Below are 106,744 nucleotides of genomic sequence, written 5' to 3' on the forward strand. Positions count from 1 at the left end.
AATGGTGGTGCATGCTTAAGTGTATATGACAGTCCAGTACAACCACACCACAAACTGCAGCCTCAAAAGTGGATCAATGAGCATTATAGGCTTCCAAATAATGGCAGGGTTATTGTATTGGATTCCATATTGTATATTGTTGTTCATCCACTTTTATGTATTCCATGTGCATCGCACTGCAAATCACTCACTTAGAATTACATCACAAACATCACACAAGATCCTTTTAAAAAATCACCATTATCATCATCAGCATAATCTCTCTCAGAACAGCTTTGGGATTGCACAAAGCAGTGCAACAACTCACAAACCACACTGTACCAATTACCAGAGGCAGAGGTTAATGGGATGGCTGGCCTTTCTGGTTTGAAATACCCGACTCAGCAGATTAAACAAATACCAATGATGGCCTTAATTGGTGTGCACTGTCCCCAACCAAAATAACACCTGCTGTTTTCAGCTGATACTGAAGCTCTCTTTATGACTTAATGGAGGCCCTGGCCACAAATCCCAAACTCCCCAAATAATAAGCCAGTAGCGAAGACTTAGGTCTCCCTAATCTCCCTATTATTGTCTAGCCTCACTGTCAGGGGTGTACTCTGCTCAGATCCTTTACTCAAGTAAACGTACCAGGATAACAGTGTAAATACACAACATTACAAGTTCTACTTAGGTAAAACTAATGATGCACATTGAAAGTAATCTTCATACAGAAAAAATGGCTCCTGAGTGGTATACTATTATATACAGTAGCTAAGACTTTATTAGATTGTTAAAACTAAGGCATCAGTGTGTAACACTGAGCAGTACCTGGTTGAGGTGGAGCTAGTTTTAACTACTTTATAGGTAGCTCAGTAGGCTGTCAACATAAGTTGGCTTCCGATGCTGAGGGGTCTTGAAGTGTTTAATGGGACTGAAAAGAAAAAAACTAGAATCATTGCTTCATGGTTGTATGCCTCCACCAAGTTGCAAGAAATATAGTCACAATCTCCCCTTGCTGTGACAGCATTGCATCACAGCATTGAATAATGACCAGAAGTGTTTTTGCAGAAAATTATGATATCACAATGAAGTAGACCTTTGGCCTTTTAAGAAAGCTCTGTAACACAAACTTTGCATTCATTTTCTGGATTTTCCACAAAATTTTCAGCTCTAGAGGATAAAATTACTGGATTTTCTCTGGAAAAATATTAGCTTGTGGTGTACTGAACACTACAGAATGGTAACAGGATCAATAGAGCAATGAGGTACAGGTAACTAATTAAAAATTTACCAAAAGGGTTGTTTTCTCAGGTGCATTTAGGGGAAGAAAGAAAGAACAGCCCTTCCATGTCAATGTGCCCTTAGGTTGATGCTAATTTATAGATTTCATCTAATTTTCCCTACTGGATACTGTACATTAAGTGGTATGGATGATGGGAGAACTAAAGTACATGTTTGCTCCACTAGGGGGAGCTAGAGTACAGCTAAACAAACACAGCTATATTGTAATTGCATGTTAGAGGTTTACCTTGTTTATTTATCATTATACATTCACTCTGTTGTTGCTTGATTGACTTTTAACGGTCACTTCACACAGAGGCTCTGAACAGGTCTGCGGCAGGCCTGTTCAGTAATCCATCCACGTGTTCACTTACATTGATTCCTGCAGCTTTAAATTACAGCAACACGACATACTGTTTCATCCTATACTGATACTGTTGTTGTTATTGTTCTCGTATTACTCTCTCGTGTTTCATTGCATAGTGTCAACACACAGTATGTGCCACCACTGACATAAATCTTTTTACAGTAAGCATGCTGAGGGATCTCATGATTGTAATTAGGACTGAAATGATTAGTTGATTACTTGATTAATCATTGAGCAGAAAAATAATCATTTGTAACTGTTGTGATAATGGATTAATCATTGTAGCCATTTTTCAAGCAGAAATAGAGAAAAAAAGATAATGGTTCTCTGATTCTGGCTTCTCAAAAATGAAGAGTTGCTGCTTTTCTCTGTTTAAAAATGAATGTCTTTGGGTTTGGACTGTTGGTCACACAAAACAAGACATTTGAAGATGTCGCCATGGACCCTGGGTAACAGGGATGGGTATTTTGTCAGCATTTTCTGATATTTTATAGCCTGAAACAGTTGATAATTTAATCAACAAAATAATGATGAGATTCATTAATCATAAAAAGAATCATTAATAGCACAACTAATTGTAATAGTTTATTAAATTTGTTAATGTAGCCTGATTTCAGACAAAGCAATTTCAGAAAGTGGAAGTGTGAAGATGTGTTGTCCATCTATTAGGATTTTTGATCAGTTTATCATAACATTGCTTCATGTATAGGACTGGACAATGGCAACTGAAGTAGCCAAATTGTTGTTGTTTTTGTTTTGGAGAACCGACATACATGTTTGTTCCACTAGGGGGAGCTCGAGTACAGCTAAGCAACTGCTGCTTTGTTGTAATTGAGTGGCAGAGGTCCTCCTTGTTTATTTATCATATCAGGTTCACTAGTGCTGAACCATCAGCTTTAAATAAAATTCATCCACCAGGCGGAATTTCATAACATTGTTATTTTAGTGTGTGTTTTTGTTGTTTTTTAAGTATTAATATTGGAAACGGGGCCTTTTTTAAAAAACAAAAATGACACTAAAAGCTGCCATGTGTTAGACAAAATGGTTTATGGTTGTTGTTTTGTTGTCATTTGCTTCATCAAATATTCTGTCTACACGTGTGCAGCCGATGGCAGAAGAAAGATCTGTATGAGTTTCCCACAAACTGCACACGTTGTGGTCACAATCCGTTAATTTATCCTCATCACTGTTAGAAACATCATAATTTATCATCAAAGTCAGCTATAATCAAATATTACCAGTTATTATTAACTACTTCATTGATATTGTGATTAAGACTATTGCTATTATTGGTAATATTGTAATTACCAGCCAATATCTGTAGAACTATTAGTAGTAGTAGGCTATCTGTTGTATTTGTTGTATTCACATGCAAAAATCGTGCAGTTTTTGCAGGTTTCTCATGCGTTGGGAGCGAAACAGTCAGCCGTCGGCTCTTTTGTTCCGAGAGCAGATTCAGTGTGTGTGTGTGTGTTTGTATGCTTGCCTGCGTGCGTGCGTGCGTGCGCGTGCGTGCGTGTGTGTGTGTGTGCGTGAGAGAGAGAGAGCGAGAGAGAGAAAGAGAGAGAGAGCGAGAGGGAGGAGGGCTGTCTTCGGGAGGATACAGCAGAGTGAGTGAGGAGGAGAGGGAGAGAGAGCTGGATGCTGACAGATTCCCTGATAGATGGTTAAAATGGCGAAAGCTTGTTCGACCCCAGCGAGCCACCAAAGTGTAGCACTGTAGGTCGGAACATGTAGTAGCCGAACCTGGATTTTTCTCTGTGTGTGTGTGTGTGTGTTTATTTTTTTTACCCCCCATCTATTCACCTCACATTGTTTTCTGCAAAGTGCTGGAATATTTTCTAGAAGTGTTTAAATGGCATCCACAAGGCGCCGCCGCCTTGTTCCTTGCTTTTTGGGAATATTCCTAAATGCTTTAATCGGTAAGTAGCATTATCTTACTACCGGAGTGTGAAAGCTCCAGAGACTGGACAGCCGCTGTCAGTCTGCTGCTCTCCGGAGCCTGGTGCATGCTGCAAGCGGCGATGAGTCCGTTACTGACCGGTAACCCTGAACTTGGCCCCTCTCCGCTGTCCGTTAGTATTTGGCCAGTAAATGTCAGTGTGTAGTCTGGTGCTGGAGCCTTGTGCACTGCGGCATTTATACCTGTAGGATAGTGAGGTGCATATGGATACTCGTGCTACTGTGTTGTTAAAATTATATTTATGTGCATTCTGCAGAACTTGAAATCTCATAATGGGCTACTGGTGTTGTTTTCACCCTCACTTCATATGCACAACATGTTCAAATCCAGATGGCTTTTTGAGCTCTTGGATGTCCAGGCAGCACCGTAACAATACACGGTAGCCACGTGCAGTGCAGTCAGCAGAGTTTCTGAGTTGTTTCCATATTTATATCGATAGGAACACGATTTGAAGGTTGTACGGATTATTCTACTGAAAGGTGTTCAATATAGGTGCATTGAGAAAGTCGCATGTAGTCGCATTGCACTGGTTATAAGTCCTGGAGAAAACACTGCACAGTGGTGGTGCCTGTTATCAGAAGTGGTTTCCTAGTTCTCCTTAAGGCTGCCTTTTAATCAGGTGTCTCAGGAGCAGTATCAGAGCAACTTATCTCATGTTGTTGGTAATCACATGGTCTTAATGTCACCAGTTCAACTCATCTAATACTCATAAAACTTACGAAGACAGAGTATTTTTTGTAGATTTACAGGCTGTTGATTTGAAATCAACTGTTGCCTTTATCTCTTATCGCAGTCAACATATCCAGTTGCGTGACATAACTCTTCAGAGGTTAAAAAGATACATGCTTTCATAAGTAAAGGGAGTTTTATTTCATAAGCTGGGGACTTTTAAAGCTGAGTTCTTGACTGCTCAGTCCTAACAGCACACCACCCCGTGGCTGGGTGAAATGACAGTGGTTATTGCTCTGAGGATGGATTAAAAGACTGTAGTTATTGCCTGCTGGGGAGAATATTTGTACAGATTAAATGTCAAGACTGTCCCTCTCCTCCTTTTCAAATTTTCCTTTTCGGCCTATTGTTCATTATGATAGACAGTTTCTCTCTCTCTATGTGAGGCCCCTTAATTCAAAGGCAGGAGAAAGTATTGAGTATTTGCAAAGCATACCACACAGGGTCCCACAAAGGCCCCCACTGGAATCATAAAGGCTAGTACACAGTGGTTCATAACATGTCCAGTCAGAGGGCTGGGAACAAAAACTTCAGAAACATGGCTCTGTGATGGATGTAATTCCAATCTAGCCATCACATTGAAGAGACCGAGCTCTTTCAAGTGCTTGTCTGCCTCAGAGATTAGATTCAGTTTAGATGAAAGTACTTTTTATGACATTTTAAGCAGAGTTAATATGAGCGACAGAGGCGTTAAGACGAATATCTGCATGGGATCTCTTATGGATTGAAGAGCTCAAACTCTGAGGTAAAATACAATAGATCTTTCAGAAGATGTCATCATAAGAAGATCTTGGTTTATCAAAGGCTTTGAATGGATTGGCTGAGTTAGCTCGTGCCTTTCAAGCTTCGTTAAAAAGTACTATAAGAGTTAAGTCGAAGCATGTATGAGAAAAATACTGAGACTTAACTTTATTACTGTTTATGTTCCTGCTTATTAATATTGCTGTAAGCTCATTTATTCTAATCTAAAGCCACCAGAATGAATTTGGTCTATCATGAGTAGGATTAGGATTAGGGCCGTTACCACAGATGAATACTGTGAGAGATGACTGTACAGTACATTGACAGCAGAGAGACTGGCCAAGAGAGGTGAACTGTGCGACAGCTGGCCTATCTGCTATCATCACAACATATGGACTGTTTCTCAGCATTCTTGTGTTGCATTTTTACTACTGTAGCCGATACTAATGTCATGTCTGTGCACTCATTACTGAGCTGCTGTTATTATAACAGGTGAATACCAGGATACTTGAAACTACATGTTCTTGAGCATTAAGTATCAATGCCGTGCACATCTTCCTCCTGGAAATATAATGATGGACGGAGATGGATAGAGTCCTTCACTCTTGCACTTGTTTGAAATGCAAGTACAGAACTTTCTCTGTGCATGCTGGAAGACACGTTTAAAGAAATACTCAATACACATTAAGTCTGTGCCTATTTAATACCCCACCACTCATGTGGACAGGTTTCTTCGAAGTGGAAATGCTGCTTCAGTTTTCAACCTACAGTTCAGTGAGGATAAATCCACAATCTTTGTTCAGTGTAGCAAACATTTCAAACACACTTAACATGATGACACAGCAGTCAATCTACTCAGTAATGTAAGAATATGCTGTATTTATTGTGGTGAACAGGAATTTGTGGCCAAAGAGCTGCAACAGATGGAGAGGAGAGAAAGCAAGTTATTTAGCAATAAAAGACTCTTAATCTATAACTCTGTACTACTCCTTTAACAATATGATATTTAAATGCATTAAGTGGTATTTATAAAACAATACTAAAACTGCAGTTGATCAATTAATCATTTACGTCATTATTTTTCAAGCAAAAACACCAAACATTTGATGTTTCCAAGATTTCAAATGAAAAAGAATTCACTGCTTTTCTTGGTCTTATCAACGAGTGATTATAGAAAATGTAATATTTTGTCAGACAAAACACGTCATTTGATGATAACACCTTGTCCTCCAGTATGCGGTGATGGATATTTTTTCACAGTTTTCTGAGGTTTTACAGATCAAAAAATTGAATCAAGAAAATAGCCAGCAATGAAAATAATGGTTTGTTGCAGCTCTAGGCTATACTAAATCTAAGCAATATAACACAGCATTATTTTCATTGGGCTATCATTTGGTATGATGTGCAGCAGTCAGTCAGTAAACCATTATATCCTCACTGCTGCCTGTAAGAAGCCTGTGGTGTGTGTCCTAAGCTCACTTAGCTCTGTCAGTGTTGCCTGTGTCTGCTAACTACATCTGTCTGTCAATAGCTGGTGTGTGATCCTCTCTTTACTGTCAAAGCAGTAAACCTTTGTGCCAGCCAGCCAGCCACACTTAACAGTGAATAGTAAGCCAGAGCATGAGCCACATTTAGCCAACACTTGTCTCTGGTCTCACCCAGTAATCCTACATGCCAGCGTCTCTTTCCTCTGCAAAGAAAGAGCATTAGGATGTGTGTGTGTCCGTCTGTCTCCTTATCTGGCCATGAAAATCCACGCTTGTATAGATTCATGTCTGCGAACACGTGTGTCTGTGGACAAGCTTATTCTCAACACCAGTTTCTGCAGCTGTGCTGTCCTCTCTCCCTCTGCTCTGGATGCTCAGCCTTCACAGATAACCTTAAACCACCTAGACCACACAAAGTGCAGAATCCAGCCATTCCCTGTTTCTTTTGTCCTCTTATCTCCTTTGTCTCCTTGGATCTGTCTTATGATTCAGTGTTGTGTTCAAAATGATTTTTTCTGACCTTTCTCACACTGTTGTTTGTAACCTTCTAACCACCCAGAGCTCAGAAATGCATTAGCTGGTCACTGTAGCAACAACCTTTATTCGTTAGAAAAGCCGCAGCCCAAGAACTTTCACATTGTTCCAGCTAATGGAAGAAACTGATTAATTGAAGTCACAAGGAAGTATATACAACATCAATAAAGCTGTTTAATCAACTCCAAATCAATGACATTGTAACACGCTGAACACTGAACCATCATTATCCTGCTTGCTGCGAGGCTTGATAACACTGACTAATGTGATTTGACAGCTGAAAGTAAAAAGCCTCCAATATATTTCAGTCAATCTCCACAAAGGAAGGTTGAATGTAAAACACTTTCATGTGCTTTGCATCCGCGTATTTGTCCAGAAGCGTTTTATGCAGTAGATAATGCTTTGCTTCACTTTGAGAATTATCCATGTGTTGATCAAACATGAAGTGTGACTGACTGGATGTGTGGCTGCGAGCTCTTTGCATGCTATTTTTTTCTGTGCTGGCTGCTTCCTGTGTGAAAACTTGATTTTTGTTGGACCAAAGGTAACGGAGCTCTGTGGCCAGCATCATTTCGGTAGAGCAGTAGCCCAGGCAGTGAGATCACTGCCTGCCAACTAAGGGTTAAATATTTCTCCACTGCCACCCCCTTGTTTTTCACAAGTGGTAGCACTGATGTCTCTCTGGTCCCATGGCCATTTTACTTACCGTGCTTGCTGAGTGAAGAAAAAAAAAAAAGGGGGGGGGGGGGGCACATAAAGAAAGGATACAGTGCAAGATGAGAGGAAGAGGAAATGTTTCTTTATATTATACTCCATATGTGATCTTCATGAAGGAGTGAGTCAGTGAATTCCTTGCTTGCACCTAAGGGGAAGTATTGCTTGGCTGGAATTTGAGGGACGAAGCCGGAGGTTCTCTGTTTTGACCCTTGTGCTTTGCCCCCCCCCCCCTACCGCCCTTCTATAGTCCCCCTCCCACCAGATTCCAGGGCCTGGGGCAGAGACTGGTAGTGCTTAGTCTATCAGCAGCTGAAACATGATACCAAGAGAGCCCGCTAAGCTCCTCTTTTATAGTACCAAGTCAGGTCAGGCTGTTTACATCCTTTATTTATTGTTCTCCCACTCCTCCTACTTTACCCTCAGAAACCACAAATACAGAAAATTGGATCTTCCTCACACCATCATCAAGTGGAAAGCATCACTGTCAACAAATATTACTGATCTGGAGAATCGTTTTGTTTTGATGGGTGAAAAAAGAACAAGAGAACACATCAAACGTACAGCACAAACAAGGCCATACATGGGAGGGGAACACATACTCTGGATGCATTCAATCTATAGCCTATAAGTTCCCTTGTGACCGTAGCCTGAAGGTAGCTAAGTCAAGGCTTTTTATTCATGAGGTGTAAGGCCTAGTGAGCAGCTTTCACTGACATGACATTGGAAGCATTCTTCCTGCTTGTTCAGGTGTCAGGGTTGATATGAAAAGTATTGCTGTTACAGTTATGACCTTGGATAGTAATTAGTAGGTATAGAACTCGAAATAAATAGAGCTTTAATAACTAGTCAGGAAATATCAGGATGAATGAATTGCACAATACTTGTAATAATACTGCATGTGCGAGATCACATAACCCCTGTTTTAACCTATATTTGATTTTAGAATTAAGACTTTACTCATTACTTTTAAAGCTCTCCATGATCTGGCTCCTGCATATATGTGTGAGCTCTTGTGTCCACATGTGCCTGCACTCATCCTCAGATCCTGCAACAAATCTCTGTGAGCAATCCTGCAAAATCCAATCCTGTCTGAACTTTAACCTAAGGGGATTGTGCATTTGCTGAAAGGTTCCCCAAACTCTACAGTCTTCCTGTTGACATTTAAAGGAAAGTGAGAACACTGAGTTACCATGAATTGGTAGAGAGATGGGCAACAGAGGTCCACAGCAGGACTCAAACCGAGGATGGTGTGGGGCATGGTCAGCATCTTAGCCGCGAAGCTACAGGGGCCCCCCTTTATACTGTATATTTCACAAATAAGTCTTAACTTAGTGTGCACTCATTTTCTTTTTCTCAAGCTGTAATGGAGTTTGACCATGATAACTGAGCAAATTCCACCTCTGCTGAGATGAAAAAGCTTTTTCAACTCTACAACAAAATAGAGTTATCCAGTCAGATTTTTCTTTTTTCTGTCTAGCCAGTGAAAATGTTACCAGGCTCACTCACTGGTTAGCACTTTATAACCAGGACCGAAAAGCCTGAAGCCCCCATAGCCTCACGTGTTTGTTTAGAAAGTGGCAGGTGAATTAACCAATCGCATTTTCATTTGTAGTGGGTGGGGCCAAAAACCATTGCGTTAGACCTTCCTAAGAGCTCGAGGCCAGCGCTATGGCACAGGGTTTCCTATTCTATGTCCAGGGTTTTAAGTTAGTAGACCCGTGGTTTCAGCCAGTCAGTCAGACAGCAGTCACTTCCCCGGGTTGATGGTCTCGTTAGTGTCAGTGTCTGTGCGAGACGCTTCCTTTGATTGTTTGTTTTTAACTTGAGCGCAGCCCTGAGCTCAGCTCACTCTGAACCGAAGGTACAGCCGCGGTGTTTCTGCTTTAACAGCATCGTGCTGGGCAGGTGACAGGTCTGTTTACAGTTTATGTATGTCACAGCACGGGAAAGTGGCGAAAATTGGCATGTTGACCCGCGTGTCATGTCTTTAGGTAAATGAAAGACTCACGGTCCGCCACAGGCAAACACATAGATTTAATGAAACGTTTGAACAAACTAAAACTCAAGATTGTGAGAAATAAGATGATTTCAGCAAAGTTAAAGGTACTTAAGGGGAAATGAGAGTGAATAACTATGTAAAAGGATTTATACCACTGCTTTGTTTTACATGGTCAAGAATGAAGATTAATGCTTAACTATATAGTTATCGTGTGTGTGTGTGCGCATGTGCGTGTGTGCCTCCTCAGGTGTGATGTGCGAAGCAGAGCTCTCCTTCACCCTGGAGCCCAGCGACATCATCGCTGTACAGGAGCAGCCCCTCATGCTTCACTGCCAGGTGGACGGCATCCCCCCAATTACAACGCAGTGGAGGCATAACGGCCTGCTCTTAACTCAGGACCAGCATCATACCACCTTCATCAATGGCTCACTCCTGATCGGTCACTTCCAGAAGACCAAATCCGATGGCTCATCTGACGAGGGCGACTACGAGTGCATGGCCCAGAATTCTTTTGGGCTGGTGGTCAGCCGTAAGGCCCGCATTCAGGCAGCCAGTAAGTCAATTCTTTTGTCTTTGGCTTGTTTAGTTTCAGGGCTGGATTTGCTTTTGAGGAGGCCATAAAAAAGTTTGTGTCAACATATACTCACTGTAAACCTAATTGGGTTTAAATTTGTGCGTTTTTTCCAAGTTTTACTTGTTAGTCCACAACTAACATGATTGGCCATGGTACTGATTTTTATTTTTGTTATTAGATATAACCTTAAGATACCAACATAATAATTTGTCTGTGCCTGATTGTGTCAGTAAGTTAAGAAATCATGATTGAACAATGCAGTTTAGACACAAGTTTAGACAGAAGCTGCAACCACAGCCACTTACTTAGGTTTGATTAAGTTGTGCTCTGTGTTCTCTACAAATGTAAACATTGTAATTGAAATATGGCCTTAAGTAATCACATTTCAGGCCAGTCCCAGTCATCGGGGTATTGCTGTGCATGTAAATGTACTTAATATCCCTGGCTGTGGAGTGATTTGAATATTTTAATATCATTCTTTGAGTGTAATGAACTTTCTGATGCTCATCTACAGTGCTGCTTAGAAATTCAAGCCTTTGAGTTTAGCATTAACAAGTGCTCATGCTGGGAGTCTCCAAGCTGCTTTGTAAGAGTGCAATAAGCTCGAAGCAACCCAGCAGCCCACTCCCTGTAAGAGGCATCAAGATAAATTTTCTCTGGCTCAAGCACCAAATCTCTTATTTGAAGTCATTCTAGATCAACATTAATGTTCCTAGCATCGTTGCTGTGGTTCATTTTTAACATTATATCATATCATAGTGAGACAGTCTGACTCTCTGTCTTCCTCTCTTCTCTTTTCTCTCACACACCTACAGTGCATGTCTCAACTTACTTTAAATCAAAGGCATCAAGGATGTACGCGTTCTTCTGTGGACACACTGAGATGTTTCAGCAGTGACTTTAGAGATACTGTACTGTTCCACACTGTGCTGAGTTAAGACTTTTTGAAGGCTCTGTTATGTATATTCTGTAACACAGAGATTGACAAAGGCTCGCAGAAGCCTGTTGATTCCCGGGCTGTGTGTAGACAGCATACTGCTGTGCTGTTGTGGCCAATACAGCTTTTCCACTCAGTGGGATAGGGAGGTTAGCATGGACGTCTCACTGGCCAAAGGGAAAAGTCACTTTATCTCAGTGGCTGGCGCTGTCAAACACATGCAACCTTTTAAGGCCTCACTGAAGGGTTTTTCTTTTCAAAGGTCAGATTTTAGACGCTATTTTACCACTTTGTTTTTATTCTGCACCAGGGAAAAGTCTGTTTAAGTTATCTGTATGGTCCCCCTATTTTTTATTTCACACAATTACTTTGACATAGTGGTAAGAAAGGATGAGGAAAATGAAAATCCATAGATATATAAACATGAACAGGCTGCAAGGAAAGCAATAGAATTATCCTGATGATTTTTACTGCAGCAATGCACACTAAAATTATATAAAGCTTCGATATTTGGCAGCATTCACTAGAAGTTGAAGTTTTGTTTTTCACTTGAAGTCCTGGCTTTTTGTTTTCTTGAAATCTGTCGTGAAAAAATCTTAATCAGAGTTGGAATCAGTTTCATTACCAGATAGATGGATCAGTAATGGTAATTTTGGGTAATGGTTACAAATTATATAATAATCAAGTGTAATTTTAAGGTTTTGGAATGTAATATTCAGCAAATTGATCTTTTTTAAATCAAGTTTAATGCCTTTATTTATACGAGTGTAGAGCAATCCTCCATCACTCACATGTTTCTGAAAAATTGAATGCGGGTTTAATCTCAGTGAATGAACCTGACCTTGGCTGCGTCTCAGAGCTGGTTGCTCAGGTTCAAAATCATTCATGGTGCATTATTCTGTTTTGTGCGGGCTTTGCTCTCCTGCAGACCTTTTCCAGGTTTTCCTTTTGACTTGTATTGATTAGGAAGGGACCAAAGGATTACTGAAAGTCACATCCTGACCCCTGACCTCTGACCTTTTGCAGTGTGTTAAGCAGTCTTTTGGCGAGGCATTGACTGAGCAAAGGCTCTGCAATAACTCCCTAATGGAGTCTCACTTCTATCAAGGTAGCAAGAAGTCACCACTATGAAAATAATCCTCCAGGGACTCAAAAGATAAAAACATCTCACTGTAAAATGTTACCCATCACTTCCCACTAATACCTTCTGTATTATGGAAGATTTAAAAAAAAACAAACAAAAAAACAGTAATGTCGCCATTTCACTGTGGGTTTGACCATGTTTTCAGTTTTTATTGATTTGCAGTGTTTGAAAAGAAATGCCCCAATTCTTTTATTAGTCAAATTAATGGGGCTTTCGTTGCTCCATTAATTGTGGCAGTTGACTTGTTGGGATCTTGTACTTTCCCTGTTCACTAGCAGGCACGATGGCTTTTTCCTACCTGCATTGTTTCTGTTAGGCTGTCCTGAGAAGGCTTTATAGATGATGTGAACTACTGTATACTCAAGAGGGGTTTGGACAATTACTGGTCCATTTCATCCTCTCCTGGCCCACCAGAGTTCTGCACAGGGCATATATTATTTAGTGTTTTCATTTTGTTTTTGAAGAAAAATGGCCCAAAACAAGTAAATGATCTCCTTACAAAGGTCAGTGACTAGTGTTTGTTTCTTTTTCTGTTCCAAGTGTTTGTTAATGTTGATGCTCTCTTTGTGTATTTGGGGTAATTTGCTGTGTTATAGACCCTCTTACAACAGATCTCTGACTTGTACCACTGTGATGCAATGGGTGGTGTGATTACTGAAGCCTCTTTATAGCCCTCCCAGTGGATAAAGCCTCCATCTTACCCTCCACACTACCTCCCTCCATAAATTTCACTTTTTATTTGCTTGACAACCATTTGTGCGAGCTCACTGTCGGGGGCTGGTGTAGGACGGACTCCCCGTTGCCCCTCTAAATCGGCAGTCGGTCCAGGAAACACTTTTTTCCTCCAAAATGTTATCTCTTTGATGGTCGGTTTCTCTCTCTCTTTCCTCACTTTCTCTAGGACCTCCTCATTAGCTTAGGTTCAGGAAGCTTTTCATCATTTGGATGAATGACAAGCCTGGTACAGTGGGCCCGGCCAGGGCTCCTGCCCCTCCCCCACAGCAAACCCGCGTCACCAGGCAACACACCACAAAAGCCCCCCGTTACAAAATAGCTTTTAGGATCAATTGAAATGACTTGCTTTTGTCTGTTTGTCTGGATTTAATTGGAAAGAGTTGAAGCTTTTTTAGGAAATAATTTATTTTTTTTCCAGTCCCATTCATATGTGGAGACTGTAATTGACCTCAGGGACTATTCGAAAAGATTTGCAAACACAATATGAAGTGTGCTGAGAAAAGGCAAACTCATGAGCATGAGGAGGGTGAAAACACAAACAGTAAAAATGCAATAAATGAAAGTACAATAACAGTGCATTATATGTGTTATTTATTTTATAGACTGCTCCAGTAGTGATGTAGAGCCCTTGGCTGCCGGATGATAATTTCCACCTTGTTCAATAATGAAATCGTCATGGTAAATTGTGCTACCATTACAATGGTAGGCTTCTGAATGAGACTTTAATGAAAAAGAAGAACCCAGGGGGCCGTAAAGGATGAAATAGAAGACATAGGATGCCTGTAAAAGTGTCTCAGTTTATACCCATGCCTCTCATTTGCTTGAATTTAAATCCTCTTAGAGCTGTAAATGTAAATGGGTGTGATGTTGACCAGGCAGACTCAAATGTGTAGCTGTGGCAGATGATGAGAAGTTGCAACATGCTACTCTTAAAAGCTGTGTTGACGGCTTGCCACTAGCAGCCACTCAGACAGCGGTTAGCGAGAGTGATTTATGGGGAGCTCATGTTAGTTTACACGAGAGTGTTTGTATGCGTGCATGCGTGTGTGTTTGGAGGGTCGACGGTGGGCTCTCCATCACCCTCCGACCTTCCTGTCCCCACCCCTTTCATGGCCTCCTGCCTGGGTGAATGCTGAAGCTCCATCCCCGCATCTCCTTGTAGCTGCCTTTGTCTGTGAGCCAAACCCTGCCCTCAATCGGTCCCCCCTCCTACCCTTGCTCCTCTGTGCGAAGCAAGTCATCTCTCTGTCATATAGATTAACCAACTAAATGCCATATAAGCCTGTTCTGACAATTAAACACGAAGCCTCTTAATGTTTTCTTTTAATCCTTGCTAAATCAAAATTAGTTCATGCAAAAAAATCAACTGTATGTTTGACATCGGTGCATGACTAACAAAAGAACACTCATTGTATGCCACAGAGCAAATATAGGATAGTCATCGCTGGGTTCCTCTCCCTGATATCACTGCTCTCATTGATATTCATGTCTTGAAAACATCACATAGTAGTAGTGCATACGGGCATGGCCTAAGACTGCCCTATTCCTTCCTCTGGGCAGGTATGTGGGCTGATGTTAAACCAGAGTGTTCCCCCCCTGCTGCCTGGTCAGCGCCCCTCCATCTGTCTGCCAGTGTGTCAGAAGGATTGAGGAAGAAAGGGCTTTTTTCCTTTTTCTTCTGTACTGATGAGGCGGGCTGAAGGGATGAGAGCTCTGACCTCTGCTGTGTAATGACACAAGGAACTGGTTTATTACTGTACACCTGCGGACTCGGATGTCATTGCCTGATTATCCATGCTCGATTTGAGCTGATTTAGAGTTGGCAACAATGAAGAGGTTTCATTGCTTCTTTTAGAAGAGTGATCTGTTTTTCAGAATTGGTTCAAAATGGGTCGTTTTCCTATACTGTGTTGTTACATACGAGCAAAGGCAAGGGTAAACAACTGCCACCCCCCATCCCCCAGCCCCCTCTCTCTCATGTCTATAAAGATGCTGTTTGTCCTCTGTTGTTTTTTTGTCAGGAAGCTGAATAAACAGCAATACAGAATGTCCCTAATGAAAACTGGATATTTGCATTGACTAATACTTGAGCTTGTTCAACTCTCTTGTGGATAAGGAAGCAGGGTGAACCTCTATTATTTCTGAAGATGGTACATCATTGACCTTGAAGCAGTGGAACATCACCAAGGGATCCTGCAGTATGCCTTGTTGTTTTACTTTACTGTATGTCCTTATATGGTGGTGGCTGTCAGTGAGATGCAGTGTAAAATTTGGTTTCAGTGACATTTCCAAGCCAATTAAGACAGTTTAAGTCACTTTTTATTAATCACTTATGAATTAATTATTAAATACATGAATTACTATTTATGTTTTATACAGTATTGATAATGCTGCTTTGTTGGAAACAAAAAGGGCATGCACCCCAACTTGCTTTGCAGAATAACATCAATTGCATTCCCCTCTATCCCCACGTGTCAAGAATGAATTGCTAATATAAGAAAATCAAGAACACGGTAGTTGCTATTGTGCTTGAATCTTGAGCCATGCTGACAGGACTTGGAGAGCTATAACAATGTTCTGTTAGAGAGGAGCTGCTTCATAATGTGAGGGATGAGCTACTGTATGGAGCAGAACATTTACCCTTATGCTCTAAAAATAAATGCCCGTGTAAACAACATCACTCTGGGAAATCGAGCCACTAAACAGGGGAAGGTATATACTGACAAGTGGTGAAACGGCTGGGTGATAGAAATGTTGAACTTTGCCTAATCCTCCAGAAGCACTGTCTCCATGTTTGATGTGGTTTTAAGCCTATTTATGTCTATTATATAGTGATTAGTAACACATGGAATTATGTTATGTGTGTTTGTGGGACCGAAGATGGGACTAAAGGAAACAGTAGTTAACAGATGGTTGGAGGCTTAAATGAGCCTTGTGGTGCTACAGTGGTGCTATGTAGTAGTCTACGTCAGTCAAAGATGTAAATAGTTGTGAAATAATTTAGGGCTTGAAGTCTTTTTATATCTGGCAGAAGCATTTTGTCAAGCAAATACCAAAACTGGATGCAAGATTATTAGCTGTTCAGATGGGGATAGGTTGTACCTAAATCTACATATAATTTCATGTTGGAAAAGTAAAACAATTAAATTTATCTGTCCATCAGAGGTTGTAGAAAATCATGTGCCATTCAACATTTAATGTTCTTAAGACATTTATTTCCAGCTTGGTAACTGGATTTTGTTGGGGACTATATGAGTAGGTTATAGAGAGTTAACAGTAAGAGATCCAGAATTCAACGCTGAGGGACCCAGTAGGAATATTTACTAGGACTGGAGTATCTAGAGACTGAAATGACTACTCTTGACTTGCCATTTCTTTCTTTTAAAAGTGCAATGCAGTAAAAGTTACATTAGTTGTACAACATTTGTTTTCCTTTCTTATTATACTATGCACATTTCTTTTCCAGCAATATAAATTATTTAAAAATGTGCAGATACAAAATGACGAATCATTGTGACATGAGTGTCCAGTCCAGATGGATGAAAATGTGGGAAAGACAAACATTAAATTAGAGTACAAAGTAACCACTGATCCTTTGGTCATCAACATCTTGGCTTGATGTCATTTTTTTTATTGGTTTAATTAATTCAAACATTGTATTCTTCCTGTCAGTGGTGCTCTGTATATTTAACAGATCTATTTAGCTCTTATCCAGAACAACTTAAAATGCATGAGCAAACTTTGACCTTGTGATCACAGGATGCTGCCTCCTTCCACTGTGCCAACTTTTCTAGCAGCTGCTCTCATCAGCTGTGTACACCGTAGCTGATCATCCAGATAATGCCCATTCAGATAACATCTTTTTATTCCACTGTCATACAAAGGAGTGTTAACTTTGGAAAACATAATACTTAGTAAGTAAGTGAAGGTAGCCCCTAACAATGTGAGGGGATTGCGCCTTTGCTTGAAGTTTGTGTTGCGTGTGTGTGAGTACGTCTGACTGCATTTATGTTTGCGTGCTCCACAAAGCGGGACTCTGTTAATGAAGTCTGTGTTGGTCTGCGGATGTCTCTGGGCCACCCTAGCTACTCTCAAACAAACAAATGAAAAAGGGGCCTGAAATTCCTTCTTCCTGCTTTTAAGGCTCATGGGAGGAATTCCTAAGTAATAGAGGTGAAAGGTGAAAAGAGAGAGGCAGAGGCCGGGACCAAAGGTTGGACGAGGCGGACCAGTCTTGCAAATGCTGGAGTCTGGCTTTGCAATCTATACACAGCAATCTTGCATTGACCTGTTTTGATCTGGACAAATCCAGCATGATCTCCTCTCCAAGGGTTTCGTCTGTACCAATGAATCTTGTGTTTTTCAAGCCAGCGTGTGTCTTTTCGTCATCTTCACTTCGACCGGCCCAATGCAAGAGTGTGTTTGAATTGTCGTCTTCCAAAGTGAAGACAAAAGGGGCTTTTTTGCTTACTGTTTTAGGTGGTGAACCTTCATCAGTATCAAAACGAGGATGTGGTTTAGATTACGGTTAGGCAACAGGGAATCAAATTTTGTCAATAGAGGGTTCTCCTAAGGACGAAGGCATGCCAGTATGTGGGTTTGTGCTGAGTGTGTATGTTGGTGTTCCTGTGATTCCAGGCTTTCACCAGGGGCTTGGGTAGCTCTCGCTGCTGCCCCGTCACCACGCTTCACTACACTTAACAGAGCCTTTATGGTCAGATTGTGCAGTTAAAAGCCTTTACAGGGTCTGCACCATCCACCAATAAAAACACCAAAACTCCCTCTTCCTGTCTTCTCCTTTGGCAGACATTTTGATTTGCATGTGTGAAAATGTGTAATAAGGACGAAGACAGAAAGGAGGTGGAGCCAGTGGTGGATATTAGTCGGTGTTATTAGTAGTAGAGATAATAGTGAACATAATAGTGTTATCTAACATTATCACCACCTCAGTTGTTCACAGACACACACACACAGACACAGACACGTAGACACACAGGGCCCCTCAGTCCAGTTTTCCACTTTGTTTAAGCAGGGATCAGGAAATCTTTCTGTGGTGGCCAATGAGCAGGGGAGTGGGAGACAAAGGCCAGTCAGTGATGGGAAGGCAGCAGCTCTCCTTTGGGCCTCAGCCACCTCTCCCCTCTCTAGCCCGTGTGTGGTTGTGTGTGTGTTTGTGTTTGTGTGTGTTGGGGTACCTCTTGGAGCAGAGCAGCACCTATTGTTAGTTGTGAAATGCAGGGCAGTGGAGTGGCTGGGAACAGGCAGAGGCTGTGGAGATGTGCAGCCTCTGGTGGCTCTGCTTTGTGTTGGTGGCCAGAGCGTTTGTTCTCCTGACCGACTCAGCTAGCTGAGGCCCCCTTTTGTCACTGCTGACTCCGGGTGGGTGTGTTTCCCCTTGCACCCTCCCTCCCCCTTCTTCTCCCTCTGTTTCAGCTCTGACTTAGAAATACAGGGGTCAGAGGTCACGAGGGGCTGGACGATGGAGAGGGGGGTTTATCTGGGAAACGGTGACCTTTTTGTGTGCACTAGGGCAGAATACTCCTCCTCTTCTTTTTTATTCTCCTCCCATTACTTTTCCCCTCCTCCAACGCTCAGCCTCCTGCTCATTCCCCAGTGGGGACCCATCCCCCTGTCTGATGGCCCTGGGGCAGTGGCAGTGACCTTGGCTTTGGCTGTGAAATAAGGTGGCCCAAACCTGCCACAGCACCACAGCTCTAACCTTGCCCTTTCCCAAACAAGCAACGCAGCAGCCTTGAAGAACAACAATTTTTCACTCACGCACAAAGGACATTTATTTGTCTCTCTCACACGGTGTCTGTTTTCCATAAAGGCTTAACAGTTCATCTCTGAGAATAAAAGTCAAATCTATATGACAGTATAGTTCTTCACCTCTGTTACTGCCGTTATTTTCACACGTTAATTACAATACAGGACTTGATGACTGATTGATTTTGGGCTTGGCTTGAGAAAAATGTGACTTTAATTTTCTTCACACAATTACAATGATTAGCTTCTGCATTAAAGCCGCTATTTGACCGCCACACTGATTGCACACAACATATTTTAAGTCCTGTCCTCAAAGTGGAGTTTCTAGCTTTGCACATTGAGACTTATTTTCACTTTTTTGATGGAGGCTAACTGGTGTTTGTGTGCAGGGAATAATGAGGGAGGGCGAGCAGGATACCATGAGAGATTGTGGGAGGAAATGATTGAACCGTTTTATCCTCTGTGTTCGTGTGCATGCATTGCAATTTTCTTTTCTATCTTATTCTGAAATAAGGGATTTACTGTGGAAACATGAACTCATTTGGATATTTACTCTCTTCTCTCCATAGTCGTCGCATAGGGACGGCGCTCCAGAAGTGTTTGGGGTTAAAAGACTGTCAAGCTCCAGTGTGTGTGGAGTTGGTCACCAGGGATGGAATGAATTCCACAGGAACCAATTAGAGGAGGTTGTAGCTGGCATAGGATGAAAGATTTCTGGGGTGGCCAGTTTCCGCCTGACAACCTGTTTGCAATGTCTGTAGTTTTGTTAGCATGTGTCACTTTTGGGAATCTAATTTGCAAACTCTGCAGTTCATGTAGTTTATATTACCGTTTATTATTACAAAAATCTAACATTAAATCTGGTAAATTTTCAGTATTTGAGATCTTACAATGAAACGTTGGAGATCTGTCATTGAGAGAGCTTTCTCCTCAACATATAACAGACAAAAAGCCATGTTTTACAATATTCAAGAACATTTCTAAACAATTCCTCATTCCAGCTCCACCTTCTTATGTCATTGTAAATTGATTATCTTTAAATTTTCAAATTTTGGGCTGTTGGCTGCACAAAACGAGATATTTGAAGACAGCGTCTTGGACTTTAGCAAATTGCGATCAGTGTTTTTTTCACTATTTTCTGACATTTCATTAGGCAAACTGGTAATTGATTAATCAAGAAAAAAAATCTTCACATAATGACATCCTAGAAATAATAACAGCCTGAAATTCCATGAGCATTGATTTGAAAGCAACATGATGTGACATATAGTTTTACTTTTATTCGCTTTATTTGCAGCATATGTCAAGAGTTTTCTTTGACAGCAGTTAATTTAATCTTGATAGAGAAGTGTAGGTGACTCGGCAGCATTCATTTGAGTTTTCAGAGTCGCAGAGCAAAACATGCTGCCATCACTAAAGCAGGCAGGGGTAGATGAAAGCGGGGAGAGGTAGGGAGTGAAATAGATGGAGCATGTGCCGGTGGTCTCAAATGATCTCTGGGCCCCTCTGGCTCTGGAGGCTGGACCTTGAACCAGGAAGGAACATTCCATTCCAGTGCTGTGCCGTGACCTCCTGAACCCGACAGCTTTGTTTCGAGGGCAGCTTTTGATAGGCAGCAGGATGCAAAGCAACAGTGGCGGGCTGGCTTAGCTTGAAGAAGCACGTCTCTGGCGTTACAACATGCCGGAAAAGTGGTCCCCTGACCCCAGACTCATAATTCATCCCTGTAACGTGCACATTACCTAGTCTTAACATCAAATAAATGCACCGACATGGACATGTGCACACTCTGGCACAGGCTCATGGTCAGTGACTGTACATACCTGGACCTGCTGCTAGTAAAAAAAAAAAAACTGCAGCTAATGTGCAGTGTGCCTTCCTTCAACATATAGACATGTTACTGAGGCCTTTTTTCTCTCTCTCTGAAAATACGACTGAAACATTTAATTCAATTCCCACCTCAAGTGATGTTTTAGCAATTTTAGGATCCATCACATGAGATGTTTCAATTGGCCTTTTCTCAGTAGCTGCTCACGAGATGAGATGTGTTTATTTTATAATCATATAAAGAATTTGTATCATCCTTTCAGCTGGAGCCTTAAATCACATTTATGAATGTATCTCAGCTTTTTTTTCCCCATCTTTATAGAAGTGATTTCATGTCATGTGTTAGTAAGTCATAAGGTGGACTATTCCAGCGCCTAGGTGTGAAAAGATGAAACATGATGCTAGTGGCCCTCTTCATTTGCCAGCATAGGCATTATTTGTGAGTGGGAAGACAGTTTTAGAGGGTTAGCTGGCTGATGGCGGGCTGGAAGAGCCTCTGATATGTGCTTATGTCTGACAGCTTATTGTAGTGCTCCTCCCATTCACTGCAGGGAATAGACGAGATGAGAGCATGGCAGTCAAGACAGCCAGCACCACAGGCTGCCTGTGTGTTCTTTGTCAACCTCTGTGTTTTGAGGACAATGTTTTACATCATATCTAATAGCAGTGTACAAAGATATTGATATGTGAGTGAGGGACTGCTCGGAAACATCCCAGGTGTTGACTTTCAGTTAGGGAACAACATATCACAATACTGTAAGGTAAAAATAATCATTTAGTGGGAAAACACACTGATGTTTAATACTGAGCTCCCTCAAATGTTCAAAACAAGAATAGAATAGAGGGATAATTAATCAAATAGTCGTTTCACAGAAGGTGAATGGGAAACTATTTTGATAATTGATTGATTTGTAATTTTTCAAGCAAAAATGGCAAAACATTTCCTGGTTCCAGTGTGAGGATTTGCTACTCTCTTTGCCTTGTTTGATAGGAAACTGATTTTGAGAATTTTTGGGACTGTAGGTTGAACAAATCAAGAAATTTGAAAATGTCACTTTCTAACATTTTATAAACAAAGAGATTAACTGAGAAAATAATCAGCAGATTAATCTACAATGAAAATTAAGGTTGGTTGCAGCCCTAAGGTGGTCCGTGCAGACACCTGATAAAAAAAAAATATCTAAAGAAGAAGCGATAATCCTGAATAAGTGACAGGAATTGGATTTTCAGTAAAGAGTCACTATAGAAAGACAAATTCTATATTTTATTCCATCGTTCATAAACCCAAGCCTTCAGATTCTTTTTTCCATGGAAAAACTGTTTCTCTCAATTTATGTAAATCCAGAGCTGCTCTTTGTTTACTCACATCCTGAAAATGGTATTTCATTATCTGATAGAATGGATACACTGTCGCAACAAATAGGGGATCTGCACAGTCTTTGTTTGCACACACACACACTATAGGTAGAGGCAGAGACAAAGGGCTTTCATTTCTCACCCACTGTCTTGTAACACTAAGTGGTTATGACAGGGCCTGCACTTGCCTCTCCTCTCTGTCTTGTCTCTGCTCCTCTTCCTCCGTGGTTATTTTTCCTCGTGAATTGGTGTGAACTAGACTGCATGCAGTGGGCGTGGCAGAGGAATCGCACATGTGCATACAAAAGGAGCTGGGGGTTACTGACTCCATATTAGCATGAATTCATCAGGATTAGCCAGTTTGGAGGCACGGGGTGAAGGGGGGGGGGGGGGGGGGGTGACTGCAGTCAGCTGGCAGCCTGAAAGGAGGGAGGAAAACAAGACAGTGAAAAGAAAAGAATAGGAGGCAGACTTTTGAGTTTCCCTGCTGTCTCAACAAGAGCATGCGCTGGTGACAATGTCTCGACGAGGCGATGGCAATTTTCCATACATTAACAACTGCTGCTCTCTTTGTGATTATATTAAATGCTCAATGCTCTCAGAGGGCGGTTGTCACTATGGCTGCCCAGGAATTATTCTGTATTTATTGCTTCTTTTTTTTTTTTTTTCCAGCAAGTTTTCAGCATGTCTGTTTACATGTCCATGAACGTATGTCTGTGTTGCAGCCACAAGTACCTAAAGGCGTGCAGTTGTTGAGTGAAGTATCTCCCCACCTATCTTGTTGGTAATGATTGATGTAACAGCATCTCTCTCCCCCCAGTAATTCAGCTCATGTTTACAGAGCAGAGCATCTGGACTTTTGCTACTTCCTTTCTTCATCCTGTGTTTCGTCCAGTATGGGCCAAGGCCCAGACTTGTCCTCAGTAAGAAGATGATTTACCGAAAGACGCACTGTTAGATTTTTATGGTCTTTCCTTCCTCGTCAGCCATTCCCTGTGTCTTTGACATAATTGCTAGCTCCTCCTTTGCTGTGTTGTAGACCCATTGCCCCCCACGAACGCATCTCTGTTTGCCACACACGTGATGGCACTGTGTTGCCCGGGATTGTGATTAATGGCCACAATTCAGCCTGAAAAATTCCCTTGAGTGGGTGCCAGTTGGCTTACGCAGAGAAGAAACTCATTACTGCTGTCAGTTGAGCTGATGGAGCAGGGGAGGACTGTGAGAGGCTGTGCCGGGTGTCTGTGTGTGTGTGCGTGCATGTGAGGGAGAGAGAGAAACTCATTCTTGTGCATGTCAGTATGTGCATGCATGTCTGTCCACCTTTGCCGTATATAAGCCATCACGCGTGAATAAGTGTGCCCACGTGTTTTAAGCGGAGAGTAAAAGTGACAGTGTGTCCCAGGGCTCGTATCCAAGTAACATGGATAATTTCTCAGAAATGAATGAGCCTGATTCTTTCAGCACCCTGCACACACAGACAATCCAACTTAAGCTTTTTAATGAATAACCTGTGCCCCCCCATGCTGCTTTATGACCACAGTCATTCTCCCTCGCTGTGTGTCACATACTGTATGTTTGGAACATATGGATTCTTGTTTGTCTATTACTGCACATTCCCATCCTCCATTCACAGATAAACTCTTATCTCAGGCAAGGTAAATATGGCAGGTAGCGAGAATATTACTCTTACTTATTAGTCCTATGTTACAGCCAATTCTTTTTAAATTAACGGAAAGGTTTTCATTTTAAACACCATAATTGCCTGTCTATTCCTATTAAAGATTATGTGGCAGTGAGAACGTGAAGCTAGAAGGAGGATGAAAATCAGGAAAGAGGAAAGGCAGAGGAGAAAGCAGTCTAAAATGAGGTTAGGCCTGCATAATATGGATAAGCATAGATGTGTGCCATTCACTGAGAGATTGCTATCTACATTCACTGACACTACAAATGCTGCCAAGATGAAGATTTAGGAACATTCATATATACATTTGGGAATCAGCTCCATATGTGACTCAGGCTTCTGCTTTGCTGCGTGTAGTTCGAAGAGACTGGACCAGAGCTACCAGAGAAGTTATTTTCGTTAATCCATGTTTTTTTGTAAAATGCATATAATATATGAATTGTGAATGTATGCTTTATATTACAACATATTACAACAATATTAGCAAATGTGTTTTCTTACTCTTTGTCATGCAAACATTATGTCCAGCTATTTTACACCATTGTGGGGTAAATGCAGGAATTGGGCAGCCTAGCTAAAACCACACAGATGAACGTTTTGCAAATAATAATGATAGCTGTGCTGTTATATTGTTGTTCTTGTAAAACTGTTGCACATACAGTATGTTTAACATTCGAGAGGTGGAGGGACCTTCAGACTTTGAATGACTTGATGCAGAGTTGTTATTGCATTGCATTATTGTTACTTCTTGGAAAAGTAAGCAACCAGTAGTCAGTTTATAGATAAACTTAGCCATATTAGTTAGCTAGCTAATGGTTGTTGTTGTTGTTGTTGATACAACACAGCTAGCTAGCTTGTTTGTCAGTTTATACAGGAATTCAAAAAAGATGAATATAAATATATGTGTGTATGTGTATACACATAGACAAAGAGCAATATATATATATATATATATATATATATATATATATATATATATATATATATATATATATATATACATACATACAGCTGCTACAAATCTTACTAAAAGCCCATATTTTATTAAAAAGTTAAAGGAAATCAGTTAATGTTGAATTCCTTCAATCATTTTGAACAGTAAAATGAGCCGAAGCCCTAGTCTTGGGATTTGCATTAAATGGACAGTTTGAGATTTCATATGTGCAGTTGTCACTCTGCTCTGTTGATGGATTTGTTTATGTGAATTTTTGACAGGATTGCATTTTTGGAGGCTGTGATGTGAGGATTTGGAAATCACTAGGGACACTAAGACACAGATGAATGCCCAGTGGGAACCACGCAGCTGAGGCACAGTGGACCTCCCACTTACAACTACCAGGGGCTTCTGTGTGTATGTGTGTGTGTGTGTGTGTGTGTGTGATGGAGTAACGAACGGGTGAGATTTACACAGCCATTTCAGCCATTTGGGGAGCACAGTTTTCAGGGTGCTATGAGATGCAGTGGAGCGCATGGGCCGGTCCCGCCCTGCGTCTTTCAGATGTCCCGTGGGAGTGCCAGATGTGGGGTCATCCATCTACCCCTGGTTCAGACCAGCCCCCCTCCAAGTCACTGTCAGATGCACCCTCTCAGAAAGGGGACATACACACAGAGGGAGACACACACACACACACACACACACACACACACACACACACACACACACACACACACACACACAAAGGTATATTAATCTCTGAAATTTCTGTAGACATTTACAGCAGCGATGTATGATCAAGAAACAGCAGCACAAAGGAAAGACTTTTCTGGAGAGATTCATCCTTGCCTCCTCAAAGTGGCCTCCCAACCCAACAGTTGTCCTCTAATGAGGGGGAAGTAATGAGCGTTAGACTGAGGAGAATTGTGATGCCAAATGTCCGTCCAGGTTGTTATTCAGAACCACTGCTGTCTGCGGGCCTCACTTATTTCTGACTTCACAAAACAGGAGGCGGGGACAAGCCAAAGAAGAATTTAATGGCATTTCCATTTGAATATAAATGTTATTTTACCCCAGATGTCTCTGAACGTTTTAAAATATTTCACTCTCTCCAACACCAAGAAACAAGACAGGGACAAAGCCGGTGTAGGTTTTTGCTTTTTGTGCAGTGTACAGTGAATGAGCTGAATGAGAGGCTGTACATAATTCGTGTGGATATGAGCTTGTATATTCTTGTAGGATGGTGGGAGAGGCATCTCATTTTAATTCTCAAGTAGGCAGTTGCATGCTGAGGTATTGGTGATATTAATTAGATATGTGGCCTCTGGGCAAGTGGAGAATGGCATTGTGAAGACACAGCCTCTTCCCAGCAGCAATAAGGTGTGAAAAAGGAGAGTGTCAACATCTTTTCTTAAGGTTCATTACTCTTGACAATAAATGCTTGTAGACTGATGTTTTGGGGGGAAAAAAAGAAACATGATCTTGGAATTGACTGAAAATACCAAGCACATATAAAGAGGAGATGTAAATTACCCCTCTTGTTCTGTCTTGTCTTGGTGACACTGTGTGAATGTGTGAAGAGTGCACGTGCGAGTAAATTAGGTGAATTTCTTCCTCTTCAGCTAAATAATTTTGAGCACAGAGCCTTAAGGAAAGCTTATAGCTCCCCGAAATGCTCAAGAGAAAAAAAATTCATTACTATCAGCTACCTAGCAAGTTAAAAAGAGGAGAAAAGGTGGGAAATCAGCAGCCTTCAGAGAGGCTGCATCCCGACCCACTTAATCTCAGCTTCTGTTCTAGGGGCTTTCAGTTCTTTATGTGTTTTGCCATGAGAGGTTTCTTTCATCAGTTTTTGTGAAAAGCGGAATATGTTTTCTGTCTGAATTCTCAGCTAAATGATTTCTGATACAGAATTGAACAGAAAAACTTGAGCCGAGACGGTAATTGTGTACGTTTTCAACAACAGCAACAACTACAGCTCCGATGAGCCATAGACGAGGAAAAGATTCTCAAATTCTCTCCAATGAAGAAATTAAGTTAGTATCATTATTCAGCTTTATATAAAGAAACCCTCTATTTCAGCCATGACAAGGGGATCTGTCTGGGGACACCGCACATGCAATGCTCTTAATAAGGTGGTAATTTAGCAGAGGGACAAACAAAGGAGGGGGGCAAGTTAAGAGGAGATTGAATTCTTTTGAGTAGAGGATTCCAGGCTCCAGTTATAGGAGAGTACCTCTTTGTCTCTCTGTTTTTCATGTCTGTCTTTCTTTTTTCAACCAGAGCAGAAGCAGAATTTCATCCCCAGTGTCCAACCAGGAAACAGAAATAGAAAACTGTAGGCTGCATATTGATTTAAGAGAGGTATTGTTTTCTTAAACCTAATAACTTTCAGGCAGTAGCTGTACAGAATATCAAGATGATAAGAACAAACAAACTCACACCTGTCCTTTGCCCTCTTCTTCCACCAGCCAGGCAGGTCTCTCTCCTGCATCAAACTTTTAGATGATCAGGATGGAAAACATCATTGCGACCGGGGCTCTGTGTGTTTGTCAGTGTAGAGGTGCCTGTGGGTGTGTCTGAGACGATGCACAAGATAAAGCCCCATGAGATGCCGGATGGTGCTGTGGTGGGATGAGTGTGCATAACAAAAAAGAAGCGTGGGCCCACCTGCATGTTGAAGAGAAAGACATCCGTGTTGTAGAGTAAACTAGATTGTGTGATGGGCAGCGTGGAAAACACACACACATCAGAGTAAGTCTCGGTGAAGTCTTTGAGCCCGTTGGAGCCGTCTCTCTGATTATCATGAGAGATTGTTTGAAGTTGTTTAATGAGTATGCAGTTTTACGCCCAGTTAGTCCTTAAATGATACAAAAGACCCGCTCTTTTTGTTCCCGCACATCAAATCCCTTCTTTGTTGCTTGTGAGACTTTGCATGCACAAACAAATCTTTTAAACACTTATTAATTTTTTAAATTAAAAAACGGAAACAGTATCAACAAGTTTGCCACACTAGCAGTTAATTTCAAAATCAGATGCTACTTTTCATGGCACTGGTTGGTTATCTTAACCCTCCTTTCTCTTTTGTCCTCCCCAAGCTCGCTCACTCTCTCTTTTCTCTCTCGCGCTTGTGTCTAATCTTACCCCAGCCATGACTGGGAATCATTTAAATAATCCTTTAATTTTCAGCATCTGTTGTCCTTTAATGGGTCTCTCTTTAATTAGGGTCTGCGTGTTGAAGTGAGTGTAGGAGGCTTAGTGTGGAGATTTGGGGCGGTCCAAGGGAGAAGGGGCTGGGGGGTGCTGGAGTGGGAGGAGCAGAGGCCGGACGATGGGGTGTGGTGGTGGAGGGGGGAGCTAGAGGTGGCGCAGTAGCTAGTGGTGTGACAGAGGCACAGGCACAGAGCAGGGCACCAAGGGAGGCCCAGGCTTTGTCCCTGGGGTGGAGAGGTTAGAAGGGGTGGGGAAAAAAAATAACTAGACAGTAAGCAATGTGCCTTTCCCATCATGCTGTGTTTGTGCAACAAAAAGCTTTTATTTTCTTACTTATATTACTTTGCTGCTAATAGCTCATACATTAATATTTACACTGATATAATTTACACTGCCTGATAATGCTGTTTTAGTATTCAGCACTGGCTACCTTGACTGGCAATGTAATAGTGTTTGCCACCAAAGGGTTAACAGTAACAGTATAAAAAATAAGAATAAGATAAGATTTTTTTCTTATGTAATGAGATGAAATAAGAAATAAAAAAAATTGCTTTGCCACATTTACCGTTTGTAAAGAATATTCAAAAACCCTCATGATATTGCACAATCCAGAATAGGGCTGGAACTAATGATTGTTTTCATAATCATTTAATCTTTATGTTATTTTCTCTCATTTAAGTGCCAGAAAACATAAATTAAAAAATTAGAAAAAGAATTCCCCAAAGACCAAGCTGAAATAATCAAATGGCTCTTTTGTCCAAACAAATGCTCAAAACCTGAAGAGATTTATTTTCATATCATACAAGACAAGAAGAAAACCAGCAGTGAATTTTAGTCGTTTTTGCTGTGACTTAAATGATAAGTCGCTTGATGATTAATTTTACATCGGTCGACATTCAATAGTCAATTCATTGAGTAATGCTTTCAGGTCTGATCCTGACAACTTTATGGTAATGCAGCCCCAAAAATTAGAACAAGGTCTAAATTTTACAAACTGCACTGCATTGTCATCATCAGCAGATTGAGTTTGCTCACTTGACCTCTCATCTCTACAACAGTAGTGCTAATTATAGAACTGTTATGTCGGATTGCATTAAAATGTACATGGGTCTCTGTGTTTGTGGTCACTCAGCGTGTCTTCTGTTAATTTCCTTGGTTAATCGAAGAAGAAAAGTTAAGCATTTTTGTCACTGATAACTATTGTAGCATTGCTGCTCCTTCCACCTCCTACTGGGAGCCTTAATAGCAGCCATCAATCTCACTATATTCAACTTAGTGCACACACACTCCAGAGTATTGATCAACCCCAACAGACTTAAGGACAATCACACCACTGGAAAGTCCAATGCAAAAAAGCTTGGAGCATGAGCAAAAGAGGTAATTAAATTCTAGTCAAAATGGTTTTGTAATGTGAGAGGGGAAATTCACTGAAGTAAGAAAATCTGTCATGTTCAGCTGTGAATATAAGAGGTCAAATCACCAGAGGCAGGTAAAGGAAAGGCCATAAAATCATGAACATAATAGGTCAGTAAATAAAGTGGACAGAATGTATTTTTTCTTATCCTAACATTTGACTTTGACTCACGCTATGCAGTCAGTCCCTTCTCGACATCCTCTCTCTGCATTTGGAGCACTAACTTTTATTGATGTTTTAAAAACAATACAGCAGAGGTGATCATTTAGCTGTGCTAGCGGCATGGCCGTGGAGGTGGCAGTGGAGGTTGGTGGGTTGGTTGGCTAATGACATTCCCATGAGCCTAGGCTGGAGTTTATGTTTCACAGAGCCAGTGGAACCGCTATAGAATCTTTGCTGCTGTATCACACACTTATTGATCAGTTTTATTGAAGCTTGCAAAAACCAAAGGCAAAGAATTCCTTTCTTAGTTGCACTGAAATAGACAATCCATGCCCACAATATGTAAAGGCAAAGTTTACACTGGACCACCACATGTGCCTGTTGGTAAAGAAGCAATACAGATCATATGCCAGATACAACAGAAAAGTGCAAGATATCACAGGATATGTATTTCTCACTGAAGCTTAACTGCTAGACAACTAACAAGAAAACATGAGTCTGAGGTCCTATTGTATAAATCATATTGCAGGTTGGAGAGCTTTTAATTTAAACCGGGCCCGAGCGGCAGATGTGCAGCTCAACTGATGCTTTTGCTCATGCAGGTACCGACACAGAAAGGTGTTGATTTTCCAAAGCATTACAGGAGAACGAGTGTGTGTCAGAAGAAGACAGAGGTTAGCACGTGCAGCCCTTCATTTCGTAGGTGATAAGCATCACGCACCACGGACCTGCAGATTGATCACAGGAGTGCCAAGGCTTGGGCACAGGGTGCTGAAGGGGGGGGGGGGTAGTGCGGCAGGCAGCCAATAAAATATCACCTCTGCATTAGAATGCCATCTCTAGGGTCCCAGCACAGTGCCTGCTATTTCAGGGATGCCTATTTAAAGGCTGTTGAAGTGTGGGCTCTCCATGCTGGAATAGCACTGTACACCATCTCCATTATTTATGTGCCTCATCTCTATTTTACTGGTTTACCACGGTGGGGGTTGGGTGGGTACAGCCGTCATCACCCTTGCTCGAGCAACATGTGCTTAATGATGCCACTGGCTTGAGAGGACTCAAGGGGGGGGGGGGTGCAGCAATGAAGAGCCAAGCAAACGGTTGAAGTGTATAGTGGACAGTTGGGAGGAGAGCCTGGAGGCAAGGGTGAATGTGCGAGAGGGAGGGTGATGACATTATAACATGGGGGTTCACTGAAGCTTTACTCCATAGCTGCAGGTTTGAATGCTGCTGTAGGATCTCTGTCCCTCTGCTGGCATCATTACCTCTGTCATATCAATGAATCATCCCGAGCACAGGAAGAAAAACATTCACATGACCACAGGACTGTAAAAAAAAAACATGGAAGTGTCTCAACAGATTGACTGATTTGGTCACTGCAGTAGGAGCTGTCACATAAAACAGCACAGTTTGGGACTTTAATCACCTTGTTAATTACTCTCTGTTGGGTTTGTGTGTGTCTGTGTTTAACTGAGCAGTAAAGAATTGGATCATTACTCTGGAGCCATTAGGCAAAAAAATAGTTCAGTGAGGGGTCATTCAGATAAAATCACCATTTAATCTACATTTCTTCATTAGATACAGTTTCCCACATGAAAAAGGAGAGAAAAAATCGACATGTTTAAATTCCTGTTGACCAGCAGTGTTGAATTGAAGGATGGGGAAATTCATCAATATTGACTGCCCTTTGAGCTTGTCACGGGCCCTCAAATCCAATAATCAGTATTAGTACATCTGCACTTGCATTCATATTTCATCCTTTGTGTGTCTTTGTGAGATTCCAGGAAGGATAAGGATATAAAATTTCGACCTTTAAAATGACCTTTTACATATAATAATTTAATTTCTTCCTGGTTCTGACTCCTTATGGAACTGTTTAGTTGCAAATTGTGAAGCACACAGCAGGACAGTGCCAGTCACTTGTTGGCTATTATTAGACGACCAGAGTTTTGACAACACCTGATTTACAGCTTAGCAACCCGTCTAAATCACCACGCTTCACATTTCCTGTCTATGACCTTCATTCATATTACACCCTCACTCATTCTTCTTTTGTGGTTGTCACAGAGGAACCGTCAAACATATGTTCAAGGAACAATCTCCTCCCTGTGCACTTGTGTATGGATTTCTTTTTAGTATGCACCCCAACCAGTCTCTGCCTTATTGCAGTAATTAGACCTGCTCCATTTAAGCCAGCAGCATCATGCTGGCAGTGGACAGTCCTTAATCATGTGCGAGTGTCTGTCAACACCTAGCAAAGCAAGAGTGAAAAACAATGGCGTTACAGGTCTGTTGCTGCTGGGTGTTGGGATGAGCGAGAGCGTCTCAGTGCCTCGTGTGTGTGTGTGTCTCTGTTTTCCTACAGTGGTAAGGCCGATCGATACAGTGGTGTGTTTCTGTTGAAGCAGCTCTTCGAGTTTGTTTATATGTATATGCTGCAGCTGAACTCTATCACTTTAGATTGACTCTGCCACCTCTCCAACAACATCAGGCACATGCACAGTGAAGATTGCGAATGGCTGTTTTTCTTTACATCCCGCACAAACAGTTAACATGTTTGTTGTGTATGTTCTGTATGTGTTTATATGTATATTTATGTATATGTTTATATGTATGTAACCCTGGTGTGATTTCTTTATTTATTTTTTTTTATCTAGTTGTGTCTGATTGAGCGAGTTTGTCGATAGTGTGGGGTGTGGGCCTCTTAGAGAAACCATGTTTTATGCATGAGGGCCAAGGGTGGGGCCCGTTAGAGGGGCGGTGTCGGCGGACACACACAACAGCCAGATCAGTGGACACCATGACTACTTGGCAAAGATGCACAAGAAAGCTCCTATAGGCACTGGCCCTCTTGTGTGTGTGTGTGTGTGTCTGTGTGTGTGTGTGTGTGTGTGTGTGTGTCTGTGTGTGTGTGTGTGTGTGTCTTAATTTGAGGCTGTATTCCAAGGCAGTGAGCTTCTTTGGTCACATTAGTCACTCTGAGCTCTATTGTGTTCTGAAGGATTTCTTGCTGTTTCACTACACCTAACCTTTCTGTATCAGCAGTGGCAGGGCCTTCAGGACATTAATTCAATGCTGCACTCTGCCAGTCTCTGCCCCGATCTCTATATTACAGCAGGCCAAAGCAGAAAGTGTTGCCGATTGCTTTTGTCAACACTCTGTCTTGGAAAGAAGTGAGAACCCATAAAAAGTGTTCTTACGAGCCAATATTCTGTCATAGGATATATACAATAATTTGATACTTCTACTACAAGTTTGCAATGACTTTTGGTGTTTTACAGCTTTAATAAATTTAAATGAAAGAGAAGAATGTTTTAGGGGCTTGCAGTTCACTGTAGTAAAAGGAAACGCATATTATCTTAAGAACATGTAAAAAGCTGTATATCTACCATTATAGTGGTTCAGTGATAAAATATTACTGATGTTCTCTGTGACGTTTGAGCAATCTATGCTTCACAGTGAAGTTGGCCTCAAACATTTTATGGCTAGAAGGTTGTGAGTCCCAGGTGGAAAAAATGCAGTTGGGCCCTTGACATAGGCACTTAAGCTGAATTACCTCAGTAACATGCACAGCTGTTTAAGTGTGGCCTTGTAGTAGAGAGGCAAAATGAAAAAAATAAATACACATGAGCCTGAGAAATCTGTCAGGCTGAGTAACAGTCAGATTTTCTACACTGTTTTTTTTTTTTTTTTTTATCTTGACGAAACAATGGAAATGGTGAACGTGCAATCTCTTGTCACAGAGAACTCATAGCTTATGGAGAGTGAAGTCACTACTGGAAGAATACTAAATTAGCATGTTTAAATTTTCATCAGAGCTCCATACATTCATTCAGAGATCTAAGGTCAAGCCGTGTCGGAGAATGACAGATTTCTCATTAAGCTCTGAAATGGAATAATCACAGCGTTAGACCACTGATGCAGCCACAGTGGTCTAAAGTACCCCACTCTATATCAAGTATCTCTCTCACCCTCATGCTCACTCTCACTCTCTGTGTCTCGCTCTCAATCTCTTGTCCATTAAAAAAAAGAATGTTTGTAGTTTAGGTTTTTATTTCAATGCAGATATTTGTAACACTGCACCGTCTCAACAGTGTAAAATAAACATGAATGACATGTCAGTATAAATGATTCAAAGCAGGAATCGCAGATAAGTCGGTAAACAAATAAAAAAAATATAATAAAATAGATAAATACTATCCACTGTGCAAGATAAAGACAATCGTGTGTTTCTTGGGACCAATGATACACACAAACACACTGAACATAAGAAGCAGAGGAAGCAAAAGACATGAATGGAAGAACAAATGAACAATAACCAGACGTGTTCTAGGCATAAATAAGCCTCCTGAGTAGCGCTGCTAACTACTTACTCATCCTGTAAGTAATGAATTAATGCAGGCTACAGGTTGGGAAGAGCAGGAGGGTATGAAATAATAAAGAGTCCGTCCCTCTTGTTATGCTAACTGTGTTCAGATAAGTCCCCTTCGTCCAAGTTAATTATGGTTGACATTTAAATGAGTATACTTGTGTTGAAGAAGGTGGGAGAACTGTGGAAGCAGAGGGCCTCTCACTAATTGAGTTTGTCGCTGGCTCCACCTTCGATACCGCCTTTGTTCTGTGGGGAGTAGACATGTGAGGTGCAGCTGAATGAGGCTCTCTGTAGGGATATATTGATACTGGTTTAGCTATATGGTGATGTGTTTGTGTGTGTATGTGTTGTCCTTGTCGTTGTTGACATGAATTTTTAAAAATGTGCCTGACCTACATGCTAAATGTTAACATATGGCAGGAAATCCATATGCGGGCCCTGTACTTTACATATGTATGACGAGATCACCTTCAGCAACTGATGACTGTGGCTCATGTACAACTACTGTACATCTGCTGTGTCCTCTCTTGAACAGAACGCACCCTTTGAACTGTTTGTGTGGCACAACAGAAATAGCAGATATGTTCCGTGGGATGTTATTTGAGGAACTAAGTAAGACTTTCAAAATAAATGTGGGTTTGAAAACAACACTGCATTAATCAGATATTCCTATGGAAAGAAAGGCTACAGTGGATCAGACTTTTGAACCCCACTGTATATAGTACATATACACGTATACAGTGGTTTTCTTTGTCAGAAATATACTCTAAATCTCCCAGTTGTCTTCTGTGACCAAGTAACCAAAGTCTTAAAATGCTATGACCTTCATATCCCTGGTGGTTCAGCCCCACTGTCAGTGGTGTCCAGAGTAGATTACTGCACTTGTGTTCTCTATTAAATGTAGTGAAAGAGAACATCACTGGCATCTCTGTAATTTTCACAGCAATTTATTTTGAGGAAAATCACAGCAGTAACACAACAGTTAATACCATCCCTACACTGTGATGGCCACTAATCAGAAATCTCCTTGTACAGGTTGTGTGCAGGTTTTTGAAGGCTTTACTTTGGTGGTCATCATTTGATTGGTATTAGTATTATTCCCACTCATTTTCATTACTCATAAACACAGTGATGTGGCGAGTAAAGATATCAGTGTTCACTTTATGTTGAGCACTGTTATAAAACCCTGCTTGTGTCCATAAATTCAACAATTCTACATTGCGTGCGCTTAGTCTTTTTTTTTTTTCTCAAGTCTGTATTCACACCCTGTGAATCATCATCCCTTGTCATGAGTTTTCTCCATAATATGTGTTAATGAATAAATTCACGTGACACTGGCATGTCACACAGTGTTGCTGTGAGGCTATTTTCCCTGCTGACATAATGCCTAGATGTTACCAGATAACGTGAACTTGTCAGGAGAATTGTATAGAAACCATACAGAAATAGTTCTTTGATGTAAGCAAGCAGGCTCGTTGCTCTGTAGCTGTGTTGTGATGTCATGGCCTAATGTCCCCCCTCTCCCTCCCTCTACAGCCATGGCAGACTTCCATGTCCAACCAGAGTCGGTGCATGCCGAGGAGTCTGGTGTGGCTAGATTCCAGTGCCAGATCCATGGCCTGCCAGAGCCTGTCATCAGCTGGGAAAAAGACAGCCGTCCGGTGGACACCAAGGACGAGAGGTAGGACCAAACCACAGCACGAGCTGACACTTATTAGAAATGTCAGCACTTTATAGGTCATTTACCAGGTCTCATCGCGTTTGTCTCCTTCGGTCTGATGTCTCGTTTTCTGTCTCGTAGGTACACTCTGCTGCCTACAGGTGTTCTGCAGATTACTGGAGTGCGTGACGAGGACAGCGGAAAGTTCTGCTGTGTGGCCCATAACAGTGCAGGAGTGAAACACAGCACTGAAGCACTCCTCACCGTTTCAGGTTGTTACACTTAATGAATTTCACATCTACATACCATGTGCAGACTTTGTTTTTTGTCACATGGAAGCAAGCATGCACACCTTCATTGTAGATTAACTTTTGAGTCCGTGTTGTGTGCTGATCTTTTGTTCCCTCCATCAGTGCTTGAATAGAACCACTGCATTCTCCTCTGTTTATCTGCCCAGCATATTTCCAAACCTATTGTTCCTCTGTCTGATCTAAGAGATACAGCATATTGAGCTAATGCACTCTAGAGAAATCCAATTAAAGGATGCCATCCATCATGCTCATTCCCATCTTATGCTCCCCTCTCCCTTTTTCTTCCAGGCTCCCAGTCATCTGTTTACAAAGAGCCTATGATCCTGGTCGGTCCAGAAAATCTCACCCTCACTGTTCACCAAACTGCCATCTTGGAGTGTGTTGCTACCGGATACCCTCGGCCCATCGTGTCTTGGAGCAGACTAGGTGAGAAAATTTCCTAATTAGGTCAAAGTCAAGGCCTGAGAAGGTGCATATATGTAGTTTGTTTTCTTTTTCATTTCCTGAATGTGTGAAGAATTGTGTGTCACAGAGACCAGGTACAATCACAGTGTGCATTCATACGTGTGAAAGTGTTTCCTGTGGGCCGTATCTGTGTCCTCGTACGTTTTTATGTTCTTTGCATCACATCTTTGATCTGGCCTGCATTGCGTAATGCATGTGTGCACAGAATACACTTGATACAGTAGAGCATCTATTGTGTATACATGAGGCAATGGGATTCAACATTAGGCCTTAGGGCTAAACATTATGTTCAAATCTCTGTTGATAAATGCATGCTTCATGTCCTCATGAAGTTGAACCTCCTTTCGAAGCACTGGAGAGCCTCTGAGTAATTGCTATGAGGTGCTGAGACAGATGCGATTAGTTTCTCCCTCCCGTCTTGTGCCTTTTTTCTTGACTATCACTCAAAGTCTGTCGTGACCAATTTTTCAATCTGCTATCTGTTTTCTTTACCTATTATCCAATCTGATTTGCTGTTCCAAATGTAAATTGCTCCCCTTCCCAAACAGTTTGGGCATAATCAGATTGAGGGTATTGCCTTACACAATATCGCTAGACTGAAATGCTAACACGATGGGATTTGTATGTATTAGATTACAGCAGGGGAGGCTGGGATAAGCTGCATAATGAATCTGATAGTTTCACATCCGTCACTCCTTAATGCTAGAGTTTGTTTGCTGCTATTCATTGCACAGCTCCACAGCTTGCAAGTGTGTTCTCTTTCTTTTGTGACACTAAGTTAATTAGTGCCTGACGGAGAGAAACTGATGGAGGGGGCAAGAGTGAGAGAGAAAGAGATATAGTAGAAAAAGGCACGAAAAGAACAAGGCTGCTTTTGTTGAGACAAAAGCTCGCTGGACTGTTACTTCTCAGTCCAGTGCGTCTGTTAGTGATAATGGAAAAATGCAGAAAGGGCAATAAGACACTTCATAATGACAAGCACAGACCAAAACCACTTGGTAAGCATTTTGGAGTGATTTATTTCATCTCAATAATTTGTCATGATTAATTACAAACATTGTCCTCTCCATCATCACAAGATTACATCTTGTCTAAATGAAGCTGCAAGGTTTCGGTTTGGCTTCAGTGCACAGGCTTCCCGTTAAGTTTTTAACTGACTGTGAGATTCCTCTGATTAATTGTGATGGATCTAATGGCGGGTTAGTGATTTTCTTTTTCTTTTTTTACTTCCCCCAGAAAGCTGTGAGAGACGTAAGGTCTTTAAAAAATCATCCATTTAGAAAAATCTCGAAGGGAGTGTGTGTTCATATGAACATATGTGATTAAAGGGCATCTTAAAACTCATTAGCGTTACAATGATTTTATTGCCTGATAATGTTTTTATTGTCTGTCTCATCGTCAATCACTTTATTTCTATATATATATATATTTTTTTTTTTACGTTGCTGTGTTTTATATAATTTTGACACATTCAGTAGATATGAAAGCACATCTAAAAATACCCTGCTGACTAGTGACCATATGGTTTGTATTTCTGGCTGAAGTTCCTGCCTGTGCATGTGTCCAGCATGGTGCCCATCTCCCTGACTCCCTGCCTCGCCTTTTAACACATCAAATCTGGACCGTGCAGGCTGGCAGGCTGCAGGTGGAAGTAATAGATGGGATTAAAATGCCCCCTTGGCCCCATAGCTAATATCAGAGACAGACTGAAGTCATTGTTGGGGTTGAGGCTCTAGATAGGGAGCACAGGAAAGTGTGAGCTTATCATGTAAGTACAGTTAGAGCAGAGAGGAGGCAGCTATGGATTGTGTAAGTAGATACGAGATTAGAAGTTGCAGTTATAGTTGCTCGTCCACCAGCTCAACCATCTCCTGTGTAACCGTTTAAAAGCGAGTGTACCGTTTTCCAGGGCTTTGTCAGACAAAGGCACGAAGAAAAAGGTTAAAAAATAGTGGAAGGTGAAAGCTTTAATTAACAGACCATCCATTAGAGATGCTGTACTTACAGTAAAAAAAATCATTCATTGTAAAACATTGGAAAACCTGATCTTTCTAAATATACAATACTGTCCCAACCATCACAAGCTCCCATTAAAGATGACTAATTACAGCACGTAAGGTGCTCACACAGCAAACACAAACCCCGTGACCTTCCTCTCTTTCTTACCTCTATGTCTGTTGTTGTGGCAGCTTCATCACAAGACATTACAGTTCTCACACACTTCACTGTGAAGGCTGCATCCTTGACCTCTGGGACGGCCAGAAATAGCACTGCCTCTGTCAGCTTGTGGCCGTAAATGTGCAATATATTTAATTAGTCTTTCTTGCTGGCAATTTAAGCCCACTTTGATCTTTACAGTAGTGCACACACCCCCGTTCACCCCATCTAACATGAACACATGCTGTACATGTGCACAGCCTGTCCTTTTTTTTTTTTTTTTTTTTTTTTTTGGCTGTTTTATTATATTAATTATTTCCCTTTATCCTTCTCAACTGCTCTCTCTCCTTTCCCTGACTAGACGGCCGTCCCATCGGTGTGGAGGGAATCCAGGTGCTCGGCACAGGGAATCTGATGATCTCAGACGTTGGTGTGCAGCACTCAGGGGTCTATGTGTGTGCTGCCAACAAACCAGGGACCCGTGTTCGTAGGACTGCTCAGGGACGTTTGGTGGTCCAAGGTGAGTTCTGGATATAAGTAATGTGCCATTTTCCTAAAGATTGGGTGGTAGTTGGTGGAGGAAAAACACAAAGCACATAAAAACAGCTGTGGTCAGGTGATAAGGTAAAGCTTGTCATTTCTGTGGGTGGACCTCTGTGCAGGCAACCCGAGTACCATGTGATAACCTCACCAGCCAGCACTTTGAGTTGTGTTTGTGTGAATGCACAACTCAGCTGGAGGCGGCTCTGCCTGTAGTTGAACCAGTGTCTCTGCCACTGAATAACTTCATGTGGGTGGACTTGAAATAATTCTGGTGTTGCAAATCTGTCAGATTTATCGTAAAGTTTTTGCATGATTTTAATCCAAATGTCAAGAAAAGTATGCCATACCATTGTTGATTGATTTTCTGCCTGCCAAGCAGCAGTCCAAATGTTTGTTTCTGGTGAGTATCAGGTTGATACTAGGAAGCACTTCTTTATGCCTCCACCAAGACCACAAAAATATCTCTGCTTGTTATTTCAGTAATAAAGGTCCATGGTTGCACTTCTGTCATAATACACTGCATTTAGCTGAGCTTTCAACCACAGATCATCGTGAACAACAGCCAGTGATCCCCACACAGATGAGGACAACTAACAACTAGCTAACCAATCACAGAATCATGATGAAATCCTCAACAATGGCAGCCACGTGGAGGCTGAAATATAAATGATCAAATGAATTCATTAACACCATCCCTCAAGCTTTCAATATTGGCTAACAACAGCATGGAACGAAACAAATCAACAACCTTACATCAAGAAGAAATCTGTAGTACAATTACCAGGGTTGGTCATTTAGCACAGACGAGATAAGACAAGACATGAGAGGCAAATTGCTTTTTAGAGACAGGATGAACAAAAATACAATAGCTTTTAGTTTGGAGGCACTGGGCATAGTGTCCACAGGGATACTTGTGATTAGAGATGGGGCTCAAAAGAGTCAATTAGGAGACGGTTTGTAGACCACCAAATCATCCTGTTTAAAACACAAATCCAAGCAATTCTATAAATGTATCCCCCAGAGATTAATCAGATGATAAGAATGGTGAATGGTTGTGCAGGTTTTCCAAATGAGAGAAATGGACTTTCCAGACTGCATTGAATCATCTTTGTGCAAGCACCACAAAGTCAACAATATCCTCACCTCAAAATCTTCTCTTTCATGCCCACGGATTGTTGGATGTTTTCAACAGCTTGAAAAATTCATTTTCAACATTAGGGTATTTTTATCTGCCTCTTTGTGTTAGTTATGAGTCTTTTCCCCTCTCTGATGACACACACCCAATAAAAAACAGCCCCCCCCCCCCCCAAAAAAAAAAAAATCCTGCTTTCTGTCATCAAGATTAGCAATAAATTGCAGGTTTTGATCTTTAGAGCACGTTTGAGTTCAGTCTCACAGGACAAGAATATGCAAATTAAAAATATTATCAATAAAACGTAACAAACAGACTTTTTGGAAATACATCTGCATAATTTGGTTCAAACGTCCAGCCCTTTAAAGTACTCTTTAATTTTTTTCAAAGCACAATAGCTGAGAACACCTACCTGTACCTGACAAACTTTGTATAATATGTGGATGGCTTTGTGGGAGGGTTACAATAAATAAAATATCCTCAAAAATTTCTCTCTGGTGGTAAATCCTACAACCAGACACCTTTTGTAAGGTGTGATTGTAGTGAGACTTTCCGTGTCAAAATAAGGCAAAGTAGTATTTAAGAGCAACTCAGGTACAGACCATATGCTTTAGTGAATCTCTAATATAAGAGAGTAGGATATCTTAATATTGAAGATTAGGTTCGGCAAAACAGAAAGAAATACCATTAATAAATAAAGTAATGTTCATCCTTTATATTAATGACATGTATAGTTAATGGACTATAACATCCAAAACTGGTGTGGTCTTTCTAGGTTAGAGAGACGGATGGTGCTGACCAATGGGATGATGCCAGGTGTGGGTGGCCATGTGCATTAATTGTCACCAAGCCGGAAACATCCAGCATTTGCCTCATTCACATATTGATCAGATGGACCACACTTTGCTTCAGCCCATAGCAGTATTGATCCTGATCAATATTTCATTTTATCTGCCAGTCAACTCTGAGACAAGCCCCTACCCTAGCAGGAATAAAAGCCATAGATGTTAATTATGTGTCAATGTCTTTGTATTTTTTTTTTTTTTTGATTTGTGGACACAAAGGTGTACTGTTAATTCCAAATGAATGTGGGTTAGGCCTTTTTCATTATCAGGGAAAAAAACAAGTTAATTGTACTACTTGTCCTTGAAGAACTGTTCTATTTGTCTAGTGTAAATAAGCCAGTTGACACCTCTGTGAATATGAGAGTATGTCAATTGCTTTCAAGTCAGAAAAGTCAATGGTCAGGAACTCCAAATGAAATCCAAATTATTGCAGACAAGAGTACTTATGAAACCATCACACAACACACAAATGTTCTGCTATAGTAAATCAATTAGGTTCATTTTCCTCCTTTGGGGTACAAAAACAGAGAAGAGAAACAAAGACCAAAGAAGAAGTCAAAGTGTGGGAGCCAAATGGGAAAAACAAGAGCAAGATGGATGGACGGTGCTGATGATCTAACCCACACCCTTACGGGTACAAATCAATACCTTCCAGAGCTCTGTCTGACCTTTACCTCTGAGACAGCCCTCAAAGAACACGCTGAGAGAAAGAGGGAATGAAGCTGAGAAAGAGGGAGAGATGAATGAAAGGACCGTCACATGCTGTCAGCAGCCTCCTTTCAACTGCCTAAGGGTCCCTTAGCTTTTCCAGTGGGAGAATGGAAATGCTTACATGGAAAAATTGTCAAACATTTTGTCTATTAGGGTGGGAACAAGAGGGAGGACAAAAGAGCGGGAAAAAAACAAGTATTGTCTGTGTAGCCAAATTTATTCCTCTGTGCCATAGAGCTCCATTGTTGTCCAAAACTATTGTTAACAACATGATCCTTCATTACGGTGAGCATGGACACTGCAGTTTATTTTGTGTCAGTCCCACATACATTGCAACTGTAAGTACTCACTAGGGCACTACGTCGTCATCCTTGGACAGAGGGCAGACCGGACACTACAGTGCCTCACTATCGCCTCTTCAAGTACAGAGTGTCATTACGAGACAGGACGGGCCAAGGCTAGCTGGTTAACATGCTAACTTCTGTAGATATCTCTGTAACACAATACATAAGACATCTTTCACATAATGTCAAAGGTTTCCTCACATTCTTTTGATAATTTCATTAGTTTTTGAATATTTCAAACTAAAATACTTACATATAGCACCTGTAAGGAAATTACTTGGTCTTTTTAAAAAGTGAAACTATAAATTTGTGATGTGTTTTTAACATTTAAGTATTCATAAAATGGGCTTGAGTGCTTCATGCTTCTGTGGCAGCGAAGTCATAATGTATTGAGAGATAGACTAAAGACCCTTTTACACTATGATGAGAGTTGATAGTCCTGAGGGAAATATGAAATGTGAAATATTTGGTCGTCAATTTAAAACAGTGGTGTTACTACTGTTACTGCAACTCAATCAGAGTATGACACGAATTGACGGGTACTACTCTATCAAGCTAGCCTAAAGCTAATGCTAAAAACATGTTTACTTCAAACTCACTTTGCAGAATTGATTTGACTGACTTCATGGTGCCCTCATTTCCCTGGCTGATGGCTGGCTTCAAAACCTCCTTGCATATCTCTGTGTATTGTTTTGCTAAATATTCAAACAAACACAAATTGGGGACATTTCTCAGGTTGCATATCTTTTGCTTTTTTCTATGTGGCATCATAGCACTGCATCATATGTCATGTCTAGAGCCCCATTTACATACATTGTGGGTTGGATCTATTCATGGGATTTGTTGACAATAAGAAATACTTATACTAATAAAGAAACTCACTTATTATTTTAGGTCTTAATGAGCAAGAGTTGCTGTTAAAGAAAGAAACACCACATTGATCAAGGTTTTTCTACTCAAAAATGAGAATTAGATTTACAATTTGACACCAGTTGCTAAGTCCCACTAAGTAATGATGAGTAAACTGAGTGGTACAGATGAAGGTAGGACAGTGGAGCTTTTTTACAACAGGAAATATAATAAGCCTAATGTTCCACCTTCCTAGCCTCTAGTGATAACTCTGAGATATCATAATTACCATAACATTTTTTTGAGTTAATATGGGCATAAATAATTCAGGTTATCAAATCACCGATAACCGCCAGGACAATAATGAGTGCAGAGGAGATGATACAATACCTCTCAGTCTGTCAGCTCAAATAAAAGCACCAACCCAGAAATCAAACTCCAGCGGATGTAACTGTAATTACTCTGTGAGAACCAATGAATAAGTTATTACCACTAATTGACCCATAGTTTGAAACCTGTACCATGGGATGAGACAGGATATGATGAACCTATAAACTGCATCACTTTATTTTCATGTGTGTTGTTTCTGAGCAGGACTTGCATTGTCTTGCTCTCCTCCTTCCATGTTTCTGTGCTCTCTATCTCGCTTTTATTTCCCCAGAATCTGCATTGATCAGCTGTCTCTTACGATCCTGCTAATTGACCCTGAATTATAGATTAGCAACAGTATTTATACCATATACCACTAATACTTTACCCTGTTGCTGTATAATAAATGACAAAATGACCTGGATACCCTGCAGGCTCTCATATTTTTGCCTTTCTCGTTCTCACTCTCGCTGCTTTTTCTTTCTCTCTTTTCATCAACATCACTTTGTCCCTTTATTCCCGTAACATAACTGTTTGCACCTCTGAATCCTGCTCAAGTCTTTGAGTTTGTTACTCTGGCACTGATTTATCTGGCACTGTGTTTTTAGTTGGGCGAATAAGGCCAACTCATCTGACACTGACACGTCTCCTTCCTCTCTCAGCTCCAGCAGAGTTTGTTCAACCTCCGCAGTCCATCGCTCGTCCTGTCGGCACCAACGCCATCTTCACCTGCCAAGCGCAGGGCGAGCCTGAGCCCCAGCTCACCTGGCTGAAGAACGGACAGATTCTGGAGCCCAGGGGTCACGTCAAACTCAGGAACAACAACAGGTAAAAAACTAAAAAACTTTGTACTCTTGCATAACTGTATTCATATATACAAGAATACACACAGATTCATAAGGGTGAGGAAAGCAAAACAATATCCCTGCAGTAAATATAATTTTGTGGAAGTGAAAGTTATTTTTAGTTTTTGTTGACAGTGCCAGAAGTATTGCTTCTACAAAATTGCCATTTTTTGTCACTGTAATTTGTAGTGTCACTAAATAAATGAGACATCTGCTTGTGACCGCTGTTTCTCTTTGCTGAGCATCTTCTTTGGCATCTTTTTAGACTTGCAGTGTTTATGTCTGACGCGTCGAGTCATTCTCCATATATATTCAACATGAGATTTACTATGTGACTTTGGTACCACTTTGGTACTACATAAATAACCCATTACAAAGGTTTTGGAAGTCCTAATAAATGTCCTTATTAATGGTTAATAAATCAGTAACTAACACTTTACAAATCATTTCCAAGCCATTGGTAGGAATAACTTTTGGGCTGGTTGTGAAAAATTCTTGTTGCTGGTATTTACCCTCCAGAAGACACTTCTTAACTCGTTAATTCATGAGGACGACCCTCTAATTGACCGCTTACCTGCAGAGAGGGAAGAACCAGCGGAAAAGCTTTTTAACATGTGTAACTGTTCACTTGATGGCCAAATAAACACAACTTGGTGGTCTGTAAAGCATTTTTAACCATTAATGAAACCATTAGTTCCATCTTATAACTGTAACAGGGTTCAGTCTCCTCCTGATTATCCATATACAGTTTACAACATGCCTGTTAAATCTCTTTTATAACATTGAAAATGATGACAGCCTCTGCGATGATGGTGACAGACTAACAGCTGACGGTTGAGTATCTGACTCCAACAAAGAGACACAGACGGCTCAGATGTTGATTCAGTCACTTTTTTTTATTGCTTTCTAATAACTTTGGGATCAGGGGGATACAAGCCTGGTCTCATTAAAACGATTCGGTCTAAAAGAAAATCGTGATCAAAGGAAAGTTAAAATACTAATGAGTGAACTGTAGCCAAGTTCAGTAGCCATTAACTTGGCCAACGTTCTGACTCTAACCAGGATCAAAGATTTCTATATCAGATGAATTAATACACTTAGATAATCATTCTGGAAGTCTATATATAGTTTTTTTTCTCTCTCTGATGGGCTATACATGAATATTTACAGATTTTCATTTAAAACATTTCACACACTCATCTGGGGGATAATAACCCGGTCTGTCTTGTTCCCCCATTAATGCACTAACATAGCTCCTTTGTTACCATTGGATACGGTGTAGCCTAGTGTTAAATATGAGTGAAACTAACACAAATGTGCACTTTACAACTAACAATTAAAATTACTGACAAAATAAACATTTATAATGTAAGATTTTGCTGTAAGTAACAATATAAAGCTCGACTCATGTATTTGATGTAACATTCAAGAGACATACATTACATAAACTATAACCATAAACCTGACTTGTCAGAAAGTAATTCATTATTTAATTTCAATCTGAATTATGTAGAAGATGACATAATTCAAACTGTCATTAACAAAGCCCAGACCATCACTGCACTCACTGTATCCTCACAAGGTTGGAAACAGCTCCCTGAAGTAATGTGGTTGTCAGTATTAATCACTACTTCCTTGACCTGATCATTGGCATCATCAAATGTTCAATTTCTGTGCGTTTCTGTTGCTTCTAACACTGCAGCTGCTGGAATTCATGCTTGCCAAGACATGAGCCTCAATTTATTTGTGCCTTTGTGTGTGTGAGCTGCATATTGACTGGGTGTTGGAAGCTTTCCCATGGCAGTCCCCAGGAATGTCATGAGGAGGACTGTGCAACCAGCACAGCTAGTTACCATTCTCAGCAGCTCACACTATAAAGGCTGCATGTTGCAGGGAATGTTTTTATGTGTTACAGGACTGTACGTGGCATTGCAGAGACATCTTAGCAATAATGTACAGGAATAATCACAAGTTAGACCTGCTCTTCTACTCGGAGTTTAGATGTCATTTAAAAGCGTGACCTTTTCGTTGTGTTTTTGACTTGGGTTCATTGAACGAAACGATAATGTATTATTTACGGAATAATGGCTAATAACATATCAAGTCTTTTGTGTTCTTCTGTTCTGCACACAGTTTCAAGGCATTACTTGAAAAGGATAAAATATAAGTATTCAGCTGATTGACGCTGTTATTGTAAACTGCTGTACTCTATTCATCCAGCAAATGTGTTTTGGAGTAATTTCTGTTCTGCATTACTGCACACGGAAAGTTCAATTTTTCCAGTTGACCCTAGCAGTCAACCGTCCGTGCATGTTGTTACTATTCATAAAAGAGAAATATGAAGTGAATATATTAAATATGCACCAAAAAATCAATACTCGCACTCTGTTGCAGTGAGTGAAGGGAGCAGACACCTCCATCGCTCACATGCACTGCTACACTCCCACTTGCCACTACCAGTCTATATTAGACAGCGAGATGGAGCGAGCAACTAACAAAGGAGGAAAGAAGAGAGGGAGGGAACAAATGAGAGGCCAGACTTGGATGAAGAGAAAGAAAAAAGAAATAGGAGAAAAATGGCCAGGTGGTCAAAAGAGAAATGATGAGTCAGCGTGAAGAACGAATCAGGAGAAAGAGAGAGAAAGATAGAGCGGGTAGTCAGGGCATCACAGTTTTTCCACTTGCCACCATTAGTGTATGACCTGCTATAATATGGATCTCATGCATCACAAACCCCGTTCTGTGATTGGTTAAGGAAGCAGGCTTCAGCTTGAGATCTACCATTAGCTAATTAGCTCATAAACTCAGCTAGTTGACCAGGGAATGCAGTCAGCCATTTAGAGGACGGACCAGCTTGATGTGCATCTTAAGAATTGCACTGTGTAGTTCAGCTGTGAGTAGATAAAAGACATTACGATCTGATTCATTATCACAGTCTTTAGTGTAATATTACAGATTACTGAACATGAAAAGCAGTCGTACCCAGTGTTAACCCTGTCTGCCGCACACTCTGTTTATATACAACTGGATTGCATTCATTCACAACTAAGGATGTAACTAGTCTGAGTCCACAGTCCAATAAAACCATTAAAACCACATCATAAAACCACAGTGAAAGTCAGTCACTATTCATATTTGCTAAGCTACTACCAGGGTCATTTTGGATTTTTTTTCCCCTTTAAAATCCCAAAATAACAATATTGCTGACAATTATTCCAGAAAGATGTGGACTTGGACAGCAGAGACCGTTATTTGTGTCCCGCGTCCATTGTGTTGTTCTGTGTAAAGTGCTAAGACAACTTGTTACGGTTCGGTAAAAAGTGTGGTTTGAGTTAAATTTTGCAAAAGTCAACATCAACTTGAAGCACAGGATGCATTGATGTCATCAATATTTAAAACTACAATATATAACTTTTTTTTTTGTTGAATTATGTATCTGACTCAGACTAATTGAACAGCCCGGCAGCAGTGCAGAGATTCCCTTCAAAAGTTTTTGAGCAAGCATCGCGAGCTGGGAGTGGGAGGAGGGGGAGAAGTGGAGTGGTTTTGCTTTCGAGTTTCATGCTAGCACTACCTTGATTTCGTAGATCTTGCAAGTGGGACCAAGTGGTTTCAGATGCCTTATGTAACCTTAAAAACATTAATTGTGCTTCAGTTGCTGAGATCAGGTGTTGTAGGGAAAACGCAGAATATTTTGCTGATTCCTTCAGTACAAACGTTTTGCATGCCCAGTGAACAGTTTTCAGATTACTTCAATAAGATTGAATTAAAAAATTGTCCATTTCTTACTGTAAATTATTGACATCACATTAGGTTTACAAAGATGACACGTTTGTCCAACTGTCCACAACATTACTGTACAGTGGAGAAGCTGGGGGTACGAGCACAACCCACAAACCCTTGCTTTCCCCCACGTAAAGCCACCCCATACATTTTGGTACAATATGAAATTTTATAGAAGAGCAGGTTGGAAAATTCGTAGTAATTCATAGTAAAGTGTGTGTCTCTGGTGTAGGGGAAGTCCTGAAAAGGAAGGAAAATTATATGGCATGGGGCAGAATTTACCTCCTGAACCAAGCCAAAACAAAAGTAATAGTATGCAAATGATATGCACAGTAATGATATTCAACAGCTCCAGGCAGCACAGTAATTCTGCTCTTTTAAATCTATCTATAACTATATGTGTGTGTATATATATACATGTGTACATGTATGTGTATATATAAATATATATATATATATATATAAATATATATATATATATATATATATATATATGATAACATACACTGATACTGGGAGCTTGGATATACAAATATACAGTGAGTGCAATATACCTAGCAGAGAGATTTTAATTAGTGTGTGTGTGTGTCTGTGTAAAAATATACGCAAGCAGAGGTTTCTCCCCTCAACCATCTCTCCTGACGCTGACCTTCAAGAGCAAATCGGACAAGGGAAAGAAGGGGAATCGATTTTACATTTCATTCACACACACGCATGCACACACATTAATCAAAAAGCAAGTGAGCCTGTATGTGCACAAACAGCCCTGTGGTGCACGCCATCATTCATTTTGTGCACACGCATAATCAAACATGAAAATTCACAAACGTGTTGCCTTTAACTCCTCATCCGCGCACACACTTTGCACACAAAACACACACGGAGAAGACAAAGCTACGTGAAATGCTGTATAAGATGCGGTGATGTCAGGGAAGAGCTGATTGGCTGCTTCTGTAAACAGACATTGCTGCCCGGGGGGTGAAGCAGCATGTTTGCTCTCTCTCTGTCACATCTCAACAGATCTTGATGCACACACCTGCACAAACACGCACACACCTACACACACACACACACACACACACACACAAACACACAAACACACACTCACGTTGCCAGAGTTATTGTTACCCCATTCATTATCGGCCTTTGCTGACCAGGCTCCTGTAAAACATGCTATCGTGGCTATTTGAAGCCTCTGTGAGAGCTGTTCCTAATTATGTATCAGGACTCGCCTGACTCTTAAGTCTCTAAAGCTGGGACATGTAATCATCCAAGACACACAAGCTGTGATCGCACATCACACAGTGTAATCAGCTTGAGGTTGAAAGCCAGCCTGCTTTGTTTTAAAAGAGATGATGATGATATCAAAATCGTAATTCTTCCTTGTGGTGAATGAAGGTATGAGTGAATTTTACTCGTTCTCTCTTGAATCATTTAGAAACCTCTGTTTACATTTGTGTGAAAAGCGTTAAATTTATATAGTAAAGAAGAGAACATGTGTGTGAGCGCTATGGTGTGTTTGATAATTAATGGCCGACATCTGAAGGAACAGGCTACCACACAAACCTGGACATTTTGTAGCAGAATCCTTTCAAAGGTCCTTTTTTCCTTTCTTTTCTTCTTTTTTCGTTTCTTTTTTTTTTTTCTTCCGTCTTTCACCAAGACCTGCCTTTCTTGTTTGCGGCCCCTCTCTGTGCCCCACATCCCCCTTCCTGCCCCCATTACAGAGAGCTGGGGCCTGGGCATTGGCCTTGAACTCTGACCCCGCCTGTAATCAGTCATATCCCTGGGCCCTTCCCTCCTCTCAGGCCACAGACAGCTCATTGCTCCTCCCCTCCCCCTTCCCCACCTCTTCCTCCTGGTCTCTCTTTTGTCCCCATATTTTTTTTCCCCCTTTCCCTCTTGCTGGATCCAGAATGGCCATGCTGGCTTTTGATGGGGTGCTGCTCAGAGACAACGGAGAGTAAACACAGCCTCAGCAGCTGAACAACAGACACAAGGCCCCACTGTCAGCCACTCCCCTGGCCCAAGGCCTTATCCATCAATCTGTGAAATGACCTTGAACTGATGAGTAAATGATGGTGTCAACCTGTCAGCACAGGACAGCTCGGCTTTGGAGCTCCTGTAAGACAAGCAAACAGCCCAAATTCAGGCCATATACCTCCAAAATCTCTTCCTGTCTTTCACTCAGACTTTATATCCTTCTTTTTCCCTCACACATTGCATGAATCTTTGCTCTGCTCTGCTGCTGCATATTAATGTATATCGATCTATTTTAAAATTCTAGACTGAGCTATCGGATCGAAAAGGCGTTAAAAAAGACTAAAAGTGAAGTTCCTTGTACGGCATGTACATGAGAATTTTGCATATTAATCTTTGACCTCTAGAAATGCGAAGGCAGTCTTGACAAAGAATTTTATAAAAACAGTAATCTTCTTTGCAAACTCCTCAAGTTTTCATTAAATAAAACAATTATTGCTAGACAATCCAAAAGATTTTCCTGTATAAATATATGTTTTGTTCCTCTCAGCCTCTTCATTTTAAACTGATTCTCCTAAAACATTGCAGCCTCTGTCAGGCCTTTCCTGAGAAATATCCTGGTACAGGAAGGAATGTGGTTCATGTTTCCAGCTGCAGCTGAGTGCAGAAGAGTAACACCTACTTCAAACAGCTCTCCTCATTTTCCAAATGATTTATCAAATCATCTTCTAAAGTGAAACTAAAACACAGAATCTTACAGCCTACAACTTTAAATGAAGTCATAACCAAAAAGAATTAAATGCTCTTCATCGCAAAATTTAGGGGAAAAAAATACTTAAATGCTGCAATCATTGATAACCTGTGGTCATTTGCCAAAACATACAAAGAAAATATGCATGAATATTTATTTATACAAGCACATTTAGCACATTAAACTCTTTTATACTCGAAAATGTTGAGACCACTAAAGCTTTATCCTGGAAGTTGGAAAGGAAGTTTTGACAGCAGGTGTGGAATTTCATAAGCTACACATCAGCAACATCGGTTCACATGTGTGCGGCTTTGTGTGTGTACTGTATGTGTTTGCGTTCATGCATGTGTGTGTGAATTGTGCCTATATGCGGTTGGACGATACTGTGCCTCCAGAAACAAGCAGCGTCTTGTGGAATTTCCCTGCCTTTCCCTCAAGGCCCATCCAGGCCCGGTGGCATCGGGTGCTAGTGCGTCCCCAGGGGCCTCTTTGCTGCGTCTGTGGCGTCTGGTCAGGCTGTCTGTCTGCAAACACCCCATCTATCGCTGATATGAAAGGCTGCCAGAAATGTGATGGTTGAGTAGCGAGCTGAGCGCTGGCGACTGCTGCCACCTCCAGGGTCAGAGGTGAGATTGACTCAGAGAGGGTGAAATACAGAGGGCCTCTTTGACCTGATAATTATCCAGATTGAATCCACCTGGTAGACTGGACAGAATAATGACTCTTCCACCTCACAGCCTATTCTGACCCAGTTTAGAGTCATACAGTAATTGTATCCAAGCACATCAATTTTGAAAAGGAAATGAAATGATTCACTCCTCCATACTGCCCGCTGACCCAGAAGAGCACTCCCCTGTCCTTACAAATCCATCCTTACAAACCTCGCCGAGGCTGGTATGAGGTCAGCTCTGTCTGTCGTGAACTGAAATGCCACTTTCCTCATGTCCCATTTCACAGGTCCAGAAGGTGTCCAATGACAGACAAAGGGCTGACACGTTGTTCTTTCAATAAATTGCATGCTTTTCCTCACGGGATCGTCCTGGCATTTCTTAATAAATCCTGATTTAATACACTGCGGGTCCAACCTGTCTGTCAAAGAAAGATGAGAATCTGCTCAACAGGTTCATACGAACTGCAAATGACAGATTAGCGGGATGCTACGGGATATGTTGAACTCCCGTGGCATTCAATCCTACTGTTTCAACGTGAAGCACAGCATGAGAACCAGAAGCCAGACGGTTTTTCTTCCCTTTATGTGGAAAACGCTTGTAATCTCTTAAAATGCCATGACCAAGGGCTACGCCATCTTAAACAGTGAGAAAATGGACAAAGCTACAACTCAAGCCCTTCCATATTCCCAAGGTATTTTTTTGTTTGTGGGTTGTCAGTTTTCCCCAGCACACATTACACCTTAAATACAACAGAAATGGCCTTGGCATGAAAACGGCATGAAGAATTGTTTTGCGCCACAGGGCCTCATTTCCATAGTATGTTAAATGTTTTGTTTTTCCTTTTTGCTGTACGACAAATGCAGAAGAGTGGGTTATATATTCTCATGTAATAACACCTACTCAACACACACACACACACACACACACACACACACCACACACACACACACACACACACACACACACACACACACTTACTTATATTTCTTCTATAGCAGGTGGGAGGGAAGACGAAGAAGCAGATATAGAAAGATGGGGACAAAGAGCAGAGTGGTTGAGGTACGATAGAGAGGAGCGATGGTTAGAACAGAAAGAGAATAGAGTGAAGGCGCTGAGAAAAATGATTTACTGTGTGTGTGGGAGGTTGTGTGTGTGTGTGCACAAGTATGTAACTACATATGTGTGCATATACAGATGAAATGTTTTACTGATACAGGCAAATTACATTTTTGAAACAGATTTATCTACTCCAATGGGATTTCAAGAAGAAGACGAATCAGTTTGATAGTATGTGCTTTGCATGAGCAAGGATCCCCTATACAGTGCAGTGCTGCTGCTGTCTGTAGGATTTAGTGTGTTTCTTTCACTCAGTCAAACACACACACAGTTGAACTCGGCACCATGCGATGCTGACATACTGTCACTTTCATCTTTGTTGTATGTAGTCCCTACCTGAGGTATGAAGTATCTGCAGTTAATGCATTTATTCAAGTACAGATATGTTACTTCTGGGACACTTCATAGTTTTAGTTAAAAAAAAAAAAACATTGTATTTTTTACTCCACGATATCTGATGGTTACAGTCACAAGTTACTTTGCAAATGGTTAAAAAAAGATGTTGATGCTCTACCAGCAGTGGAGACTCTGAACTCTATCGGTACAAGCTAATCCTTCCTACAGATTTACACTTACACAAATTTGTTTTTCAACAGTCCATCTTTATATTTCAACTAATCCACACTAAGACGAGTGTGTAACATCTCTGAATGGGTCTGGCGTGAATTTGTTTTTCCTTTTAATTGGTTGCCAAATTCGTGTGAGTCTGGACTATTTGATGTAAACTGCCATAACTCTTGAACACATATCACCTGTGAGCGACCCCGTAATGTTAGATGGCTTTTCTGTCATTGCTGGCGCAACCTAGTAAATTGAAATGGTCATACTTCAAACCCAATATTCCCCAACAGCATTTGGATAACCTCTTAAAATCACGGCCACCATCAGCAAACCAGCTTGGTTTTCTGTTGTGTGTATTTTGGGGCAGATATGGATTCAGGTGTAGGTTTAAAAACTTGTTCTGTTCTGCTACATGTTCTGTTATTGTGCAGCCTTGGTGATGGCATGTGCTGTATAAAGTGCAAGTGTTGTGTAAAGGAGGCAGTTCAAAGTGTGAAACTATTATTATCATTATTATTATTATTATTATTACTATTATTATTATTATTAAACTTTGTAACAATGATGTCGGACTGTGACTCAAGTAGTTATTTTACTACAATGGTGCATTTGACTGAAAATACTTTTTTTGAAGAAAAGAACTGATGGCTTTTAATGAACAACTATTCAACAGGAGAATTGACTTTTTGAACTTGGCCTTTAGATGTCTCACATACAGTCCTTCACCATAAACTCATATCCATGTGGGTGTCAAAGAAACTAAACCTCCCCGTTTTCTTCCTTTTCTTTCCTTCCTGTTCCACTTCTTCTCTCCTGCTCTCACAGCACACTGACGATCTATGGCATTAGCCAGAATGATGAAGCTATCTACCAGTGTATCGCTGAGAACAGCGCTGGCTCCACACAGGCCAGTGCGCGCCTTACGGTGCTCTGGGCTGATGGACTGCCTGGTATGCCAACCCATGTGCAGGCTGAGGCCCTCTCACCCACCACCATCCAGGTATCCTGGAGGGAGCCCGATCAGAACACCCAGGATGTCATTGGTTATGTGCTCCACATCCGCAGGACCTCAGGTGAGGCCGCACTGAAGATCCAAACAACTGATGACATAAAAATAAGTTACAATAACATCAAGTTCTAAAATAAATAATAAATAAAGCATTGACACAAGAAATCAGTTTCAAATGTCACGTTGGCTGAGATGAGGACAGGCCAAAGAGAGGCAAATAAAAACTTCTACAGAGAGCTTAGGTCTGGCCAGTGGCACTACAGAATGAATGGTTTCAAGCCAAAAGACCTTTTCACTGAAATTAAAAAAAAATAATAAATCAAGTTGTGGCTAAAGCTTAATATTTATATGGTTCAATCTGCAAATTTAACATCTGTAAATTTGTCCACCCACAGTAACTACAAACATGCATTTATGTGAATATTCTGCATTTTAAAAAATATGAATACGCTGCTATACTGATGAAGATAGACAGCACTGACATTGTCAGCGAGGGGCCTGTTTCACAAAAGCGTTTAGCCGCGTACATGCAGATCACAAATGGTGTCAGCAGCACGTTTCCAAATGATTGTCACTGGCAAACTGCAGATTCATTTGTGAGTCCTGCGTTCCTTTCATTAAGTTTGACAGTTCGGGTAAGTGTATGGGTGTGAATGTGTGTGATTCTGTGTATGGCGAGAGTCTTATAGCGCCAGCTGCTGTTCTCCTCAGTAGTTCTATCTGATGGATAATTAAGGGCCTCGAGGGCCAACCAATAGGATCTGCTGTAATTACCCTTCCAAGATTGCATGGCCCAGTTGATGAAGGGCTGAAGGTAGATAGTAGTTATGGCTGGATGTCTCTGGATTAAGAGCAATAAAATGCTTTAACACATCCTCTGTAACTCCCACTTTTACCCCTGCTGTCCTTACTCCACCCCTGCAATTCAGCCAACCATCATCATTCAGGCTCCCAGGGCCAAACTGGATTAGCTATTACCTAACAGAGCTGCTCTGATAACACCAGTGAAATGGGCAATAACCATAAAATGATGACAAACAGATTGTATTTATTGTTTCATCTCTGATTTTAATGCCTGCTCCTCCTCCATCCCTGTTTTCTTTTCCCATTTGTCTGTCTTTCCTTTTTTTCTGTCTCTTGCTCTTTTCAACCCTGGCCTCCTCTTTCTGTTACTCCACTCCTCCTCCTCTTCCTCTTCCATCATTCTGCTTCAGACCCAGTGGAGATGGAGTATGAGGAGGCTGTCAGTAAGGTGACGCTGCAGCAGATCATCAGAGACCTTGAGCCCTCCACCAGTTACACCTTCTACGTCAAGGCGTACACATCCCACGGGGCCAGCAATCCATCGGAGAATGTCACTGAGAGCACTCATGGGGAGGGTGAGTTGGGAGCAGAACACTCACCCACAAAGCATATCGTCGACCAATAACAAACGCGGTCTGCAAAAGAGCTGCATGTCCGTTGTGCTTGATTAGAGTTAAAATACACAAGATTTTGAGGTAGTAAATGACCGAACATCCATAAAAGGTGGATCAGAAATTGTTTTGGAGCATGATTTAATTTGATTAGGCTGAATTTGGCTAGTTTTGAAACTGATTAAAAAGATTGTAAAATAATGCAAATATTTACTTGTGACACACCTGATTAAATCCGTAATAACCACCAAAGTTGGCTTCCCTTTGATTCCTTATGTCAGGTATGGTGAAACATCATTAGAAATAAAAGAAAGAAATTCCTTTTTAAAGATTCCCTCCGGTAGATGCTACACACACACACACACACACACACACACACACACACACACACACACACACACACACACACCAGCCTGCCTTCCTCTGTCCCTCTTAGATAACTGAGTCATAAACTACAACCCACATAGTAATGACCAGCAGGACACTCTTCTCAGACACAGATCTGAGGAAGAATATGAAATGAAATATCTAACTGTTCTGTAACTTGTGTGATCTTTCTAGGTAGTAAGTCAATCCCAAATTTCTATCCTATAGAATGGTTGAAATGTAACATGTAGACTTTAAGACAATGTCCTTCATGTGACCATACTGTCAGCATCCTTCACACGAGTTAACACGCACTACATGACATCCAGAATGTCCATATTATTATTATTACAGTCAAAGAACTGCTGTGTAATCCACATTTATAGACTATTAGCTTTAGGAATGTTTATTATGTGTTTGATCAGTTAACCACGTGCATTATGATTAATTCTAGGTTTTGAAGGATGTAATATCCACACTTATATTATTCGTATTATTCCTGTCTGTCATTATTAGTGCCATTAGGTTTGTACGTTGTTTCATTAATTGTTTTATGGTCATGGTGGAAAATGGATGTGTGAGTTTATAGGTAAACTCTAGAATTAAACAATTCAAAAGTTCAGTGGAAAATTACTCTCTTCTCCAAGTTGAAACACAGGAGAAGACGGATGACGCCCCTGAAACGTGCGCCAGCCCCTAGGGGATCAAACAGTCGTGATCAATTCACACATTGCTCTAAGTCGTCGGCTCTAAATCATTGCTCTTCATCATCGGTTCTTAGCTCCTGGGTTGATGTCGGAATATATCGATATTTAACCATCAAATCTCATTCATAGTAGTGATCATTAGTTTTATAGCCATAGTGTATAGCCATAACATATTCTCTCCCACCATTGCCAAATCATAACACTTCATTTTATTATTATTTTCATCTTGATGAACATTACACCTTGCATTTACCCTGTCGATAGTAGTCTAGTTAATAAACTCCTTTATTTACACCCAGTTGTTGTCCTGTTGTATTCTTTTGACGTAGAAACTGGAGATCCATTGAATCGAGAAGTCATGGCTTCTGATATGAGATTGATCACATTAATCAATGAAGTAATTCATTGGACTGGTGCTCCCTTTCAACGAGAAGCAAATTCGAAATTGTGGTGTTCACGCTACAGTGTCTTCATTCACACTCCAACAATACAAAATAAAAGTGTCCCCATTACAGTAACTGTTAGGTGCTGCTGTCGTGTTGTTGAGCCACTTTGGTTGACAGTCTGTGTTGTGTTGCAGTGCCAGCACCGCCCTCCCTCTACACCAAGGTGGTGAACAGCAGTGTTGTGCAAGCAACGTGGGAGCCTTCCTCTAAAATGGGCCAACATCAAGGCTTCAGGCTGTATTACAGAAGAGCCCACACACCTCTCTTTACTGGTCCCATCACCTTCCCTCACAACGTCACCCAGTACAACATCGCTCAGCTGGGTGAGATTGCAACCATTTATTTTTCTTCCTTTTTTTTAATTGGCTGAGCTGTTTCTATAATCTTAATCGACATTTTAATCTCATTAAAGTAACCATATTTCATTCTGTAATCTGGGCCCATAAACAAGCATCAACAAGAGTCACTCCTTAGAAGTGTGCTGAATATTAATATGGGATTAAAAAACTCCTACATCAGAGAAGGACAAGAGTTATTTATGGAGCTTCTGACACTTAATTTCAGAGAGGAAAATAGTTAATTTCCTACAGTAAATAGTGGCAGAAAGAGGGTTAATAAAGTATCCCCCACTGAGATGCTTACTAATTTTTAATTCGTTTTTTTTTTTTTCTGCGCTTCATTCATCATCTAAAAATCTCTGCGTGTCTTTTTTTCCAGATCCTGCACTGGTCTATGAAATAAAGCTACTTGCGTACAACCAACACGGAGATGGCAATGCCACTATTCGATTTGTTTCACTTCGGGAGGCGGTGGAGAAATCTGGTGATTTTCAAACACAAACCAAACACACAGCTGCACACTGTCCCACATCACCCCAGCGCATCAAAGTTGAATGCGTCTCACTGAGTCATATGTGTCAGCTTTTATTTTAGCAAAGTCAAGTTGAGTGGTCACGCCTCAGACAGACAGTCCACTGTACAGTTCACTATACAATCCATCCTCACCTCATGACACGCCCTGGTTCATGCAGACTTTGGCGGTGGTTTGACTGTATTGTGTGCTGTGTCTCCTCAGTACTGGACACCCCGTGTGATTGTGTCAAAGATGAACAGAGTAAAACATCCACTACAGGCATTATCATCGGCATTCACATCGGAGTCACCTGCATCATCTTCTGTGTGCTCTTCCTCGTCTTCAGCTACCGCGGCAGGTCAGTACAAACGTGATGTGTAAATCACTGTCAGCAACAAGTGGAACCGCCGGAAATAACTTGCCAATAATTGTTGTTGAGGTTCAGTTTCACCCCATAATGCGTATGCAGCAGACAAGTGTTATATATATGCGTGTGTGTGTGTGTGTGTGTGTGTGTGTGTGTGTGTGTGTGTGTGTGTGTGTGTGTCTTAATTTGAGGCTGTATTCCAAGGCAGTGAGCTTCTTTGGTCACATTAGTCACTCTGAGCTCTATTGTGTTCTGAAGGATTTCTTGCTGTTTCACTACACCTAACCTTTCTGTGTGTGTACCGGTGTAATCCCAAGGTTAATGATCTGTAAGACGGTTCAGGCCACCCCCCAGGCAGGGCACAGTACAGTGCTCGAATCCTCATCCTCTTCCCAGGGGGCTGCTGGGCTGAACGGGGCTGCCAGGAGAGAGATGGAGGTCAATGGCAGCGCAGCAGGGAATAAAGTGGTCGACAGCAACGAGCTGGAGAGACTTTTCACTCAGCCCAACACACAAGACTCATGCATGGTGAGTACTGATAGTGAGAGCACTGCTTCACGTTTTAATCCAGTCACTGTTGAATGTGACATGTTTTATACACAAACACAAGAATATGACCTAAAGCTTTGTGTCTCTGGTTAAGAATGACTGCAGCTTCTAACAGTCGCCACTCAACAGAGGACAAATCAAAGCTAGAATGGTCATTATTCATTTAGTTTATTTATTATTACTAAAATAATTAGGCAAAATTATTCCCAACAAACTGGACAGTAGAAAACAATACAACACAATAAAATAGGACAAAAATATTTTCTACAGACCGTTAAGTTGTAGGCTGAAGCTACAGTGGCATATGCATTTATTTACTATACATATATTACAATGTGATAAAAGAATGAAAAATACACTGAGATAAAGCAGTAATAGAGTTCACAGAATAAACTATTGCTCTTTACATAAACAAAGAAGTGGGGAATCCTGGTGGTCTGTGTCGGGAAACCTGTCATCTAGCTGCAGATTTCAGGCCTTTGTTGTATGTCATCCCCCTCATCACATTTCCTGTCTATCTGTCAACATGGGCTAAAATGTCCAGTGAATTCATTAAATTCACTCTCTATCTAACTCTGTTTAATTACTATTGTCTACATGTGTTTTCAGTCCGACTCCTACATGCTGAACAACACCCAGCTGTCTACGATACCACTGGACAAGTTCGCGATGGAGCGGGACACAGAGACACAGTTCCAGGAGCCTCCTCCAGCAGCAGCGGGTCACCACGACCAAGGCTAATCATGTATGAAGGCTAATTTACCTGACACTGTCCACAGTGTCCACTTAGACTCTTCTCTCACTCAGGTTGACAAGTGTTTCTTTTCAAAGTAGTTTTTTTCCTTTTGTGCAAAGATTTTTTTTTTTATAGGTAAATTAATAAGTTCTAGAGGATCTAGGACTGTGTATCGGAGTGTTTTTGGCCTTGATTTGGAGAGCTCTCCTCTGATGGATGGCTGTTTCTAGCTAGGCCAGTTAAATGTTCTTTATTTTTACAGTTTTACATTTGTAGGGCTGTCACTTTAAAACATAAATATATAAATAAATTTGGACAAACACATAATTTGTCCAAAGTAATATGTACATAAATTGGCCTTTTCATGAGCTCCTGGCGCAGCTCCTGATAAATCGATCAGAGCAGCTTTGTACGCTAGTGTCCCCAGCCACTTCAGATCCACTGAACTACTTCAAACCCCCTGTTGCAGTTATAGAAAGACAATTTTGGTTTCGAACAGTTAATTACAGTTGAAATATTTAATTTTTTCACACATAAAAAAAAGATTTACAAATTTTAAACAAAAAGTGACAGCCCTAGTTCATGTATTCATTTTCTGGTGTTGGGCAGCACAGAATGGAGGCCCCAGAATGTCCTTGCTATACAATGATGATTTTATTTTTAAGTTTATATATATATATATATTTATATATATATATATATATATATATCTTTATCATCTATACGTCAAAGTGGTTATAAGTTATTGGTCTTATCTCTACTTTTCTGTGGATGTCAAAGACTTCTGCTGCCTGCTCTCACCTACCAATGATTCCACCTTCTCGCTCACAGAAGACCTCGGCCTTCTTCCAGGGATTCGATATATTCTGTCTCAGGACTTTGTTTCAGTGATATCAACATTTTTTATGAGTTCTCAGCCTTCATACAGGCACTAGACTTGGCTGTGTGAACCTTACGATTCAACAAAAACCTACCTCAGCCGGAATGAATGTGTTGCGGGAAGCTTTTAGGGACTTTACCTTCCCCTGTGCTCACAATTACTTTACATGCGGAGGAACTGATTGGTTTTAAAATTACAAGATCAGGTGCCGCACTACCTCAGATGTCAAGAATCTCCTCTCTTCTCCTGCTTGTCGAAGCAAAACGAAAAAACGAGTATCCAACGTGAAGCACTTCCAAATGCTGAAGTTAATGTTCTACCTCAAGATAACAATGTTGATGTTGTCGCTGTTGTTGTTGTTGTTTGTCTGTTTATTGCATAATGAAAAACCCTCTTCCCGCCCCCTCTGTGAAACCCTCGCTTTCCTCTGTTGATGAATATGGTGTTTGTAGAGTTCAGTGTCAGTACCTCATGCAAGTTGACAGACTGATAACACTGTTGTATGAATTACAGTATTTTAGTAATGTGTATGGATTATGTTGTTCCATTGTAAGCAATTTGTTTTGTTTTGTTTTAAAGATCATAATACCTTTTTTTTTTTTCCAAACATAGTTGCTTCAGTTGAATGAAAAGACCATTAGAGATACACTGCGTTGTTAATGATTGTCAGGACTATTTACTGCTGACTGAGATGTGACACATTATGTTCAATTGGATATGAGTCAAAATAATGTAATACACAGACATCATATGTGTTTAAAATTAGCTGTGTGCATGTGTAATTGTGTGTCGGTTTGTGTGCAGATATTTTATTGACTGAATGAATGTTTTCATACATATTATCATGTATGTAAAAAAAAAAAAGAAAAGCTAAAAGATGAGCACAAGTCTTATCAAAATGTCCCAAAACATTATCCTACTGTTGTTTTTGTAATGACTTCAAGGAATAGTTTGACATTTTCTGAAATAGGCCTGTTGTTGGCAGCTAGACGACACTGACCTTGTGTTTCTTTGTTAATTATAAACCTATAGCGAGTAGGTGATTAGCCTAGCTTAGCATGTACAACATGTAACATGATAATTATTGAGCTTTAGAGGTGCTTGGAGACAGGTTTTTTAACATTGGACCAAGCTTTGCTTCAGTTCTTTATGCCAAGCTAAGCTGTTTGCCTCCCAACTCTAGCTTGTGTAGAAACAGGGGAAACAGTAACAAATCTATCTAGTAGCACCTCTGAAGTTCACTATTTAGCACATTATATCTTGTTTGTTTTGTCCGTACAAAAATTGAAATTAAGTATAAAAATGACCACTTATAAAAACAACTAAATTTTTTACAGAAGTTTGTGCCAGATTATTTATTATTATATAGAACTACTCAGAGATTTTTAACAAACAGACTCGAGAGTGGTATCATCTCATCTAACTTCATGTCAGTAAGCCAATACCCATACAATAGTGTGTACTGTATTTCCCAAAATGTTCAACTATTCTTTCAAAAACACAGAAATGACAGTGGTATTGATCTTTCAAAAAGAACACAAATAAGCTATTTCCCAAAATGTTGAAAAGTATTTCTTTAATTTAAATTGACAGCAGTGTATCTCTAAGCTTTGTCTGAATATTTGTTGCTGCAGTGCAAGTTTTCATTTCATTTCACATTATCTGCCTTCTTTTTAAACTAAGTCAGTAGCCTTTTACACTTCTGGTGCCCAGGAGACATGACATTTGCTGATCATGCTTGTCTATCGTTACTCTCTTCCCAAAACCACAATTGCTGCTCAGCCTTCTCCCTCCTGTCAACACTGACTTGTTAAAGCGCTTCAGGAACACCATGTTTATAATAACGCTGGATGCCGACAACTTCTGACAGAGAGCTGGCTGAGGAAGATAGAGGGTTGTTTGGGTGGCTCAATGATCGCAGGGTTTCTCTCTCCAGCTCTCTGCTCAGCGTCGTCACATACTGTACAGGACTTGCTCTGATGCATTATGTTTACCCTACCTCAACCCTGTTTTTGGCCTTTCTCTCAGGTCTTAATGAAGAAAACATACAGAGTACAAACAATGGAGTAAAGGAGTACACAAACACACACATATATATATATATGTAAATGTATATATATATTGCAGTTGTTGAAACATGTTGGACAGACAGACAAAAAAATAGACAGAAAGGGACACACACATACACACACACACACACACACACACACACACACACACACAAATGGAGGGAGAAATATTTTGGACCTTTATCTCGTGCACTAACTATTAAAACGGTTCATCTTCATGCTTAGCTTCTAGTGGGTATGAATGGTTATCATCAGATTTTTTATTACTGTTTTTTTTTTTTTTTTCATATCAGAAGCCTTTAACTTTATTTTTCTCAATGGTGTTTGACTTTATATCCTCTGTGGAAAGTTTGTCTGTGAATGAAATAAACTTAGTAAAGTGGGTGGCACCTACAACTCCAGCACAAACAAAATTCCACATGATTGGTTTATTGATTTTTCCTTCTGACTCATTACCTCAATTATATTGTGTTCATGTGGTACGGTTGAGATTCTTCTTATAAGCAGCTGAATGGGAAACACCATTGATGTCATCTTACTAGTTGTAATTCCTAGTTGGTGATTTTGGGAATTTCTGACAGCTATGATATCGTCCAGAAGAGATACAGACGTTTCAAAAAATCTATTTCAAATGAGTTTGGACTAGTGTGTAATTTGTTCAAAACACTGTAGAGTTTGTCGTGCCCCTGCTGCCCCTCTTGATAGACAAACTAATGTTACAGTAAGCAAACATCTTTATCTTTAACTCTGTTTTTTTTTTACATCTAGGTTGTTGAATCCAAAATGCTTCCTCTCATTACCTCTGATAGCTTGGTGTAATCCCCTCAGCACTTCCAAGTTGGAATAACAGGAGGTTATCTTGTTTTTCCCATTCTGCCACCATTGCATGAATGCAGCATAACTTTCAGTAGGAAGTTGGAAAAAAGAATTGCTCATTTCGTGCCCCATATCTAGTATCATATCTTCTGATCATTCCTTATGAGAGTTGTATGTGTCCCCACAGCAGAGAAACACCTGCCATTTTAATGTGTTATGCAAACCAGCATTATACACAGTTTCCATTTTAGTAATGATCGTAGGTACTGTAATTTTATGCATTTTTAAAGTTATTTTTTATGCTGATTTGTCTGCAGATTTTCTCCTTGAATCCATTTCTTGTATTTAATTGTACACTTTGGTGTTAATACCATGTTACAAGTGTTGGAAAAACAATAATGGTACTTATCAAAATAGCAGAACAAATGCCCAACCTAAATGTCTCCTGCTTGTATATTTATTAATTACCAGTATGATATTTTCTCTCCAGGGCTGCTGCAGCCTTAATCAGTGTTTTTACTTCTGTTGAGTGTAATTCCACGGGGGAAACAAGTGGTGTGCTTTTCTTCCTTACTTCCTTCCTTCCTTCCTCTGTCCTTCGGTGTAATTTAGGGTTAATCTCCTGCAGGAAATTGTCCACATTTCACCCGTGGATGTTACAGGTTTTTAGTGCCATACTGTTTAACCTGATTCACTGGGAATGTGGTGCAGTGACGATCATGTTTACGTGCATAGACGTTGATAGGTCAGGTTGTCATGTTGCCGTGTAATATTAGAATTTGTGTGGTTTCATGGAGCCCTGAAAGCTGTTCTCACTGACTAACTAGTGCTCTAACTCCGTCAGCATAAGGGACGAGATGATTCCTTCGCTGACACAGTTAGTAAAAAAGGGGCCTTTGTCGTACATATTTTGCAGCCATGGGAAGTGCTGTATCACCAAACTCTGCTCCTGTCAGTTAGCCAGCCTCCTTTTTTCATCCTTCTTGAACTCTGAACCTTTAGACAGGGAGAGCGTGTGCTCAGGGACTCTCTGATCCTCGTGTTATATGTATATCAGCAGGCCACACTTGGCCTTCTGGACTGCACCTGATTTTTCATCCTTAAAATCTGCTTTTTGCCCAGTTCAGACGGATTTGCTGTGAGCGATGCCCTCATTGTCGATCATTTAGATAAGTAAGACAAAGTGTTAGCAGGATAATGAGTATTAGTATTTGGCCATGCTGCTAGACACACAAAGGGAAAATTTCTCAGAAAATAGTTCAACTGGCTTCTTGGTATTCCCGAGGGTAATGAAAACAAGGATGTAGGGATTAAAAAAGTAACGTGAGGTCCATAAATCCTTAACAAGTTTCAGTCGATTACCATACAAGTGATCAACCTTGCTTCTTGCTATTAAAATCTGCTAACTAAAAACTAGTTAGTAGTATTTGGTGTGTGAATTATTAAAATTTCTTCTAAAAGCTGAAACAATTAGCTGATAAATTAGTCAGAACCTATTTTTATGTAATTTTTCAGATTGCATAAAAGATTACATGCCATTTAAACTGTGAGACTTTGATGCTTTTCTTCATTATATCTGATAGTAAACTGAATATTTTGGGGGTTTTAACTATGGTCTTCATAGACCAAATGATTAAGTGATTAGCTGAGAAAATGATTAGCAGAAGAATAGCTAATGAATATAATCATTAGTTGCACCTGTAACTCATTCAGATTTCTTCCAGTAAACTCAGGTTCTCACAGAGACAGCATCCTGGACTGGGCATGTGTAGGATTTGTGTTACATTGAGGATGGTGCCAGTATGGCGCTAAATGTTAATACTACACATCTGTGTGTACAGTTCGTTCTCTTAGTATGCATTAACTGAACACAGGTAACCGGCCCCTGTCAGAAGGTTAAGATAGTCTAATGTCTGTTCTGGACAAAAGTACAGTGCTGTAACAACGGTGAGGATGTATAGGAGACCTGAGATATTCTGACTCTGGTTTCCTTAAAAGTCCAAAGACTGATGACACTAGCCTCCATTTGAAATATCCTTTACATTATGTGGTATTGATCATTGTGGCACCAAATGACCATCCGATATGATTGTGAATTGATTCAATTTCCGATGCATTTATCTCTGTGGTGTTTTGCTCTGAGACCCTGATGACTGTACATGTCAAATAATGCTGAGTTTAAAGATTTTCCAAGTAATTTATACTCTTGTCAAATGGTGATTTAATGTAATTGTACTTTAATGTTTGAGATCAGTATTATATTTTATATACCTCTGTCAAGAAAGCAGATTGAATCCAATGTATTTAAAGGTAGTGGGCAGAGAAAACCCTACAATAGATCTGCATGAGAAACGAAAAGCTAATGTGTTATTTTAGCTGAAATGAAAAGTGTTAGTTAATCATTATTGGACTTGTGATGGTAACACTGTGATATTTAGCCGAATAATGGCAAAATAATGTTGTGATCTCAATATGGTGCTATTGATGGTCCTTTCTTACATTGTCAGTCAATCTGTTTTGATGGTGTGTATTGATGAAAATAGGCTGAGTGACCTTTTCCTTTGACAAATCTAAATCTATCTTGCCCTCGTTGATGCCTGATGATCACCTCATCCTCATTCTGTTGCCACCAGTCATGTCCACATGAGTGACTCGAGGTGAGGTCCTGTCAGTCCTGTTACCTTTAAAGTGACAAGTCGTCATCATTTTCCTTCTCAAACCGTCTTTGCTTGAGGAGAATTTCTGTTCTGTATTGATGTTGTCAGCTCAATCTAAAGTCATTCAGTCATCTTTTATTTGGCCACTGAAATAGGGAAAGAGTAGAATCTACTCTGCAGGTGTTACTGACCCTTACAGCCGTCCTGTGAAATTAGCATCAAACATGAAAGTCAGTCACAGCCTCTTGGTGAAAACATCCCTGCCTGCAGAGACATGCATTGTAAAAAATCTTCCTGTACAGAGAAACACATACCAGATATGCTTAACATTTATGTTTGTGATTCAGTCTAAACTTCAATCCTGCTGCACTACAGGCAAAAGGTGTTTAGTCTTAAAGGGAAAATGATGCCAATATATTTTTGCTACATCCGACCATAATGGGTGTAAGAATATCTGACCTGCTCTTGCCCAGTGTTGCTGGTTCACATTATTTTACTCATATGCTTAAACTAGAAGACTAGTTTGTTTTATTGGCCAATGATTGAAACTTCCCACACCTTGTAACCATCTCCAGTGTTAAGAGGTGATTGGATACTCATCCAATACTCTTCATCAGGACAGGTTTACAGCCAAACAACCCCACAACCATCATCAGACGTAGTGTGCATCGAGGCAGGATGTCACCTTTTTCCAACTGAACCATGGCATCTTTAAACCAATGAGGAGAGCGAAAACAGAAACCCCCATGCAGAAATTTCATATGTGAAATCATGAGAACTATTCTAGGTTTTATGTTCGTGTGGGACCTCTGTTGCTCAAACTCTTAAAACGGTTAATTTTGTGAAAATACAAACATGGTGTAAAACTCATTGCAATTAATGTGCTGGTTCTGAATATAAGAAACTTTATGGTCAACCCGGACCCCACCAAGGGTATTTTAATGTGCACCATTCCTTCCCATATAGATTGATATATTACTTAAAAATATAGTAGAAACCAGCTGCAATTCCTGGTGAAGCTGATAAAATGAACAGGACAGTTGTCCTGTGCACACAGGACGTAACCTCAAGCACAACAGTTGTCGTGAATTTGTAGAAAGAAATCACCATCAAACTGTATGTAAAATGCTTTTCCTAAGTGATTTTCATCTACTCTCTCCTTTGTTTCCCAGTGAAACATTGTTTTGCTTTTACACTGAAAGAATTAATATTTATGGTCTAAAGCTAAGTAGATTATCTGACCGCAAAAACGGGCAAGAGAAGGGAATATTCTTTCGTCCACTTCATTTTCACTACATTGTGGAATTGCTTTTCCTACAACTACAGTTTATTAAAACAAGTCAAATTTCTATTTAATCTATGCAGTTTTATTTATTTAATTTTTTTTTAAGTCACTGCAGGGTTCAAACGTGCTGTAAACTTGAAACCAAAAACCATATGCATTGCCAGCTAACGAAGCCTCATTTGAAGTGTTACCTGTGTCTGATTACTTGACAGGTCATTTTGAAGGAATAAAGGGAGCACAAATCTCTTAAGTCAGCCCATGATCACACATCTGTCCATCTGTCTGTCTGTCCGTGTGCTTTTCTGCCTGTCTGTCTTGTTTTGGGTCTGTCAGCTGAGGTCACTGCCTCTCTCTGCTTTCACTGTTTCTCCCACAGTTAAATTCAGGTCAATATGAGATGATTTAAATTCTATAAGTGTTGTCAGGGATCACTTACTGTATGTTTCCACAAGGTTATGTTTCTACACTCTCTCAAGACCAAGGTGTTGCAATTATAAGTTTGTATACATATCCACATATACTGTATGTACTGTATGTGTGTATGTATATGTGTAAAAAGGCAAAATAGACCATTTTTAGTGGTTTGTATTGTTTTAGGGTTCATTGTGCAACATTGAAGAAAAGAAAACAATAACAGTGATAATAAACTAGATCTAGTAATAATAAATCCAGAAACTGGCTTTATTCTTTGTGTGCGTGCGTGTGCGTGCGTGCGTGCGTGCGTGCGTTTCTGTTACCTCTTGGGATCTTTAACAGTATAAACACTGACCTTGTCGGGACCAAAGTCTGGTCCTAATGAGGCAAAACGTAATTTCTGATGTCCTGGTTAAGGATTTGGTTTAGACTGTCCACATGGAATGGAAGTCAATGCAATGTCCTAACAAGGATAGCTGCACAAAGAGGTGTGTGTTCGTGTGTGTGTGTGTGTGTGTGTGTGTGTGTGTGTGTGTGTGTGTGTGTGTGTGTGTGTGTGTGTGTATGCGCATGTGCATGTGCGTGTCGGATAAAGAAGCACAGTTTTCAGCACAGATGTGTGTTTGCTTGCTTGTTTCCTGTGGTCCACTGAGATACAGCAAATCAATCTGATGCAAGCTTCTCCTCTCCCTCCCCACTGTACCTTCCCTTTCCACTGTTCAGCACATTAACTTATGGCATGCTGGCCAGACAAAGAGTATTGAGCACGAGGCCCAGAGCTCCAGGTCGATGAAGGTTGGTGCCAGACTTCTAATCACTGTGAATCCCAATGCATGATTGAACTTCAAGACAAAGACTCCAATATGGATCAACCTCCTCTTTTTCCATCTCTCTCTATCTGGTTTACTCTCACACTTTTGGGTAAGGCATCAAAGGGTAGTTCAAGTTTATTAGCTCTCCACAAGCACTGACTGAATTCTCATTCAGTCTTTATATTTTAATCTCAACCCTTCATGTACAATTGAAGTCAGCAGTTTCAATAAACTTAAAATTAACCACTGCACAAATTTCATATTATCTATAGTTTTGTCACATCTGTAAGGGAATCTATTTTGTGCATTGCACAAGTAATTTTGAGGGACTGGTGTACTTCACAAAATAGATGGCATCATGAGGAAGGAAAATTATGTGAATATATTGAAGCAACATCTCAAAACATCAGCCAGGAAGTTAAAGCTTGGCAGTCAATGGTTCTTTCAAATGGACAGTCACTCCAAGCATACTTTTGAAGTGACCATCACAAAGCCCTGACTTCAATCCAATAGTAAATTTCTGTGCAGAACTGAAAAGGCGAATGCAAGTAAGGAGGACTACAACCCTGACTCAATGTGTTCAAGTGATTTTTTAACTACTTACTGCAAGTTTATTTCTGCTGTCTAAGACTAAGACATTGCAATAAATTACAATAATTGTCTGACAGTGTGGAGGATGTTTTGATTGCCACTTTGGATCCCACATCCAGTTCCTACACACCTGCCACACAGATTCTCTGATAAGGTTAACAAGATGTGTATGTTAATGAGAATCAACTCGTAAGCTTTGAGAGAATTGTTTAATGACAGAAAGAACTCAGGTTCTGTCATAAGGGTTAAAATACTAAAAAGTATTTAATTCATTCAGTATTTATTTCATTCTTATTGGTAAAAGTTTTATCAGTGATTTACAAAGTGATCTTGATCTGCTAGTCAGTGATCGATTGTTTTTGTCTCCGCCCACTTTACATAGCCGGAACCTGTCTCTGCTGTGGTAGTTACTGTCATTGTGGAGAAAACTTCACTCGTGATTATTTTGGTTAGGTTTATGCTAGTTTCTGAGGGGTGTAATTTGACTTCATTAAACGCAGGTAACATAGGAAGGACTTAACATAGGAAGAACAGTGGGAGCGCTGCTGCAGGCAGGAGAAATGCAGGAGAGAAGGAGCTAAGTGCCACAGGAGCTCGCTAAATAAGGTAAGCTACATCTGCTAAAATACTGTAACACTTAGAAGAGAAGTATTTATTTTGGTTCTGTTACTTTTTGTCAAATATGGTCAGCATATGTGCCAAACAGTGAAGTTTGCAAGCCTCAAGCTCGGACCACATGTGGCTGTGAGCTAACGTTAGCTAACTGTTAGCCAGCTAACCCTCTGTAAGACAGTGTGTCGGCCGGGTGCCCTGCAGGTTTTAAGAGACTGACCTCAGAGATTCAGCGGAGGACGCCGGCGATCTCAAAATACCTTCAAAATACTGTCTTTCATCTAGCTAGAGTGAAAATACTGTTATCATATGAAACTAGACGATCTAAGGAATCCATCGGTAGAAACCATGCCATGCTAGGTTTTTGGCATGAGGGCAAGATAATTCTCCAAAGTTAATAAAATTTTGGAGAGGGAAAATTCAGCATAGTTATTTTCAAGTGCTTCCCTTGAAATATCATCAGAAGATATGTGAATGAAAATGGCTTCTGTTGTACTGACGGGTCTCCTCTGGAGACATGCCTACTTTATATTATTAACATGCAGTTTGGGCAAACACTATGCAGTATTTGTTGATGCAATATAAATGTTATTTTAAACCCTATTGTATAATGGTGTATTAGATTATTGCTGCATCGTGTGGCCTTATATAGTCCTGGGGTTACATACATTTGGTATGACTGGAAAGCTGAAACGCCTGTGGAGCCAGTGAGCCTAACTGTACTCGTGTACTCATCGTAGACCCCACAGTAGCTATTTCATTGTGGTGAGACCATTCAGACCATTATGAGACAATTAAATTATAAAATTAACCAAGAACCACTTAAAAAAAATCTAGCTTCTACTTTTGTGTATTTTACAGAACGGAGTACCCACCAGGAAATTATAAAACAGACATGCTCAGAGTTTGCAACCTGTCAACGAAGAACCAGACGGCTCACCCGAAGATGACAAACGGTAGCTGAATCATTGTTCTTTTACTTCACAGTTATTTTTCTTTCTTTTCTTTTAATTATATTCTCTAATTGCCTTAATAAGGTCTTAAGAGCTCTTCAATTTAAGCTGTTGAAACCTCTACAACACCAAGATAGAAAGTTAAAATGAGTGCAGTGCAAAGACTGGACATTGACTGTTTCCCTGGTAAAAAAAAGTTGAAAATAGTTTCCATTGGGCACAATGCTGTTACTGTATGTAAGAATTAGTTTGTAATTTGTGCTTTCTTTTATTCCTGCAGCTTACATCATATGCTATGGTACAGTGGATGGACATCGGTTGAGAAAACTAAGGGCATCACATGACTCACTATCAGAAGGTGAGGAGCCCTGGAGCGAGATCATCAGTTTCACCTGTATCTCAAGTTCTATTAGTAAGTTTATAATGAGTCTATCATGCTACAGTGACTCACTATGGCCTCTTGAGTAACAAAGTGGTATTACAAGATGAGACGGACTGTTTAGACAGCTAGCACCAGTTACAAAATGTACCTCCAAAGACAATCTGCAGTCACTTATTTCTGAAGTGTTCACCATTGATCACCAAACCTTTAATAAAGGGCTGATTTGTAGTAATGGTCATTCTGGAGGCTGTAATTGTAATTGTTTAAGTGTATTGGGGTATGCGGAGAAGTGTTCCTAATATTTTGTCAAATCTAATTCACATTAATTTGCCTAGTACAGTGTTATCTTAATTTATAGAAATTATGCTACAGCTACAAAAATTCTCGTTTTCTTGCATCTCTGCAATTCTCAAGACATCTACATCAGTATGTGTGGTGGACTTTGTTACTCTTTAAAGGTTTGGCTGTTAAAAAACTCTAAATGTCTTCAACTCTAAATGTCTTCATGTTTTTGTGTAGGCGTGTTGACGAAAACATTTTCCTCAGGCCGTCTTTTATAATGTTAGATGTTTATTTTTGTGAATATCAAATAAAATAGTGAGATTTGTTTTAGTAATATGTATTTCACTGACTTTGCTGTGTTATTCCTGACAGACTTCACAGTTTCTCCTTTTCCTTACAGCAGTTTTAGCAATATACATATAACATCAGATACAATATACATGCTGTGATGTGTAAATGTGTGTGTTTGCGTGGGATGAAAGCTGTGTGTTCTGTGGGAGATTGTAGTGGCAGAGGGAAAATGTTTGGGATCATTACAGGGAGTTTCTTCTTTATTTGTAGTTTTAATAAAGAGACAACGGCAGAGTAGTTCTCCACAGGCAGCTCCCCTTTCTCTCCCTCTCATGGACACACACACACAACAGTCCAGACTGGCCATGTAAAACAGTGAAACCCTACCCCCGGCTGGACCACCTCAACCGGGCCCCGGCTCCTCCTGACCCCACAGCATTTAAAGTGAGTTGAGAAAGGGGACCTCAGTTTCCCAGAGAGAGCCCAAAGGAGGAAAAGGGGGGGGTGCAGCTGTCTTCTGGCTTCTCACACCGCACGCCTTTTAGTGGCTCAAAGGGAGCAGCCAAGAGAGAGGGAGGCCAGAGGTCACACCAGCCTACTTTCATACCAGCCTACCTATGATGTTCCCCTGTTTTTTTTTTTCCTGTTTTTCCCTCTTCTTTTTTTACTGTTTCCAGATTTCCCAGCCGTAACACTCTTCCCAGGTGACATCCCTCCTTTCACGTCGCAAATAATCAAAACCGTCTTGTCAGCCCGTGTGTGTGTGTGTGTGTGTGTGTGTGTGTGTGTGTGTGTGTGTGTGTGTGTGTGTGTGTGTGTGTGTGTGTGTGTGTGTGTGTGTGTGTGTGTGTGTGTGTGTGTGTGTGTGTGTGTGTGTGTGTGTGTGTGTGTGGATTCAAGCAATTCTTAGTTATGCACAGTGTATGTGCATGGTCTTTATTTAATACCACATTGAAAACTTACTCACGCACAAGTCAAAGTTTCATTCAAATTGAAGTTTAAGTACAGAAGTAATATCTTCAAAGTCTACTTGGAATCTTATCCTTAAGGATTTCATTGTGTCAAACCCATTTCACTGTAGATGGTTTGTGGTCTGCAGTTTTTTTCCAGCAATTGCCATTCATGTATTTGTATGCTGTACTTGCCTCTAGTTATCATTGTTATTAATAGTCTGCCTTCCCCATGCAGGAGTCAGTTGTGTACCAACACATAAGATATTCAAAGGAAACAATGCACGTGTGTACTGAATGTAAAGCTGAGAACAAAAGCTGGTGCATGAAAACATTGACTTTAAGACGGGAGACCGCTCTTCATTTGCTGTTTCAAACTGACAGTCAACAGTGTTTCTGCGACTACGGTCATCCTATAATCTTAACATGTTAATTACTGTAACCTAATCAAGTTGTTTTCGTGAATAAACCTAACCAAACCTTTAGCATTGCATTGTCACATCATAAAAATTTTAGTTATTTCCTTTTTATCTGTGTTTTCTTACAGTTTATCTGTGGCACGCTGCTGATAGATGCTACCTGTGGGAGTGGAGGAGAGGAGATGAGATTTTCTTTTTTGCCCTGCTTGTGATTTCTTCCTCTGAAAATAAGTAAGTTTTAATCATTTCCTCAGCTAAAATGATTGTGATTTGTACACTGCTATATGTATAATGAGTTTATATGAATTATCATTATACAGTGTTGTCTTACAATCTAGCTAGCACCTAGCTGCTAATCAGGTTAAAATTCACAGATTGAAATCTAAAACATGATATAACTTGGGGAAAAAATATTTTATAAGGGTGGGGCAAATGCACAAAACCTTTGCAGAATTCGAGTCAGGGCGAGCCTCTTTTCAAGGTGGCATGTTAGGACATCTTCACTGGGAAACACGGAAATAATTTGATGAAATAATTTCATCTGCATCACGTCCAGTTAGGATCAGATGGCACGGAGAAATGACCATAGGTCATTTAGATTGGAAGACTTGTTGATTTGGTGGCCGGTACAGTATTGTACAGTGGGTCAGCTGCCTGTTGTGGCTGGAAACAAGACTGATAAGAGCAGTGAGAGCGAGCCAAAGCAGTTATGTCGTCAGTTAAAAACCCCAAAAGAGCTGAAAGACAGTAAAATACTTCACTTTGCTGATAGGAACTTTAGATAATTCTAATAATTTCACTACGAGGGAGACCAATTTTTTTATATCAAAATATATATAAAATATAAATATAATTAGGTATTCCACCTGGAGAGTCACAACAGGTTGAGGGGGTGGTCCACTAATTGCAGGCTTGGTGGTTTAATCCTTGGCTCCTCCTATCCACATGCTGAAGTGTCCTTGAACAACAAACTCAACCCCAATCGCTCTGCATGGTAAGACAGTAACTTTAATGGAAGCCTGCCACCATGAGAAGCAAGTTGTCGGATAAAAGTATTAAACTAATGAAGAAAACCTTTACAAAATGTTTTAAAATCTTCAGATAACTGAGCTGAACTCCTGCCTGTTGTGTAATATACACAGACTATGACTGTGTTCTGTGTGGGTGCGTTTGTGTGAAGGCTTGTGTGGTTGAAAAAGACAATATCATTTCTGCCACTTCTCTCTTCCCTGTGCTGTTGCCTGTGGCAGCAGTTTAAGATGGAGTGTCATGTGGTGGAGGGTGACTGATGGAGAATGTGGGCATTAACATGCCGAGGCCACAGGAGACGTGGCACTGAAAGCATTAATGGAGTGACTGTTTCAGAGAAAAGGAGGGCTGATGTGATTGCAATGTGTGCCGGGGGAATCGCTCTGCAGAAGCCGACCATGCAGGCTGTAGGTATCACTGCCCTTATAACACATTTATATGTATCTGAGAGATATATTGTGTGGCCTTTTCAGTGGCAGTGAGTGTAGGGTTCACATGCACAGATACGCAGTCATCATCTGTGACACAACCGCCCGCCTGTCCCTCAAATTTCTCTTCATTTATCATTCAGACACACACGCATGCACACACAGTGTTTGAGTGACTACTCACCGGTTAACACATACAACGCACCCAAGCGGCCTCAAGAAAGAAACGGGGGAGGAGGATAGAACATGGGGGAGGGGGAGTGGCAGAGAGATCCCCTGTGCGCACGACAGCAGTGGTGTGTGGAGCAGGACAAAGAAAGGAGGGAGGGTGGGACAAAGGGAGCAAAGGATGGAGATGTGGGGTGGCTGTGAGGAAGGAGAGAAAATCGAAGGATGCCGGAGGTAGCACCGAATGGCAGTAGAGATGCAAGGATGTAAAACCAAAAATGAAGGAGAAGATGGTGTATGATGCTTTTAAGTTCAAATTGGAAAACTGTATTTTCTCAGCTCTAGTTGTATCTAGCCATGCAGATAAATGATGGTTTTGAGATATTTAGCTGAGATTCCTACTGAGAGGAACTGGAACTTTGTTTGTGGTGCTCAGAGGATTGAATACATTATTTGGATTTCCCATGTCATCATTTTTTCCCCCAAGACAGTCTGCTGAATTGCAGTCTTAAGGAATTTGTGCAAAAATGGCTCAAAAAGGCCACCAGAGAGCCCCCAAGCACTTTCACAGTGGTTTCACAGTGTGGCAGCTCTGAGGCCTCAGTAAACAGTTTCTGTAAAGGCTAAGTATTTGTTCACACTATGTACTCAAAGACCCCAAAGTTCTCTGGTTTTAGTGCTATTTAGCAAATGTTAGCATGCTAACACGCTAAAGTAAGATGGTAAAAATGGTAAATTGTACCTGCCTATATGGTATTATACCTGCTTAGCATCCCAGATAGCAAAATTAAACTTCTGGCCCAGTTTACTCTCTGGTTCCACGGCCCGAATAGTCTGGCCCATATACTTATACATCTGGACAGACTCCGGCTGTTTTTCCTCCGGTGTTGGCCGACCGTCAGAAGATTTTCTGTGTAGGCCAGAATTGGTCCATATGTGGAAGTACCATCTGACAATCATGCTGTATATGGGTCAGACTTGAGCTGAGGAACTGGGTATATAGTAGACCAGAAGGAACACAAGCATGTGGCCCAAGTATGGGCCGGATGTATTTTGCTATCTGGGTTAGCATTGTCATTGTGAGCATGTTGGTATACTTAGCTCAAAGCACTGTTGTGCTAGCGTATCTATAAGCTTAATGGCTGTAAGCTATGGTGCATTCACACATACAGATACAAAGAAGATGGCAATATCTGGCCTCTCATGAATCTGTAGTTCTGGTGGTGTGTTTTATTTCGTTTCCAGTCCTTCTTTCATATGTCCCAGTGAAAGACACATCGTGGACAACTGGGAATACAAAGATAGTGATGAGCAGCTTTTGCTCCATTTTGTTCAAAGTTCCTCTGCGTAGCGGAGTGGAACGGTAAACAACTCAGTGCTTCAGTTTCTGCTGAAATCAAGATGATCACGATTGCCTCTCGCCTGAATGTTAGATGCTATTTGCATAAAGTTGAGTCTCTCTCAACTCTCCCCTGTAGTGTAGCTGGGCGAGTTTTGAGTCTATCAAGCTCAGCAGAGCCAAATCTCACTCCCGATGAATAGCAACCGTCGTTATCTCAGCTTTTTGAATCTGTATATGTGAATGATCTGTTAGTCTTGTTTCTCAATCACCTCCGTGGTACATGGGGAGGACATAGAAATGTCTGAGAAAAGCATCTCAAACATATCACATCATATCTGTTTTCACTCATGATTCACATTTTTTATTTAGATTATTGTTTGTTTGTTTTGTTTTTTTGTACATATCAACCCAATTTAAATCCCTTCTCACTATATTTCTCTGTTCTTATTGTTCATTCTGTACATTCATTTGTATTAATATCAACATTAATCACGCTGCTTAGATGCTAAACTGAATTTTGTTGAACTAGTTCTTATAGTGTGCAATGACAATAAAGTTGAATTTAATCAAAACTTTGGCAAATTAAACCAAAACTGTCAGCAAACAGTATGAACCAACATGAGAGAGAAAGACGAGTTTTCAATCACTAGAGGTTTGCTCAACACTATACACACACTGTTTTCTCACATCTATCTTCTCTGTTTTTTCTTCTTCTCCTGGTCTACAATCTCTTACTGCCTGTTGCCTCGGGCCTCTCCCTCTCTATTACCGCCAGCTCTCACCTATCTCTTTTCCATACTTAGATTGTGGTCTGCAAACATGGTTTTGTTCCAACGTTTGTGTCTGGCCTTGAGGAAACGTTGTTTCATAGCGAATTACATGGAAAAAAAGAGATGGTATTCATTGTCTCTTTGACTCAAACGTTTTTACGTATTGATTTTTCAGGGTCTAATAACGCTGCTTTGTGCCAAGGTCGGCCTCCTGTTTCATTGTCCTGAACAGAGTACAGTTGTTTCAGAGAGAGGGAAACAGTGAATCCAGCAATGTGTTCTTATCCATCAATGAAGGAAAAATGGAAGAGTAGACCCTGCCTGCACCCCCGCCCCATCCTGTCCCCTCTCTCTCCCCCTTTATCTCCCCTCGTCTCTCTATCTGTTTAATCACAGTGAGCCATATGGATGCACAGTGTGTTGTATTAATTAGACCCCAGGGCGTGGCCACACACAGGGGACTGGAGTGACTCTAGCAGTTGCTATGCTCAGAGCAGGAGTCTACCTCCCAGCATATAATGGGAGGATGGAGATATAGTAGGTGAGCTGAGGATGACACATGCAGTAAAATATTTTTCTGGTACGAGCGCTGCTAACATGAGGACCTGTTTTTTCAAAGAGCAACAGATCTGGCCTCAGATCAGCTGTGGCTGGCAGCTGGCAGGGCATCAGAGCAGAGTCCAGACTCTCACAAAGGGTGAAATAAATGCGGAACCGACTATAAAATCATCCAAAGTAGCCATGAGGAATATCAATAGATTTAGATGAAATCGATCAACAACCTGATTATGTAGGTTGATGAATTAGCTAAAGTTAACCAAATTTCATCCAGATCAATCTGTTTTACTCTAAAATGATTATATCACCTTCAGCCAATCAAATTAATCTCACCACAATAATTCGGTTATTGTTAATGTTGTATAATTATGACGTATTGTTCCTGTGGAGCATTTTATTGATTGTATGAACTATTTTGTTTTGATTTGCTGAATAGCTTCTCTTTCTTGAATCAAAACTGAACTATGGTCAAACTGTAGCTGCTGTCTGTTGAAAAGATGTGTTGTTACATGGATTTAATCATCTGTAACACTTTATTTTATTGGTCTATAGTGTCATAATAACTTCCTAGGAAGGAAGTTATATATAAATATAATCTATTCCAGGAAGGACCGTGTAATTTGGTGATAATTTTAAGAGAAATCTGAGACAGTGTTCAAGTATTCTTTCTATAAATTCCTGTGAATGGTTAATGTAACTCTCTTTTACCAAAGTAATTACCTTATTAGTCACTAAACAACACTAAACAAAACAAGAAAAAAAAACTGTAAAATTAATTTGAAAGATTACTGTACAGAATGTTAAACAAACAGTTATTTACTTCACTTGATGAAGACTTTACCAGTTCTATTCAAACTCTTCTGAAAATCAACATCCACGTTTACAATCTACTAACTACATCCAATAACTATTAAATGAGTGGGTACTGTTATGTTTAGTGTCTCAGAACATTGTCTACCTGTTCTCTACAATGAGAACCATTACACGCTTCTTTCCAGGAAACTATTGTGAAAATACATGACCTGAGAGCATTACCTACTATTACCATTACTAGGTGATAAGCCTTGAATGTTAAAATTTAACATTGTGACTGTGTGAGGAATTTTATTTATCATTAACATTCACATTTAGCAAAGTTGACAGGAACAAAGACAGAGTGCTGTGAGCTTTAATTCTCCATCAGGTTGTACTAACGCATCCGGCTGACAGTTGTTTTTCAGCCACTTTTAGCTGATTTGCTATTATTACTTACATTACTTACATGTACGTACAAGAAGTACTTTACAATAATGCTCAAACAGCTTTTTTTGTAAGGATGAGAGTTTAATTTATTATGTACATAAAATCGTACTCTGCAGATTATATAAGCCTGGCTGCCGGAGCCTTGTCTGGGCTAAGGAGTGCACTCATGGGGGAATAAATCAGGCGTGCGTGCGTGCGTGCGTGCGTGCGTGCGTGCGTGCGTGCGCGCGAAACTGAGAAAGGGATGGAAGAAGAGAACGAATTGAGACAGAGAAACCATGGTTCAGTTTAGCCTCATCCATCCCTCACTGTGCCAGTAACAGCTAACAGCACTAGCCTGAGAACAAGGGGATGAAAGTTTATCCAGCTATGAGAAAGAAAGAAAAAGAAAAACTGGCAGCAGTGTCTGGTTAGCTGGTCCTGTCTAAAGAAGCTGACCCTGCTCCTTGTGTGGAGCGACCTTCTGTATTTGCCCGAGCTCTTAAGTGTTTTGAATTCCTGAGTCTCACGCATTGCTCCCGCTGAGGGACCACAGACCTGGGTGGGCATCAGGTCCAGTTGCTTGGCTGGTGAGGTGGGCCGCTTGAACTAAGGGGCCAACTGAGGGAACGAGGGAGGGAGTGTGGGGGCCTAAATGGGTAGCTGGTGGGGGTGAGGTCGGCTTAAGGGGTCGTGGGGAATGAGGCAGATATGGGTCAGTGTTTGCCCAGCTGTCCCCTGGGCAGTTGAAAAGGAAGTTACTGGATAGAGATGGTTATGTTTGTGGAGATGGGTGTGACATGTCATTTAATTGTGTTTTTATTGTGGCCAAAGGTGGCAGGACACAGTTGGGGAGGGATATAAATCGTGTGTATTATAGCTACTGAATGTTCCATCCTGTACTTTGAGCTGCAATTATTAGTTTAGGGCCAGAAGACCAAAATAATGACCCAAAAGATTATTATATTTTTGTTTTATTTTGTTTGATTCTTAATTTATGGGAAGGTTTAATATTCCTTAAATAAGTAAAAAACAAAAGCAATAGTCAATGGTCCACTTACTAGCCTTTGGCTGCAGTTGAAAGTCCTGAGCGGGGACCATAAGATGTTTTTGAAAGCTCCAAAACAAAAACAAGTGAACCTTTGGACTTTGATCATTTTGTTACTTATACATAAAATTATAGTCCCTACTTAAAATGCTCCACTGTCAAGCTGATAATATGTCAGTGTTGTGTTTACAGCTTGTTGCGCTGCCTCCAAGAAGAACTCAGTTAATGCAGGTTTTAGTTGTTCGTTGTGTCTCATTTGAATTCTGTCATCTCTGCTTCACCTTGACGTTATAGTTCATGCACTGTAATAAGATTAAATTAGTATCTAAAGGAGCCATTGGTTGCTTATTGCTTGTCTCTTGGCTTAATATGTGGTCCGTTGTGTCCTCTGCTCTCATTTTCTTCTTCCCTCAAACATCTGCGGTCACTATAATCCTGTCAAATCTGACCTCCATTATGCTCCCACCCTCTCTGCTTCTCAGGAGTCCCAGGAGAATTTGTTTCCACTTGTTCATCTGCTTTACAAAATCCTGTGAAACCTGCATGCAACATACAGATCTTTCACTGTGTATCAAACACTGACACATTTATTAGATTTCTTAAGATTTAGATTTTTTTGAACTGTATGTCACAGTTTAATTTGGTCATTAAGTTCGAGGCAATTAAGCAAACAGTGGACATACTCCATCAACACTTAACAAATTTATTTTTTTCCTTTTTTTTTTTTTTTGCTAAGCATCTACTATTGAAGCAAGTTACAGTCTCAGAACTCACATCTTTGATCCTCTTGGGTCGAGGTTCAGCCCTTTCATGTACAAGGTGTTTGATTCAAGCTTTAGGAACAGAAACACACCAATATGAAGCTACCGAGCTTGTTTTATCGACAACAGAAACGTATAAAAATGAGAACTGGCCTGAGGGACCACTTTAATCCCGTGGTTGTACTCTAAGATTAGATCATGTGAAATGATTGCATTGCTCTCAAATTGCATCATCACCCTCAGGATGAAGGATAGTCGGCCTAATGGATGGACCTATTTCTGCACTGAAACACAGGACCCCATTTCCAAGCTTCACGTGATAAAGGGTCAGATTGAGGTGGAGAGATGGGTGGCTCGGTGGTCACAGGTGGAGGTCACCATGGCTGCTGATTTGTCTTATCAAATCAGCGAACTGGTGTGGAAGCAAGGTGAAGGTCAGGAAAGCTGCGGCTGCTGTTGCTGCCGCAGCTGCACTGCCCCACCCCCCACCCCCCCATTCACCAACGTCAACATCACCATCACCACCACCACTACGTTCCTCTGGTCAATGTCCTTCTTTACCATTGACAGCTCACTCAATAACCATTATTCTCAACTGGACATGAAGTGGGTGGACCCCGCTGTGCCGCTAATTGCACGATCAATAGGTGACCATAAAATACCTGTGAGCTCACCAGAGGGATCTATTAGTATAAAGAGTGTAACACTAACTGAATCACAGCACATAATGATATTAAGAGGGCAGCAACTACAAGAATAACGCATATTATTATTGATCTATAGGCTCCATGCTTTATCATATCATTTTCTATCATTCCACCATTTTCATACAAAATTCTAAATTGCATTTTGGTCTAAAAATCATTTTTCTGACTCCATGTTATTATGAATCATTGCACCTGACTGGCCTTTGTCCGATCATTGTAGCCATTACAGAGACTCTTTACGATGGCTTTTCCTTTGTTGTGTCAGCCTATAGGCACCATGCTATCGGTCTGCATGCTTGGTAATGTATGGATGACGAAACACACACACACACACACACACACACACACACACACACACACACAGAGCACTGAAAATGTGGAAACACCAAAATTCTCTCAATGCACAGGAAAGAAAACCATTGCCACCTAATGGTCAGACACAGTCAATACAGCAAGAGTTCACCTCAAATCTACCCAATGAGGTGCACTTTTATTGAGCTGTATGAAATATATATACAAACTTAAAACAAAAACAACCATTGACAAAAGAGAAATCCTGTATCTCCATTGTCCAGTGTCCTTATAGAGCTGAAGTTCTCTGTTCATTGTCACCGTCCAGGAATACAAAGAGTATGATTGAAAGGGCAGTTCAAATAAACAGTAGCCAGAGGACTACATAAATAAACATACACTCCTTAGTTGCAACCATCCATTTGTTTCTGACAAAATCAATAAAAACGATAAAGGGACCTCAGATCTTAATAAAATTACAATATGAGTCAAATGAGGAGCACCTCAAAATAAAGACAGAAACCGCGTCATTGAGCCACCTCTTAAAACGAGGAGACAACGTAGATTTCCATTCTCTCAAAGTAATTCTTTTAGCTCTAACCATACAAAAAATTTAGGCAGCTGGGTAAAGAGGGCTTTCAGAGCAACCCATAACAACAAGAACACAGTCTGGGTTGATTTGTTTCCCAATAATGACACAAAGCAATTGAAATATGTACTTCCAAAATTTTTTAAATTTAGGGCAAGATCAGAAACAATGAGTCGGGGTTCCTTTACCTGCCTCACATTTATCACAAATAGTTGTACACTTCGATCCTATGCTGTGTCTGGGGTCCTGGAGGCCCTGGGCTGTCTTTATTCGCTAACAAATTACACTTAACACTGCTTTCATACCTCTATATTTTCATGACTTTTCCTAGTTAGAAGAGATTTTGAGCTGATATTATGAACATAAAATGATATAAAACATGGTTAAGTACCGTGGATCTCAATATCTTTTATTGGTGTTAATACAATAGCAGCACTACCCCTCTCAGATCCTAAACAATAAGTATTTCTGGATTTTTGCTCTTGGAGTTTTTTAAGAAGGTACTGGATCTATGTGGAGTCTAATTGGTCCCAAACTTGAGTAAAGTCACTATATAAGATAAATTGTACATCTATGTCGGTGAATGACTTTATGGAAAACATTCCTTCCTTTTTTATCCTTATTTGGAGTAAGAATGGCATGTTATGCTCATTTCTGAATGTACCTTTCATCAAATGTGCAAGTTTAGTTTTTGAACTAAACAATCAGTCACCATTGAAATAGTTTTGTACAAATCTGGTTTTAATGAGGTCAGAAAAAAAAAAACCCTCAATGACAGATTTTTTTGAGCAACAGAAACTGTAAATTAATATATTATCAACTGTTATCAGTTGATATGGAAATCATTTTAGCAAACAGTTGCTTATTTTACACACCCAGCAGTTTTAAAGCAACGTTATCATTCATATGGTGTCTTGTTTCTGGCCACCTGACGAATGCAAGTCAAATATTTGCTCTGTTTTAGCTCTGTTTTTGTTCTCCACCAGCTCCTAAAGGAAATATGTGGCTCTAGCTGCTAAATGATCTACAATGTTAGCAAGCTAGTGGCTAACTGTGTGAGCTTCGCTAAAACGCTAAACAATTAGCTGAAACTTACAACAAAGCTTGAAGGAAGCTGTAGAAATGTTTTAACATTGGTTTTTGATGCGTGTTATTAGAAAAGAAGACATAGATTATAGCCGCTTTAAAGAGAGGGAAATATGGTTAACTTTACAGTAACTGTAATTAGTTTTACACATAAAGCACTGGAGTTTGTGGGACCTCAAACTAAAGTAAAGTCATTATCAACATAAGCATTAAGTAAACCCATCATTTTCTATTCAGCCGAGGTCACAACAACTATAAGTCTTCGTAAACTCTGAAATTCCTTTCATCTTGATTTGGCAGTTTGGTGTAGTGCTATGCAATGGGATCATCCCTCCACACAGTCTAGACATACATGTATATACATACGTGTGTCTATGTGTGTGCGTGCATGTATTGAACCCCGGAGGACGGGAGCATCCAGGTCGTCAGGGTGGTGATTAACTGTCTTGCTGAGTATTGCTGACGAGGATGCAGTTTTTTTTACTATGTCAATACAAACAGATCTGTATCTCACTGATGAGATGGACAATACACACACACACACACACACGCACACACACACGATCCAATTGCAGCAACCATAAACCTTCACAGTGCAATCAGTCATCTGGCGCTGCACATTGCTGTGTACAGTAAACCCAGTAGCAATAAGACTGTTAGAGAGACACATGCTTTCTCTTCCCAGTACATATGTCTTTGTCACAACATTTAATATCCCTGCAGTTTCCCCTTCTGCTTGCAGTCTGCAGTGTTTCACTCAGGCTTTGAGGTGATCAGTTTGGACGAATGTGTCCAGAAGCTCCTCCATCCAATCAATATCTGGGGATTTGTCAACACTCCCCTGAGAAGCTGTTTGACGTCCCCCTGCCCCACTCTGCATCCGCTGAATCCCCCCCACCCCCCCACATTACCTGTAAGCTGCAGGCACTTCTTCAGAGCTACACCATGAACCGACTCGGTGTTGTTATCGATTTGGTGCTAATGTGGTTTAGAGCAATACTGTAACATTGGTTTTGGCTGCCACAGCAGGAGTTTCCTCATGGTGGAGTGGATAAACTCTCACCATCATGAAAAGATTTAAATCTAGTTTCATGATCCTGTTTATTACATTTGATGTGAATTCAGCAGCGCGTGATGTCTTTGATTGCACCGAAAGTGATGGAAACTGACAAAGAAGAAAATGACATGGAACAATTTCTTTTTGTTCTTTCTTTCTTTTTCTCTTTTTTCTTTGCCCTAACTTTTTAATCCTCCCTTCCACTCCCTCACATACACGCATTTACACATATAGTGCTAACCCCAAGCATATACAACACCTCACCTACCCACACATTTTATCTTACACTTCATTAGCTCAACTTGTACCCACCAATACCTTCACTGTAGCTATATTTTTGTCATAAATTGATTTTGTCTTAATGTCTGTAGGCTGTGACACATCCGTCATTGTCTAAGTCTGTCATGTCTTTTGTATTGTAATACTACATCAAAAAAAGGGTTTGTTTTCCGGTTGTTTATTGAACACACTCCACCTGTTTCCCCTAAGGTTGTTCAAATCGTGTTATTCCACTCTGTTTGACACTATCATAATGTTTACATTCTGTACAGCTTGTTCCAGCTCTTTATTGAAGCTTTCTCATGTTTACACTGAAACCCAGTATATTTTTATGGCTGCTCAAACTGAAATATACAAGATGTTTCCAGCACCAGTTTACACACATTTACCCAATAAACAACACACAATACCCATGAGCCACGGCCGCTGTTGCTATGGAGAAGAAATCAATCAGAGCAGGAGCAAATTGCTACAATGCTGCAGTTGGTTCAGAGACCTAAAATTGAAAAGTAAACTGACTTAAGTTACAGGCGTTTTTTTTTGTTGTTTTTTTTCCTTAAAAGAAAACTCAACACCATCATCTTTAGCCCTTTTCTGCCATTATTGACTTACATAACAGAATTTAAGCTTGGTGATTGGATGTTTGCTTCTTGCCAAGATGCTTCTTGTGAGTCGTGTCTAACCTCTTGTCAAAGAAAACACATTCTTGTTACACTGATTATTCAACCAGGAGAGTTTGATGCTGACCCAAGTCGTAGAAGTGTGAGTCACGCAACATCTTCTATGGGAAAAATTAATTCATTTTTTAACTAATCTCCACACAGTTGTCATACTGGTGGTTGCAGCCTGGATGATCTGCTGCCTTTTTTCAGCTGTCTCTGTCCTGGTAGGCAGTTCCCTCCTGCACCCCCTGCATCTCTCACTGTGGGGGACACTAAGGTCAATCTGAGTGTCACAGTAACAAGAAACCTTTTTCCACATGCACACATTCATCTCCTCTCTCTCTAACACACCACACAATCACACATGATACCTTCTCAGTTCCTCTAAACTAAATAAGTCAGCTACTGTGAGTAATTGAATGATAGCATATACAAACATTTATGCACAAATGCAATTAAGCATACTGGATGTCTGTGCGTGCATGAGTGTTTTCGAGGGGGGTGATATGTGCATTCAAAAAAAGGGGGAGTGAATTTCAATAATGAGCATATGAATATGTTGAGTTGTGCAAGGAAAAGCAATTGTCCCTTCCCTCACATCAGTTACAATCACACTGAAGGTCCTCCACCTTTATTCAATTATCATAACTATCTCCTATCATTTACATACACACACATATCTTGAATAATTCATTATGCATAACATTGGCAGCACTGTTCATATGGAGATGGAAAGGCAGGAAAATGGGAATTCAAAGCTTCATCGGCTGATTCCACTTGTTAATTCTCAGTGTGCATAATTGCGTATATGCTTCTGCGACAAAGAGCAGCAAGTCCTGCTCACATTGAAATGCCTAAAGCATTTTGTTTTCCACCAAAAATGATGAATGATTAAAGTCATTTGAGTGTAAATAATGTCATAGCAAACTGTGCATGTAATTATTGTGTTTTCATTTAGCATAATGAGTATTTTGCAGTCACGTATTTTAGAAAGAGATTAAATCCTCTCAGGAGGACTGTGTGTGAGGATTTATTTTCTTTGACCTCATCACTATGTTTTTTTGTCCCTACTTCTGCTGCTTCTTGTTTCTCCATCCCTCTCTCACCTTGACATTAGATGCAATTAAAGGAAAGCACTGACTATTCTTGTAAAAAAGGAAAAAAAAAGAGAGAGAGAGAGAGAGACCTTATCGTACTGTTGCATGTGGCAGTCCCACGCTCTATAGAGGAGTGGGTTTGTTGTCCACTGATTTAGTTCGCATCACTGTTCCTCAGGGCTGAGAACAGTTGGATTGCAACAATATCACACAGTCCTCCATCCTCCCAGCTTTGATATGAGAAATATGCTGATGTTTTCCATCGCGGTAGTGTTTTTCAAATTTGCATTTCAATAGCTGAGATGCCTCATGTAGTTTCAGGAGAGATAATGCCTGTCAAGCACTTGGCAATAACGCTGAATGAGGGAGTCTTCCTCCTCTGGTTTTTCACTCAGGTTCTGAATACAGACACTTAACTGTCAGAGTAGATTCAGCAGCTGGAGACACATCCTCGGATTGTCTGCCGGTGCTCAGTACGTATGAGCATACATGCAAGTCCTCAATTAGTCACTAATTCTTCACATCCTAGATGAGCATTGATTTGAATATGACCGTGCAATGAAAAGAGTGTGTGTCTGTGTGGTTTTTTATGGGTTTCACTGTCTTCTTTCAGCTGCTGTAATCTTCGTTGTTCCTCAACACCTGCATCACTGACAAAGAGGAACGTGTGCAACAGTGTCTCCTAGAAACTCTCTTTATACATCAATAATTTGTTTTGCTCGATACGCTTTGAGGGGAAAGTAAACGCTGCCAGGTTGATGTTCAGTTACAATGTTTTTCAGAGGACAGGTACGGTCTTAGGGAGGTGTCAGGTCACAGATGAAGTTTTAGATATTTAATAAAGGCTGTGATCTTTCTCTCCATTAACCCAGTGTCTAAAAAAACACAACACACTTAACAAAACATTGGATGTAACAATGTAGGAAAACAATTGAAACATGTCAGATAATGTTTGGCAAATATGTTGTGCATAAACATCTTGTGACTTAGATTTGTTCATCAAAAGAACTGTTTGACATTTTGGGAGATATGTTTTTTGCCAAAAGCTGAGTAAGAAGATTGATACCACTCACATAGCTGAACAGTAAATGCAAAGCTATTGCTTTATAGACACTTAGCTTAGCACAAAGCCTGGACACATGGGGAACCAACTGGCTCTGTCTGAAGGTAAAACAGAGGTTGCTTGAAAACAAAGCACTGCAATGTTTCAGGGGTTATCTGCTGTCATCAGAGCATGAAATGAAGAATTGCCGTGGCTTTGTTTTCATTGAAACATGTCACTACAGCAACACTGTGGATATTGCAGACTAACAGTCTACATGCAGGAGCTGCACAGCAGCATCTGCAAGCAACACCTCGGCAGATTTTTCATCAGCCCTAGCTTAAGTCATGCAAATTCAAAAACAGTTTTTCTGAAATTCCTCCAGCATTTTGCAAGTTTGCTACAAGAAAAGACAATAAACTGGATACTGTTTATTTTGTTATGTTTGTACATGTTGTTAATTTGTTTTTGTTTACAATTGTTTTTGTTTTTGCACCTACAATGTTTATTGGTTTGCACTCGTCCAATGTCTATTCTGTTTTTCAATGAGATCCATGAATAATGGCATTTCGTTTCCCGGGATGTGTGTATGCACATGTATTATGTAATGTGAAATGACAATGAACCTGAAACATTGCAGTTCGAATTTAAAGGAAATATAGTGCATTTCACAAAATGTAGAACTATTCCTTTAAAAACGTTTCCTAATCATGTTGATAAAAAACGAATGTATGCGGCAAAACTTTCCCCACATAATGTTATATTTGCTGTTGCAAATTAGTTGTGTAAAAATGTAACTTGTTGGATACTGGGTTGCCATATGAGGTCTAAGTTAGTTGTATATCTCACTGTCTCATGGTCACAACTAATTGAAGAAGATAAGTGCTTGAGTGAACCAGAGATGAGAGGCAAGCACTCAACACTGATGGAGCACAGAAAGGAAAGATGAGAGAAGTTTATTTCTATAACACTTTCAAACACAGGGCAATTCAAAGTGCTCTACAGAGGCACAGACATACATTAAAAATAAGACATTGAGACGACATTAAGACTGCATGTAAAAGACAATGAAAACAAGGCAATTCAAAGTGCTTTTTGAGAGGCATAGATTAATTAAAAACATTAAGACATTAAGAAGGCATTTAAATTGCAGTCGGGTTATTATTGTCTGTTGAAGGTCTGCTGAAGGTCAGTGCATGGCTGAGCAACAGACCTGTTCTCCCTCTTTCTCCTTCTCCTTCCCTCCATCTCCCCCCTCCCCCACCCCAAGAATAATGTCATTCAGTCTCATGCGTCCCTGCTGACGGACTAGCTGTCCCCTCCTGACTTCCATCGAATGGCCAGCATGCTGCCTATGAACAGGACACCTCTCAGATCAATTCACCTTCTGCCCTTCATCTGAACCACTCAGACACTAATCAAAGAAGAGGAGGAGCCTCGTCATCAAGCACTGCACAGAAAGCTGGTATGTTTTACGAGGTGCCTAGCCCCGAAGTGTCATTTATCAAATAAAAGCACTGGAGAATTTAATTTGACTTTTCAGACTACGAAACACAAATATTGCAGTCTCTTTTAATGAGGTGTCGGGGATATTCTTCAATGTATGCTGCTTTAATGGTGCGCCTGGGACCAATTACAGTGTCACTATCACAGCCCATCATTCACTCATCATTTCTCTGTCACATCAAATTCATTCTTTCTCTCAGAGGATCTCGATAAAAATGGCTATCAGTGTCAATTTACAGTCTCATTCTTTTTAAAACAAGATTTTCTGAGCTATAAAACTGATAAAACTTGTATTTTGCCCTATTAAATAGACCTTGCTGTGTGTGTATAGTGTAAAAATCTTTATTCCTGATGGTTTCTTCAAGGCCAGCAAAGGTCACTCTATCAGTCTCTAAGGTAATAAAGAAGGATCTTACAAACTGTGGCCTCTGACAATTGGAAAACCATCATGATCAATTGATCAGTACAGTCCAGGGAATATAACCTTGTTGTAGAATCGATTGGCCCAGACCAGAGAAATTGACCAAACTAATTTTGGCCCCTTGACTGCTGAGTTGCAAAACCCACTTAAAATCAATTAGAAAAATTAAAAGCCAACAAAACACAGGTGAAAGAGCCATACTGATTAATTATGTTCTCAATTTCCATAACTATCTTTAATGGCAGGTCGGTCAGGATCCTCGTTAAGTAATCATGGTACTTGGCCGCCTGACACATGCACCTGTGATGATGGACTGATTTATCCACCTACACAGCCGGGAGGAATCCTCTTGTAATGTTCTTCCTGAGAGGAGGAACCATCTGATGTGCCCTGCTGATGGATTGACAGATGGCTTGAAAAACTGGGGCAGACAGATCGCAGGAGAGAAAAATGTGGAAAAGGTAGGAAACAAACGATACGGAAAGACGAACAGAAAAGAACAGGAAAGGCAAAGTGTAAGTGACAGTAAAAGATATGAAGCTGCTCTATAGTAATGAAGTGATTTGTAAATTGTGTGCTGTGTGTGTTGTGTTGGTGTGTGTGTTTGCCCACAGTTTGACAAGGTGTGTTAGAAAAAAAAATCTGTAAATACGTGCAGCAGAAAAGATATTATGCAAACAAGATTCCTTTCTGATCTGCTTATAGTTTTCTGTAAGCATATTTCAATTTAATGAAGAAAGATTGTGTTTGTTGATGTGGACAGGTGACATTCAAAAGACCTTCCTCAGAGCAAGATGAGGTTGAGGTGGGAAGAGTAAGTTAGTGAGCATGAACAGTTAATTTATGTAAGGTGAGGCAAGGCAATTTCATCTACAGTGTATAGCACATGTCATTAAAGGTAACTTAATGTATTTTTATTAAAATGTACCAAAAGTAACCCAAATCACCCACTGTAGGTGTGAGTCATGGTTAAGTACCAATACCACGATAGCTAATTCTAGTTTTGAGTATTGGAACTGGCACCAATGCAAAAAAACACAGAGCACTGTTGTACACTTTACTTTGGTTTCCTCTTTTAATAAACAATAATGTTGTGATAACTGTTGCAGATACATAACTGCTGAGCTTTGACAGCATAATTCTTCCCAAGTTTGTACTTGAGTACAGTAAGTACCAATATGTACTGTACATCTAGGTACAAGGGAATGAGATGTGAGGTTAAAAAACACGAGGGGAACGATCTGGGAATTGAAGAAGAATTTATACTGTAGGTATCTTTAGCTCATATGAAGGAGGGCAGTGTGACAATTTTTGAGCAACAAAGCTGGAAGTTTTGGGGAAGATGTGGTAATGAGCTCTGTAGCTGTAATTTATTTCAAATTACAACAGAGTATGTTGAAAAACTGCATTGACATTCACCCATTCCCTTTCTTACTCAGCAGGTCTTTTCTAACTATAATACATCTTCAAACAATTTAATCTTGTATCCAAAGCTGAGCTAACCGAGGCAGCAACTTTACAAATATCTCTATAGCATCCTCCAACAGCAGAGGACAGTGTCAGCTGCCACTCTCTTCACCAGCAAACACTGATGGTGGAAGCTCTTTGTGTCCTCTGTGCAGCTCTCAAGGATGTACCCTCCCTATAATATTAGAATAGTTACTTGTTTAAAATAGACTATAAGTTTTCTTACAGTATAAACCATACCACACTCTGTACTACTAGAATATAAGAACCCGAATACCCACAGTATTTTTAAGCTCCCAGATTGTTGCCCTCATTTTGTTCTCTTGTGCCTACATGTACTGTTTGTATCAGTATGTATCTACTGGCACAATATTGGTACAAAAAAGTTAAACCGGGAAGAATTACCCTGTATATTGTGGGCTGTATTCTAAAACGTCACCATTAACCTTATAAAAAATGACTGTACAGGCTGAGGTCTGTACTCAACTGAACATAACAGCTTGGACCAGGAACAGACTGAACGTGCTACTTAGCTAAAGATAGTTTGAGTCAGCGCTGAGTGTTGCAGCGGTATGAGCGGGGATGTGACTGCACAAACACACAAGAAAACTGGAAGAGCTACACAGTCAGATGATTGCGAATCTCTGAACTGAACTGAATAAAACACAGTGATTACATCATTAGCTAGAAGCATTAATACAATATTTTTAATTTACCTTTAAAACCATCCTGATTGAGCAATTGGCAGGGAATGATAAAAAAGAAATGCTTATGGTTTGTCAAATCATTTGATGGCAATGAAAATAGTACCCTTTTAATTAGTACATTGATTCACTTTTAATAATTAATATACTGACACTGGTCATTCAGGCTGTGGTATTGGACTGAGACCAAATTTTGTGCTAATTCTAAGTAGAGCTATAAAATCAGCTCCTGATGATCCAGGTCAGATTAGGTTGTGAGGAGAACAGAATTTTGAAGTTGATTCTGCATTGAGCTGTGAGCCAATGAAGAGGTTTAATTACTGGGGTAATCGAGCTGGAGCATCCCTATTGTTTGTTTGAGTAATCAAGAGAACAGATTATCACAGCATAACCTGGTGGAGATGAATACATGAGGCAGGCTCTCAGAATCAGTTTGAGATACAAACCACCCAGACATTTTTCATTTGTTTGTACAAGCCAATCAAATACAGCCAAACAGAAAAAATTTAAATCAACTGCGTGCAACTGTGATGGCATAATACTAGCAAGATGAATGTCTGTAAACAATGCACTGTAAACAATGCATAATTGATGGACCTACTGAAACATTAATGCAGCATTTGCTTTTGTTTTTCTTTCTACAGACAGCTTCCTTGTTCTTGTCAGGCAGCGTTTGACTTCTACTGAACGCCATTTGATCAAGAAGACAAACTCATGTCATGAAGTGGGGATCCGCTTCAGTGATAAGAGAGTTCAAATGGAAAAAAACTAGAGAGAGTGTAAGAGGCTAAGGGGCAGTGGCAATGTGAGGAGATGAACATGGGGAAGAAAGAGCTTCTATACAGGAGATAAAAAGGGAGGAGAGAATGGAGGTCAGAGGGGTGAGAGTAAGTGAGAATTAGAGGCTGTGGTTGGTTGAGGCCGGTGTCCACACTGCAGTCAGGTCAGACCGTCGCTGCTGGGCTGCTGGGCAGTCAATCAGTCCTTATTGTGCATGGCCAATCCACAGGCACAAGGACAAAATGAAAAGTTTTGAAAGTAATCTCCAAGATAATGGACTCCTGCTCTATCCAGAGGTGGATCAATGCTGGGTTGGACCGGGCAGCCCAGAAGAGAGACAGTTTCCTTCTTCATCTGCTAGAGGTGGAGCCACTTGCATCTTAACCTCATCCATTATCGAGACTAGCACAGGGCAAGCACAGTCCATCTCCGTCTATGATTTTACTGCCAGTCTGTACTTCATCCTTTCTCTCTACTCCATGCTGCCTCTCTCTGTCGCACAGCAAAGATAGATGGAAAGAGTATAAAAGAGGGTCACCTACTCCCTTATGAGAGTTCATTATCTTACACGCTGAGGGAGGAAGAGACACAGAGACGTGTTCTCTGGGGATCCCATCCACAGTGGGGAATTTCTCCAAGCTCTAAAGAGGGGCAGGAGGGATGCTGGTCCAAAAAAAAAAATGCAGGTCAAGAGTGTCAGACACAAAAGACAACAGAGCATTCATAGCAGGCAGACACTTCCACAATGCCAGAGAGGAAAGAGAAGTGTACTTTATTGTACCAGCAACTGTTCCAATGTTATGGAAATGCACGTTTAAAAAGGTGAATTGTTGGCTTTGTGTGTCCAATGGTGGAGCTTTGTTGTCCTCGCTAACACACACTTAAACTAAGCAGGAGCAAAGTTGATCTCCCTGTGTATGTGTGTGCGCGATGAGTGTTACAGCATGCGTGCCTGCTAGGAAACTGTGAGTTGGTGAATGTGTACAGACCTCTGTTTGTCCCCTATCGGTATGCTGTCAATTGTCAGACTGGAAGCTGCTCTTTCAAATCAGCAACAAAAGGCTCTTTCCCAAATGTTCACTCTCTGCAGATACACGGCTTTCCTCTTGAATGAAGCAAAGCCAGTAGTGTAAAGACAAAATGTGAATAAACGGGGGAACACAAAAAAAGGATTTATCAACTCATGTAGGCAGAACTATCTCAAGAGGTGTTAAGAAAGAGTGAGATCCAGAGAGAGGTGTTGAGGGGGGTGGGGGTGTTTGGAAAGAAAGAGCGCCACTGTAAGTAGAGAGGGGAAATGTTCCCATAGCCACTGTCGTTGTTTCTTCCCACCTGGACGGTTATTATGTTTTGGAGAGGAGTTCTGGCTGCGTCCCTTGTGGTCGCTGCTACAGTGTGACCCAGTCCAGATGGCCTCTTCTCTTTCTCCTGTGTGTGTGCTGCACACTGCTGGGACTGTGACAGACGCACAGCATAGCATAACGGCCCGCAGGGAGGATAGAAAGAAGAAAGTGACGTATTTACAGACAGATTAACGGAAAAAACCTGATTAAATGAGATGGGAAGCAAAACAAATGCTCACGTTTTCACACAGGCCACGAGTGAATGGTCAGTGAAATGATGTGAATCATACCCACCTATGGGAGTTTTGGACCAACATGTTAAATAGCATTCTGCACCACCATCATCAAAACACCAAATCCAGAAATATGTTTTGGGAAAATGATACTCATCCCTCCAGTGGAGCTCCAGAGACATATACTATCTATGCCAAGAAGCACTGACTTCACATTGTTCCCTTCATTCGTGTGCTTTTGTTATGCCCTGAAAAGATAGAGAATCAATAAAGATGATTCTTTATTGATGGTTCTTTATTGTAACACAGTTACCTCTCTGGCATCTTTATCAAGAATATATTGTTCAACATAAAAACAAGTTAACATTGAAACAAGAGAATTACCATGTTCATAACAAGTGTGTTTTCACTGTAATTGTCTATTTGTGTTCCATTACAGCTCCTATACACAAAACGTGCAAAATGTGACTAGTCCAGTGAACTTAATTAATTACACTTTCCCATTTAAACACCAAAATCGGTGCACACATTTCCCATGAGGGCTGACAGGTAAGAGATTCTTTCTACTATAAACTATATTATTTATACAAGATATCCTACTTTTAACATTTATATAAACTTCATTCTATCACATTTTACTGTTAAAAGCTCAAAACATATCCAGACTTTCTGCCTCTAGTTGTTCCTCCATCAGAGGTGGAACTTCACTGTCACTTGGCTGATTCAGCTCAGTTCATAGATTTGACCTCTCTGAATATGTAGGGCCTTTTTTTCTAAGCACTTCAGTTAGTACATCAGTAAATAAATGCATCACTGTTCGTACTATCACAATGTTCAGTGCGTCTTCCCTTCAGTAGTTCAGTCGGTTGCATTGTTTATAAGGTCAATAGTAGCCACCCATTTGCATTTGAGTTATGACTTCATGACCATTTCTGAGGCTTTAGCAGTTTTTCAGCAGTGCCGTGCATAAACGCGCTATATGAGCACCGTTCATCGTACGCGCTATTGTTTTAGTAAAGTGAATAAACAGCCACTTTAGTGACGAATTTGAAACGACGCATCGAGTTGAAGCATCCGACTGGTCTTTTGAAATACCTGCGAGTGAAGGGTAGAAGAAAGGGTTAAGACCATGAACCAACAGCCGAACAGTTCCTCCAGCGAAGCCAAACTCAGAAATACAGAATATACACATAAAACTTATACTTACATTGCTTTTTCTCATCTTGTAAAAGTCTGTTTGTGTCTTTTGTACAGTTAATCATGTAGTTTGAGAAGCAGCTGTGATTTGAGGCTGATGGGTAGGAGATTCAACTGAAAAAGAATAAATAAAACGTGTTTTGTTTTTGTTTTTGACTGAACTTAGATCAAAGTCAAAATTGTGAGCTATGAACATGAACTAGTTCATCTTAACCTTTGTGAACTGAATTTTGAACTAGCTCTTGTAAAGTGTGAACTTGCTCAGCACTGTTATTCAGTCAGGTTTTAACCATATCTCCAGCTGATCTGTCCCTGATAACGTCCCTCCCTGTCACTGGTGAGGAGCTCAGAGACAACGGTGATTCAATATAGTCAGTCAGATTTAATTGGTGTTAAAGATTTGTTTGTCTGTGCACTGAACATCTCTACCTCCATCCAAACACAGTCACATATTTCTGTGGGTGTTGAGAGATTCAAGCCCTTTTTCATTCCCATCTTTCCTTCATCTCTCTCTCTTTCTTGTTGTTACATGTAATGAAACACAAAATCAATCTTGCTGGGGAAAAACTGGCGTAATACTGAGCCCAGTTGACAGAGTGATCCTCAGTCAACTGCAACAATAATGAAAATAAAAAGATAAATGTTGCGGTTGTGTTATTGCTGTGGAAGATCTAAAAAAAAAAAAAGAAGAAAAATGAGACTTGGTGTGTAAATTCACATTCATTAAACATGATGTGAATCAAAAGCTTTTTTGGAACTTACACCAAACCAAATTACACTCTAGAAATGAAAAAAATCAAGTGATGTTTTTGACAGATGGATGACAAATTGCAGACAAAACCTGAATAACAGAGTGGAGAAACATGATGGAAACAGATTCTTTGATACAAGACACAAGCATTTGAATAATGATTGGTCACTCAAGCAGCTCGGTCTATGTGCAAAATTTAACGTCCTTTAATTTGATGCCCATCTTTATATACAGATTGACAGCCACAGCTCCATCATCCACTGATCTTGTCCCCACTGTTGTTTGACAGAATGCCACCCATGTCTTGTCAGGCCTGAAATGATCAAACTGACACAGGGAGCTTCATCGTTACAGCCTCTGACCGACTGACCATGAACCGCAGTGTGCCACCTGCTCCTCTACTCGCAGCTCCACTGGTGCACCCATCCAGTCTATCTAACCCTTGAACACCTTGGCCCTCCTGCAGACAGCCGGTGCCTTGCAAGTCCAGACTCATCTATTATCACTGACAGACAGGCACCACACATCACTACGCAGCCGGTAACAAGCTCCCAACAACATATGGTATCTCCTCAGTCCCTCCAGACACCTCTTTGTTCTGTAGTCACCTTACCAGCCACACCTCAGCACAGATATACTTCCTATTTTACCAAACATATTTTTTTTTTTTCCCATTTACTTTCTCAGCCATCCTTCAGTGTTCGTTCTCCATTCAATCATTTCAGGGACTTCTCTCAGCTGAAATAACTCTAGGATATACTAAGGTTTCATAGTTATCACCTTGCACTTTACACCTAATACTGTAATTTGTAATGCTGTGCAGTATGTCATTATTACAATTGTAATATTAAACAGTGTGTAATTATAAACAATGAAAAATTATTTTTCTTAGTGAGGGGTTCCACAGGGTTTTATCCTTGGCCCACTTCTTTTCAGTTCATGTATAGATATAAATAACTTACCAGAGTCATGTTGTGGTGAGACTGTCTCCCAAGAAGGACAACAACATGAACCATTTCAGGAAGAGCCTCAAAATTACATTTGTTTAATTTTCTAGTGGTCATTGTAATGATGATGGTAGGAAAGGAGGAAGTCAGGTCAACAGAGGGAGGAGGTTTGTGGTAGATAGATGGGTAAGCAAAATACCAGTCAATGTTTTTTAACCTCAACTTTAACTATGTTTTTATTTCTGTAACCATGACGCCTTACAGTACTAATAAGTACTAATTTTATTCCTTTCTCTAAACCATATCAAATTGTGCGTCAACCTAACCAAACCCTAGTCATAATGTTGTCCCGTCATAAAACTGACTTGTTGGTTGTGGCCATTCTCTTGTCTGGGGTCAGGTTTAGGCAACAAGGCACTTGTACTGTATCTGTAAGGCACATGTAAATGAACACATTGTGTCTGAAGTCACTGAAATATTTCTGCATTAAACCAGACCACTATCTTTCTCTAACCTTTTCCAAGTGCTGTGAGAGTCCAAATATAGACTAACCAAAAAAGTATGTGCAGTATGTTGTCTGAACATTTTACTGATATGTTCAATATCAGTGTAATGTGTACAGAATTAAGAGCTGAATCTGCAGCTCGCCTTTACTTTCAGCAGGTTTATAGTGAGACTCAGCTCATTGTTTAGCTGTCCAGTCTCCAACTTTACTGTTTTGGTTCATTCTTTTGTGAGTGTTTTGTTAGACACTTGTTTCCAGCAAAGAAGCTCTAAAAACCCATTGTTCACTTCCTGCTCAGCACCAATGTCCATTTCTACATTTCATTTCTGTTTATGTATTCTGTTTATGACCCCTCTAGGAATGGGCATCGCACACAAGCTTAGACTATAAATGCTTCATTATATGGCTTTCGATTATGCTATATACCTATACCTATCCAAGTGAAATAAAATGAAAATATATATGTGTTCTATCAATATTTCTGAACAGTTGCTTTACAATTCCTTCATCTGACATAAATGCTCACTTCATCAGTGTAGTGTGCACACCAATACAATTTTTTATAAATAGCAGCTTGAGTTCTTGTCACCACTGATGTAGAAAAAGCTTTACTGTAGATACATGTTGCTGTGTGGTTTAAGCACACATTGTGCTGCTACCCGTTCTTGTCTCTGTGCTGTAAATATCACAGCATATAACTGCTGAACTGCATACCATCAAGCTTTAAGCAGAAGACAATGAGAAAAAACAAATCTGCCACATAAGCTTTAATTGGGTAATTATGAAAAGCAAGATGAGACATTTAGTGTCCCTGCTGGGAGGAGAATTGCCCATTACCTGGTGATTTTCCCGAGCATGACTATTACTTATGGCATGTAAAGACACTATGCTACAGTGACCAGTTAATTACATCCATTACTCAGGACTGGGTGGCAAGTTCTCACTGGGAGAAACTCACAAATGCAGACAAGAACATACAATCACGTTTGCTCCCACGTGTTTATATTTGAAGGTGATGGTTCCCAGCCGGTTCTTATTTCCCATACCTGCACAGACTGATTAAAGCTATTTTAGAAAAGATTGAATGATTCCATAAGCTCATTTTGTTGAATGTTTAAAGAAACAAAGACATTTCTTAGTATGAAAACATTTCCGCTCACAGCTTATGCCAGTTTTGACCTTTAAAGTCGTCCATGCTAACCTTTAGAAGCCATCATGATTTAATGTGAATCTGGTCTCTAAACAGAACAGCTGGCTGGCTGAACGCATTCACTCACTGCAACCTTTTGTTTTCACCAAAGCCCCATGTTTGAGCTCTGCTGGGAGTGAAATGATTTTTTGCTTGACTGATGGATCTCATATGAACTCTCATTAGTCATGTAGGTGTTGTTGTGAGTGAAGATCCACTGCCAAATAGTGACACCTACTGGCAAAATTAAAGAGTTTGCTGTTGCCATTCTCAATTATTTTATACAATTCAGACCTCAAAGCCACCCTGTTGCAAAGGTTTAACATTAGAAGACACTGACCTACTGGAGGGAGTTCACTTTTCTTACTACAAAAAAATCTGAGTTGAGAAGCTGCTCAACCTTAAAAGATTTACTCTGATGCTGGTGGTCTAGAAACTCATATAATATACCACATATAAGAAAATAATATATAATAGATAATCTTTTGGCAAAATCAAAAAATAAAATGCTCAGTTAAAACTCAACAGTTTGGTTCCTGCCAACATTAGAAGCAACCACTTGCTGTTTGTAAGAAACCAGCTCATTTCTAAAAACATGCACCCCAACATCCAACTGAATAGTGAAATCATTTGGTATTAAAAATTAATGAGAGACTTAAATGTATCATGACCTGTGTTTAATTTGTGCAGTAATTAGCATGTACTTTCTGCTTATAGTGAGATGGGTATTCTTTGGTGCTTTGGTTGAGATTGAGCTGTTGATGTGCCAATAATGTGTATGTATCCAAAGTGTTTCTCTTTTCGAAAGCAATGAATCACAAGAGGTCAACTCCTGAATTGTTTCTCTGTCCACTCACCTTTAGCCACAGACCTAAGGCCGCATTTCCAGGCCCCAAGTTTTTCGCTAAAGCACCACCTACTGAATTGGTTAGGGTGAAGTGTAGGGGTGGCATTGTTTTACACACATGTTTGGAACATATTGGGTTTCCTGCACAGTAAAAAATTAGGGTCCTAGAAATGCTCTCCTAGGACTGTGGTCCTTACAGTCCTGAACCTGCAGCCTCCGGGTCTGCAGAAACATGCTACTCAGATCAAAGCAAACCCCCACTAGAGAGCAGCAGTGGCATTAGTGACCTGAAAGGAAACTAGAGTTTCATCTTTGACAAAACATGGATTTACAGAATATTAGTTATGAGAACCTGTTCCTTGCTGTTAATAAATATCTGCAGTATTATTTGTTCATACATACCACCTGAGGTTGCTCATTTGGACAGAAGAAGACAAAAATGTGTCTGCGTGTTTGTGTGTGTGGTCGAGGTATTACTCATGGTTTGGGGACCTAAATCGGTTTACACAGTCACAGCAAGTTCCCATGACATAAATCATTAAATTTTAAGGTGAAGACATGTTTTGAGGTTAGGATAAGGTTATGTTTAGGCAGGTAGTGGTTATGGTTAGAGTAACTTTCCTGGAAATGGATGTAAGTCAATTTCCTCTGAAGTCACGGAGAGACTGCTGTGTGTGTGTGTGTGTGTGTGTGTGTGTGTGTGTGTGTGTGTGTGTGTGTGTGTGTGTGTGTGTGTGTGTTTGTCAGAGCATTCAGAGTTGATGGCTTTCCCAGCCTCAAGGTTTCCTGCATGCAGCATATAAATGGCTGCAAAGGAAAGTTTTTAGCGTTTGCCTCCACACAGAGAGGAAACAGACTTTTCAATGAATTATGGACTGTTCAAATTATAAGCAAAGACACATGGATGATTTCATTTCTACTATAACTGCACATCAGACACAGTTCAATCCTCATCACACACTGACAATTATCTAAACATTTTTTGTATTGGACCAATTTCAAAATCAAAGTATTCAATTTTGGAGTAGATGTTATATTCCAAAAGACTGAAACTTTTAGTTTTCATGGTTTATGTAATGAATTAATTGCCAGAAACAGTTATTCAGAAGTTAAATCATGTCAAAGTAAAAGAACAACTGCAAGAGCAAAATGACTAAAGGATGACAACATGTTTTTGGCACTGGGTTTTTCTTTTGTCTCAGTGGTTTAGACATGGACAGTTGTTTATTTGCTGGACCACATCCTCTCATGTCAGAGTTTTTGTGAACTGTTTCTTAAATGTCAAAATACAATACTATGAATAATAGTGTTTAATGTTTGTCAGATGACACTATCAAATGTGAGTTTGAAAGTTTTGTCTGCATGAAGAACATCTGCCAAACTCTTTTTCTTCCACAAAATCGCAGACATGGTGAATATAAAATTATAAAACTGTATTAAATTCCCCATAGATCAGCTTTTGTTAGAGCAAGTTTTTTTGTCTGAATTTAAAAAACACACACTGACTACTCCGTCCAGTAGCCAAGACTGTTGCTCAGATTGCAAACAGATGTTGATCCATAAAGGACATAACAACAGACTTTATCTCTGCTGCCTGATGTTTTACATTGGGGTTTACTGCTTTGTTACAGTATGTAACACTTAGATAATCTTCCATGTGTGCTTGTGTACATCAGCATGCCAATATTATGGCCTTCAGTTTTCTAATAGAACCTAATTCAAAGCAGGCTTTAAACAGTAATTACAAGCAGAAAATCGTGTGACATAACTGTTTAATCAGAGTAAAATATGTCCTGACTTCCACAGATGAAAGCCAAGCACCAGATGTAACCATTACCAGGTCTATAAGATCTCAAGCTAATTCTGGGAACTCAAAGTACCGAAGACTGAGTTCTTGTTTGTGCTGTGAGAGTGAATAATAATGACTGTCCAACGGGGAATATCAGTTTTCCACTGTGACTGTGGCTAGTTTGATAAGTACTGAGTTTGATGAAGTAACTGAAGGAGATCCTAGACAGTGACGTCATGTGTTTCACAAAAACATTGACCAGAAGTGATTTACCCACTGAGTTTATGAGGGTTTTGTGTGAGTTATTCCTCTGTATTTCAACAAAGAGTTTTGATTTAGAAGGATAATTTTATAATGTTTTATGACTATATCAAATATCCAACTAGTGAAGTCCTTCTTATGTAATATTATTTTAAATTACATCTGGGTGACTGGGTTCCTACATTTACATAAACTGAAGTTAGACATCTATTAAATTGTGATATTAACATTTTATCATGGCTGTCTGATACAGCCATTTGAAATTTCACTGTAGTTGTAGTGCACTAATGTAAAAAGTTTTTAATTACAGGCATATTCTCAGCAAAATGAATGTTTAAAAAAAAGGTCTTTGTCCATGACCTCTTATCTTTTATGATGAATTGTTAATACATGTAAGAGGCATTTAACTGCAATAGATATTCAAGGTGAACCTAATTTCAACTACTTAATATACAATTGGTTTCCCAACCTAGGGTTTGTGCCTCTCCCAAGGTTCACAAAATAAATGTGAGGGATTGTGACATGATTTAATGAGATCTGAAAAGATGAAAAAACAACAGCTCTGATTTACAAATTTTCAAATTTTATGTTTTTTTTCCTCTCTTATTTTGTGAAATTTTGGATAATCTTACCAATTTGGGCCTCGAGCAATATTAGAATTAAACTATCAGAGAAGTTTAAAGTGGAAATCACTCTTTTGTCAAAGTGCTCACAACACATAGGGTTGTCACAAGCCGAAATGGTTGGGAACCACTGGTTTAATCCTTAACAAATTATTGTATTTAAGATTATCATATGTGAAATCTTAATCTGAAAAGTAACTGTGTCTACCATTGTATCAAACACGGCTGTTGATTAACCTTCCAAACATGTCTCTAGTCCAATAGGTAATCACCTAAAAAAGATGTTTATTATATGATGTGTGATCTGATTGCTGTTTAAAGCAATGAATATGAGGCATTTGTGTTATTTGTGTTGTGTTGTCCCTGAAATCTTCCACTCAACATCACACTTGCCCTTTCACATTGCTGCTTCCACTTACAAGAACATTTTGACATGGTGTTGATGGGTTGACATAAATGACCAACGTACACTGAAGAAACAAGATTTAATTCCAGTAAAGGTTCACAGGGAAACTCCACTTCGCGGTGTACACAGCTCTGGCTCAGACTGGCTACATCCTCTGTTGTTCTTGGCTGGACCAAACTGTTTTTTTCCCCCTGTTTTACCACCTGCAACAGTTTTCCTCATTAGCAATGCTGAAATCCTGTCCAGAATCAGTATTGTTCTTTCATGCCATGATGATGAGCTCTGTGACTCCTGACTCATTCCTCTTCTTTCTCACTGAATTAGGCGATACTGTAACTTGACAAGTAATTGATATGTGTACAACAGCTACTGTATGTCATGTTATAAGGGTTTTTCAAAACTAAATGTCTGACTGTAACATAGCTTTTATCTGTTTCAGGGGAATTTCAGTGAATGTTCATTAACTTCACAATGGTGTGCAATGGATGCCTCCATTTTGCACAATCTATGTTTCAACAGTATAATGCTGTAGGCAAACAAAACGAATAAATGATTTAACTGTTTAATTATCTGCAGCAGCGTTTACAGGACCATACAAGTGTAATTTTCATTCTTTGCCTGTAGCAACAACTGTCCCTATCTTTAGCTAAATCAAAATTATTACTGTAAATAAACAAGACAAAAATTAAATCTCATCCACACTGGAACATAAACTATGTGATTTTCCCATCATTGCTTTTGTGGTCCTATTCCTGTTCAGAACATCCATTCAGAGCCAATAGTTTCAGTTTGTGGCTGATGGAATTTAGCCATTAAAGCAACTTGCATGTTTCCTGCAAAGAAGCAGCAAAGAAAGCAGAATCACAGTTTATACCTTTGCATACATCAAAAAAAAAAGAGATGTTAATAAGTAAGTCAGATAGAGTGAGTCAGACAAAGAGACACTGGCAGAGACATACAGCTGCACAGGCTGGACTCACACAGAGTTTTGAAAGCAAGGTTTTTAATGTTTTTCTCAAAGCTTTCACAGGGAGCATTTTCCTGATTTGCTTGCCTGGATCTCAAAGGAGCTGAGTCATCTGATTGGGGAATAATTCGTTGTGCAATACATCCTTCTCTTCTCCTGGTAAACTACATCAAGCCAGATTTTAAACAATTTGTAACCTCATGAAAACTCATGATCTTGTGTGCTTCTTCCAGCTGTTGAGTTTCCTGTCTTTTACCTATCTTGGGACAGAAAGCGTGAATAAATGATTATCTTCACATAAATGTTTTCCTTCATGTCTGTTGTTCTTCCTATTGTTATTCCATATGAATTCTACCCTCAATGAAAATAAATTCAGTGTCCTTCTTTGAACATTTTTATTCATTCATGTTAAAGATATTTCAAGAGGATCTTGCTTTTAAGCCTTATGTTGCAAAAAGAATATAGGAAAAAAAGATATTCAAAGGATGAGGCGTGATATTCTATATTATCATTATTGTCAACAAAGACAATAGAAAGAAAAAGATTAAAGCCAATCAGTGCTTTCCAAATTGCCCAGCCTGTCAATTTGTTCCTGAGAATGCAAATCTCTTAAAAACAGATAAAAAATGTATAGTTTTATTTTTTTAATAAGCTAATTTCCAGCTGGGCACTGTAGTTTTTAGAGAATGTGACTCTTGTGAAGGTGTACACCTGTCTTTGGCCCATTTATGAGTTCATTCAAGAGTCAAAATACATACCACATAACATCACTGTCAGTGAAAATACAATACACACAATTTAGGACAAGAACTGACATATGCCTGTGAGACTTCTTAGAGTTCTTTGTAGCCGGAGGTTTCCTTTTATCTGTGCTGACCCTGTATTACCCTGCCTGTCCAGTAGTAGTCTTCAGTCACCTGGGCCTCACCTGCCAGCACACCTGCCCCTCATTCCTCATGATCAGACACTCAGCATATAAACCTGCCCATGATCACTACTCTTCTGTCTGTTGTGTTATCATCATGTTGCAGGTTTTGTTTTTACTTCCCTTTCGCCCTGCTCCTTTTTTGGATTTGTTTGCCTCTGCTGCCTACTTACCATGTTGCAGACCACTGCCTTGAATCAAGTAAATCATTGTATTCTTACCTGCTCTGTTCCTCAGTCTTGCTTTTGAGTTCTAACATCACCTAACAGAAACATTACAATGCAAAAACAGATGAGAGGATATTACAAGCAGCTACAATAGGGGGGATTTTTTTTTTTATAGAGAGTTCCCTTGGGTAATTTAAGGTTTACAATAATGTGAAGAATTAGGGAAGAATTTTCTCTTTTTCCTCTCCTAAGACAAATATCCTCCTCCTCCAGATCTTTAGGACAGGGTTCTCCAGAGGTCTCCAAACCGTGGTCCAGAAGGAAAATGGATGACCTTGTTGAGCACATCTCATCCGTCTTCCAGGTCAGCCACACATGTTTCTAATCTAGCCCTTAATCTGCATGTCTTCATGCTTTACTGAGCTGGAGCCGGCCAGAAAACATGAAGGAGCTGCCATTACCTTTACATGTGCTCTCCATAATGTGTCAGCAGAAAACCACATGTCCTCTCCCTCTGCTTGTATCCAGGTTAACATATCTTTACAGGCATATAAGTGGAAATGGGTTTGCACTTTGGTCATGTGTGGTAATGATGAAGGTGCTGCATCGTGCATGTGCTTCTCTATGACTGAGAATCAGAGATATGTTCACTAAACAGCGCTATTGAGCTTTTTGGACAAACTAAAAATTAGTTATGTGTAAGGTAAAGTTGATTTCCTCAAATGAAAGTGCCGTAAGTGTGTCATCAGTGGGGTCTCAAAGGAGCATGAAACACAGACTTCATAAACATCCAAAATATTTGTGTTTTCTAATTGTAGCTCATCAGGCCTCTCTGAATTAAATTGTCATGAACAGTCTTTAAAATTAGATTTATTTTTGTGGAGATTTACTCTCAGTTGCCAGTTTATTGGGTACACCTAGCTAAAAGGAATACAACAGACATTAAAACCTCCCATTATGGAGGTTATAATGTTCAATGTGCATTGAAATTGTTTTAGAGAGGTGCTGATTCAACCTCAATGGTCATTTTAGGGGCTGTGGTTTGTGTTGCTGTTGAATTGCATTGGTGTTATACTGACAGATGTTCCTATCATTCTGTCCTCCCTATTTATATCAATGAAGGTAGGCTAAATACCAGAAACACCTCTCAATATTATAACTGAATATTATAACCTTCATCAAGGTATGACTGACAATTCTGTGTATTTTGTAGATAAACTCCTTCACTTATTGATTATAATGACCTTATATTTGTGGTTGAAAACTACATAACACTTAGCAGAGGAGCTGTGACTGGTGGTAACTATTCAGCATTGCAGGAGGATATCTGCTAAGTGAAAAGAGAGTTATGTATTTGGTCTGCTGTCAGAGTTGTCCCCATGCTTTTACTTTTATCAAGACCTAAAACTGGTTATAATGCACTCTCTAGTTACAATTTACTAGTACCAAGAGAATATCTATATATTTTTACTGTTTTTATACAAGGCACAAGTACATCTGGTGATTCAATTCAAAAACATGTCCTCATTTACTTCAGTAACATACAGTGCTAGCCTGAAATATTTTAATTATCATTATGTTGAGGAACAGTTTTTCCATCTCCAGCCTGTTTGTACTGCAGACTTCCTCTGTGGTTTATCTACTCATGCCATAAATAAGCACCTCTCTCCCAGAAACATAGTGCCCCATCTTTAATCTCCAACATATCTTCCACTCAGACACAGACACAACCAATTTTATTTTTTATTGGCCTCTGACTGTGAATAATGTGGCCCAACCTAATAATGACAAGTTGTGATAGCACCTCAAAGTATACGGCAGGCTATGTTCTACTCCTTAAGTGCTACTTTGATCCAGACGGCACCCTTTGAGCAAGGGATTTAAGTGTGACTGTATGCCTAAAACAAGGATTATAAGAAAATGTAGAATTTACTCTTGTCAAGTGAAAAGAGAGTATTTCTATAAGTTAAATGGCACAGCTAACATGTTTTTTAAACCTGATTATTTGTTGATTAATTAATTAGTCATTCAACAGAAAATTAATGAGCAGTTTTTTAATTGTCTTGATTTATACAGCAAGCAAAAATGCCAATCTTTCACTGTTTCCATCTTCTACAGTTTGAGGATTAGCTGCTTTTCTCTGTTTAATAACACTGTAAATTGAATATCTTTGGGTTTTGGATATTTGGTTGGACAAAACAAGATAATTTGTGGTCTCTGGGAAACTATGCGGGGCATTTTTAAAAAAAAGCTATTTTCTGACATTTTATATGCAAAACAATTAGTCATTTAATCAAAATAATAATTTCCAGATTAATTGATAACAAAAATAGTACTTAGTTACTGTCCTAGATTTTTTTGTTTAGTTCTATCTTGATATAATACTGACATGGCTGCATGTGCATTGAAAGAGTTATTGCTTGGACTAGTATTTGTGTGAACTGTAACTTTTTTCAAACAAGAGTGTAGATTTGGTCTCAACATTGCTAGGGACGTAACAACCCCACCACCCTGCCACAACAAAGAGATTGGTTTTTTAATGCCATCAACAAAAAGGTTTATTAACATATAAGATCTGAATTTACATTCAGGAATGCCCATACGCAATTGTAAAATATATGTACATCTGTTGAATTTCCATATATGAAATATATGTACAAGTGAAGTAAAATCATACATGTATTTAAAGTATAGCCTATATATGTAAAAA

At 40.1% G+C, this 106,744-nt stretch overlaps 1 protein-coding gene and 1 long non-coding RNA gene across 2 annotated transcripts; both read left to right on the forward strand.

Annotated features, from left to right (window-relative positions):
* Nucleotides 1-3,280: 3,280 nt before the first annotated feature.
* On the forward strand, nucleotides 3,281-61,959 carry igdcc3 (immunoglobulin superfamily, DCC subclass, member 3). Its single transcript, XM_056387853.1, has 14 exons — nucleotides 3,281-3,552; nucleotides 10,048-10,353; nucleotides 35,455-35,599; nucleotides 35,720-35,850; nucleotides 36,178-36,315; nucleotides 38,873-39,031; nucleotides 43,967-44,132; nucleotides 53,837-54,084; nucleotides 55,235-55,399; nucleotides 57,089-57,277; nucleotides 57,672-57,776; nucleotides 58,029-58,164; nucleotides 58,491-58,701; nucleotides 59,332-61,959. Exons 1-14 carry the CDS (start codon nucleotides 3,486-3,488, stop codon nucleotides 59,461-59,463), a joined length of 2,298 nt encoding a protein of 765 aa, XP_056243828.1. The 5' UTR covers nucleotides 3,281-3,485; the 3' UTR covers nucleotides 59,464-61,959.
* An 8,896-nt stretch (nucleotides 61,960-70,855) lies between these two features.
* On the forward strand, nucleotides 70,856-86,748 carry LOC130173271 (uncharacterized). Its single transcript, XR_008828390.1, has 3 exons — nucleotides 70,856-70,959; nucleotides 73,000-73,102; nucleotides 86,578-86,748. It is a non-coding gene; the product is annotated as an uncharacterized LOC130173271 (long non-coding RNA).
* Nucleotides 86,749-106,744: the final 19,996 nt, after the last annotated feature.

Source organism: Seriola aureovittata, chromosome 1 (genome assembly GCF_021018895.1).
Source record: "Seriola aureovittata isolate HTS-2021-v1 ecotype China chromosome 1, ASM2101889v1, whole genome shotgun sequence".
NCBI classification, from domain to species: domain Eukaryota; kingdom Metazoa; phylum Chordata; class Actinopteri; order Carangiformes; family Carangidae; genus Seriola; species Seriola aureovittata.

Bases quoted from the DNA above. Each gene is read 5' to 3' on its own strand.
- igdcc3 (XM_056387853.1), top strand. From the start codon at position 3,486: ATGGCATCCACAAGGCGCCGCCGCCTTGTTCCTTGCTTTTTGGGAATA. The intron at 55,400-57,088 runs GTGAGTTGGGAG...GTTGTGTTGCAG, and splicing joins TGAGAGCACTCATGGGGAGG to TGCCAGCACCGCCCTCCCTC. The intron at 58,702-59,331 runs GTGAGTACTGAT...ATGTGTTTTCAG, and splicing joins ACACACAAGACTCATGCATG to TCCGACTCCTACATGCTGAA.